The 117373-nt window shown below is 36.3% G+C and overlaps 4 protein-coding genes across 6 annotated transcripts; 1 reads left to right on the top strand and 3 right to left on the bottom strand.

Annotated features, from left to right (window-relative positions):
• Positions 1-26683: 26683 nt before the first annotated feature.
• On the top strand, positions 26684-31561 carry ckbb (creatine kinase, brain b). 3 transcript variants are annotated; one of them, XM_051138056.1, is made up of 8 exons: positions 26684-26775; positions 27545-27749; positions 29046-29200; positions 29272-29404; positions 29527-29698; positions 30683-30806; positions 30885-31074; positions 31158-31561. In XM_051138056.1, the coding sequence occupies exons 2-8, from the start codon at positions 27557-27559 to the stop codon at positions 31334-31336; spliced, it is 1146 nt and encodes a 381-aa protein (XP_050994013.1). In that variant the 5' UTR covers positions 26684-26775; positions 27545-27556; the 3' UTR covers positions 31337-31561. The 3 variants fall into 3 exon arrangements, with proteins under 3 accessions (XP_050994013.1, XP_050994015.1, XP_050994012.1); XM_051138058.1 differs by having other exon boundaries at positions 26698-26770; XM_051138055.1 differs by having other exon boundaries at positions 26698-26775; positions 27549-27749.
• A 2414-nt stretch (positions 31562-33975) lies between these two features.
• On the bottom strand, positions 33976-95048 carry ppp1r13bb (protein phosphatase 1, regulatory subunit 13Bb). The gene is given in 20 exon segments (XM_051138043.1): positions 33976-35169; positions 35342-35541; positions 38022-38188; positions 38294-38427; positions 39230-39367; positions 39721-40422; positions 40424-40458; positions 41856-42336; positions 42427-42551; positions 44566-44715; positions 45631-45820; positions 46011-46151; positions 47122-47318; positions 48374-48548; positions 51884-51985; positions 63916-63986; positions 67076-67195; positions 69749-69896; positions 94045-94140; positions 94648-95048. Coding segments are annotated over 19 exon segments (3327 nt in total). The 5' UTR covers positions 94054-94140; positions 94648-95048; the 3' UTR covers positions 33976-35127.
• A 641-nt stretch (positions 95049-95689) lies between these two features.
• Positions 95690-98419, bottom strand: atp5mj (ATP synthase membrane subunit j). Its single transcript, XM_051138064.1, has 4 exons — positions 98286-98419; positions 97552-97675; positions 97262-97285; positions 95690-95820 (listed from the first exon to the last, which is right to left on the bottom strand). Exons 2-4 carry the CDS (start codon positions 97673-97675, stop codon positions 95807-95809), a joined length of 162 nt encoding a protein of 53 aa, XP_050994021.1. The 5' UTR covers positions 98286-98419; the 3' UTR covers positions 95690-95806.
• A 1919-nt stretch (positions 98420-100338) lies between these two features.
• Positions 100339-106125, bottom strand: rd3l (RD3 like). Its single transcript, XM_051138063.1, has 3 exons — positions 105831-106125; positions 104559-104831; positions 100339-101286 (listed from the first exon to the last, which is right to left on the bottom strand). Exons 1-3 carry the CDS (start codon positions 105872-105874, stop codon positions 100920-100922), a joined length of 684 nt encoding a protein of 227 aa, XP_050994020.1. The 5' UTR covers positions 105875-106125; the 3' UTR covers positions 100339-100919.
• Between the last annotated feature and the right edge of the window lie 11248 nt (positions 106126-117373).

Here is a 117373-nt window from a genome sequence, read left to right as displayed (position 1 = left end):
TGCATTCAAATGCCATCAATAAAATGCACCTGTGTTCGTTGTCCATAACATACGCCTGCCCATACCATAACCCCATCACCACCATGGGCCACTCGATCCACAACATTGACATCAGCAAAACGCTCACCCACACGACGCCATACACACTGTCTGCTATCTGCCCTGTACAGTGAAAACCAGGATTCATTCGTGAAGAGAACATCTCTCCAAAGTGCCAGACGCCATCAAATATGAGCATTTGCCCACTCAAGTCGGTTACGAGGACAAACTGCAGTCAGGTTGAGACCCCGACAAAGACACAGCGAGCATGCAGATGAGCTTCCCTGAGACGGTTTCTGAGTTTGTAAAGAAATTCTTTGGTTATGCAAACCGATTGTTGCAGCAGCTGTCTGGGTGGCAGGTCTCTTGGAGGTGAAGATGCTGGATGTGGAGGTCCTGGACTGTTGTGGTTACACGTGGTCTGCGGTTGTGAGACTGGTTGGATGTACTGTCAAATTCTCTGAAACACCTTTGGAGACAGCTTAAGGTAGAGAAATGAACACTCAATTCATGGGCAACAGCTCTGGCGAATTGCATGCTCCCTCAAAACTTGCGACATCTGTGGCATTGTGCTGTGTGATAAAATTGCAGATTTTAGAGTGGCCTTTTATTGTGGCCAGCCTAAGGCACACCTGTGCAATAATTATGCTGTCTAATCAGCATCTTGATATGCCACACCTGTGAGGTGGATGGATTATCTCGGCAAAGGAGAAGTGCTCACTAACAGATTTAGACAGATTTGTGAACAATATTTGAGAGAAATAGGCCTTTTGTGTACATAGAAAAAGTCCCCACAGAAAAATGGGGGCAAAAACAAAAGCGTTTATAATTTTGGTGTATTTTTATTTCAGTGTAAAAATGTTCTGGCTCTTCTAAGCTTCATAATAGCAGTGAATGGCTGTTGAGAAATCCAGAAAAGTGCATCCACCCATCATAAAAAAGTCCTCAACACAGCTGTGGGGGTTAATAAAGGCCTTCTGAAGTGAATCAATGCATTTGTGCAAGAAAAATACCCATATTTAAAATTTTATAAACCATGATCTCTAGTTTCCGCTAACTGTCGTACGGACATTTACAAGAGAAGAGCGTTTCAGCAGATGACGTAGGATGTAGGCGTAACGTAAGCTCAAGTGAGAAGTGATGAACACGGAAGCACAGAGGAAAGAGCAAAACAAAACACCGGTCACAACTTGGAAGTACAAAACAAGGATTTGTAAAGTAAAATGTCGGAGGATTTCGATATAAGCCAAGAGGAGACTAGTTTTCCTTTTGCTAAACAAAGAAAACTTTGCTTCCTTTGCTTCTGTAAACAAATTTGGTTCTCACAAGACTAGCATATTCTCATCTTAGCTTACGCTACACCTATGTCCTACGTCATCCGCTGGAACACCGCTCTCTCGTGAATGTGCGTATGACAGTTGAAGATTATGGTTTATAAAGTTTTAAAAAATTGTATTTTCTCACAAAAATGCATCGATTTGCTTTAGGAAGTCTTTATTAACTCCCGGAGCTGTGTGGAGTACTTTTTATGATGGATGGATGCACTTTATTGGACTTCAAAATCTCAACAGCCATTCACTGCCATTATAAAGCTTGGAAGAGCAAGGACTTTATTTTTTAAAACTATGATTGTTATTGTCTGAAAGAATAAAGCCATATACACCTAGGATGGCTTGAGGGTGAGTAAATCACGGGGTAATTTTTATTTTTGGGTGAACTACTTTGCGTTTTTGAGAAGTTTGATGTACAAAAGTTGTCAAAACAATCCCCATTCACATGGATCCATGAAAATGACCAAGAACACTGTATTATGTGTGCCAGGCCAGTAGTTGGTGTTGTCACTTTGTAAAAAAATAGTATTCACCTGTGCACATATCCTTTCTTTAAAGGATCACTCTACTTCCAAATTAAAAAATTCCCTGATAATTTACTCATCCCCATGTCATCCTAGGTGTTCGTGTCTTTCTTTATTTAGTCGCAAAGAAATTACATTTATTAAGGAAAACATTCTCCATATAGTGGACTTCAGTGGGGATCAACGGATTGAAGGTTAAAAATGCAGTTTCAATGCAGCTTCAAAGGGCTCATTTTATATACTTTTTAACCTCAAATGCTCGTCTTGTCTAGCTCTGCCATGTGCATGTGTACTCTGTGTAATCTGGGTCAATACAGTTAGGTATGTCAAAAAATCCCATCTTATTTTCTCCTCCAACTTCAAAACTTGTACTATGTACTTCTACTTAAAATGTACAATACAAAATATATTTTGAATTTTAAACACACACACTCAGGCATACACATACGCTGTACTGACAATATTATCACAATCTGTTTTTACAAGGCTAGTAAAACTCCTCTGAGCACAAGCCGTTCCTGTTCAGTTTTTTTCTCTGTATGTGAGGTAATAATTCAGAGCGGCGGGTGACCCCTCGACTGAGGTAAGGCAGTGTGCAGCACACACCCCTCCCGCTCTGGATGTGCTGCTCCATCCACATGCCTCCATTTTGCTGCTGAGGCTGTTCCTCATGAATTAATGAGCCTTGCAGTGCAGCGGTGAGGCCACAATGTGCTGCAATGACTCTCAGAGTCCTGCCGCAACCTGACAGCAATTCAGTTACACTATATACCACATCCTGCATTTCTATTAACAAACCTGACTCTCCTCCAACATCAAATAAGAACAGGCTGAACTGTCACAGGACTGAATCTATCCTTTATCTTTAAATACACCTGAGATATTTATTTGAAGCTAAATTGAAAGGAAGGTCAAGAAAGATAATGCCTTGTTACAGTTATTTGCTGTGCTCCTTTGTGCGATAGAATTGAAAAATAGCAGTTTCAGGCTAAGGATTCAAGCTTTGGGAAGTAGATTTGCCAACAGTTATGAACATAGGTTTAATGTAATATAGAGTTGAGGTCAAAAGTTTACACACACCTTGCAGAATCTGCAAAATGTTAATTATTTTACCAAAATAAGAAGGATCATACAAAATGCATGTAATTTTGTATTTAGTACTGACCTGAATAAGATATTTCACATAAAAGATGTTTACATATAGTCCACAAGAGAAAATAATAGTTGAATTTATAAAAATGACCCTGTTCAAAAGTTTACATACACTTGATCTTTAATACTGTGTTGTTTGTTACCTGAATGATCCACAGCTGTTTTTTTTTTTTTTTTCGTTCATGAGTCCCTTGTTTGTCCTGAACATTTAAACTGCCTGCTGTTCTTCAGAAAAATCCTTCATGTCCCACAAATTCTTTGGTTTTCCAGCATTTTTGTGTATGTGAACCCTTTCCAATAATGACTGTATGATTTAGAGATCCATCTTTTCACAATGAGGACAACTGAGGAACTCTTACGTAATATTACAGAAGGTTCAAACACTCACTGATGCTTCAGAAGGAAACAATGCATTAAGCCCCGGGGGGTGAAAACTTCTAGAATTTGAAGACCAGGGTAAATGTAACTTATTTCCTTCTGAAGCATCAGTGAGCGTTTGAACTTTTTGTAATAGTTGCATATGAGTCCCTCAGTTGTCTTCGGGTGCGAAAAGTTGCATATCAAAATCATACAGTCATTGTTGGAAAGGGTTCAAATACACAAAAATGCTGAAAAACCAAAGAATTTGTGGGACCTAAAGGATTTTTCTGAAGAACAGAGGGCAGTTTAAATGTTCAGGACAAACAAGAGACTCATTAACAACTATCACTAAACAAAACAAACAAACAAAAAAAAAAGCAGCTGTGAATCATTCAGGTAACAAAAAACAGTATTAAGAATCAAGTGTATGTAAACTTTTAAATGGGGTCATTTTTATAAATATTTTTCTCTTGTGGACTTTTATGTGAAATATCTTATTCAGGTCAGTACTAAATAAAAATAACATGCATTTTGTATGATCCATGATTATTTTGTTAAAATAAGGTGTACGTAAACTTTTGACCTCAACTGTAACGTCACAAAGAATGTACTTATTCACTTACCCTCATGTCATTCCACACCTATATGACACTCTTTCTTCATGAACACAAAGTTAGTAACCAAACAATTTCAGTTCCCAATGACTTCTATTGTAAGGACAAAAATGCAATAGAAGCCAGTGGAAACCAAAACTGTTAGGTTGTCAACATTCTTCAAAATATCGTCTCTGGTGTTCAGCAGAAGATAGAAATCCATACAGATTTGGAACGACATAAGGGTGAGCAAATAATCACCTGAAAATGCAAATGGGGGACAATTTGAGATGTAGAGCAGATGTGAGTTAATGAAGAGCGTCGCAGAAGGGGATGGTGGAGGAGGGGATATATGTGTAACGGGATAGTGGCTGCAGTACTTCTCTCGCTTGTCACACTGCTGTTAAACTTTAATGTAATCAGAGTGGCACGGCTGACAGTGAATGGCCTTAGACCCAGGCATGCATCAGAGATGAGACTGATAAAACAAAGTAATACAGGAAAAGGTATATCAGAAGAAAAATGACACCACATCTCCTCTTTCACTCTCTCTTTTCCTCTTTAATGCTGACTTACGTCCAGTGCTTCCTTTGAATGATACAAGGTTGTTTTGACCCTGGACTATTGAGACTGGAAAAAGCTTTCCACTGCCTATATCCTGAGAATTGCACCAAATAAACTGATTTTTGACCACAGAAATATTAGCATAACATACATTTAAAGATTCTTATATGAACATATATTTTTTTAATATATTTTTTCCAAAGCATGTCATATTAACCAGCTTGGTGGCAAGGTTATATAAGGACACCTTACAGCAACCAGCATGTTCCAGTTTGTAAAGTGACAAAACAACTGTTTGAAGAAAGGAGAAGAGGATAAAGGACAGGTGAATAAAAGTCATAACAGGAGTGTGTGAGATGCCCAGGTGCACCATGGGAGACTGCAGCACTGCAGTGGTTACTGCAGTGACTCCTCCTCCTAGTGTTTTTGCACTCATCTTATCAGCTTCGCACATTCACAAGGAAAACATCACGGAAGGAGGAGTCTCAAAGGCACGTGGAACAGGCATGAGTGGACAGCGACATACTCTTAATGTACAAATCCCACATGCAACCTAGTAGATGAGATGTTAAATCATTCATAACTCAAGGCAGACTGCGCCTAATTGCTGTTTCTATCTTCTGCTCTGAAGAAAAAAAAAAAGCCTTCTGTGTCCTGCAGTGCCTTAACCCATTCAGCAATAGAGCTATCATAAAACTGAATGAAAAAGAGCCTTTAGCTCTGTTCCAAAAGCTAATGAACATTTAAGACAGCAGTGTGACATGCTCAGTGACAAAGCAAAACAAAAAACTATCCAAGATGATGGACATTAGAAATGTAGACTAATAGGGCCTAATTTCATTCATTACTAAAAGTACGGATTAAAAATATTTCAATCTAATTACAATGCAATTAAACAAAGTACTTGTGTGTTAGAATAAAAATGCAATTAGCTTATCAGCATACTCTATGTGCTTAATGCTCATCACAGCCATATCACACTGTCCAAAAAAAAAACCCTAGCCAAAATATTTCAAATATATGCTAGATATACATTGTAAGCAGCGCTACAAGAAAAAAAAAAAAAGAAATAAATTGCAAATTTGTTAAATGTTGAGTAAATGCAAAAAGTTTTTTTTTTTTTAAATACTCAACATAAATATATGAGGAAATATACAAACTAAAAGTATCTAAAATGTATTTATCTAAATCAGTGTTATTATTGCTAACTAAAATAAAGCTTAATAAAACTAAAACTTAAAACTAATAAAACTAATAAAACTAAAACTTAATTGAAAATTTGAAATGTCTTAAAAACTACCTGAAAAAAATAAGTTTAAATAAATTAAAAAAAAAAACAGCCAAAATATTTAAAATCTATGCTAAATATACACTATACAAATATATGCTAAATATACACTACAAGAAAGTAGAAACTAAAATTAAAATCTACTTTAATAGGCAAGAAAATATATCTTAAATTTTAATGTTGGGTAAAAGCAAAAAAGTTTTTTTTTAAATAAATATTTTGGTCAATATAAATATATCTGAAAACATAAGTGACTTAAATGTATCAAAAATATATGTATATTGCTCTTATTGCAAACTAAAATATAAACATTTTTAGTAACTGAAATAAAACAAAATATCAATTTTAGATGAAAAACTAAAACTTATACAAAAATGTTAAATGTCTTAAAAACGACCTGAAATAAAGAAGTTTATATTAAAATATGTGTTAAATGTATGCTAAATATATGTTGTTTAAAATAAATGTTTGTTAAAAACCAAAGTGCCAAAATGGATTTCAAATATACTTTAAAAAACAAGAAAATATATCTTAAATTTTACTGGTGCGTAAATGCGAAAAGTATTTTTTTAAATAAATATTGTACTCGATAAAAATATATGAGGAAAATTTTGCAAAATGTATCAAAAATATATTTATTAAAATTAATTATTGCTAACTAAAATGTAACCATTTTTTGTAACTAACTATATATATATATATGGTTTTTTTTGTTTTGTTTTGTTTTTTTACACCTTCATGTTTTTCTATTTCTTTGAATCATTGAATCAGTGTTTTTACACTGTTGGTGTCTCGAAGACAGCCTGTAGGAAAACTGTATTAATCTGAAGGAATTTTCCATATTTATTTATGTGCATTATTTTAAATCTTAGACTACATTGCGTTGTTTTAGAGTTACCAGAAATGTCTGTAAAATCTCGAACCCTAACCCCTAAATTTCAACTTATGAAGATGATATTGAAATCATTTTTGTCACTACATACAGCATGTAATTCAGCAAAGCTCATATTTTAAGCTGTTAGAGTGCTTGTAGGTGGAAAATGAGCAAAGACACCCAATCTTGTAGACACTCAGGTGGGCTGCAACCTCCCCTCCTCTGTCCCAGTTCCTCCATGGCCTCTTATCCAAAGACAGAGAGGTGAGAGAGTGTAGGTTTAAGCACAAGCACCAGACCAGGCAAGACCAAGAGGATAATTACAATCAGCAGACAACTACTCTCCATGTCCCTGAAGCACCTGAAACAAGCCTTTGTGAATGCAACTTGTCAACAGCGCTTTGAAATCCTCTGCATTTCCCACAGCTCTGTGGCAGACACAGGTGTCAGATGAGAGAGGATTGATGTGGATCTTGCTTTGAGATGAACACAGGACGGCATTGTCATAGACTGTTGATGTGGGCATGAAAGCCACGGTACCATATTCCCATGTGTTAAGCAATGCCAACAGGGGCAGCGGGAGGTCCAACTAAAGGCAGGTGCCAAGCCGAACAATTGCACTTGATCAGCACTTGATTGTTTGAATAGATGCCCAAAGGATATGGCTTTATTCATTTACTTCACCATAAATCATGATCATAACCCTTTCAAGATGCTGCATTACAATAAAATAAGCCATGGTGAAGTTGGCTGGGATGAAAAGTAAAGTGTGGATGTTAAATAATAGTTGCCAGGTCTGGAAAAGGGCCAACTGAAACCATGTGAAGGCAGGTTATTATTATTTTTTCACTAAGAATCTATTTTAACTCCAATATGAGAAGCTTAGGTCAATATAAAACTACCATTTTGAAAAAAAAAAATTATTTGTTTTTAAATTAATACTTTTATTCACCAAGGATGCATTAAATTAATCAAAAGTGAGAGTAAAGACATTTCTGATGTTTTTTAAGATTTATATTTCAAGTAAAAGTTCTTTTGGACTTTGAATTCATCAAAAAAATTAAAAAATGTTTTTCATTTAAATGTATAAAATTGATAAGAAATGTTTCTTGAGCAGCAAATCAGCATATTAGAATAAATTCTGTAGGATCATGTGACTGGAGTAATGATGCTGAAATTCAGCTTTGCCATCACAAGAATAAATTATATTTTAAAATATATTCAAATAGAAAATAGTTCCCCTTCAGTCGTTTCACTACGACGTTACATATGGGAACTCGCTTGAGAGTCCAATCATCTCCAAGCCTTATTCAAAAGGCCAATGAACATTCATGAACATTGGCGAGTGGTATTTGCATGCCGAGCCACTCCCCCCGTACATACGGGTATATAAGATGGCGGCGTGCAACCACTCATTCAGACTTTTGCTTTTGGAGCCTCGTTTCCTGAGCCATAAGGAAAAAAAAAAGAGTTCCAGAGTTTCCACTCTCTCTGCTGACGTGCTGCCAGACAACTAAAAGAGCTTGCTTCTAAAAGAGCGTTTGGCAGCCGTCAGCATAATCCTGCGGGCTGCCGTTTTCACGGCATCAACGCCTCCCGCACTCCAGCGAGCGCCCCGTTTGAGTGCACGGTTGTGCCGCGGTTCCTCCCTGGGCGGACCGGGATTTCAAAAGAGTGAATTTCTCACGGCTGTCGAGGACATCTTCCCGGTATGTCTCTCCGGCCGTGCGCTTCCGGGTGCGGTAGTTTCCTCGCCTCTTTGGACGGACATGATCGCTGTCTCACGTGCCTGGGCCGAGTGCACGCTGAGGCAGCGTTCACGGATGGTACATGCGTTCATTGCGAACGTTTGTCCATGGCTGCGTTAAAGTCCCGCCGTTCATTCATGAGTAGGCACCCCTTGTTGTCTTCCCGCGGTAAATCGTTGAGCCGTCAAGGTTTTTCGGCTGCCGCGGCGAGGCACTTGGGGGACATTCAGGTGACTATGCAGAATGTTCCGTCGGCCCCCAAAGCCCTGCGGACTGCCACCGCCTTGCACGCCATGGCCACCTTACAGGTGTACCAGGCCAAGGTGTTGAAACACCTGCACGAGAGGGGTTCTGACCAGGGTGCAATGGAGGAACTCCGCGCCGCCACCGACTTCGCCCTCCGGGCTACGAAGGTGACGGCGCGTTCCCTTGGTCAGGTGATGTCCACCATAGTGGTCCAGGAGCGACATCTATGGCTGACCCTGGCCCAGATGGCAGATGTCGACAAATCACGGTTTCTCGACGCTCCTATCTCCCAGGGCGGCCTATTCGGCGACACCGTCGAGGACTTCGCCCAGCAGTTCTCGGCGGTTCAAGAGCAGACGGAGGCGATTAAACACATCCTGTCCCGCCGTGACATTCCAACCATGTCCGCAGGGCCCCAATCTCCGCCTGCTCGTCGCCGAGGGCGCCCCCCCCCGCGGCTTCCAAACAACCAGCTCCGTCCCCTGCTAAGGTACATGACACCAGATTGGCAGCCCGACGTCGAGCTGGCCGTGGGAGAGCGGCGCCGCCCGCGTCTCAGGGACCCGTCACCCGCAAAGGATCTGCGAAGCGTCCCTGACGCAACCCGGAGGTGGAGAGAATCGCTCTTTGGGGGATGACAACATCAACGTCCCCACTCCCGGTGGAGGGCCGGGAGCTGTCACAGAAAGAGTCAATTCTCTCACCTCCGGGGTTCAGGCCCCGAGTTCCCTCTTTGAGCAGCGCCCAAGAAGTGTCTCCTCGGATTCGGACTCGGAGCCTGATGTCGCCAGCGCGGGAACCAGGGAAGAAGGTAAGCGCTGCCCAGTGCAGTCTGACGTTTCTCCAGGACGTTCTTCCTTCTGGGATCAGTCCCCTTCCCCTCCCCCCCCCAGGCTGCCCCACTGCGGTCACGTCGGTCAACGTCCCTCTGATACCCCTGGCGACCAGGCTGGGAGCCTGGCTTCAGCTTCCCAGCCCCTCGCGGTGGTTGATTCGGACGGTACGTCTCGGCTATGCGATTCAGTTCGCCAGGCGTCCGCCCAGGTACAGAGGCGTCCTTTCTACTTTTGTCCATTCGGACACACATGCCGCTGTGCTTCGTGCGGAGGTTGCAGTCCTACTGGCGAAGGATGCAATCAAGCCTGTCCCTCCAGCCGAGATGAAGTCAGGGTTTTACAGTCCTTACTTCATCGTGCCCAAAAAGAGCGGTGGGTTAAGACCCATCCTGGATCTTCGAGCCCTGAATCGGTCCCTTCTCAGGCTGCCGTTCAAGATGCTCACGACGAAGCGCATGCTAACATGCATTCGTCCCCAGGATTGGTTCGCAGCCATCGACCTGAAGGACGCATACTTTCACGTCTCGATCCTGCCTCGACACAGACCCTTCCTACGGTTTGCTTTCGAGGGTCGAGCGTATCAGTACAAAGTGCTTCCATTTGGCCTCTCCCTCTCTCCCCGCGTCTTTACGAAAGTCGCGGAGGCTGCCCTGTCCCCTCTTTGGCAGACGGGCATTCGCATCCTCAACTATCTCGACGACTGGCTTCTCATAGCTCACTCGCGAGATCTGTTGTGCGAACAGAGGGACTTGGTGCTCCGGCACCTCAGCCATCTGGGCCTTCAGGTCAACCGAGAGAAGAGCAAACTCTCCCCAGTGCAGAGGATCTCTTTTCTCGGTGTGGAGCTGGACTCGGTCAGTATGACAGCCCGCCTCACCAACGAGCGCGCGCAGTCAGTGCTGAAGTGTCTGGAGTCATTCAGACACAAAACAGCGGTCCCTCTCAAAACATTTCAGAGGCTCCTGGGGCATATGGCAGCCGCAGCCGCAGTGACGCCGCTCGGCCTGCTTCATATGAGACCGCTTCAGCGCTGGTTACACGATCGAGTCCCGAGATGGGCATGGCACCGTGGCACACTCCGGATTGGCGTTTCCCCGCAGTGTCGCCGCCTGTTCAGCCCGTGGTCAGACCCGGCCTTCCTTCAGGCCGGAGTCCCCCTGGGACAAGTCTCCAGGCATCTTGTGGTATACACGGATGCCTCTTCCACGGGTTGGGGTGCTGTATGCAACGGGCAAGCAGCATCGGGCTCCTGGACAGGACCTCGACTGCAATGGCATATCAATTGCCTAGAGTTGTTGGCTGTGCTTCTGGCCCTTCGTCGCTTCCGACCGACGTTGCGTCACAAGCACGTGCTTGTTCGTACCGACAGCACAGCGACTGTAGCCTACATCAACCGTCAGGGTGGTCTACGCTCCCGTCGCATGTCACAACTCGCCCGCCATCTGCTCCTATGGAGTCAAACGTGGCTGAAATCGCTACGTGCCGTTCACATTCCAGGAGAACTCAACCGTGCAGCCGATCAGCTCTCACGGCAGTCCACCCATCCTGGAGAATGGCGACTCCACCCCGAGACAGTCCAGCTAATTTGGAGCCATTTTGGGGAGGCCCAGATAGATCTGTTTGCTTCCCCCGAATCCTCCCACTGCCAGCGGTTTTACTCCCTCAACGAGGTTCCCAACAGCCTCGGCAGGGACGCACTGGCACACAGCTGGCCTCCGGGGCCCAAGTACGCCTTTCCCCCAGTGAGCCTCCTTGCACAGACACTGTGCAAGATCAGGGAGGACGAGGAGCAGGTTCTGCTGGTTGCGCCATACTGGCCCACCCGGACCTGGTTTCCAGAACTCAATTCCCTCGCGGCAGCCCCTCCCTGGGAAATCCCCTTGAGGAGAGACCTTCTTTCTCAGGGGATGGGCACAATTTGGCACCCGCGCCCCGACCTGTGGAACCTGCACGTCTGGTTCCTGGACGGGACGCGTCAGATCTCTCCGGCCTTCCACAGGCCGTGATAGAAACTATCACTCAGTCCAGAGCCCCCTCTACAAGGCAGGCTTATGCGCTGAGATGGGGTCTGTTCGTCGACTGGTGTTCCTCTCGCGGGGAGGACCCACAGAGATGTACGATTGCAGTAGTGCTTTCCTTCCTGCAAGAAAAGTTGGAGCGCAGGCTGTCCCCTTCAACTCTCAAAGTGTACGTTGCTGCCATTGCAGCGTACCATGATGCAGTGGATGGAACATCCCTAGGTAAGCACCAACTCATCGTGAGGTTCCTGAGGGGTGCGAGAAGGGTTAATCCCCCCAGGCCGCACCCCATACCCTCTTGGGACCTCTCCATCGTCCTCCAGGGCCTGCGAGAGGCCCCATTTGAGCCACTTGCGTCAGTTGAGCTAAAATATCTGTCACTTAAGACAGCGCTCCTGACCGCACTGGCCTCCATCAAGAGGGTAGGGGACCTACAAGCTTTCTCTGTCGACGAAGCGTGCCTAGAATTCGGGCCCGGCGATTCTCACGTCATCCTGAGACCCCGGCCTGGTTATGTGCCCAAGGTTCCCACCACGCCTTTCCGCGATCAGGTGGTGAACCTGCAAGCTCTGCCCCTGGAGGAGGCAGACCCAGCCTCTGCGCTGCTGTGTCCAGTTCGCGCTCTGCGTATATACGTGGACCGTACTCGGCACTTCAGACGCACCGAGCAGCTCTTCGTCTGCTTTGGAGGTCAGCAGAAAGGGAATGCTGTCTCCAAACAGAGGTTGGCCCATTGGGTGGTAGATGCCATCTCCCTGTCGTACCAAAACCAGGAAGAGCCATGCCCCTTAGGTGTTCGTGCCCACTCCACACGGAGTGTTGCCTCATCCTATGCGTTGGCTCATGGCGCCTCTCTAGCAGATATCTGTAGAGCTGCGGGTTGGGCGACACCTAATACCTTCGCCAGGTTCTACAACCTTCGCGTAGAGGCCGTATCCTCCCGTGTCTTAACATAGACATCACAGGCGAGCGGGAGTCCGGCTGGTGTCGGCTTGCTGCGCCATTCCTAATGGATCCATGCGCTATTTCCCTCGGTTGTTCCCTCCGGCGAACCTGGGTCCTCCATGCCCCGCAGTCAGGCCTAGTGCGGAGTAGTCCCTGACTGTGCTCCGGCTGGGTCTCCTTCGCCCAGCAGGTTGTGGCAACATGTCTCAGTATTTCTCCACGGTCAGCCAGAAGGCCGATGTTTCCCTCATATATCTCTAAAATCTATGGATATATTGAATTTTCTTTGTTCCACATGTAGAGATTTCATGTGCTCCGCCCCCCCAACTTCTGCTTCAGTACAACTGGCATCCCTTTGGGGCCCCCCCTATTGGGGCCCAGGGCGTTGGGAAGGTTACGCTCATATCCGTCTGCTGACACGTCCGCCTGTCGGCACGCGGTGTGTTGCGTAACGCGACGTCTGGTTCGTGGCCTGTTCCATGGGTCTGTTCCCATATGTAACGTCGTAGTGAAACGACTGAAGGGGAACGTCTAGGTTACGTACGTAACCCTCGTTCCCTGAAGGAGGGAACGGAGACGTTACATCCCCTGCCACGACCTTACGTCGCGCTGACGCCGGGCTGCAGCTCGGCTCCTCAGCAAAAGCCTGAATGAGTGGTTGCACGCCGCCATCTTATATACCCGTATGTACGGGGGAGTGGCTCGGCATGCAAATACCACTCGCCAATGTTCATGAATGTTCATTGGCCTTTTGAATAAGGCTTGGAGATGATTGGACTCTCAAGCGAGTTCCCATATGTAACGTCTCCGTTCCCTCCTTCAGGGAACGAGGGTTACGTACGTAACCTAGACGTTATTTTACATTGTAATAATATTTCACATTTTTACCATTTTCACTGTATTTCTAATAAGATTTTTCCTGTATTTTTGAGCGTAAGAGGCTTACGAACCCCAAACTTTTGAACAATAGTTTAAGTCAACTTGTGTAGGTTTTAATTTGATTTTCAGAGAGACAAGATTCATCATTCACACAAGCTGTGAAAATAAATGAAGGTACTCAGGAGAGCCAGTCGAGTTGTGTTTTTTAATAGGAGGATGTTTAGGAGGAGGATGCTTCTGACAGTGATGCATTCTGGATAATAAATGTCCTAGAAGTTCTTAGACAGGAAGAGATAGATTGAAGACATGAAGTGAATGAAACTGGAGGGTGGTGGAGGTGATGGTGGGGGTTATGACATATTGTCCTGCCCTTCAAAAGATACAAACACCTTAGAGTATAAAGAATGATCTTTTCATCTTTTAAACAACTTTCTGTAAACTAATGTATCATAAAATGCAGAAGAAAAGACAGAAAGGGCTGTCTGCATGTTATGCTCAAGCAGATTATCTGTTGTTAGCATTTTAGCATTGGGTTGGTTGTTTGGCAAAGAGTTCTGAGCTCGTTCAGTACTGAGATGAAGGACACTGGCATTAAACATGATTATGTAACACTCTTATGGATGTGAAAATCATTGCATGATGGGGTGAGAGAGGGGAATGGGGAGAACGACAGAATAAGTAAGAGATAAAGGCAAGCTTTACACTGCACATTCACTGATGTGGAAGAAATCTGCTCAATACTGCCCAAAACCCCAGAGATTTGCCGCTTTTGTAAAGCCAGTGTGCTCTCATGCAGTTTTCTGCATCTATAAATGCACCAATATTAAAATTTGTCTAATAATTATATTTAATGTCTAGTCAGTAACCGATAATTGACCAATATTAACATTCCATATATTACTCAGTCTAAATCAGGAGTTTCCAAACATTTTTGTCAGCCAAGCCCCTTAGATATTAGATATTTTAGTAAATTAATGACACATTCGCATATTCACGGTTCTCTGATGACAGATAATAGCTACATGATAAAATATTTAATATTTTTTAATATGTTTAACAAGTTTTATTTTTTGTATTTTTCTAAATAAAAAAGTATTTATTATTATTTCATATATATATATATATATATATATATATATATTATGATTTTAAGTAATTTAATGTAAAATGCATGTAAATTAATTAAATTAATTCTATTCATTTTTATGAATTTTTTAAAATATTAACTATATATATATATATATGTATATATATGTGTGTGTGTGTGTAAAATATTATATTATTAATAAATTATATATTATTATTATTATATGATTTTTATTATTATTATGATTGATTTTATAAATTAATGACACATTAACATATTAACAGTTCTCTGATGACAGATAATGGCTAAATGGTTTACCAAAAAACGGATAAAATATTTCATATTTTTTTTATTAAGTTTTTTTTTGTATATATTTTTTTGTTATTAACAGTATGTATATTATATTAATGGTTCTCTGATGACAGATAATGGCTACATGGTATACAAAAAAACCTGATAAAATACTTTTTATTTTTTATTCAATTTAATTTTTGGCATTTTTTAAATAAATTCTTATTTCATTTTATTATTATTTTATTTTTATTTTTATTTTTTATTTTTTTTAACTATAAAAAAAAAAAAAAAATATATTACTGTTGAAAATTACAATTGCACTGCAAAGTAAATATATATATATATATATATATATATATATATATATATATATTTCATAATAATTATAACAATAATTTATTTTACAATTCACAATACCTTTCAAACATTAAAACCCTTGAGTTTATACCATCTTTACCATCTTTTTCAAGCTTTTCTGTGGAATATTGGTGAAATCCTTTAATCTTCTGTCCTCACAAATGTTGGAAATTATGCAAATGTATAATTTCAGTGTTTATCTATTTTAAATTTACGTTCATTAACTCATCATCAATGAATTCATCCACAAATGCCCTCACCAGTGGTATTCACAACATACACTTTATGAAAAACAGATATTCTTTTTAACACTGTTAATAAATTATTCATTTTTGAAAGTAATTTAAGAGAGTGTTAAATGACAACAAATGAAATCTAAATGTAAAACAGGGGAAACAGACATGAACAACGTCACTCTAATATCAGCCAATAACCAATTTGGTACCAATATATGTGCAATAATTTGTGCATCCCTACTTGCCTCTCATTTGGATAAAGTTGCAAACGTCCAACAACATTTCAGTTGTCTACAACTGTAAGAAAACTCAACACAGAAATGAATCCATCTAAGCAGGGCAATCAACAGGGCAACTAAGCCAAAAAGATTCGATATCGCATGCCTTTTCAAGACCTTTGAACAATGAAATGAATCGGTTTAATGTGGCATTTTCCACCATTATGCCGTTCGGTTGGCAGGGAGACTGCGTGGGCATTCAGTCTGTGCAGAGGCTGGGAACCATGCCTTCACTCATAATGAGCCACTCCACACAGCCTGCTGTGTCCTCTCAGCTAATCTTCCAGTGTGGAGAGGTGAAAGGAGCGCATGACATCATCGCCGCTTTTGTTCTCATGGCAACAATGGAGCCGATGTTTCATTAATACAGTAGCCATGGCGTTCAAATGCAAATGGGCATCTGTGAATGAACGTCCAGCAGGTGGAAAAGGGAAGACGGAGCTATTCTGCGCTGATCTAATGATAGCTCATCTGCAAGAGACAGCGAGAACCACAATGACATGTAGGCCACAGGCACAAGGTCCAATTTGGTCTCCTAGCCTAGAAATCAATTACAGCGCAGAGAACGGAGGAAAAATAACACTGCGGTCTTGACGGGACCACACAGCCGCGGGGCAAACCAAACGAGGAGCGGACAGATGAAGGTGACCGGGTTTCTCTCTCTCCATCCTTCTTTCTAATAAGCGGTTTTGGGGAACAGGAGTTGAAGGCATAAACACTGCTGTAGACAGTGTTTAAACATGCATTAATGGAGAAATAAGCCTTTTCCTTTCACCCACTCCAGATTGGACAAAGACACTGGAGCTGGCAGAGGGGGGGAAGAGAGAGACGAACAGAGAATAATAGAGGAGGGGTCAATGCTTCATCACAGTGATGAGTGAACTGAAAAATGCCAGAATGAAAACATTACAGCCATTAGAACAGAATAGAGTAGAATAGAAATAAGGAACGGTAAATAGAAGCTCATAATTATTTTCATGTTATTCATGTTAATAATCTGCTGAATTGCATAAATTAAAACATTATCTACATTTTTTGGTCTGAATGAATTTACAGCCATTGGAACAGAATAGAACAGAAAAGAAATAAGGAACCAAATGAATAGAATAGAATAGATTAGAATAGAATAGAAATAAGCAACAATAATAATAAACTCAGTTATTTTTGTGTGATTTATGTCAATAATCTGATAAATTGCATAAATTTAAATTCTATACTCTTTTTTCCGAATGAATTTACAGCCATTAGAATAGAATAGAATAGAACAGAATAGAACAGAACAGAAATAAGGTACGATAAAGATAAATTCATAGTTATTTTAGTGTGATTAATGTTAATAATCTGATAAATTGCATAAATTAATCTTCTGTACTATATTGTCTGAATGAATTTACAGCCATTGTAATAGAATAGATTAGAAATAAGGAACGATAAAAGACAAATTCATAATTATTTTCATGTTTTTTTCATTAATAATCTGATAAATTGCATAAATTAAAATTCTATACTATTTTGTCTGAATGAATTTATAGCCATTAGAACAGAACAGAACAGAATAGAAGAGAAGAGAAGAGAATAGAATAGAAATAAGGAATGATAAAGATAAATTCATGGTTATTTTAATGTGATTGATGTTAATAATCTGACTAATTGCATAAATTAAACTTCTATACTATTTTGTCTGAATGAATTTACAGCCATTGTAACAGAATCGAATAGAATAGAATAGAATAGAATAGAAATAAGCAACGATAAAAATAAACTCAGTTATTTTCGTGTGATTTACATTAATAATATGCGAAATTGCATAAATTTAAATTCTATACTCTTTTGTCTGAATGAATTTACAGCCATTAGAATAGAATAGAATAGCATAGAATAGAATAGAATAGAACAGAACAGAAATAAGGAACGATAAAGATAAATTCAGTTATTTTAATGTGATTGATGTTAATAATCCGATAAATTGCATAACATCTTCTATACTATTTTGTCTGAATGAATTTATTGATGCAAACATCAATTTTACTTTAAAAAAGGTTATTATTCATTAGACAACCAATAAAAAAAAATAAAAAAATTATCACTTGAGTCAAATCTCCCACACTTCATTTTGTAATGGACACAGTCACACCAGATTGTTCCAAACAGTCACAGCTTGAGATGAGGTCTGCTGAATAATAATGGCAAAACTAAATGCTACGCAATCGAGCAAGTCAGCTGAGCTGTCATGCAGCATCATATGCATGCCTCCACACGTGACCAGAACAGACACCAGCAGACGACCGACAGAGAAAGCCCCCACCCACTCCACTACATCTTAAATTCAGATAATATTTCACATCTCACAGCAAAACATGATCAGTGTGATCAATACGGATTTGGAGGTGAGCGGTTGTTCCCTTTCATCTGTGTATAAATCTGCTACAGCCATGATATTCTCTGATGCACACAACAATCCCCCTGCATAGCTCAAGCACATCACTGTGACGTTGCATGCTGTGTGACACAACAGTGTGTGTGTGTGTGTGCAATGTCAGTGAATTAAACAATATGTGAGTGTGTTATGTAATGCAGTGTGTTTGTTGCATGCTCCATCCCATCTGCAGCTGAGAGCTGTTTTTCGGTGAGTCAGCTAAGTGCACTACATTAAGCAAAACATGTCTTTCTGTAACACTATACAATGTACATGTTATTGACTCGGGAACAAGGAGACATTACATGCACTAAGCATAATCCCTCTCAAGCATGATACAGAAAGTCTGAAAGTCTTACATTCACTTGAGATCCATTAGAAGAAGGCTTCTAAGTACTTAGTGGTTTAATATGCGAATCTGGTACTAAAGAGACCAACACCCAACAAAACATATTGTTTCCCTTCTGCTTTAATCAGTCCCATCTGTGAGGAATATTCCAGGTTTATCATCTTTAAACATTTTATCTGTAAACAAACTAATAGTATATATATATTTTTAAACTATGCACCGGAGGTGCACAAATTACAAAACAACAACAAAAAAATGTTGAAACTGAGTCAAAAGTTTTGACAAAAATGATGAAAAAAATGTTGAAATTATGAGACGCAAAATTACAATTATGAGCTAAAACACAAACTAAATAATGACCAAATAAATCATAATTACGACAAAACAGTTTTGAGATACCAAGTGATAATTATGTGATAAAAACTTTAAATGATGATAAAAAAAACATAACTGACATCGAAAGTTAAAATTTTGAGATGCAAAATTACAAATATGAGCTAAAAAGGAAACTAAATGACTAAATAAATCATAATTATGACATAAAAGTCAAAATTATGGGATGCCAAGTCATAATTATGAGATAAAAATTCAAAATTATGATAAAAAAAATCATAATAACATAGAAAGTTTAAATTATTAGATGCAAAATTACAATTATGAGCTGAAATGTAAACCAAATAATGACCAAATAAATCATAATTACGACACAAAATTCAAAATGATGCCAAGTCACAACTAAGATAAAAATTCTAAATTATGATTAAAAAAAATCATAATTACATAGTTGAAATTATGAGACAAAATTACGATTATTTGTTAAAATATAAAGTAAATAATGACTAAATAAATCATAATTATGACATAAAAGTCAAAATTATGAGATATAGAAATAAGGAAAAATAAAACTCATAAAACTTAAGACAAACTCATAATTATTTTCATGTTATTCATGTTAATAATAAAAAATTAAAATTAAACTCTATAAATTCCATTCTATAAATTCCATAAATTAAATTCTATACTATTTTGTCTGAATAAATTTATAGCCATTGGAATAGAATAGAAAGGAATAGAACAGAAATAAGGAACGATAAAGTAACATAATTATTTTCATGTTACTCATGTTAATAATCTAATAAATTGCATAAATTAAAATTCTATACTATTTTGTATGACAGAATTTACAGCCAGAATAGAATAGAATAGAATAGAATAGAATAGAATAGAATAGAAACAATGTCATGATTACTGTCATGATTATGAAATTTTAAATTATGATTAAACAATCATTATGACAGAAAGTTGAAATCATGAGATGCAAAATTACAATTATTAGCTCAAAACAAACAAAATACATAAAAGTAAAAATTATCAGATACTAAGTAAAAAAAATAAGGATAAAAAGTCATAATTATGACAAAAAGTAGAAATCATGTCAACAAATGAATATAAGATCAAATATTAAAAATGTATTATATTTATTACTTTGTCATAATATGACTTTTTATCTTTCGTCATACTTCTATTCCTAATATTTAAATACTGTCAGTAGAGCTTAACTTGTATGTAACCATGCATATTCCTTCAACATCACACCAACAAGTGTGTTAACCAGCATGCAAAGCCTTTGAACAGCCATAAAATATACCTGCATTTATGAAACAACCCCCAAGAGGCAGTTTAAATCAACCCTATAAACAGTTAAGTGCTGAACTCTACAGTGTGCTCTTGTCCAGCCTCAGTCTCTCAGCTGAATACACTGTTGTCTGGCGCAGACTCTCCACTCATGGATGGGCTCTGTCACTGCAGGAGGGACAGCAGTCTAGATTTATTATTCAAGATAATTGAGCTCTTATGAAAGCTGATGCTGACCTAAATTCATTTGACTGGTTAAAATTTAAATGGCCTCCACCACTGCCAGCCTCTGTGACCACAATAGGTCGAGAGGCAAAGGCAATCTTTACTGGGCACTGAATGGACGAGCTGGAAAATTGGTTGCGTCAAGCTGTTACGTACAATAGCGCCTGCCATTTTACTCGAAAGATTTGGGCAATCTGCCACGGTTGTACAGTTGTTTTCCAGTATTACATTACGTCATGCAATAGTTCTGCTTATCTTCATTATCTGTAGTTATTTATTATTCCATATAAAGTGCTTTTTATTTAAAAGTAGTTCAGCTTAAATTTGCTCAGAAAGCTCTTGGAGGTCATCAGAAATATCTTAATTTGTGTTTCGAAGATGAACAAAGGTCTTTGAGGGTGAGTAATTAATGGCAGAATTTGCATTTTAAGTGAACTGTCCCTTTAACAGCAGTCTATAAATGTGCTCTACTTGAATTCATGTGACTAATATCTATATGAATGAGTTTTCTATTCATTCTAGAGCCGTTTTTTCCAAGTGTATGGCTCTAAGTCAACCACTTTAAGCAACTCAGCGACCTTTATAAACACAACGCTCATTGGTTCAAAAACTATTCGAGTGGTGCTGATGGATTGGACAATAGAAAACAGATGGCTGCTGATTGGCCGATGTAAGTGTCAGTCAGTGGAAAGCAATGTAATCAGGGTTTTTTAAGGCAGATGAGCTGCAATTGATATCTTTAATCTACCTGGCTAGGACGCATTAGCCGAAAGCATGGAAAACAGCCAAGCTGAGGAATCCTGTTGACCTTCTGCTCAGTGTCACTGCATGTATAAGCACTCTGCGGCAGGCCAAATAGAAGTGGCTTGAATGTATGAAAATTTAAAGCTACACTGACTTATCTAATTTCTGTGAATTGAATCAGTCCTCGTGGTTTGAATATGCAAAAATGATGCAAAATAACCTTTGACAGTCATTCAGCTTAGGTTACTGTTAAAACTAAATGATGATCAATAAATACTTTCATCTTTATCAACAAACTCCATATTGGAACAAAAGCCGGTAAGATGTTTTGATCTTTTGCTCAACAAGACTGAATTTGTTTGATCAAAAATACAGTAAACAGTAATATTACAATAGTAAAATACTGCTTTTTTAAATAACCGTTTTCTATTTAAATATCTTTTAAAATGTAATTTATTCCAGTGATGGCAAAGCTGAATTTTACTTAATCTTCAGTATGCTTTAGTAATCTTTCTAATATGCTGATTTGGTGCTCAAGAAACATTTATCATTAAAATAGCTGCAAGCAGCGATTACTGGGGTTCAAGCGCTTTAAGACATTTAAGCAAATGAAAAAAGACATTATTTAGCAAACCCGTAACCACCTAAGTCAATGATTGTAAAAAGCATTTTTGGCAAATCCAGGTAATTTACCATAGAAATATTATGTTTTTTAATGTTTATAACTGTTATAGCACCAGCTGTGATCCGATCTCTGTAAAACTTTGCATGCTTGTTTAAAATCACCTGTCGCATGTGCTCACCAGGTTTTGTGAAGTTTTGAGTTTTCCTTTAGGCTTTATAGGATTTTGGGTATATTTGGACAGGCCCCATTTGAACGCATTATAGCCTCCCAAAGGGAAAATTTCAACATTTTTTTTTTGATAATTATTGACCTAGAAAGTCTAGAAAATTGTACTGCAGTGTTTCTTTTCCAGATTGATCAAAAAACCTATGACTAGTTTGCAAAAGTAGGATTTTGACATCTTCTCAATCGTTCTCAAACGCTTTGATTGACAGAAGTGGTTCTAGAGGCAAAGTTGTCCGGAATGATGAATTCTATCATATGATATGAGTATCGTGCGTATGTGTGAAAAACTGCACAACGTACAATCGTTTACGAGCTTAAAAAATGTGATATGGCCAGCAGCCGATTTCTTTCAAATTTCCCTCACAACTTTCGACTCACAGCCCCACCAAGTTTTGTTACGATCAACCTCCGTTAACCTTGTCTAACAGGTGCTCAAAATTCATTGGCCAATGGCGGCCATGTTTTTTGAGATACGTAAATCTCTTTATAGACACTTGTGACACTTTGGACCAAGACCGTGCACGATTTTCATGTTACAAGGACAAATGGTTGCGCAGTTATAGCCATTTTTATGTTTTTCTTATTTAAGATTTAAGTCAAAAGTTTTTGAACAGTAAAATCTTTAATGTTTTTTAAAAAATTCTCTTCTGCTCACCAAGCCTGCATTTATTTGATCCAAAATACAGCAAAAACAGTAATATTGTGAAACATCTTTATGTAAAATAACTGCTTTCTATTTGAATATATTTTAAGTAGTAGCACCACAAAGTGGCCAAGCTCCACAATTTTTTTCCTGTGACCTCAGACTGAGCTCTTACATAAGCGTTCTGAGTTTGGCAAAGACATCTCATTCTGTTCAGGAGTTATAGGCATTTTACTAAAAGCGGTCCTGCCCCTTTCGAACGTTTTGGCGTCCCTTTGCAACAGTGAGTTCTACTTTTTTTTGATAATTACTGAAATTCACTCTCCAGAGAATCTTTCTGCACTGGTTTGGTTCCGATCAAACGAAAAACCTAGGACTAGTTCTGAAAAGGAGATTTTTCCAAAAAAAAAACTAAATACCAGAAATTGTCACCAGGCTAACAATAAAATCTGAGCCGTGCGTTTTGTCCGCCATGAGCCAAGGATTCCAACAACATAAGACACTTGCGACTGACGGTTTAGGAGTTACGAGCAGTTTCGTACTTTAATGCGCTGTGGCGCTCCCGTCAGGCCGATTGAGGCGAGAACTGGTCACATTGTAGGTGGTGTGAGTACTACCATGCCTCTAAGTTTCAAGTCTCTACGACTTACGGTTTGGTCTGCACGATCAGTTTTACACGGAGATTGCTGATCCGTGACCCTTCTAACAATAACAATATGGTTTCAGTGCTACGCGCTTGAACCCCTAATTATCAGTGTTGAAAATAGTTGTGCCGCCTAACATATTTGTGGAAACAAAACCATGTAACAAATGGTTTTAATGCGTTCTTGCTGTATAAAAGTATTAATTCCTTTCAAAATAAAAATCTTGCAAACTTTTGAACAGTAGAGTACATAAGCAAAACACTAAGGTATGATTATATTAAAATCACCTTCCAAAAGAATTTTGAATAAGTAATAGATTTGAATACATTTGAATAATTTTTCGTTTCCTGTCTGCGATCGCTAAATACTGCTGATTTGGCGTCACAGAGCTATAGAGAGGTGACTCAGGAGGAGGAGGAGGGGAGAAAGAAAGGATTAAACGCTGTCAAGAGCAATGCAAATGAGACATTTGAAAAGAGGGAATGGGTGATTTTGACAGCTCCCTGTCAGGAGGGCTTGACAGACAATACAGCTATGGAGAGAGACTTTATAGTCTGTTAGCCTTCTGTGTAAGATAAATTGATCTGAGAAAAGGACTTCGTCATTCTAGTAGTGCTTTGTGAGCTTCTCAAGGTGACAATTAGCATGACATGCAGTTATAGCTGCTCCGTTTTTCTGCTTTAGCATACATGTAGTGTTGTCTTCATCCATCAGTTTTCTGCCCAATGCTTTGTATCTATAAAAACGAGCGAGATAAAGGCAAAATATTCTGCCCTAGCCTCTCTATGACGTGAGCGTTTGTCTCACCCTGTCAAAATGTGATTGCTGCACACTACGGTGCACTCCCTGAACCGGGGAGAAAAAAACAGTACACAGGGTTGAGGGGGAGAAAGGCACTGCCATCATGAATACTCATCAGATGCAGACTCAGGCTTCATTCGGAGACACATTCTCAAATCGAAATTGTAAAAGAATTTGTAAAACTCCGCCTTCGTTTGCCACTATTTACCAGTTGTTATGCTAATGCTAATCCTACATTCAAAACTAGACTTCATGACATGCAAATGTGTGTTGTACCTTCAGTAAAGCAGTCAATAAATCACAGAAAAAGGGGTGTGGTCGGACAGGGCCTTCTGCGATACTAGAAAAAATTGAAAAATACAGGTTATCATGACAAACTGCAGTACATCATGTGATTTTTAACAAAGCAAGAGGGAGAGGCAGCACAAACAGCATTGAAATCCACTAGACGTCAAGCGCTGTGGAGATGGCATTATCTTCTCAGCATGAATGTCCCTCCATGAGCCCACGGCTCCTAGGTGAGCTTACTGTACACAGGAGACTATAGTTAAAACTGTGACTGTGGTAAAAACATAGCTCAGACTAACAACGACAACAACCTCACACTTACAGGAGCAGTATATCATTTCCTTCACAGCAGGTGGTCCCTTAAATCCAGGAAATCCAGAAGGTTCTCATTAGCAATATAAAGAGAAGACTGGAGGTCTGTCTACAAGAAGCAGATAAGGTCTAAATTCATGTCAAATCCTTACACAGTACTATAGCTATATGGTAGAACTGTGGGGTCAGTACGATTTTATAATGTTTTTGAAAAATGAGATTAAGAGTTTTGAACAGTAAGATTAAGAGTTGCCTCTTGTGCTCACCAAGCCTGAATTTATTTGATCCGAAGTACAGCAAAAACAGCAAAATGTTGAAATATTTTTACTATTTAAAATAACTGTTTTCTATTTGAATATATTTTAAAATAGAAATTATTCCTGTGGTTTCAAAACTGAATTTTTATCATCATTACTCCAGTCACATGATCCTTCAGAAATCATTGTAATATTCTGATTTGCTGCTCGAAAAACATTTATTGTTATTATGTAGAATTTTTTTTTTTTTTTCAGGTTTCTTTGATGAATAGAAAGTTCAGAAGAACAGCATTTATCTGAAATCTTTTGTAACATTATAAAAGACTTTATCATCACTTTTGATTAATTTAAAGCATCCTTGCTCAATAAAAAAAGTATTAATTTCTATAATCTGTTAATTTATGTAACAAAAGCTTTTTATGTCAGATAAATGCTGATTTTTGGATTTTTCTTTTCATCAAAGAATTCTGAAAAAATGTATTCAGCTGTTTTAAATATTGATGATGATAATAATAATAATAAATGTTTCTTTGTACAGCAAATCAGCATATTAAAATGATTTCTGTAGGATCATGTGACAGAAGACTGGAGTAATGATGCTGAAAACGCAGCTTTGATCACAGGAATAAATTACATTTTAAAATATATTCAAATAGAAAGCAGTTATTTTACATAATAAAAATGTTTCACAATATTACTGTTTTTGCTGTATTTTGGATCAAATAAATGCAGGCTTGGTTTTTTGACTTAAACTTTTGACTTAAATCTTAAATCTTACATTTTATTATATTTTAAAAGGTAAATATTCCTGTGATGGCAATGCTGAATTTTCAGCAGCCATTACTCTAGTCTTCAATGTAAATAGTGTAAATAGTCGTATATAACACATAAATGTCTTTACTGTCACGTTTGATCAATTTAATGTATCCTTGCTCAACTAAAGAAAAAAACAAAACTTTTGAACAGTAGTGTGTAGTCGTTAAATGCAAAACACAGCAGCAAAGATTCGACTGGCATAATTCTAGATGCTAGAATGAACATCAATCAAGTCAGAATTATAGAATTTCTCAGTGTTAATATTCCCTGGAAACAAATGCCATAGTGAATGAAAAATAATCACAACGAACTGAACAGAATATTCTGTTACTGAAAGATTTGATTTAGGGTTGAGTTACACTAAATCTAAGCACAGCAGATTGATGATTTGTTTAGAGACGAAAGCATTTTGTTAATTCATATTCATTTGTATACAGATACTGCCTCGTGTATCATGTAACAGAGCAAAACTGGAGACTGGTTTTACAGAGACAGTAAAAAGAAGCACTTGCATAAACAGACAATATACAGGATGACAACATGAAACCAGTAATAAATGCTAACTATAATTCTTCTTCTGGGAAAATAAAACCACTTAAACAATACATCAAAGTAATAGTGCCTAAGGGTGATATATAACTATTATAAAAATAAATGAATACTCACACAATCTAATAAACATTAAATAATGTACTAACATAAATTGATTCTCTTAATAAAAAATAAATGTATAAAATCTTACTGATTTACTTCAAGCCTAGCTTATATTGTGGACTCTTGGTTAGTACAGGTTAGACATTTTATGATCATGCAGTTTCTTGTTAACATGCCAGACAAGAGAGTCTGATAAAAGCAAGTGATCGAATTGCACATTGTTCAGTTTTGTTGTCAATCATGACAAGGAGAGCCGTCAAGGAAAAACATCATGTGATCAATGCAAGCAAATGCTGGATGTTGTGGATGTGATGCGACGCCCCGTCCAATAGAATGAATGGACTCAAATAGCGTCCAATCAGAGGAGAGCTCGGGCTTGATATAAAAACCCCACAAAGCCGCTTATTTCTGGACACCATTATCAGTCTTGTGTGGGTTCTGGTGGACTTTAGGAAGGATTAATTCCGCTTTCCCAAAGAAAATCAGTGTAAGGTATGGATTTTGTTTGAGATGATTAAATCAAGGCTTTATTATTATAATATTTAGAAAATATGATGTGATAACGCTGACATTTAAATTACAAAAAACTACATTTGTGGGCTGTATTAATAATTATGAAAATGCATGATCAAGGAATGCATCGATATTCAAACACAAGTCGCGTATTTAAGCTCTACTGGCAATTTGCACTGCGCTGTTTATGTTTCATGTTACCTAAACTCTTAAACGTGCTTATTAATGTCAATACAACGATATTTAAACGCTTTAAATGATATTACAGCCAAAAGGACGCGGATACATGCATGACAAGGTGCTTTTGTCCCAAACCATCAGCAACGACCTTGCAGTCAGCCTCCTTTTCTGCAAGGTCTTTGGAGACGTTGCGCATTACGCATTCGCATGCTTCAAGGAATAATAAACGATTCCAGTACAAGACCTTCGTAATGCACAGAACGCATTACATAACGTGCAAAATCTACATGCATTTTTGTAATGACGCGTCATTTATCATCGGACGCGCGCTCCACATTCCATCATATTTACTGCCAGCCAGCGTGACATAACACAACACATCACCGAGCACATTTGTCGTCATACCACGACTGTAACGGTTTAAGCGAATATAAACAAATTCCTCCGTTGCAGAGAATGCGCTTTAATGCCGTTACGTCATTATTAATGCAGCTGAGGGGGTTGGCTTTGTCCTCGCGTCTGAATCGGATTTGAACTCGTGTCCTTGTTTCTAAATATTTTGCACCAGGTAGACGCAACCATGCCTTTCGGTAACACTCACAATCAGCTGAAGATGAACTACACCGCTGAGCAGGAGTATCCCGACCTCAGCAAGCACAACAACCACATGGCGAAGGTGCTGACGCTCGAGATGTACGCAAACCTCCGGGACAAACAAACCCCCAGCGGATTTACATTGGATGACGTCATTCAAACCGGAGTTGACAACCCAGGTAAATGACCTAACGTTACGTTCGTTCAAAATAGAAGTGCACCCGCGTTTCAGATGGAGTTGGGGTCCAGGGGGATCAAATGTAGAAGAAACTGATTTGCTAATGAGTTTTGCGGCTTTTTAGTCCATAGCTGCGTCTCATTTCGGAAGCTGAATACGTCATCGGTGCAGTCTGCATTGAGAAACGTAAGAAAGTAGTAGTATTTTACACCTCACAGGGAATAACTGTCACCTTAAGACATCTTTCATGACGCATACAGCTTCCGAAATAAGACGCTACTAATGTATGTTAGCTCTGAGCTCTTCTAAATACTAGTTTGCGTTTGAATACCAATAAACATGTGCTGTACTTTTAGCAGAATGTACCTAATGCGGAAATAAGAGTCCTAAAATATTGATGACTCATCCTGCACTACTCTATTTTTGACCAATCACATGCGCTCTAGAATGAGCGTGTCCCTCCCCCTAATAACTATAAAGTTTTATTTTTATTCGCCAAGATATCACAAGTCTACTATGAATGACGAACAAAAATGCACATTTTTACTCAATGTAGTACATGTAATTAGTCGTTTTCATGATTAGTTACAAAAATATGGTTTCTTGACTAATAAAATTTAAAAAGGCTGAACTGGTTATATTTTAAAGTTCTTTGAAGATGAAATGGCTTGAATATGTTTTTACTTGGTTGGTCTTTGAAAAAGAAATCAAACAAGTATCCTGGCTGTGCTGTAATGAAGCTGTTTGCCAACAACGGGTATAATCTGGTGGGTCTCTAAACACTTTGCTAGTAATGTATTAACCCATTTATGTAAAAGACAAAAATAACTTTGAATATCAGTTTTGCATCTCCACTATAGAGTCTGTGGATTCGTAAGCATTAAAGTGCTTACGAAAAGCATGCATTTGCTTTCCATTTTCCACTTACCCTAATAGTAATATTCAAAGCTTTTTAGGGCTGAATGTGTGAAAAATGAGCAGGCACTGAACCTAGTTGCGTCTACCGTACTGACGTTTTGATTTACATCCATGATTTGCATCATGCTGGCTTTATTTATTGATTGATTTATTTTCCCCCATGCATTTGCTGTGAAAGTTGCAATGATAGTCTAAGGTGTTATAGCCTAACAAAAGAGGAATTGTCGTCTTGAATCTCATGACTGCTGCAAGACCAAACCATGCAATGGCAAATATGCCGCGTGGCTATATTAAGCTGTTTGCCGTTAGTGTGAAAGCTTTTAGAAATTCATTTTGTCACCACTGCATATTGAAGCACTGCTGATCTTTTGCGTTTCAGGGCATCCTTTCATCATGACGGTGGGCTGCGTTGCTGGAGATGAGGAGACGTATGAAGTGTTCAAAGATCTCCTGGACCCCGTCATTGAGGACCGCCATGGGGGATACAAACCCACAGACAAACACAAGACTGACCTGAACCCAGACAACCTCCAGGTACGCCGTGCATCTAATTGGGCTTAATGTTTTAAAATAGTCGGCTGTTAATTTGGTGCTGCTTTTAATAGGGCGGAGACGACCTTGACCCCAACTACGTTCTGAGCTCCAGAGTGCGAACTGGCAGGAGCATCCGTGGTTTCTGCCTCCCTCCTCACTGCAGCCGTGGAGAGAGACGGGGCATCGAGGGCCTGTCTGTTGAGGGTGAGCTCGTCTAGGCATCTGTTTTCGTAGGACGTACAATTGGTCATTCAAGAGGAGTGGGAGGGATCGAGTGATTGAAGCAGCTACTCTGTAATGATGCGGTTGTGTTGTGGTTTTCACAGCTTTGGGAGCCCTTGATGGCGATCTTAAAGGAAAGTACTATGCCCTCAAGGACATGACGGAGGAGGAGCAGCAGCAGCTGATTGATGACCACTTCCTATTTGATAAGCCTGTGTCCCCACTGCTCCTGGCCTCTGGGATGGCCCGTGACTGGCCTGATGCCAGAGGGATCTGGTGAGTGAGAGCGGCCTTTTGGGTCCATTCTCTTCATTAAAAGGAATATTGGACTAACTTCCTAACTTGCTAAATGGATACATTTAGGTGCTGTGTTAATACTTGGTGGTGGTGGTGGTGGTAGTTATTATTATTATTATTATTATTATTATTATTATTATTATTATTATTATTATTATTATTATTAAGGATTGTATGCATTTTCTTAATTGCATGCATCTCATTTAATTATTTATTTTATTTATTCATTTTATTCATTTCATTCTTGAATTGCGTTTATAATTTTATTTTATTTTTTATTTTATTTTTTTCCTGTATGGATTATTATTATTATTATTATTATTATTATTATTATTATTATTATTATTATTATTATAAAAATGGTATGCATTGTATTTTATACTTTTCTCTGTATGGCTATTAATTTAATTAATTTAATTAATCAACTTTATTTATTGGGTAATTCCATTAAGCTTTATATGAAGAGTAATGTTGGTGCATATGTTTTGTACCTTTTATATATTGTATAGTATGCATTTAGGGTACATTTTTAATATATTATAAAATATATTAAAAATATACATTTTAAAATATAAATGCTTTAATAATAGTAATAATAGTAGTAGTAGTAGTAGTAGTTGTTGTTGTTTTTATTAATAATAATAATAATAATAATAATAATAATAATAATTGTTATTTGTTATTGTTGTTATTATTATTATTATTATTATTATTATTATTATTATTATTATTATTAACAATAACAATATTAAAATATGTACTCCGTAAGATCTTTACTTGATATGAAAATGGCCATGTTGGTGTTGAGATTTTATAGTTTGCATTGTTTTATAAAACATTGCATTTTATTTTATTTTTATTTTATTTTTTTGTATGTATTTGTATGTATTGCATTTTAAATCAAATGAGTAAAATCTTTTTTTTTTTTTTTTTTTTTTTTTTTTTTTTTTAAATGCTTTATAGGCACAACGACAACAAGACATTTCTGGTCTGGGTAAATGAGGAGGACCACCTTCGTGTTATTTCCATGCAGAAAGGTGGCAACATGAAGGAAGTCTTCACTCGCTTCTGCACAGGCCTCACAAAGGTTGGTTTTCAATCTGTCTGAGACCTTCAGCATTGCCAGCAGCACACACTGTTAAATCCTAACCCGCTTGTTTTGCAGATTGAGGAGTTGTTCAAAGAGAAGGGCCACGAGTTCATGTGGAACGAGCACTTGGGCTATGTCCTAACCTGCCCCTCCAACTTGGGCACAGGGTTGCGTGGTGGTGTTCATGTCAAACTTCCCAACCTGAGCAAGCACGAGAAGTTTGGCGAGATCCTCAAACGACTGAGGCTCCAAAAGCGTGGAACAGGTATACGTTCGCCTGAGCCATTAAACCGTTCTGTTACCAGTGCAGGATGTAATCTCAAGTACTAAATTTGCTCTCATCTCCAGGTGGAGTTGACACTGCTGCAGTAGGCGGTGTCTTTGACATCTCCAACGCAGACCGTCTGGGCTTCTCTGAGGTTGAGCTGGTTCAGATGGTGGTGGATGGAGTTAAGCTGCTTGTAGATATGGAGAAATGCCTGGAGGCAGGCCAGTCAATCGACGACCTTATGCCTGAGCAGAAGTGAACACTTCATGACTCCTAACTTAACTCCTTCCCTGCCTCCACCAGTCCTCCTTTCCTCCAGTACCAATAATCTTAACTACATCAAGGAACATACACTCCACCCAAACGGTAGTGGCACTAAAGTTAGACGAGTCTTCCATCAGTGTGAAGGATTTTGTATCTCAAACGTCCTGCAATGTTGAAGATGGAGCTTAACACCAGAAATAAAGTCTCTTTGGCCCATGGAGTTTTCTGTGTGCATGTGTCATTGCTAAAAGATCAACTGAATTTGTTTGCTGTGGCTTTCAATCCATCACTTCATTTACTTCTGTTCTCCATTTGTCCAGTTGATGGAAACAAAGGCTTTATTTTTAAAGGCTTATTTAATATCTACAGACCTTTTAAATGCACTTTTAATTTGGTGGTGTTTATAACCTATAGGATGATCTCTGTACTTTAAGGTTATTTGATAGGTGGACAAACAAGGTCATTATTTGCTTCTTTTTTTTTTTTTTTTTTTTTTTTTTTTCTTCTCCAGAAAGACTGTAGTTATCCTCGCGTTTTACACTTGCAGAATATTCTAGTCTTTTCTACTATGTCTTGATTGTTATTATTTATTTATTTATTTTTTTTTTTATCTTTTTATAAAAGCGTAGGCGTTGTTTAAAGATGTCGAACCGGTCTAGTACTGCCACCTTAAGGCCACAATGGGACACACACAAAAGCCCTATAATTGTATTTATTACGCTTGTTTTCGTTTCTTTTTTTTTTTTAAAATGCTGCCTTTATTTTAAGCTGAGAAAACACCTATTTTGCGGACAGCATGAGTTCAACTTACCTTATAAACATTCATTATAGTAGTTCACAGGTGTTTAGTCAACGCTGACCGGCGAAGAAGGAAATTCAATAACTTACTTGTCTCAGAGACGTTTATACAATAAAGGTAAACACTTTTAGCTATTTTATTACTTAGTTTTACGTAGTTAGTTGACACTTCCAACATTGAAACATCCCAGCAGTCTCTGTAAAATAAAAACCCTTATCCAGTAATGACAAACGACTGTGATTGGTTAAGCCTTGAAGCGAAGAGAAAAGTAACAAGCACAAAGTGACCAGTGAAGCCAACTAATTTTCAAGGAAACTTACTATTTGTTGCTAAAAGTTGCTAAATGTTGTGACGTCATTACGTAATCACGACACAAAATATATTTTATACGGAAAAAAATGTTAATAAATGCATAATAATAAATAAATGCATATTTAAACTGTATTTTTAAATATAACACTGAATAATTTTACACTTAGACATTTTTGAATGATTACAATTTAAGTTTTTTTTTTATTATTAGCTACTAAACTAGTGAAACTACACATTTTGAACAATTATATAGTTTTAAGCAGTGTATTAGTAGTTAGTATGCTACACTCTAAAGTCTGGAAAAATCGGGCACAACCTACTATGTTAATATGAAGGAATTTTACTTATTAATTTTTTAAAACCTGCATTTTAAATGACGTATTGTATTTTGCATTTTCGGGTTACAGTTACAATTTGGTACTAGCACCTTTTTTTATTTTTCTAGATATTTTTCTAGATAAGTAAGCTACTACAAGGTGTATCATGATTCATGAATGAAATTATTATTACTAAATATAACAACTTAATTCACGTGTTGTGTGAACTGCTAGGCATCTTTGGTTTCCTCTTTTTGTGGACTTATAGATTCAATATAGATTGAAAATGTGTGCCTTTTCATCCTTCACCAAAAGTCGCTAAGGTTGCCAGATAAATGTTAAAAATAGCTAAATTTGTTGCTAGGTGCTTTTGGAAGAAAAATTTGCTAGGGTAGTCTGAAAAGTTGCTAAATTTAGCAACAAAATTGGCAAAGTTGGCAACAACAACACCGTCACAACAACTGCGATGATCTGAATGATAACGGATCTTTCGTTATTAAATTTAAAATACACTTGAAGAATCTGTAAGATTAGATGGACAGTTAAAGTGGATTGTGTCTTTCAAGACTTACTTCAAAAAATTCTAAACTTGGGTCTTTGTCAAGCAAGTAAATTAATCTTTGCTCTAAACATATTGCTCTATTTCTGTCTCTATCTTTATATCTCGTTATTTCTCTATATAATATAATAGCGAGATCGATAGTGTTACCTCAGTGCATTGCTGAAGTTAACGTGCACCAAATATAGCGCTTTTTTTTTTTTTTTTTTTTTTTTTTTAGAGTTAAAGGACTTTTAACTCGTCTTACCTCAATATAGCCACCTTTTTTCAGGTAAGAGTGGGCGCGGCCATTTGTACGTTTTATGTGTCTGGCTTCCGGTCTCACCGGCGTACAAAACAGCTCATTTTACTGCTTGATATTGCAAATTGGCGTGTCTTATATTATTTTAAAGTATTATCTTAGTTATGAGCACACTGGTTGGTAATGCGAGCAGTTTTACCGTTTACTGCACGTTGATATTATTCTTATTTCCCTATAGTGGCTAATGAGCCGGAAGTCTCACCCACAGGCTTACAGAAAGGTAGATATTTTCTCTTTGCTGTAAGTTGGCTTTTTTTAGGCCACTGAAAGACCACTGAGGATGTGGTTAAAATCAACTTACCAAGTAAACACAGACTGAGCAATGAGTAGAACACAAAAGTAGACATGATTTCCTGCTACGACTCATTTCTTTTTATTGTGCACATGTATAGAACACAAGGTGCGAGTCACTGTATTTCACAGAAGCCCACACGGGCAGTTTAGTCTAACAGCACTGAGTCAAGCATGTCTCCTCTCCTGTCCTCATCACAGTATTTACAAGGTTAAACTCCACAATAAAGCTCTTCACTGCCTTTACGGCAGAATATAAAAATCATTTCACATGACTAAAAACTGGAGTGGAGTGGAATGGGCTGGTATAATATAAAGAAACATTTAAAACCAAAAAAAAGCTTAAAATAAATGTAAAAGCAGAGAACATTGTCAGCTGAATTCATCAGAGCATTAAAAAAACGCATAGTGTCAGTTCCTGTAAGCTAAATACTTACTGATTTTATAATGGTTCTGATGGTTCATCTCAATCTTTCTAACACTTAACATACACTCTTTAAAACACTCCTTGAAAACTCCTCAGCTCTTCACACTTTGTATGATGCTCACTGCAATGAAAAATCACACCCATACATAAATCTCACACTCTCACTTATATGCACCTTTAATCATATACATGCCCATCGGTATATGGGATTCCTCAGTCGTAGATCAGAATAATTGTTCTATGCAAACTATGTATATTTTGTTCTCTGCTCTCATATACTTCCAGTTTATACTCTTGTTTTTGTAGACGAGCTATAAAATTCACACTCAAGTCTTTTGATTTAATCTTACATAATGTCAGCTCTCATTCTTCCAGTTCAAAGTATACAGAATCTCTGACAAAGAGCACTGCCTGCCCTGGTCTTCTCAGCAAAGCAACTACAAATAAAGAAAAGCTCTCGTCAAAGTGATTAGTGCTTGATCCCCAAGGTGTGATGTACAGCTATAATACATTTTACATGGATACAAGATAGCATGTGAGGAGTGGAGTGGGAGATACGGAGACCTGGTAGCTGAGCTGATGGGGGCAGACCGAGAAACCTGAGGCTGCTTGTTTGGCCTGGCGTTCGCTGGAGAGTGTGTTTGAGTAGTGCGCTTAATTGTGCCTCCAGGTTCAGGGTTTAGCAGCTTCACCCCTTCTGTGGTCCAAGTGGCACATAGAGGTGTGAGATGGAGGTTTGACACCTCGAGACATCAGTCTAGTCGGTCACCCGTGACAGAGTTACGCCAGAGACCTCTGACGTGGTTTTATTCTGGGGTAAAGCTACAAAGAAACAAAAAGACACGTAACGATTACTATCATTTTATAATATTAGAATGATTTCTGAAGGATCATGTGGCACTGAAGACTGGAGTAATGATGCTGAAAATTCATCTTTGCATCACATGCATAAATTATGTTTTAAAATATACTCTACTGCTATATGTGCACCTACCCCTAGTAGATTCCGTGGCACATAGCCCTCTTTGTCATTGAGTTTACTCCACCACCACTCTGTCTCGGTATCGTCTTTTCTGCGTAGGACAGTAATGGCGTCCCCCTCCTGAAAGGAAAGCTCATCTGCGCTCTGAGCCTCATATTCCCACAGCGCGTACACAACTCCCTTATTCATCACTCCCAACTTTTCCTGCACACCTGTAAACACACACAGAGAAAAAGGTTTTAATAATGCATGGAAATATCTAATTTGGTATGATATTATAGCATTAACATGAACACCACATAGAAGTACTAAAAGCACGGAATAATATTATTGATCAATGTACATTAAGTTTTTAAAAGTTTTGGTTGGTAAATCCAAAATTCCTGGCTAAAATTTTGGATTTTGCTAATATTTTTTTCTGAAGAAAGACAGACATGTATAGTGATGAAAGCCAAAATATAAAAATGTCATGGATGAAAATTTACCAAGTAATCCACTATTTTGTAGAGAGGGTCAAAATGGCAATTTTCACCTGAGACTCAGAGCCAATCATAATGTTATTTTTACACAGAGATTGGTAGCTCTGTTAGTAAAATCTATTGACTTGAGCAATCTTTGTTGCATTAATTGCCAATGGTGACCATTCAAAAATGAGGAAACAGCATGTTTCAAGTTTTTCTCCAAAGTTTGCATGCCTATAACTCGAAAAGTATTAAATATATCTTAATGCCTGTTTAGATGTTGGGTCTTAAACTTTCCTTTTGGCATCTTCACTTTTAAGGCTCTGTATGGTTCAGTTCCAGAGATATTGGAATTTCAATATGGCTGCAGGAGTAAACCGTTAAAATGTACACATTTTCAGTGGTCAAAAACGAAGGTAATGTGCTTCAGCTTGACCATTTAAGTGCATTTTTAGCATATAGACGGGTATGTTCAATCCGGTTGTTTTGACAGAGAGAAACAATATGCATTCCTAGTTTAAACATTACTTATTCTTCAGACATTCAGCTTTAAATACAATAAGTATCAGTTCAATACAAAGTGACCAACATTTGGTTTTCAACCACTAAAAAAAGGGTTATATTAACAATCTGGACATGTAGCCTTATTGAGGTCCACATATCTCTGGGACCGAATGATGAAGATTCCAAAAGAAAAGTTTATTAAGAACTAGAATCTAAAATCATATTATAATATATTTAATACTTCTTCAGTTATAGGCATGCAAACTTTGGAAAAGGACTAATTATGGCACTCAGGCATGTTCAATGCAATAGTTTTGACAGAAACAAACAAGATACATTTCTAGCTTCAACATTATTTGTTCTTCAGACATTCCTCTATAAGGGAAAAGAAGTATCATATTTTTGCAAACTGACCCACATTTGGTTTTTGACCACTGAAAATGTGTACAATTTAACGATTTACTTCTGGAGCCATATTGAAATTCCAATATCTCTGGAAATGAACCATAAAGGACCTTAAAAATTAAAATCGCAAAAGGAAAGTTTGTTAAGACCCAATATCTAAAAGGGAATTATGATATCTTTAATACTTCTTGAGTTACAGGCATGCAAACTTTGGAGAAAGAACTTAAAAAAAAAAAAAAAAAAAAGTGCTGTTTTCCCGTTTTTGAATGGTCACAATTGGCACATAATGCAACAAAGATTGCTAAAGACTACAGAGTTTACTTACAGACCTACCAATCTCTGCATACAAATAACATCATGATGTTGCCATCTTTCTAAAGTCATTTTTACCCCCTGTAATTTTGCTCTGAATCTCAGGAGAAAAAAATTGCCATTTTGACTCCCCTCTACTAAATTGTGGATTACTTCATAAATATTCATCCATGACATTTCATATTTTGGCTTTCATCACTACATGTTTATTTTTCTTTAGAAAAAATATGATAAAAATCAAAGGGGAGGTTTCTGAAATTTGGTTGATTTGACACAGAATGATTCTAATATATTTTTAAATGTAATTTATTCCTGCAATGGTAAAGCTGAATTTTGAACTGTCTTCAGTGTCACATGATCATCTTTCTAATATGCTGATTTGCTGCTCAAGAAACATTTATTGTCAGTAAAAAGTCAGTTGAGCTGCTTAATATTTCTGTAGACAATCTGATTCAAAAGCTCGAAAGAACAGCATTTATTTGAAATAGAATTTTCTGTAAATTATGAATGACTTTACTGTTAAGTTTTATACATTTAATATGTCCTGAATAAAAGCATCTATTTCTTAAAAAAAAAAAAAACCTGAAAGTGATGGGAGTTTTTTTTTTTTTTTTTTTTAAATCTTTGACTCAAGTGATTCCTGTTTCTAAGTGCTCTAAACTCTGTTCTCTGAGGACATCTGCTGGTTAAAGCAGTGTAAATGCAATGAGAACAACAAAAACGTTCAATGACATTTTCTGCAAACAAATCTATAATATCAGAAGATATCTGTATATGTAGCCGTTTACTTCTAAATAGTTTTTTAATGTAAAAATCTTGATATCATTTTAATTGTACCTCAGAGAACAGTGCAAATTAATAAAAAAAGGCAGTTCATAACCCCTTTAAGTGAGACTTGAGTCTCCAAATTTGTAGATTTAGATATTTCCCATACGATTCTCAAAATGGATGGTATGAGGGGACAAATAATCATTCTGAGGCCCCACAGAGCAAAAGAAAGGCACTCTTACCATAGAGAAACTGTGAGCACTGTATGTAACCCTCCTCCATCTCCTCACATTTGTCTGCTGCCGTCTCCACATCGCTGATGGTGGTAGCAAAGATGGCAGCACCAGACTCCACCAGCAGCTTACACAGGTGCACGCTGTTACAGGAGGCGGCACAATGCAAGGGCGTCCTACACATACAGTCACATGTCAGTGAAGTCCGTCTACTCTACACCTCTTTGGACAGACTAATCAATGTCTTTCAGAAATTGAAAGAGTCAAGAAAGTGTCCTCACCAGCCATCACTGTCAGCTGCATTCACATTAACACCAAAGTCCAGCAGGAACTTGACGATGTGGTGGTGTCCGGCACACACTGCATTATGGAGGGGTGTGATGCCCTCATCATTAGGGGTACTGGGATTGTCAACCTATGAAATGAGAGGAATTAAAAAAGAATTTGTTGATAAAAATGGGCAAAATAAAGCAGTGTGTAAAGTGTGTTCACATGGCATACACTACCAGTCAAAAGTTTTTGAACAGATCAAAGCAAAAAGTAACAGTACAGCAAAAACAGTAAAATTTTAAAATACTATTTATTTAAATTAGCCTTTTTTTTATTATTATTTGAATGTATATTAAATAGCAATTTATTCCTGTGATCAAAGATAAATTTCCAGCATCATTACTCCAGTCTTCAGTGTATTTAAAACAGCTGAGTACATTTTTTGTTTGTTTGTTTTTGGAAAATAAAGTAAAGAGATGAATACTTTTATTCAGCAAAGATGTTTTAAATTGATCAAAAGTGATGGTAAGGACATTTATAATGTTACAAGAGATAAATGCTGTTCTTCTGAACTTTCTATTCATCAAAGAAACCTGAAACTGAAATTCTACTCAGCTGTTTTCAACATAATAATAATAAATGTTTTTTGAGAAAAAATTCAGAATATTAGAATGATTTCTGAAGGATCATGTGACGCTAAAAATTCAGCTTTGAAATCACAGGAATAAATTACATTTTAAAATATATTCAAATAGAAATCAGTTATTTTAAAAAGTAAAAATATTTCAACATTTTACTGTTTTTGCTGTACCTCAGATCAAATAAATGCAGGCTTGGTGAGCAGAAGATGACTAAAACATTAAAAATCTTACAGTTCAAAAACTTTTTACTGGTAGTGTACATGTTATTGTTAGTGTTACATGTTACATGTTAGTGTACATGCACACCTCATAGATTATCCTTTGTACAAGGTCGAACTCGCCCTCCAGTGAGGCATCCAGCAGCAGAGCAAGTGGGTTGAACTTCACTCTAAGGCCGTGACCCGTCCGCTCCGAGTCGGGTTTCTTTAGGTTAGTGCGTTTGCCCTGTTGAGAACATGGACTGTTAGGCTTTGTTCACACAGCACAGTCTGCTTTGCTTTTCAAATCTGCTCTTTAGAAATGAATGTCCACACTGTTGCAAGCAATATCTGATTGGCTTGTTCAGACAGTGGCTGATGTTTACATGCAACTAAATAATGCATTACTAATTGGATTGACGACTCATTTAGATTTAAAAGCCTTCATGTAAACACCTTAATCGATCCGACTCAGCTCGATCTGAAACAAATTTAAAAATTTACGTGAAAATGAAATCTAAATGGATTTAAAACCTAAAAATGATTACTATACAAGTGCAAGGTTTGAGTTTGTGCAAGGCTGTGTATCAGTAGACTGACCGTAGGCTGAGATGAGGGACAGATGTCTGCTTCTTCAGGAGTGCTGGCCTCGGCTACAGGACTCGGCAAAATCGTTAACATTTCAGCAGGATTATTGTTATCGTCTTCTGACAATTCTGGTGCTGGAGGGGTCAGCGTCTCAGCTGCTTCCTCTGGGGGCTCATTATCATTGGCATCACCTTGCGGGACAATATCCTCAGCAACAGCGCCCTCCGAGGGCACGATGGGTGTTTCTGAAGATGGATTCCCATTGTCTGCATCAAAGAGCATTTCACCTGTGGCTACAGAGGGCTGGTAGAATGGAGTCACTCCTCCACTTCCACTCACGCCGGCCATTCCTCCCTCCATCCCTCCAGCCAAGGTGTTGAACCGCTGATAGAGAAGTTTCTGGATGTTGGGCCCATTGGGACCCTCTGGTTCTGTAATGGAGCTGCGTTTCTTAAGAGGTCGTGGAGCATTGGCCAGTTTCTTGCGCAAGGCCTCCAACTCAGCATCACTCTGGTAGCGCATAGGGGAGTGCACCATGGGTGTGAGTTTAGTGGGGCTGAGAGGTCGCGGGATGTGGTCGACGTTGGGTGGGGGTGGTTCAGGTACGCCCATGATTTGACCGTCAAGCTCAAACTCAACATCCAACATGTCTCCTCCTGGACCCTGGAGGGCAGGAAAGGCCCCAGAGCCCCCAAAAGGTAAGGGAGAGGGGGGGCGTAGAGCTGGGAGGAAGGAGTGGCTTACCATATACTGCAGAGAGAAAGAAGAAAATACTCAATTATACTGTATTCACAAATAAAACATCATTCACATTAATGCATCTGTCTGTTTTTTTAATTATTTTTCTGTTTACTGCTGCAATGTTTCTAGCTGCTTTATTTGCCATTCTTGCTGTGAGCGTCGCATTTTTAAAGATGCTGCGTCACGTTAAAAAGCAGTGTGACGCACCTGCATTCTGGTTTTAAAAACACAAGAAGCTTTCTATATGAACATGGACTATAAAAATACAATTTTTTTTTCATATTCATACTGAATGAATAATACAGATCCTAGAACCCTAAGAACCTCCTTTTACTCTATGCTTAGTTATTCATACCTATACTTCTTTATAGGCGTATGTAGACCTTTTCTATACTATAGTTCACATGGGTGTTTATTAAAGAAGTGCTCATTAATCTCGAATTTTATAATGTTTACCCATTATTATAATAACAGTTTTACACCAAAAATTGCACTTAAAGCTGACCTGAGTTGGTATTTGCAGAGCAGTATTTGGTTATGTTGATTATTTTCATCTGTTGAACTGCAGTTAAAAATACACACACACACACATTTTTAAATAGCCTGTTTCTGCCACAGAACAAAAAATTTTAAAAAAGGTAACTGCGACTTTTTCATCTCACAATTCTGACTTTTTTCTTTCAATTGCAAGTTTACATCTCGCAATTCTGACTTTTCTCAGAACTACGTAATACAAACTTGCAATTCTGACTTGTTCCTTAGAATCGTGGTAGAAACTCAAAATTGTGAGCTAAAAAGATTAGTCCTGAGGGGAAAAATAACCAATATGTTCTCAGAATTGAGTTTACATCTCAAAAATCTGACTTAACTCACAATTGCATTACAAGGTCGGAAAGATATGAAAAAAACTCAGAATTGTAAGTTTACACGAGAAAAAAAAAACTCATAAAGTGTAATAAAATAAAGTCAGAAATAAAGTCATAGAAATAAAGTTAAAGACTTTATTTCTGATTTAGTTATTTTCCTCACAATTGTGAGTTTATATGACAATTCTGAGAAAAAAAAAAAAAGTCAGTACTGCGTTTAAAAAAAAAAAAAAAAAAAAAAATCACAATGCAGACTTAACTCGCAACTGCGAGTTTATAACACAATTCTGAAAATAAGTCAGAACTGCGTTTAAAAAAAAATAATAATAAAAAATTCAGAATTGCGAGTTTATATTACACAATACTGAAAAAAAAAGTCGAAACGAATTTGTATCGTGCAATTCTGAAAAAAGTGGCAGAAACGGAGTTTATTATTCCATAATACCAAACCCTGATGTAAACACTACGCCCTAAAGATGAGCACAAACTGCCAGTATAAGTAGTAAATTGCTGAAGTTTAATATTGTTTTTGATATTTACCTGCTTTGACAGCGGGCTTGATGTTCAGAGGGTAGTTCTTAGGGGCTGCTTGTTGTAGGTACATATGGTAGATGGAGCTCGAGTTCATGGTGGCTGGGCCTTTTCTGGGTGACTGTGGTCTGGAGCCCTTATCTGGGATGAACGGCCTTACCGCTACAGCCAGAGGAGGGTCTGGCCTCTCACCAGGGGGGAAAAAGGGTGGACTGGGTTGGAAGGTGGGACTGGGGGGCACAGAAATGCGCTGCTGGATCTGCTGAGAGGAAGAGCCGGTGGGCGCAGGGGGCACACGGGGCCAGGCCGGCTGCGGCGGTGGGTTAGCGGGTAGGCTCGGCACCGGCCTAAGAGGAACATCCTTGCGTCGGTCCAAAGAGCTGGTGGAACCAGAGTTGGCGGATGAGAGGGGGTGGCTGCTGGTATGGGCTCCGTATGGGGGAGGCTGAGGCTTATTGAGAGGAGGAGCTGAACCCATTTTACTGGCATCCTGTATTAAAAGGGGATATGGGAAAATCATGGTAAAATAGTGAGACAAGTCAGCAATTGATTTGTGTGTGCAGGTGTAAGTTAGACATACCTTGTCTCCAGGAGTGCCTGCAGGGGATGCTGTTTTACTGGTCGTGTCTGTTCCAGACTCCTTCCAGTCAGGTGGTTTGACTGATGTGTTGCTCTTGTTGAGGGTAGGCCAACCGGCATCATTTGCTGAAAATGGAAAAAAAGGGAGCATTACTACAACATCAGACATGACAGCAACCCTCACAATCCCATTTATTATTAGACCAGCATGACAAACTGCATTGCTAATATACTAGACATGACTTCTAAAGATGTCTAGGAATGTTCTTGAGTTAGGAGACAAAGTATAACAGCCTTGCATGTGAAAGTTGAAGGTGAACGTTTTAGGAGTAGAAAACGGCTACAAAACAGCTCAGATGACCCTAAATTTCAAGATAATGCAGTTCTGCAAAGTTTGCAACTGCATATCTTCAAAACTTCAAAGAGCTTAAAAATCAGTTCATATGAAACTCAAGCCAAATAGGAAGGCTGATTTAAGTTAGAAAAGTCAAACTGACTGAGCCACCACTCCACAGACTTGACTTTTCTGTGTATTGTGTTTGTATATTTTGTGTGAAGTCAACAAGTTAGCTGAATGTTAGAGAATGATGAAATGGAGCCAGTTTTTTAGTGTGTTTAAATGTACTGAGGAAGAGGTAGAGAGCCCAGTGAACCTTATCAGGGTAGAGTTTCTCATCCCAGCACACACATTCACTCTCACTCATGATACCTCACTCACACACAATCATATACACATTTACTCCCAAAAGGCAGGATCAGCAGCTTTTGACTATATTGAATTGCAGTAAAGAGCAAATAAACAGGGGTGAAGATAATTGACCAGACAGAAGGATCTAGTGTATCATTAAGGTTCTGTTGCTCATGAAAAGCGTATAATTTTGACTTCTGCCTTAAGCCATGTTTTGTCTGGAAAATTGCCCCTCTGCAATTTTTAAAAGTGGATATGACCTTCAACAGAATTACTCCTACTGCTTAGCAGATATAATAATCTCTGTAAGAGATCAATAGCAATAATAAGTTTGCTTAGAACAAGATACAGTTGAAAATGAAATTATTTAGAAATTTTTTGGAAAGAATTTAATATATTCTTTCAGCAAGCACATAATAAATTAAAAAAGGTGACAGTTTATAATGTTACAAAATATTTCCATTTCAAATAAATGCTGTCCTGAACATTAAATTCATTAACAAAAACCTGAAAAAATATTAGACATCTTGAGCACCAAATCAGTATATTAGAATGATTTCTGAAGGATCATGTGACACTGAAGACTGGAGTAATGATGCTAAAAATTCATCTTTGAACCACAGGGATAAATTACTTTGTAAAATATAAATGAATAAATGAATAGTTTTATTTAGTTTATTAAAGCACTAAATTCAAAAATCAAAAGTGACAGTAAAGACTTTTATGTTGTTACAAAATAAAATAAACTTGAAACAACTCAATTAAACTTTCTATTAATCAGAGTCCTAAATATATAAATGAATAATTTTATTTAGTATTGAAGCACTAAACTGATCAAAAGTGACAGTAAAGACTTTTGTTGTTACAAAACAAAATAAACTTCAAAAAGTCTTTTGCACTTTCTATTAATCAGTCCTAAATAAATAAATGAATAAATACATAAATGATTTTAAATAAATGAATAATTTTATTTAGTATTAAAGCACTAAACTGATCAAAAGTGACAGTAAAGACTTTTATGTTATTACAAAATAAAATGAAATAATATAAACTCTGTAAAACAATTCTATTGAACTTTTTATTAACCAGAGTCCAGAAATAAATAAGTAAATAAGTAAACTGATCAAAAGTGACAGTAAAGACTGATCTACTGAGTCCTGAAAATAAAATAACTAATTGTGTTTTTATTAGTTATATTATAATATTAGCTACATTATATCTATGAATCAAATAGTATAATATAAATATAGTTTCACATAGATCATGTTCTCCAGCATTATTTGAGATGATCCAAGGAACATTTTGAACTTCACTTGAAGCAAGAGAATCATATGGATGACTGTAACAAGTCACACACGCAAGACTTGGTCGAATGCTTTGATCCTGCTCACTACACTGAATAAGGTTCATAGGCCGTTCCTCCTGCCCTATATCAGACACCTTCCCACTCACGAGAAGCGCCGTCCAACCCTGCCGCAGAGCAGGTGACTGGGGGTGGAGCCCCAGGGCCTGGGCGGGGCTCTGGAGGGGGCGGAGCAATCGGGTCCACTATGATGTCTAAATCAGAGACCTTCCAGGGGCCGGGAGGCTTTCTCACTCCGTCTAATTCCCCCCCACAAATCCCACAACATCAAAGTACAGGGACAGGAAAGAGAAAAGAGAGACACACACACATACACGTATGCACAGCACAGAGCAGAAACGACACAAGAGGTTAGAAGTGAAAAAAAGAGAAATCAACTTCATGAACAAACAGCAATTGAAGAGAAGGAACCCACAGCAGGAAGAGATACAGGATACATGCTGTGGTCTTTAAGAGAAGTACCAAAATTTATGGACTTAGCAGATACTTATATCCTAAGTAAACTTCTCTGTAAGTATATATTTAATTAGCTTCTGCATTCCCTGGGAATCGAATCCATGACCTTTGCCCTGAGCTACAGGAATGATGTAGCATTAACTAAACAGCCCAAAGTATAGTTCAGTTTTAACTCACACACCAGGGAGTGAGCATGATGTAAATTTTGTCATGAGCATAGGCTTCCAGCCAAACTTTTTTAGTTGGTCCACAAGGTGGCAACACTAGCCTTGGCCATTGTTTCACAGTCAAAACAGCAATGAAAAAGCCAGGACAACAACAAACCACTTGAAGCTGCAACATCAAGACACGCCTGTGTTGATAAGCACTTATCTGAGTGAGTTAAGAGAGACCTGCAATTTTAGTTTTAAATAGAGAAGACATTCTATCACTCGTAACTTTGCTGTATGCATAGACTAAGCATTCACATCAAAACCCAAGTATACTTTGGGCTTTAGACACAAATTCATGCTTTCGAAACTGACTACCTCTGATCAAAGCATTGAGCATTGTGGATAAAGAGTTTATATATTGTGAATCTTGTATGCTAATTTACAATGTAGGATTTCAGTACACAGACAAAAAGGGTACCATTTATTTGGCACCATTTCATTCCAAATAAATGTTTGACGTTATCATGCAGACGTCAGTGGACTGACCTGATTTGGAGCGGGCGTGGTTGGCTGGGGTGTTAACACCCAGTGATTGAGGTTTGAGAGGTTCAGGGGGCACTACATAACCCTCCTGCCGGCCTGGCACCGGGACCTGGATGTAGGGTCCCACAGCAGCCACGCGGTTGGTGTTTCCGGGAGCCGGCTGTGGAGAGGGAGGACCGTTTACTCTATTCAGCTGCAGGAAGGGGGGAAAAAAGGGCAAAAAGGAAACAAAAGGGAAAAAAAGGTAATTAGCTTAGTTGAAATTCAAAATCTTTCACAAGCTCCAGATTTGGTCTCTAGACGTCTGAATGGTTTCTGAACAAGTTTGCTAAATAAATTTAAGAAACTCCTGGCCTTACTGGAAGGTTTTCTTTTTGACGTGCCTCAGCTTTTCTCTTGTATAGTCGATCTCTGAGTTCGTTGATACGCTTGTCCATCAGTGTCACCTCCATGTTTCTCTTATTCAGTAGCTCCTTCTGCTGCTGGAGTTTACTGTTCTGCTCCTGATTCAGCTTATTACGTATCTGATTGAGAAAAAAACACAGCAAAGTGATGATCAGTATTATCAATGATAAAATTACAGGCACATGCTAGTATTACAGACATGCACAGAATAATATACAATCAAGATCTATGCATATGACTGATTCCATGTTTCTATAAACAAATGTCATAAATTCAACAATTGTGAATTGATATTCAAATAATTATAGTAAAAACTACATGTAAAAAAATATATACATTTTAACTAGTTTTAATTGCCAAAAATGTTTTTTCCCCCTCAAACCCTATTTGTGGAAAGTGCCCAATTATCAACACCAGCAGAATTTTGTTGCAATATACAACAAAATATAAAAAAAACTGCACTATTAAAAGCAGTCAGGGTTCTATTATGGTGAAAAAGCACCACAACATATCTATAAAATAATAAAAGAAAATGAAAAAAAAAAATAAATAAATAAAAAAAATAAAATAAATGAGAAAAAATAAAATAAATAAAATAAAAAATAAGATAAATAAAAAGATAAAATTAGATAAAATTAAATCAATAAACATAAATCAAAGTATAAGATAAAATAAAATATAAAAATAAAGTCAGCAGCAAAATAAAATAATATCAGATAAATTAAAATGCAAAATAAAACAAACTAAATAAAATAAAATGAATGAGAAAAAATAAAATAAATTATATTTATATATTTTATATATATATATATATATATATATATATATATATATATATATATATATATATATATATATATATATATATATATATATATATATATATATACATATACATATACATATATATATATATATATATATATATATATATATATATATATATATATATAAAAAGTCGACAGCAAATAAATGAGATAAAATAAATGAAATGAGATCAAATAAAATAACAAATAAGATAAAATAAAATATAAAAAATAAAGCTGGCAGAAAAATAAAATAAATATTAAGTTGAGTGTGCGCTCATACCTGCAGCTCCTGATAGAGTTTGCGGAGCTCCAGGGCAGCGGTGCCGGTGACCTGACCCCCGAGGGTCTGCAGGCCATTTAGTTTGCCTCTCCTCAAGTCCTCCAGCTGCTGGCTGAGCTGATCCACCCTCAAGACGGCTGCCTGCAGCTCTGCCTGCTTCTCCTGGAAAAGCCCGCTGATGTGCTCGATCTCTGCGGCTAACAGACCACAGCAGAGTTACTTGTGGGCAGACTAGTGCACAAACACAGGCATGCACGAGCTAACATACTTTCACCATTACTATAGTATTTAATGTTTAATGACAATGTCATGTTTGGTTGCTGTACAACACATGTTGTACAGGAGCTCTTGCAAAAAGTGAAACTAGCAAGCTGAACAGATATATTCTATACAGTAAAACTGACTTTTATTGTATTAATTTCTCAACAATATGTGACCCTGGGCCACAAGGCTACACTTTTTTTTAAATTAAGATCTATACATCATATGAAATCTGAATAAATAAGCTTCATGTATAGTTTGTTATTATAGAACAACATTTGGCCAAGACGCAACTATTTGAAAATCTGTAATCTGAGGGTGCAAATCAAAATATTGAGAAAATCGCCATTAAATTTGACCAAATGAAGTTCTTAGCAATGCAGATTACTAAACAAAAATGAAGTTGATATATTTCCGGCAGGAAGTTTTCAAAATATCTTTATGGAACATGATCCTTACTTAATGATTTTTGGTAATTGATCATTTTGACCAATACAATGTATTTTTGGCTATTGCTACAAATATCCCCATGCTACTTAAGACTGGTTTTGCGGTCTAGGGTCATATATAATATGGACTAAATGGTGACACAACATGAATAAACCACCCAGCTGAGGGTGAAAACTAAAGAAAAATGAGAAAATCTTTATAGTTCTGCAATGAAGTACTAATAACAACCCACAAAAATCACATTTTAAACAGTCCTTAAAAGACTCATCTCTAGCAGCGTGGACAATCCCATCTGGAGTTGCGTGTGGGAGAAAATGGCATTATGCTAGATCATTACAATTCACAAACTACCACAGTCCTAATCCTGACCTTGTGGCATGTGTTTTTATATGTGCATGTGTTTGCAGTTGGAAGCTCAGTGCTGTCTCATGCAACCGCTTACATGAAACAATCTGGCTTAATACAGCCATATCACAATCGCCAGCAGTAACCAGTGCTTGATGAAAGCTGAAGTCAGTGGTTAAGCAAGTACTGTACATACACAGGTTGCCATTGATGACTTTGCTGTAGTCCACTTGGCCCCTCATGGCACGGATCTTCTTGAGTTTGGCTTCCTGACTCTCCACCCTCTCCTTTAACCTCTGTAGTTTCTCAGTCTCGGACACAGCCTGCTGCTGCCGTCGCTCCTGCTGCTTCAAATAGCGCAACCGTTGCTCCTACGGACAGAATACATACATGAGCATGCAAAAAGATCCAGGGAAAACATAAAACAGTAATGTTTTATAGACTTATGTATAAAAAGGCTGTAGGGTCAGTGCCATTACTTCAGTGGAGCATGGCCTGTTTAAGCCCGGGGCATCTGCAGTACCCTAACAGAGCAAGGTACATTCAGGACAACACGATACAGTCCTGACTTTGTGTCGAAATACTGCACTTAAACAAGATAGACAACCTAGTGATTTACTGTCAATGTCAAGCACAGAGACATTTGCTATTAAGAGCAACAGTAGTACCTTTGGGAAAAAAAAATTCTGCTTACAACGCTGACATATTGAGTAACTAAGTGAAAATAAAAGCAATTAGGCTCTTTGAGTCATTTCTTTCTCTATCTGCAGGGAGCGCAAACAGATGCAGCGAAATGGAAACAAGTGTTTCTGAGTGAGTGAGAAAACTAAAAATAGCACATGGTGGACTTTCAATGACTGGAGGCTCAGAGTCATCACAGCACATCGACTCACAGCAATATTAATCCAAACAGCTCTGTGTGTTCTCATTGGATCTGATCCTGGAACAGTCTGTAAGTGTGAGCAGTTCTAGATTCCACACGTCGCTCTTTGTTGAATGAAGAAAACAAAGCTATTTAGCGCTAGTATGGATGAAAATGCCTGCCTCGGCATACAAAGCATGTCAGAGTTGTTTGCTACATAATTGGCATTTTTGGTCCTCAGCCTGTGGTTCCCATGACTAACAGCCCTATAATGGTCAGAACAACCTGCTGTAATGACCTAAAAATGGCACTGAGGAAAACAAAGATGAGGTCAGTTACTTAAAACATTTAATAACAACGCTGCACAATGATAATAAAGAGCTTAAGCTGCTTCATAAACAAAGTTAGAGGTTTACCCAACAAGCAGCTGTGTTTTCAATAATTGCAGGGGAACTTAACCATTAATACCCAATTTTTTGTTTCTCAGAAAATGACTTAATTACAGTTATTTGCATACCATAATATGAACAAGCGGTGCAGTTCACTTGTGTATTGTTTTCACATAAAGATTATTTACACTGGGCCAGGTAAAATAAGACTGAGAAAATAAGTGCAATTACGAGTAAACACCCAGAAATGGTAAAGAATTAAATCACCACTACATCAGAAATTCAGCTGTCATCAGCTCTTCCTGTTTCTGCTTGTTTTTTATTGTTGCATTAACTCTATGGAAGCCATTTCCGCTACTGAATTAAAAATAAATAAATAAATTAATTAATTTTTAAAAAAAAAGGTAATTGCCATTTTTTCCTCAGAATTGAGATATAATAGACTTGCAATTCTGAAAACATCTATTTTTGCCCCTCTCACAATTTACAGTTCGGTACGTTTTCTTTCGAAAAAAGAAAGTTATGCCAGAGAAATTTCCTTGATTTTTAATTTTTTTCTTTAATGATTAAAATTATTATCATAAAGTATGATCTTGTTTTCTTTTTTTTTTTTAAACAACGCAGTGTGCCAAACAACAGTTGCATCTCAGATCAGCGGCAGGAGTCAGATTTCATTTATCATGTGAGGAGAGTGAGTCGAACTAAGGAGTGAGGCGGGAAAGACAAGAAGTTGGAGAAAGATTTAGTTTTGAAACAAAATACAAAAGCGCCTGCTTTAAAAATATTATAGACTTTGGAATGCCTTTTAACTTTTTTCATTTATCTAAGATGATTTCGGAAGCTTTTTTAACATCCGTTTCTTTTTTTTGATTCTACCGTGTTTTTCAGGTTTTTTTTATATTTAAACTTTAAGTTATTTGTTGTTTTATATTAGACCTGTAGCATGGTGTATTTGTATTCGTGTTGTTAATAAATTAAACATTTTGTGTTTAATATTAGTGAGTTTGTCACTGTTTTGTTGTCAGTTCAATCAACTGACATCGAATTGCAGCTAATTCGAAAGTGAAAGTAAAATGCGCACAGACATTTACAAGCTATTTAAAAGCGAATATAAGCAAATATACAACAAACTACCTCACCGTCACAACCCTACTGGAGTAGTGTATTTTTCTTTAAGGGTGGGAGGGGCAGACATCACCTTGCCCATTATGTCATTTGGGCTGCCTTGTTCTCTTTTGTGCTCTTTTATTTTCCAAATATAATAGGATTATTCCAACAAATCATGCGGTTTGCAATGCATACCAAACTGAAAGCCTCATCGCGGTTCAATATGAATACGTGTATCGTTTCACCCCTAGTTTTTATCTCTTTAAAGTTTTTATTCTGCCTTTATAAATCTAGTGCAATTTTGTCTTTGTTTCTCAGAACTGCAAATTTAAATCTAATAATTCTGACGTTTTTCCTCGCAATTGCATGTTTATATCTCACAGAATTGCGAATTGAAAACCCACAACTGTGAGAAATAAAGTCAGAATTGTAAGATAAAAACTTGCAATTATCATTTTTATTCTTTTATTCGGTGGCAGAAATAGGCTTCCATATTACTGAAGTACCTTTTCCAAAGATATAACGCTACTCTTTACCTGCTAGCTACTTAGACACCACAAAACTGCAAGCTTAGTTCTAGCTAGGACAAATGTGGATTGCTAAATAAAGAAATTATTTGCCCATTTCTGGTAAATACTACCATGCATTAAAAATATATAATCACTCTGCTTAAAGGTAAAAGAAAATGATACTCAACATCCACAAGACCCATGAGATCAAAATAGAAACCATTTCATTAAAATATTTGCATCTACAGTTTCAACTAGTTACAAAAAATGTTAGTTACATCATGCCAAAAATACAAATGACAAAATCCTGAGACCACTAGAAAAAATGATTTTGCAACATTTTCTAAAAGTAATAATATTAATGATAAATAATAAAGTAAAAAATTAACTGGCATTTTATTATCAACCTAAACACTTAAATATTCTGAAATTCTCTGAATAATAAAGCCAAAGTGCACAATTACACATTGACCAAAGATATGATCCTACTATCTGTAAATATCTGTACAGTGCACAACTGCAAGTTCAGCTTTATCTAGGATAAATGTAGACCAATGAACAACGAAAAAGCTAAAATCATTTGCCAATTTCTAGTAAATGCCACCATACAGTCAAAACAAATAGTCATTTTGCTTAAAAGCTAAAGAAAACATCCACAACAGCAATAAAATTAAAAAAAAGAAACCATGCCATTTCAATGCCAGTGAATTAATTAATGCCAATGTTTGATTTAGAAGCAAATTCTAACTGGAGGAAATATTTGTGTCTAGTCCCCCACACAGATGAAAACAATGATCTATAAAAAGATGCCCATCAAAGGACACATCTGAGTGTGTTACCTTAGCGACAAGCATCTGTTGCTGGGCCTCAATTTGCTGCTGCTGACGAGTGGCCATCTCCTGCAGCTCTGAGAGAGTGAGCTCCACACGAGGGTTTCCCACCTACACACGCAGAGGGAGAGGGAGAGGCAGAGGGAGAGAGAGAGAGAGAGAGAGAGAGAGAGAGAGAGAGAGAGAGAGAGAGAGAGAGAGAAAAAGGAGGGGCAGTCAGGCCAAAAACTCAATACATGCACACAAACAAGGATTCAAAGATGACTGGTTTAATTCTACAGTCATAAATGACACAGAAGACTGTGAGAAACAGACACAACAGTGTATCTGCAGGGCTCACTGTAGTGAGAGCAGGGTGTGAAATGACCTGTGGCCAAGTAAACACTTGGAGCTTAATTATAGCAGGAGTGCTAATGTTAAGCTCATGGGGAAAAGGAATGGTGACGCTTTTAGCCGAAAGGGTCTAAAACAGGCCTGTGCCAGAGATGCATCCCAGAATCCCACTCTGTCACTCTGCATTCTGGAAGATAAGAGCAAGTTGTCCGTCACCGCGGCTGTCGCCAGGGTGTCGCCATGGCAGCAGAGCAGAACTGCCGTGTAGCGAAGATTAAAGGCACCAAAATACTCAGATGGCAATTGGCGTGATAGACTGCCATTTGGAGCAATCAAGCAGAACCGAGGTCGATTCAAGATGGCACGGTACATGATGTGAACATGGAATAGAAAACGCAGTTATGAAATAGAAAGTAGTAGTGTAGGATGACTCACTTACACCTGAAGCAGAACAACTTGGTACATGCTGTGCAAAAGTCCCCCTTGAAATTTAAATCTTCTATTGTCTGTGGCAACATAGCAATGCTTCCATTTGCTAAAAAGCCAGCCGTCTGTTTTGTCTCTGGGCTGTCCTAAGCAAAAGCCATACCAGTGCACTCACACAGTGTTTAAGGTTGAAGCTGGGTCGGTCATTAAGGTTATGTAAGGACTAGGGGCAATCAGGCATATCAGGTGGTGTCAACTTTGTTCATCAATTTTGCCAACATGTTAACTACATGTCAAAAGTTACACATTTGCAGACATTTAATTACCAACCTAGAAACTCAAATATTTCAAGTTTCAGAATTACACTATTACAATTTATTTTCAATTGTAAAAAACAACAACAACAACAACAACAACAACAACAACAACAACTATGCACTACTTTTGAAAAGTACCAAAAATAGAAAACAGTAACATTGTAAAATATAATATAATAATAACAATAACAAATGTAATTTATTCCTGTGCTGACAAAGCTGAATTTTCAGCATCATCACAACCAACCTTCAGTGTCACATAATTCTTAATAATAATGTGCTGATTTGGTCCCAAGAAATATATCTTCTTATTATCAGTGTTCAAAACTATGGAAGCCTGTTCCCACCAAAAAAATGAATAATTAAAAACAAATATATATTAAAAAAAAAAGATTATTGCGACTTTTTATCTCACAATTCCAACATTTTTTTTTTTGCAAGCTTCTCTCACAGTTCTGCCTTAACCCACAATTGCATCTTATAAAGTCAGAGTTGCAAGATATAAACTGGCAATTCTGAGAAAAAGTGTCAATTTCGAAATATAAAATCAGTTCTGAGAGAAAAAGTCACAATTCTGTGATATAAGCTTGCAATTCTGAGAAGTAGTGTTATAATTTCAAGATATAAACTTGTGATTGAGAAAAGAAGTCACAATTTGGAGATAAAGATCTCTTGAGATATAAACTTGCAGTACTGAGAAAAAAAATCTGAATTTCGATACGAACTCGCAAAAAGTCAAAATTTAGAGAAAAAAAAAGTCACAATTCTGAAATATAAATTTGCAATTGCATGTCAAAGTCAGAATTGCAAGATATAAACAAAATGCACAACTGAGAAAAAAGTTCCAATTTCGAGATATAAACTGTCTCACAATTCTGACTTTATAACTTGCAATTGCGAGTTTATATCTCAATTTTGAGAAAAAAAAAAAAAAAAAAAAAAGTCAGAAATGTGAGGAAAAAAGTCAGAATTGTAAGAATCGCAATTACCTTTTTTATTTTTTCATTCAATGGCTAAAACAGGCTTCCATACAATTGTGGAAAAAACAAAACAAAAAAACAATTGTGTTGCTTAATATTTTTGTGAAGACTGTGCTACACGTTTTCTAGAACGGAAAAATTTGTGACAGGAAGACAATGCTTGCAATAACTAGCTTTTCTCAATGACAAAATTTGCCACCCAACGGAGGTTAATATACTCTGCCACATCGATGCATCATGGAACAGAATTCAGTTGCAATCTATCAGCATTATTACTAACATTAACATGCATGAGAACACAGCATGAGAAAGATGCTGTGGTGATGTTTGTGGCGTGATATTGCCAGGTCACCTACAGCCTATGGCTACATCTATTCTTATCCAAGTTAATACCATGATCCATTTCCATAATTCATGGGTAGTATTTTTTCCACCATGATGTGATGGTTGAAAACATGTCTGTAATTACCTCATAGTGCATCAATGCTCATGTCTCAATTTCTTGTTTATGTTGATCTCTATGTGTCACATATAATTACAAAATTGAATCCAGATAACAGTAGTTTTTGCTATACGAGTATAGAGTTTAAATACAGTAACATCTGACATCATACAAAACAGTTTACTCCTCTTGTCAAGCTCACTTTTTGTACACAGAACCATGTTGCCACATAACAGACATAATACCATGTACAAACATATTCAACAACAGAGATGATTAATAATAATAATAATAATAATAATAATAATAATAATAATAATAATATTAATCATCATTTGACAGAAATTAACGCTTTTGTTCAGCAAGGATTAAAAAATGTTCAAAAGAGACATTCAAATAATATTTCAAATAAATGCTTTTGAACTTTCTAGAATCCTGGAAAAAAAAAATTACAACTGTTTTGAACATTTATAATAATAAATATTTCTGAATTGAAGTAATGGCTATTAAAAATTAAGCTTGCTATCACAGAAATAAACAACATTGTATATATATATATATATATATATATATATATATATATATATATATATATATATATATATATCACAGAACAGTTATTTTAAATTGTAATATTTACTTTTTTTACACTGTATTTTGACCATATATTAATGCTCACACATAAAACACCCTTTTTTCTTTCTTTTTTTCAACAAAATTAAAAAAAAACAAAAAAACAAATCTAACTTTTGCCTTTGCAGTACATATATTTAAAATTTTCTGTAGTTTTATTTTGCCATTTTTACCTTTTTCTTTCTTATTTCATGTGTTTAAACAGCATCTCAAAAGCAACTGATACTGTTTTTATTTACAAAACAACTGTCAAACAAATATCACATAGATCTGAACAGGTTCCTGTGTCACTGGAAGTGTTCCTCTCTTTCAAATTCCAAGAGATCGTGCTCACGCTCTGTGTCAATACAAAACTGTCCATTCCATTCAATTAATTATTAGCGATTGGTGAGGAAAAAAAAAAAAAAGTGGGCTTTGCCTGGAGCAGAAGGCCCAGTCGGGTCTGGATCAAATGAACTGTCATTTCACATCAGAGTGAGGAATTGAACTTTTTTCCACTGCCACCACTTTTCTTGAGACTAAGACAGGCTATATATCAGATAGACCAAACGATACTACAAACACCGGTTAACCCTGTAGCTCAAAAGTGTTTGAAGACACCATCTTAGAAACAACATAATTTCAGTATTTCAAATGATCAACATTGAAACAACCTTGCTTTATAACAACTACTACACGTCTTACCTGTTTTTTAAGCTCTGCTTCCCTCAGCACAAAATACTCAGGACTTGTTCAATAACGACAGAGATTTTCATGCAGTTCCCATAAGCACGAGCTCCAAATTTAATTAAAGTTGAAAAGACTTAACTCAGTTTGCTAGGGAATGATTCATGGCTTAAAGGCCAATTGTGTCAGGCTCTGTTTACCCACACAGGTGACTCCGTATGGCCACATGGGTTGTAAAAAGCCCATCTCCATGGCAATGTGGCACAAGGAGCGACATACAACAGACTGATTTGATTATTCATTTCTGAGGTGGTTCTGGGGAGACATTCAGCGGAGGGAGTTGTCGGTCGGCCTTCAGTCAGACTGCACGGCATGATCTTGCCTGCTCTTATCCCTTCATATCCTTTTTTACCATGTGCGGTTGTACAAATACAGCCGTGGATCTCTAGGGAAGGTAAGAGATCATTCAACCGTGGGGCGAAACTCAATGCTTGTTAAAGCAATAATCGGTCCTAGGAGGTCAATTATGAAAAGATGGTTTTTATTTAAAGAGCAGGTTTCATATTTCCTGAAGCCAAGGTGAAAAAAGGGCGGCAGTTTCTTCATGTCGCTGATAAAATCACCACCAAGAGATCCAGACTAAAGACTGTGTTTGTTGTTTTCTTGCTTGGTAAGTAGGTATGTAGGTAGAGCAACGATTTTTGTGAAGCAGTTTGTTCAGTACAAGACAAAGACAAAGAAAGCAGGTCAGTGGGTAATAACTTGGACTCCAGGGCCATGTACTATAGATCATGTGCTAGAGAGCTGCGTCAGCGTGCATCTTCCAGATGCTTCTGGAGTGATGGAAACCTGGGACAGTCCTATTTCCTAAAAAGCCACTTTAGACATTTTGTAATCTTCAACCACATGCTGGTCTCTCCAAAATACACACACCTAAACACTTAAGCAACCCTGAAAGTGCAAAATAATTGCAAAGCAAAAAGTGCTTCTGCGGGACTCTTTTTTTTTGCAGTTGCAGTACCTAGGGCTTTTGCAGAAATAGGTGTATTCCCCGTTTCAGTGGTGCCTGTCATGTAGTAGGGACATTTTATGTGGGCTTAAAAAAATGACAGCACTGTTACTGAGATTTGCAAAAATTCTCCACACGCTCCAAACTTTAATTGCAGGACAAATTCTGGCATTATATACTGCATTTCCGCAGGGCAGTGTTTCCCAATCAAAGCTGCTTTGGATGCAACGTTAAACGTTGCCAAAGCACATTAACCAAAGCTGGCCGGTGAAATATCAGATAAAAGTTAAGCTCGTCTTTTGACAGAAATATGATTTTGATGGTACGGTGCACAAGCAAGGAGTTTTATAAGTCGAGGGATATAAGTATCCATCCTTCATCACTCCACAGACTGCACCCACATGGACAGCATGTTCAGCTGTGACTCTTGGCATGGAGGAAGCACACACATAATCCGCTTTCCACACCAAGATTTAGCCCGGCGCTCATTTATTGGCACTGGCCCGAAAGCTGTACAGATCTTAGAGAGGATGTAAAAGACAATCAAACAATGTTATGATAAGCCGTACATTAGAATACCAGCACTGTGATTTTATTTAACATTAAAACATAAGAATCTGAAGACATAACTCTATGACAACCATATTATCCACAACAATGAACACTTAACACTAAACAAGACTGCACTGTAAAAAACAATTTGTTGAGTTGACTTAAAATAATCTGTAACCTGGCTGCCTTAAAATTTTAAGTTCAGTCAACTCAAAAAAAAGTTTATTCAACTTGAAATGTTAAATTATACTAAGTGACAACTTAGATATTTGAGTTTAATCAACATAACATTTTAAGGCAGCTGGGTTACCCATCTGTTAAGTTTAGCAAACACAAATAACTAAGCTGTTACTTAGTACAACTTAACATTTCAAGTTGAATAAACTTATTTAAATTGACTGAACTTTTTAAGGCATTTTAAGGCAGCAGGGTAACAAATTATTTTAAGCTGACCCAGCAAATTGTTTTTTATTTTTTACAGTTGTGGATATTGAACAGGACTGGAAACTGACGAGGGATGTGGCAAAAAGGCCACCAAAATGAACAAAAATGCCCCATAATTTCAAAACAAAAGGGCAAAAAATACCCCTGCACAATTAAAACTAAATTTGAAAATAAATGTTTCAATCCACAGAATTACATTTAGATTCGCTCACACTGCATCAGATTGCATTTACATAGTTTTGCACAGCATTGAGCATTATAACCAAACACATTTCTGCTGAATTAAGGAATGCACTGGCCAATCAGAGGCGCTTAAATTAATCAGCGCTGAAAATGCCAGAGCTGCTGATTGTGTTCGTGAATTCCCTCATCATAAACAATACAGTGCAGATATGATGTAAATAATAGATTTGTTTCATAGCTTCAGTGATTTTAACACAAACACATTTTTTATATTGTTTTCTATATCGATATTAATAACCATTATTACAATAAACAATAAAGATTACAATAAAGAGCAATAATCTACAATAATGATTTGTCATAATATTGCAGCCCTATGACCTCCTGTTTTTTACATGTATAACTTGGATATAATTTAAACCGTCTATTACTATTGATAACAGTTTAAAATATTGGTTAAAGTAATTGAGGACATTTAAACATTATACATAAGGCGATTAAAAAAAAATGCCCTCATGGATGTAAAAAAAATGCCCCTGGAAAGAAATTCCAGGGGGCAAATATTGCCCGTTAATGAAATAATTTCTGACCCTGGTATTGATACTGACTGCTCAATTTGAATTTTATTTCAATGTATTAGTGCATATTTCAGTTACAATGCCATTTTGCTTAAATCTCTCTCAGCTAATGCTATAAATTATACAGGGAAACTTCTTTGTTCATTATAAACATAATAACAGGGCCTAAATTATGCAGTTATTTATTTACCAGATACAAAAAAAAAAAAAAAAAAAAAAAAAAAAAAAAAAACTGAACCAAAACTGAGCTGCCTTGACTAATATATGTGACCCTGGATCACAAAACCAGTCATAAGGGTAATTTTTTCAAAATTGAGATTTATACATCATATGAAAGCTGGATAAATAAGCGTTTCATTGATGTATAGTTTGTTAGGATGGGACAATATTTGGTCGAGATATGACTATTTAAAAATCAGGAATGTGAGGGTGCAAAAAAATCTAAATATTGAGAAAATCGCCTTAAAAGTTGTCCAAAGGATGTTCTTAATAATGAATATTGCTAATCAAAAATTAAGTTTTCATATATTTACAGTAGGGATTTTACAAAATATCTTCATGGAACATGATCTTTATTTAATATCCTAATGATTTTTGGCATAAAAGAAAAATCTATAATTTTGACCCATACAATGTATTTTTGGCTATTGCTACAAATATACCCCAGTGACTTAAGACTGGTTTTGTGGTCCAGGGTCACATATGTCCAAACTAAATTGAACATTTTATTTGTTTTGATTTTGGGATGAAAAAGTCTTAAGTAGCACAGGTATATTTGTAGTAATAGGCAAAAATGCACTGTATGGGTCAAAATTATTGATTTTTCTTTTATGTAAAAAATCAGTAGGATATTAAGTAAAGATCACGTTTCATGAAGATATTTTGTACATTTTTTACCGTAAATATATCAAAACATACTTTATGATTAGTAATATGTATTGCTCTTCATTCTTCACTTTAAAAGTGATTTTCTCAATATTTAGAATTTCAAATAGTTGTATCTCGGCCAAATACTGTCCTATCCTAACAAATCTTGCATCAATGGAAAAAAAAAACTTGTGGTCCAGGGTCACATTTGTGTGTAAATAAATGTAATGAATTCTAACATAATCTCCCAAACACTGGAGAACTCATGAAAAAAAAAACAACAACTAACACACCATAATGCAGTCTCAGTGGAAAAAAGTTGAAACTAAAAGAATAAAAGATCAAGAGACGTTTTAAAATATTTAAAATTCATGACGAAAAGCATGAAAATGAGCGAAGAAACGGCAAAACCTGGAACATATAAAGCCCTGGAGAGACTATCTGCCCACACACAGGAACAGCTTCAACTTTATAAAACATGATCTGCCCACACAGTTCAGCGTTCTGGAGCTCATAACTCTGCATGTGCAATGGACAGACATGATCTTCCTGTATAAGCAGTGGATCTAGCGCTATTACATACCATTGTGCTGCCTATTACCCACATAATCTATCACATAGATTCAACACAAGAGAAAGACTGACAGCTCTTATTACTTTCCAAGTACGACGGACCACACACACACAATTCAACAACACCTGATTTATCCATACTAAAGCATTAAAAGCCTGTGAATGTTCAGAAATGTATTACTGAAAAGAGATCTTGCGTAGGATGCTTTCATTCTGCATTGAGAGCAAAAGCCGCCTTACCTTTTAGACTCTCCCTGGGGGCACAAAGTCAGTCCCGGACGTGTAGATGATCGAAGTGTGCAGGGATGGAGTGATGGGATGAAAGAGGAGACAAATTAACAAGTAGAGGGGAATGACAGAAAGGACTGAAGGTGCCAGCATGCACTGCCACGCTCCACTGCAGACAGGACCACGGTGACCCTCTGACACGGCACGCGGTTAGAAAAGAGACTCTCGCTAGAGAAAACAGATGGAGTGACAGCGAGAGGAAATGAGGGAAAGGGGGCCACCTACTATTTCATAAAGAGAAAAATGTTGCCTTTTACAGACTGGCCACACACTCAGGGATTTACTTTATGTGAACGCTGGGCGTGGTTGTGTGTGTGTGTATGTGTGTGTGTGAGTGTGAGAGAGAGAAACATCTTCAGAGAGACACAGAAGTCAGAGCAGAGAAAACAGCCCTGCTGTAAAACCACGGGGATGATCCTCTTAAAAGCGGTTATGTCATGAAACGGGTGTAATCTGCAAAATAATAAAGGCGTAACGGGAGAATAACAACACAACTGAACGCGTTATGACGGTTCAAGGAATTTTACTCTGATATACACACACATATGGATGTCAAGCTGCTGAATCAGCACAGTGTTTGTGTGCCAGTGGGGACTTGCCTTGAATCCTTGGTAGGGAGGAAAGGATATTACTTTAAGTACAGGGATGGGCTGCTTCTTTGGGATTGTTCATGTTTAGAAGGAGACAGACTAAGATGAGCCCAGAGGGAGAAATCCGATTAAACATCCCAAAAAAGGAAAAGGAAAGAACAGCTGTTGCAAAATATTCCAGGAGTTCTTATCTATATGCTGAGGCAAAGATTTAGTCCAAAAACCTGTCCTGTCCTAGGGTGGACAACAGGCCGTCGAATTATTAGGCAGAATTTTGTCCAGAAACAGTTAATGTATCCCCACCTTAACTTTAGTGCAGGGATAGGCAAACTTGGTCCTGGAGTGCAGATGGCCTGCAGAGTTTAGTTCCAACTCTAATGAAACACACTTGAACAACGTAATCAAGGTCTTTAGGATTACTAGGGCTACAGGCAGGTAAGGGTTTTTTTCCAGGGTTGGAGCTAAAGTCTGCAGGATATGGGCACTCCAGGAGCGACGTGGCTTATCCCTGCTTTAGAGGAATCTTTAAACACAGGAACTGTCTCAACCACCAATATACAAAAAGTGGCTATGGGTCATTCTACAGAATTGGTGCAAAGTCAGAGTTGGTCTTTTCCACAAATGTTGCATGTATGCAAATTGTATAATATCCAAGCTACACATTTCTAGTAATTGTGCAGTTAATTCTCAAATTGTATTTTCAGAAAGGTTTGGATTTGTCCTCTTCCCAAATTTGTCACTACGAAAACACAGTAATATATCATTTAATTAGAAGAGTTATATTGACCTATTAAGCTTTTGCTTACATCTACTTTGTAAATTATTTTTTTGCTATTTTATTAAAAAGTTCAGAGGTAAATCAATAATTAAAATTTTAACAATATTTCAAGTGTGATTTATGAGATTTGTTGTATTCGAAACTTTGTTAAATGCAAAAAGTTGATCATACAGATTTCAAACTTAAGGATTCATTAGTTTGAATATACATCGAACCAAACACAGTCATAACATTCTGGTTGATAATTCAGTATACTTCATTTTTGACAAAACATCCCATGTTTCAGTCATGACAGCACCTTTTTAGTAGCGACAGTAATGGTTTGGTGGCAACCACATCACATCACATGTGCTGAAATTTTGTTTATTTCCACCAAATAAAGGATTATATTTGTACATATGTATATATGTTTTGGTCATGACTGTTTCAGTAATTAAAATTTTAAATACTTTTGAACCTAGCTTAAAGATGCTAATCAGCACATCATTAGCTAGCACAGTTCTGAACAGTTGTACACATATGAAAACTAAATGTTATGGAATAACTCCGGAAAAAAGTGTGCTTAATTGCAGAAAAAAGGTGTTCGATAGTGACGTCAAAAAAGTTAGAGAGTTTCAGACTTTTAAATACATTTACCTCAAAATGAGAGAGAGGGATACGTAAATATCTCCTGATCATAAATGCAGGGGTGTAGTTTTAAATCAGTCTTAGCCAATGGACTAAACATGCAAACATGTTTCGGTAGTGACATGAAAACGCGGGACACATTTTTTACATCAAGTTTCGTAATTTACAAAGAAAATCTAAAACTTTTTTATGAACTCAGTCAAAAAGATATTTTTAAGAACAATGGAATAAAATGGAAAAAATATTTCAATATCATTTTAATAAGTTGAAATTTAGGGGTTAGGATTCAGAACAGCTACCTCCCTATTGAAAGTACCAAATGAATTATGATTTTATAGATATTATGCTTACTGATATTTTAAATATTATTGTGGCTTTCAATAGACAACAGAAGGATTTAAATAAAAATCTAAGATTTGAATACTTAAATGCTTTTTAAATGTGTTTTTTGATTGTGGGACAGAGGTTTCAACCATTTCTATTGAACGGCCCTTATATATCATCCTGTGAACAGTCTTTCCCATTCTCAGCATCTCATTGGATAATTGTAAAATTCGAACTTTGCTTTAGTTCTGAAAAGTTTTTGCTTTAGGATTCTTTTTCATTATTAGATGACCCTGTCAATTACCCTATTCATTGTTCATCAGTTTATTACAATGTTTACAGCACAAGGGTCGAAATATAATTTATGCATATAGATTAACATAAGCATTTCTATCCATGCAAGCTTAACGGTGTTGTTATATTCCAAAATATCTCCAAACAGAAATGATAATGCGACAAGCGTTCTCAACATCTCAATCATTATCTTTTTACAGTCAGCTACTACTACAATGGCAGAGCAATTCTCATTCTGTCCTCACCCTCTGTTTCTTCAGTACAGATGGCAAATTAATCCTCAGTTGTCAAACTAAACCATTTAATCAAATTATACCGAGAACATTCAGGATCATGGACCAAACTACCCAAATGCCACAGCTATATAAGTTAACCCTCTTGATTCCCCTTAAACACAAACAGAGAGTGAAAATGAGAGCCATATGGCTACGTGACAAGACAGGCAGACAGGTGTGTTGTGTAACAGTCCCTACAGGAAGACAGCACCTGTCAGAAATAAGTGAGCGCTAAGCACTGTGAGACTGGAGAGACTTCATGCCTGGGTGGCAACAGCATCACTAATCAGCTCCCACACCTACTAACTACCTGTGCCTTCGCTCCATCTCTGAAGACTGAGACAGCAGTACAAAAAACAAAAAAGCACGCTCCATAAACGCTTATGTCTTCTTGTTTCATACGCTGGTGGTCTACAGTCATATTTCTCCCTAAAGGTGGAATTAGTTCCGCTTTCTGAAGCCTGGCTTTTCCCCTGTTGGAATCTGGGCCAGATGGTTGGAGGAGGCGAGCGCAGTGGACCACTCTTTGCAAGAAGCCGATCACAAAAAGAATGAGTGATGTGACAAATGCTTATATGAAAGAAAACGGTGAGCGATTCTGGGACGTGACAGGTCTGGCTGCGTTTGGCTCGGGTTAAGAGAGAGGAACTGAATAACGTGACGTGATCGAAACGCTTCGGTACTGAAGAGCGTCAACTTCAGCCAGAACTTTGCAGCTGCTACTTTGCATTACAGTAAGCAGAGAAGGATAAGATAATATAAGCATGTGGAATTCAACCCCCCAGGATGCATTTGGAATAACCACAATGCTAAGATTAGAAAAGGCGGCACACATTTTGATGAGGATGTGATATGAACTCACCCCGTTCTCGTTGTGCATGTCTGAGCTGCTTCCTCCTCTCCTGCTGGGCTGCTCCTGAGACTGCTGGCTCCCTGAGAGCAAAGAAATAAAATACAATGAGTCCATCAACAAAAAGCACATTCAGTTGTGAAATATAATCATGAATAAACACAAAAAGCATCTACTGTATATATACAATGTGAAATCTTAAGTTGGCTGCATGGAGGCAGAATCATCACAAGACTGTGGAGGAAAAGTTTAAAGGCCCGTTTGTTATTGCCATGTGACACTGGGAACGGAGCTTGTGCTTTTAGTGGATTACTGCCATTTTTTCCCCTCCCACACATAGGGGTTTCAGGTTTACGCCTTAATCCGTGCGGACGCTCACTACAAGCTAATCCTGCCTACAGTGATAGGAAAAATCTCACTGGGATGTGAACAGAAGAGTGAAAAAACAAACAAATGATAGGATAAAGAAACGGGAAAAAAGACTAGCAGTGCTAAAACGGATCACGTACATGAGGCAGAGCAACCCGTCCACAGTGGAATCTCATTGGTCCAAATCTGGCTACACATAACTGTACAAAAAGTAGGGCCCTATGATTTTCCCAATGTGGAAATGCGTATGGATCGTGGAATCCAGTCATAAAAATGGAATTTACTGTATAACACGGAATTTCATGGAATTTGCCAAATGTGGATGAATAAGTCAGAAGTAGGTCAGTACACTTAAATCAAAATGTGATACGGACTAGTGTCTCTGAATAATAAGCCACACAAATACTATTTAAATATAAATCTTGCATGTTCTGCGCTTCCTTGTGAGAATTAATTGTGCAGACGCACGGTTTTGTTTACTACACACGTACTGAAACAGGCGTGAAGATTGCAATGTTTTTCGCCTCTGCCGCCTCAATATAGGAGTTCATGAAAACATAAATCTCTAAAACTGCTCTGAGACTCAGGTCATGAGCATTTTACCTTTTCTTTTGAGAAAACTATCGTCATATTATATACAGAAACTTAAAGGCCTTCATAGCAACCCGTCAAAATAAAAGTTTGATTTTGCCTGAAGAAACAGTGACACAAATGTTAATGTAATGATAGTACTACTACCATTAATAAAATCACTATTAAAACTTCATTCTTTAAGTAATATTTACCAGAAAAATTATTAATCAGAATTTTTTTTTTTTTTTTACCAGAAAAATCTAAATACACAGCACAGTATTTCTGAGAAAAATAAATAAATAATAATAAATGATTTTTTTTAAATAAAATGAATTATTTAGAGATGCTTTTAATTATTAAAATTTCATATAATCAGATGGAACCCAGAAAATTAATGAAAAACAGAATATGATGAAAATAAAACTGAATTTGAGGGAAAAAAAGTATTTCATAGGGCTTTTTGTTAAGCTTTTATTTAATTGCTGTTAAATTGTGTACGTTTTATAATTTCGATTAAAGGAGAAGTTCACTTCCAGAACAAAAATCTACAAATAATTTACTCACCCCTTTGTCATCCAAGATGTTCATGTCTTTCTTTCTTCAGTCGTAAAGAAATTATGTTTTTTGAGGCAAACATTTCAGGATTTCTCTCCATATAGTGGACTTCAATGGTGCCCGTTAGTGTAAAGTACAATTTCTACACCTTTTTACCTCAACTGCTCATCTTGTCTAGCTCTGCGTGAACTCTGTGCATTACGGGTCAATACTGTTAGGGTATGTCGAAAAACTCCCTTCTCATTTTCTCCTCCAACTTCAAAATCATCCTACATTGCTGCAGAGGTACCGAGCCAGTGTTTATAAAGTCAAAAACACTTTACAAGAAGAAGAAAAAAAAAAAAAAAAAAAAAAAAAAAACAAAAGGGTAAACAGGATGAGTTTGTAGGATGATGTAGGATGTAAGGTGGAGAAGAAAATGAGATGGGAGTTTTTTTACCTACCCTAACTGTCATGAACCGGAATACACAGAGTAAAAGCAGAGCTAACAAGACAAGGGTTTGAGGTTAAAAAAAAAAAAAAAAGTATATAAATTGATATAATTTTTTTTTTTGAAAATAACCAATCGTTTCTCTAGATAAGACCCTTCCGGGATCGTTTAGAGCCCTCTGAAGCTGCATTTAAACTTCATTTTGGAAGTTCTAACTCATGGGGCATCATAGATGTCCATTATATGGAAAACATTCCTGAAATTTTTTACTCAAAAAACAATTTCTTTATGACTGAAGAAAGAAAAACATGAACATCTCAGATGACAAGGGGCTGATGTAAATTATCTGTACATTTTTGTTCTGGAAGTGAACTTCTTTAATTAGACATGTTTTTTTTTTTTATTAATATTTTTTTATTTAACCATTTAAACAGAATCCAGATAAAAAAATAAAAAATAAAATAAAATAATAATAATAATAATAATAATAAAACAAAATTTGGGGAAAAAATAAAACTGATTTCATATGGCCTTAAAAAGGTGACTTCAAGTCAGTTTTATCTGTCTAGCATATATTTTATAGGTTTTTTTATAGCTGGTTTTTAGTAACATTTATAATTTAGTGATTTAATCTGTCCTACCGTTTTAAAACAGAGGACAAACTTCTTTATTTCATTAAAAGTAACTATATTATGCTTTTGAAAGTAATTAGTCAGACGTAAGCTATGTGTATTGTGTTTTTGTGTGAATATGTGTCTGCACCTGTCTGGTAAAGGCAAGCATGGACAGAAGCGTGGCAAGGTGATTTGATTATATAACCAGTAACACATTACTTAATCACCACAGCATTGCTGCCAAGGATTCGCATTTTTATAGCCTTACCCAACTTACATGCTCTGTTTCAGATATGCTTTAAATTCATTTCAGTAATATCACTTAAATATGGTATTTGTTATGATTTGACTGTGGTAGACATTTCCTAAGTCACAAAGTCTTGCTACTGTACTGTGAAGGCACTGGCACTCTCAAAGCTACTTTGTGATCATTCAGTTTGTGAAAAGCACAACAGAACTGAATCAAGAACAGAACCCTGCATTGTTCGACCAGGATGTGCTTGTCTCTTTCTTTCACATGTTGGAGGCCACTGAACAGGGAATGAAAAACATTCAGCGACCATCAGCCAATGAAAAGACAGTGGCAGTGGGCGAGACGGGCCTGTAGCCAGTCAAGTGGGAGTGTTCTCACCCTGATCGCTGCTTTCGGTAGGTGAGTCTTCGTGGCGCAGGTAGAACTTCACCTCTTGCTTTCTAGGGCCCCATTTCTGCAGGTGCTCATACATCATGTGGTCAAAGGGTATGGCTCGCTCTACAGAGGGGAAAACATAAGACAAGTTTAGAAAGGTCACAAACATCATTTTTTGTACCTTTAGAAAAAAAAAAAAAAAGCAGAGACAGTGTGTTCATTTTGTAAAGAGAGCAGGAGAGAGATCCTCTCATGCTGAGGAGCATTTCATTTCAATGTTACACACTTAAAGCTGCACCTGAAGAGTAAGAACAGAGGAACAGACACAGTGGGATCAAGAGAACAAAGAAGACGTGAAATTGAATCAAACGTGGCATCCAGCCAGAGGAATGTGGTGGGGCTGGGTGGGTAACAAAGACATGGACGGGGAAAAACAACATTCTGGACATTGCTAACAGGTGGAGGGACATCTGGAAGTCTGGCAGCCGTCCAAAAGGGAATGGGATAAAAACGACACCAAATAATAGAAGAAAGTATGAAAGTGGAGAATATCAGAAAAGCACTTAGGCTCAGGGACATTAACAAAGAAAGTGAGAACAGCCAAATTTAACCAAAAAAAAAACCATGGTGTCAAACGCTTCAGCTAAATGCTTAAAAAAAAAAAAAAAAGAAAAACACAAACACATACAAAAATATTCAACTCCTCATATGAGCAAAACATTATTTAGTTTCACAACCAGCCTTTTAGGACAGGAACTGTTTATTATTATGTGACCCTGGACCACAAAACCAGTCATAAGTAGCACGGGTATATTTGTAGCAATAGCCAAAAATGCATTGCAAGGGTCAAAATTATAATTTTTTTCTTTTATGCCCAAAATAACTAGGATATTAAGTAAAGATCATGTTCCAAAAAGATATTTTGTAAATTTCTTACTGTAAATATATCAAAACGTAATTTTTGATTAGTAATATGCATTGCTCAAAACTTCATTTGGACAATTTTAAAGGCGATTTTCCCAATATTTAAATTTTTTTGCACCCTCAGATTCCATATTTACAAATAGATGTATCTTGGCCAAATATTGTCCTATCGTAACAAACCATACATTAATGGAAAGCTTATGACCCTTATGACTGGTTTTGTGGTCCAGGGTCACATAAAACTTAAGTCAAAAGAGACCACCCTCAAGATCATATAATGATTTTGCACCTGCATATGGTATGGGTTCTTTATTCAATAATAATAATAGTAATTTAACAATTAAAGAGTTAACCTAATGGGTTCATTTTAAAAAAAATAAACTTCCACCATTATTTATTCAGACTCATGTCGTTTCAAATCTTTACAAATTTTGTTCATTCTTTCAACAAACCAAAACAGTTCTAAATAAAAACAGAGATTTCTGTTCCTCTATTAAAAGTCCATGTAACCAAAACTTTGATGCTAAAATATTTCATGAAGATGTTTTAAAAGTAATTCATATGAATAAAGCAGATTTAATGCAGGCTTGTATTCACATACACTACCTGTAACAAATTACATTTAAAAATATATTCAAATAGAAAACAGTTATTTTAAACAGTAAAAATATTTCACATACTACTGCTTTTGTTGTATTTTGAATCAAATAAATGCAGGCTTGGTGAGCAGGAGACTTCTTTAAATAAATAAATAAATAAATAAATAAATAAACATACTATCCAAAAACTTTTGACTTGTAGTGTAGATCGAGCACATCAAATACGGTAAACAAAAGCTCAACCATATTTGATTGGCACATGACAACCAATGAGTTTGAGTTTTCACTTCAACGTTTCAGTTGTGTGCACTTTTAGTTGAACAAATTAGGAATGACATGAGGGTGAGTAACTGATGACTGAACTTAGATTTTTGGACAAACAGTTCATCCAAAAATCTAAATTCTGTCAATGTGTGATTCTTTTAATGATCAATTTCTCACTCTAAATAAATATTAATTATCAAGAATTACTGATATCCCAAAATAATGATTTTGAGAGTCTCACAGAAAAGCATGAACCGCTGAGCACCACCAGAAATGATTTGGTGAGGCAAAATATCCACTTAGTAACCAGACACTAACGACGCATCTTGTGCGATCCATCACCTGCTGTAAAATAACGGGCCTCATCACGTTTTCAATGACAGATGCACTTCAAGATGAAAGGACAAAGTGCTGATGGAAGGCCTTTTGAAAGGAGGCTCCCTGAGCAAAGATAACATTTCTGGCACACAGCTGTTTATACAAATCACTATCATCAAGGGAAATGGAAAAATGAAGGAAAAAAATGGACCCATCTGTCAGAACAGAAGTAGCAGTTATGTCTGAAAGGACTAAGTGAGCGTGTTTTTTCTTCGCAGCCAGATTCTTCAAAATACTGAGCGAGAGACATCCTTTGAGAGAATAAAAGCACTGAATGTATTTTTTTTACTGAAAGGCTGGGGTGGGAAGGTGAGAAAATCAGAGGATATTGGAGTATGTACAAATGATTTCAATAAAGCCGAGCGCTTTCTCATTGTCAATATTTCTCACTTTTTAATTTAAGACTTGTAATGAAAGACTAATTCATATGCTGCAACCTATAATTACTGTGTACACTTGCTGTAAACAGATAAGGACAAGGTGGTGGGACAAAAAAATCCAAGGAACTTACCGTTTCCACGCCAAACCTCGGCCAGGTGGCAGCCGCTTTCTCCTGGCTCCTTACAGAACTCCACCACATCACGACACGTCGTCTCTGGAGTGATGGGCACCTCCGTCAGCGCCTGCTCCCCATCACTCAAATACACCGTTAAAATCATCTGGGAGAGAAAAAGAAGAGTATTTTTACTATTTCACACAAGATTGAAACCCAGACATTCCCACTCACCCATAAGACCACTAGGGGGCAGTGTCATTTCTCAAAAAACAACTCAAACAACATTAGTCATGGTTTAATTTGCAGTGTCTTCATTCAAAATATTGTTTTTAAGAGCTTTACCTCTTAAGAACTTGCATATGGGAGATACAGCACAATACAGCACATTGAGTTTGTTGATGAGATTTCTAGCCCCTCCCCTCAGCAACAACTCACTCTGATAGAGGGAGGAGCCTGGGCTTGTCAGCTTGACAGTGATTGACAGGTGTGGTGGGCTGGTTAGTGCTGCTCTAAGTGCAGCGTGACAGAGAAGAGATGAATGGTTTGGTGCAAAATAGAGAGTGAGAGAGCGAGAAAGGCGGAGAGGAAGATCAAGAGGAGGGGTGAGGTAAACATTAGCTCCCTAATGAGGAGATGAGAGCATGATCATCTACTGTCCACACGCTACTGCACTTCCACGTTTATGTAAACACCCTATTCCAAGTGTCCTTTTACTATCCTTGATATTATGAGTATGGACTACCTAATGAAACATGTTACTGAGCAGCCTGGCAGAGAGTAGAAGACAGATTCATTACGTCAACTATCACGCATTCATCCCGACCGGTCACAACAGAGGTCTGTGATATGGCCAGTGTGACACATGTGACATTTATCGGGATAGACAAAAGGGCATCAGGATTACGTGGCTGAGGAAACCTTAATATCTGTTATATAAGTATCACATAACATGACATAATTACAAATGAGAAGCAAGCCTGACCTTTGTCTGGTGCAGAGTCTTAAGAGAGAAGCAAGTATGGTCGAGACAACTTGATAAATGAGTGGTTTTTCAGCTTTTGGCCCTGAGGACTTAAAAGTAGTGTGAGAGTAAAAAGTATGTTTGAAAAGAGTTTCCTTTATGCCAATTGTCTGACAATATGGTCCACTGGTATATACACATGCATTGCAAAATTCAGTAATGCAATATATTACCGGTTATCAAGTCAAGTAGCTTTTCTATCACATCTTAAATGATGTAGTGTTTTTAATAACACTCTCTAATGGAAATTATATTTTAAATATGTGGACTGAACTGTCAGTCTCATCAAGACTAATTTTCATAGCTTGCTAGTATGCATTCTAAATATCCACATTTGTCAATTTAGCATAATCTTGAAAACATCACAAATAATCTGCTCACATATATTTTACCTTTTTACCTCTATTATTTTAACACAATAAATTGTCAAGTTGAATGTTTTAAAATGATCTGGAAACAGAACTTGAAATAAATACTGTTCTACTGCACTGCTAAACCTTTACAAGTAAATGTTTAAATTTGTTTAAAAAAAAAACTGAATTTCAGAAAAATAGGGCTTTAAAAGTATAGTTTTTGATAAACTTTTAATAAATTATGTTTCATAATATCCATAAATTACACATTCTTTTTGATTAATATTTTTTATTTTATATTAATTTAACTATTAAAACAGAGTCTAGAAAAAATAAAACAAACAAACAAAACAGGGAAAAAATGTATATGTATATGTATATGTATTATATATATATATATATATATATATATATATATATATATATATATATATATAGATAGATATAGAATTTGGCAAAATAAAATAAAATAAAATAATAATAATATAAATATAATAATATAATATTATATAATAATATAATAATATAAATAATAATAATAATAATAATAATAATAATAATAATAATAATAATAATAATAATAATAATACAGATTTTATAGGGCCCTACTATTAGAATGATTTCTGACAATCATGTGACACTGAATATACACTATTAGTCAAAAGTCTCATCTGCGCACCAAGTCTGGATTTGATCCAAAATGCAGCGAAAGCAGTGATATTGTGAAATATTTATAATATTACTATTAAAAATAACTGCTTCCTATTTAAATATACTTTAAAATGTAATTTATTCATGTGATCAAAGCTAAATGTTCAGCATCATTACTCCAGTCTTCAGGTCACATGATCATTCAGAATTCATTCTAATATGCTGTTTTACTATTCAAGAAACATTATTATTATTATTATTATTATTATTATTATTATTATTATTATTATTATTATTATTATTATTATTATTATTATTATTTAATTTTTTTTATTTTTTATTTATTTTTTTAAAGATGAATAGAAAAATCCAAAGATCAGCATTTATCTGAAATAAAAAGCTTTTGTAATCATACACTATACTATTCAAAACCTTGGAGTCAGTGTAAATTTTCATTTTATTTTATTATTATTATTTTGTAATGCTGTACTTCTGAACTTTCTATTCATCATAGTAACCTGAAAAAAAATTCTACTAAATTTCTGTTTTTGAAATCACAGGAATAAATTACATTTTAATATATATTTAATCAGAGAACAGCCATTTTAAATAGGAAAATATTTCAAAATGTTACTGTTTTTGTTGTACTTTGAATCAAATAAATGCAGGCTTGATGAGCAGAAGATTTCTTTAAAACATTAAAAATCTTACTGTACAAAAACTTTTTACTGGTAGTGTATTAAAATAGAAAAGTTATTTTTAAATTAATTTATTTCATACTATTACTATTTCTGACTATTTTTGATCAAATAAATGCAGTAAATGAACTTAAGACTCGTCACTCAAAAACATCTTACTTTTGAACACTAATGTGCATAAATGCCATTTGAAAAGCAAATTAAGCCATTGTGAACTGTACTGATACGACCTTCATACAGCAGACTAAAAGTCAAAAAAGTTAAGACATGAAAGTGCCTGAAGTAATTCAGTATGAGCTTTTTTTTTTTGTCAACTGACTTGTCAAGGTGAATTTGCAAAGTCAACTAACATAGCATGACTTAAACTTCAAAACAAATATAGCCATCAATCCTCAATTACTGCACAATAATAACGCATACATTGTTCTGTGGTTCACACAAACACATATACATCAGAATGAGAGTCAGGAGTAAGTGTGGACATAGCCTTCACTGATTTAGTCACAGTGATTGCTAGTTGCGTGGGTTAAGATTACTCCTAGCAGTATTAGTGCACTTTGACTTCATACCCTAATTGCGTGCAATTCTTACAAAACCCATGTAAATCCCCTCTTCACCCAAATCATCCAGGAAGGCCAACCCTACATTATTTTCTCTTGAATGGAGGGCAGTTCAAAACACAGGTGTGTAGGAGAAGAAAAAGCTCTTGCGCTGAAGCAAACCTGTCAAATGCAGAAACGCCATACTGATGTTCTTTTGTGCATAGACTTGAAAGCAACAATTGGATCAGGTCAGTTTCAATGAACTCTGTGTGGAGCAACACGAGGACCGAAATATTTAGGCCACACATAAGGTTTTTCGAAAAACCAAAATGACTCTTTTGTGAATTCACGCAACAATGGATTTTGTGTGGCGCAACACTAGAATGGAAATATGTAGGCCGTGCACAAAGAATGTGTGTGTGAAGGACAAAGAAAGGTGCAAACTAAAACTGCAGGGAGAACAAAACACACAAGTGCAAATGGGTCCAAGTGACCTGCGGAAAAGCTGGATAATCTGAGGAAAGCCCCTCGGAGAAGATTTAGAACACTGCAAACACAAACAGGGATCATGGATATTGGGTTTACAAGATAAAGTCAAAGAGGACTATACTTTAAATGAGTTTAAACATGAACTAAAAACAATTTAAGCCACAAAGCTACAAAGAAAATGTCTAAACAATGATTCCTTGCACTTTACTCAGCGAATATGCTGTGCTGTTGAATCTACAGCACAACAAAAATATATTTTGAGTAGAGTTTGCTGTCTAGACTCAATGTGAAATGACTGTGTGTCACAAAATGGTAGAAAGACAATAAATACATGACTATTGCTGTTTCCTCACTGAGTGCATGCAAAAAACAACATACTACCATCTGATTCACAAACAAATGGTGCTTCTAGCTGACATTTTTAATAAATTGGTCAGGAATTCTAACAAACTTAAGCCTGTGAACTGCATCACTCAGTTGAGTAGTTAATGATTTAATAACCAGCTTTCTCACGGCCAAGATAATCAGTGCTGGGGAGCAACTACTTACATATAACAGAATTATGTAATTTAATTACAAAATTAATGTAACCATAATCCAGTACAGTTACTGAGAAAAAAATGTGTAATTAAATTACAGTTACTTATGAAAAGGCAGATTATTCTGATGACTAATCGAGTAATCAGGTAATTGTAATTAATTTTTTGTGGTAATACTTTTTTTTTTTTTTTTTACTTTACTGTGCAATCTAATCCTTGCTTAATATCAACTAAACATTTAATTCAAATTTCCACTTTAATCTTTAATATTTGGCTATTTCTTTACAACAGAAATGATACAGCAACTGAATTGATTTCTTAAATATGTAGACATCAAAACATCTAAACTCAGAACGAGGGTTTAAACTTATTTTGAAATTGTGATGAACAGTTAGCATATTAAGAAAGACACTAATGTATTCTTTTGTGTTTGTGTAGGTTTTTTAAATGATTTACCTTATAAATCTGATGAAATGGCATTTGATGTGTTCCCAAATGAACGTTATAATAAACGCGAACTCACAGCAATATGCAGAGATTGAGTTTAAGATGCTCCACACATGTAAATAATAACAGTTAATGTGGAATAGCATTTACTGTGAACTAAGCCGCTCCGACACGCACATACTTAACCTACATGCATGTAAATGAAGCGCATATATTAAACCTGCATCACATATTTAACCGAATCGTAGCATTTCTGAATTCACAACAGTTACGCTAATAATTGTATGCTAACAATTGATTTATTATTATTATTTTTTTTTTAAATAGGTTTATTATATCATGCAGCCTTGAAAAACTGACTAATAATACATTTCATGGATTCTAATCCATTTGCTATAGTTTAGAAAATTGTAATAAAATAAGATGAGAACTTAAGAGTTAAACTGTATCAGAACAAATTCATCTTGATAATGTCAGATGTCAAAAATTTTGATAGAAAAGTATGTAATGGATTACAATCAACCAAAACTGTTTGTATGACAATATTTACACAACTACCAATACTTTGTTGAACAATTATCAAGCAATGCTTAATTTTGTTCAGTCTGTGGTATAAAAAAGGTCACATTAGCAATTAAAGAAAAAACACTTAAGCAAAACATGATCAGGTCAAAAGGTCAATTATTTTTGGCGTCAAATTTTAATCAATTTTACTGGTAGTCCACTGTACGAAGAATGTTTTGGGCATATGTCAGTTTACTTTATTTTGCTATGAACTAGTGTCCTGCACCTACTCGTGAAAAAATATCAAAAATTATATCTAGTGTCCGAATACTTTTTGGTTTAACTGTACTTAGGACCAATGTGACAGAGGGTGCAGATGCTGCAAAAACAATTCCGTAGAAAACACCTGTCAGCAATGAGTTGTCATTACAAAAGCTTATGTGTGTGTGTGAGAGAAACACTTTTGTTCAGCTTATTTAAAAATTCACCATGCCTAACAGATAACGTTAGGTTTGTCATTATGTCAAGGTCTCAAGCAGTGCAGAGAAGCACAAAAGACAAACGCAGGGTCGTGCTTTTGCATTCAGCGTACATGCTGTCACTGCATCAATCCGAATGACATGTTTATCTGAGCACCGGCACCGACCGCAGCCAACTTCTGCGGAAGTTATGCACACAGAGTGCTAGATAAAGTCTCAATGAGTTATACTTTCAGGTGAGAGTGAAACTAAAGGGATTTGAGTATAATAAAAGCGTGGATCATTCACGATGAGTGTTCGGAAATTCTACACTCCACTGATCTAGAGCAATGGCTTTAAGATCAAGTCGTGTTTTAAAACAATTTGTTGTTAAGAGGATGAAGACAATTAAAGGGGTTTCTAAAAAGGAAAGTCAGTTTTATTGGATGAAATGCATCAGATTCATAAAGCTATGGCAAGAGAAATACACAAGTAGGACTGGCAGTAATCCGCAGCCCAGGATTCTGCATAAAACAGAGCAGATTTCCGTAGAATTTAAATGGACATGGACCCCATTTCACTGTCTATTAATTATTTAAATGGTAAAATATAGACAATAGCGCAGCACTTACAGTGGAACACGTTTAACCATATTTAACTCCCACTCCTCAAATTTAATTCTAATAAGCATAAAAAGTCACAAAAGACAGGCATGAGAAAAGGGATATTTCTGGGAATTTCTGGATACGAAGCACAAAGGAGGCAGAATAAAGAAAGCTTAGGTTGAAGTATGAAAACCTCTGTACAGTCAAATTTGAATAAAAAAACAAAACAAAAACTGGTGTTCGATATGAACATGACCGCAGATGTCCTGTAGATATTCCTTAAAGGATTAAAATCATGTAAATATGTTTTTTCCCTGAAAATTATCAGTTGGGATCCGATCTTTCCAGCTAAGTGATAGGATATGTTATCCAAGTAAGTTCATCAGAGGTTCAGAAACCCACATCTCATTCAGTTTGAAGAAGATCATCAGTTCTTGCCCGTCGACTGTATGACAGACAAAAGAAAGTTCAAGCATTTTGTCCTCACACCAGCTCAGGTTTCTGCTTTTCATCTGAGGGGGGAAAAAGTTGTCTAGTTCTCAATCTCTTACTGCTTTCACAGGATTACATCTGCTCTAAATTCTGTACCCGTTCACACCTCATTGAAAATAAATGGTGTCCTAGAAGGTAACTTTTACAGAGCTAGTCGCAGTGATATACCTCCCTTCCCTTTTTCTGCTGTCTGTTTGTCCATGAGAAAAGCCTCCTCGTTTGCTAGAAATCAGAAGTGTGAGAGAAATGTATAACAATAACACTGTACTGAACAGGCACATCAAGTCAGTTAAATTAATAAAAAGTATTTATTAATTCATAAAAAATAAAAAATGAACTGTCATTAATTACTGCCCTGCATGGCATTTCAAACCTGTAAGACCTTCATCTTTCAGAACACAAATTAAGATATTTGATGAAATCCAAGAGCTTTCTAACTCTCCATAGACAGCAATGCAAATACCACGTTCAAAACACAGTCTATATGATAAAATAGTCCATGTGACGTCATGCATCGTGGTACCATCATGAATGCACACTGAAAACTGACACCGACAAGTTTTCTTTGCATACACAAATGTATTCTCGTAGTTTCATAACTAGGGAAACATATTATCAGACTGATATCGGAATCGGCCGATAATGGCTTTAAATGTAAATATCAGCATCGGCCCGATATTAAAAAATTATGCTGATACGTCTTGCCGATATGAGGAATACATTAATTACAATATTGCAGACGAGTGTTTATTGCATGTGGACTTTCTGCATGAGGGCACCCTCTGGCGTCCAGTATGAATGAAATCCATCATATTTTGCATAAAAATCTGAAAAATAATACCTCTCTCAAAAGAAATATTAAGCAGACATATAATAATCCACACCTTTTCTAGTGTACAGAGGTTTACAGGAGTATTTTGTTGTTAATTAGATGCCAAAAAAAAAAAACGTGGACTGAACTGTATTGTACCGTGGATTGAACTGTAACTGAACCGTGGACTAACTGTATTGTTGCATCCTTAGTATATACTGATTTATTCATTAATGTGTAATATGTTCTGAGCTCTAAAAGATTTTCCGAATTTTTATAACTATTTTTGCCTTAGACCATCTACAAATGTTAAATCTTAAAATAAAATGTTAAGGTTACCACTGCATCTTTCTGGAAAAAAAAAAAAAAAAAAAAAAAAAAAAAAATGCAGTGATTGATATATAGTTTATTTATAGTTATTTTTTTTAAGCTTTAGTGTACTGTCATTATAAAAGAACTTCATTATTGTTTATTTAATTCTAACAAATAAGTTCTTGGTACAAGTTAACCAAAATTAAAAATATTTTGCTTATAATTTCCACACTGGAGAGACTTGGTGTTGTTTCCAAAAAGGAAACATATCCGTGTCGGCATCAGCCAAAATGAGCTGAAAAATATCGGCATATTGGATATTGGCAAAAATCCAATATTGTGCATCCCTACCCGTAAGACCTTTGTTCATCTTTGGAACACAAATTAAGATATTTTTGATGAAATCTGAGAGATTTCTGACCCTGTATATACAGCAACACAACTGACACATTCAACAATTGCTTTTGTTCGGTGTCAGTCGACGCACATTCACAAGAGTACCACAACGCATGCGTAAGAAATTGTTGAATAGAGTCGTTGTTTTGCTTCATAAAATTATGGTTGAACCACTGATGTCACAGATTATTTAACAACGTCCTTACTACCTTTCTGGACCTTTAACTTGTCAGTTGCATTGCTGTCTATGAGGGTCAGAAAGCTCTCGGATTATCAAAAATATCTTAATTTGTGTTTCAAAAGACGAATGAAGGTCTGGTTTGGAACAACATGAGGGTGAATAATTAATGACAGAATTTTCATTTTTGGATTAACTATCCCTTTAAGTAAGTGTTAAAGTCTTAAAATGTTAATACCCAGTCAGAGAATTACAACATATTGCTTCATTTTAAAGAAAGATGTTTTGGCTTTGTTTTTTCCAAAAAGCATTAGTGCGTGATATCATACTGACTTAGCATCATCCAAATCTAAAAATCCTCTTGGTGGCACCAAATGACCAAAACCTTAAATCAAAGAAATGCGACGAGATGCGCAAAAGGTATATTTGAGGTTATTTTAATCAGAAATAGTTCAGACAACTCTAAACTATTTTCAAACCATTTATTTGTGAGTATCTGTAAGAACCAACTCATGCAACATTATCACCAGCCGCCTTCTTGCATTTGTGTAAGGAAGAGATCTGCTAAAGTAAGTATCCAGCCTACTGGTTTCAAATCTCATTAAAAAAGTCTCCAAATGTTGAACACCAAAGCTGATTTCATTTGAAATACTTAAGCAGGTCAAAAATATCACAACACTGCAGCACTCCAGCAAATAAACCAGAAACGAAAAACCTTCATGTCACAGCTCATAATCTCATTCTCTTGAAAAGTTAATAAACGTTACCTTGGAAAACTGAATTCTTCCTTTCACCACAGGAAGAAGACATATATAATTCAGATGTCCAGACAGTCAACTCTTACTTGATTAATCTGAACAATGAAAATGAATAATGACTGCTTCTGCCAGCGGAGATGAGAACATCTAAATCCCCAAATCTTTGCAGGCCCTACAACTCTCCTCCCCTATCGTTGTCTTAATACTTCCAATCAGATCCATAATGCTAAAGCAATTCTATTAGGGCAATATGACAAAGCCTAGCAGACAGAGATGGAGAACAGAAACCAATGACTGTCTTGGCACAGAGTGTATGTAACCATGCAAGAGATTGGTTACTTTTTGGCAGAAGCTCTAGACTACATTTTTATGATTAGAGTTATAGTCTCATTGAAAGGCTGTACTATATGTACTATACAAAACTGTCAGCAACAATTTTGGATTAATAAAGAAAGTAGCTCATATGGTCATCACTTCTGAGAAGAATTAACAAAATTCTCACCAAATTAACACACAGACAAGACAACGTGAAATGTTACTTTCATGAAATGAAGATTTCACGAAAACACCAAAGCGATTTCCAGCTGTCCAGCCGTATTTGCGAGGCATAGGTTAGTATTAACACTCTCCCCCTCTCGTCTCTAAGCAGGACATTTATTTGCATCACCTTTCCCCACTTAGATGCAGTCCGTCTTCTTCTGGCCTCTCTCTTCAGCTGCCGGGCATGCTCCTTGCTCCAGGTTTTATCCCCAGGTTTGATAGACAAGCTGACCAGGCCCCGAAGAACAATAGTCACAAACTTCTTCATGTCGCATGAATCGCTCGTAGCGCTACAGCAAACACATCCTTTGAATGTGTCTCGTTCAAACCCACTCAGCAACAGAAGCAGGCAAGGGTTCCCTGCAGCGAAAAGCCTTCAGTAGTCACGCTAGCTGTGTGACTGCTGAGAGCAAGAGAGCGTGTGAGTGAGAGAAAAGGAAAAATCAGAGGAAGACGACGGAGGGAGGGTGCTTCTCTCATCAGAATTGTAAAGGGTGCGTCACCAGGTCCCCTCCGGAATAAGGCTCCCTCGAGAAAGCGGATGGCTGCACCCCAGACCGGAGGTGGCTGGTGGGTGCATGCCATAAAAAGGATAGGACAAAGATCAGATGAATATACTCAATGCTTTACAGAGAGTCAGGGGGGTTTTATTATCACGACCTGTAAGACCTGTGAAAGTAAGACGCTACAAATCAACAAAACAACGCAGAACACAGATAATCTCAATTTGATAAAGTCTTCACAAAATTGGACCATTGGTCTGTGCTTCACTGACACAATCTTTTACTCTCAAATATGAAAAAGATGCATTTATGTATTATTGATGCTGCCATGTTAAAAGGCCATGAAAAGATGGAAGAGTTGAAACGTTAAGATGAAAATAATGGAAATGAAATGAAAATTTTAATAATACATGCTCAAGTGGATTTTAGTACCTGGAATTATCCTCTTTTGAGAATAAAATCTATGACAAATCAAAAGCAGTATGAAAATCTGCTTTAAAAGGAATATTTTTTTTCTTCCATAGAATAAACATCAGTAGGCAGTTTTGGACCCCATTGACTTTAATTGCATGGAGCAAAAAAAAAAAAAAGCTTAAAACATTCATCAAAATGTCTTCTTTTGTGTTCCTACTAGAGATATAAAAAAAAAAAAAAAAAAAAAAAAGACAAATGAAGAATTGGAAATTTTTTTTTTTAAAAAAATTTTGTACAATTTAAATTGTGTTGTCAAAAGTACTGACTGTTAAATGTTAAAAACGTCCATTAACGTCTGCTTAAACAAGAGCAGGAAATTGAAGTTTTTAAAAGCTCAGTCCCGAAAAGTACAGAAGTCTGAACTTTTTGACAACACTAATTTTCAAGTTAAATTATTCTATCTAATGCACTTTGAGTTGAACATTAAGAGCTCCAAACCATGATCTTATCTAAGAAAACTTGAGTCAGAAAAAAAATTCAGTGAATTGACTAGTACCTGAACTTCAAAGGGTACTGAACCCTCTTTTCATTTGTGATTTACTGTCTCAGTCTAATTTACATTTACACTGGTGTTTTAGAAAGCCGAAAAAAATAGAATATAATAACAACAACGACAACAACAACAACAGTGATAGCCATATGCTGTAAAACAACTGCACCGCAGAATAAATAAAAAAATTATATTTAATAGGTATATTGTTTTTGCTTTACACTACAGTAGGGAAATTACAATACTTATTTTCTACACTTGAAAGAGATATTTTGAATTTGGACTGCAGTAACGTTGCCCATTTAAACCACTAGCTGTCAGCAAGTCATATGGATTTTTAAGCTTTTTATTTTGATGGACACGGCAGTAGAGCTTTTATTTTGAAGGAAAACTCCAGCTTCAGAGAAAACAGGCTTACAAAAACGCATCTCACTACAAATTTAGTGAAATACTGTAATCATCTACCACGAAAATAAAGGCCATTGCATTCCCAAACGCACACTGAACTCACAGCATGTGCAATAAACAAGCTCACTCATTCATTTACTTTGAACGGAGACATTCTGAGGCACGGAAACATCGGATCAAGAGCTTTCAAGACCTATCGTTTCATACTGTCATGTGACCACAATAATGTCGAGACAGTTTTGCTATCACGATATCACAATATTAATAACACTGTTACATTTAATACAGATTTGGAAGAACATGAGGGCGAGTAATCAACAAAATGTTTTTTTGGGTGAACTGCTCCTTTAAGCACCATCCGCTCTTAAGGTTTATTCAAAAATTAATTTGTCCGCATGTGCATGTTTAATATGACCTTTACAATATTCAGTAATCTGAATTTCTCCTCAAAAGAATAAAGTGGACAATGCATAATGTATGATGACATGACATCATACATTCACTATCGCTGGCGTCATAAACAAAATATACGGCTGCAAATGTTTGCCAAAAAATTATAAATGTTGATCATTTCCCTTATGTTATAGTTTTGTTTTGAAACTTAAATCTGCAGACCTTAAAATTCCTCTTTTGTGTGGGGACCCTCACTATGATATCATCAGTTAAAATGTTTACTTGAAAAAAATATTACATAGAAATTTGTGTAACATGACACCTAAATGGAGTGCTGTAATCAACCCATTATGGAGAGGGTTGTGTGGACTTAAAATCTTTGACATCAATGATGTAATGCTGCGAGACTCTGGGTAACTATAAAAATCCCTCATTGTAAATACAACCATAAACTGATTAAAAAACTGTTTTGATTCAAGTTCCAGTAAATACTACAGTTATGATGTTCCTGCAAGACAGCTCTGTCCCAAAGATTACTTACCCTAAGGTTTAGATTATGTCTGCAGGTCTAATTATACTTAAATAATTCAAGTTTATTTTAAATTATGTAATTAATGTAAGTGTATTGTCTGGTGCATAGAAAAAAAGGGGTTTTAATTTTATGCAAGAGAAAATGGGTTCCATAAGGGCTTTAAGAAAGTCAGCCTCTCCGGAGAAAGTGCTTGATAAATCATAGGCAGTCCCCTAAAAAAGCTTTTTAAAAGCACAGAAGTGTAGGAGGTTTTTCTTCAAGAGGTTTTAAGAGGACTGTCTCTCTCATCCAGTACCTAGCGCTCCTCAGTCCTACCAGATTGAAACCTCTTGTGACGGTCACCATTCATATTTGAGGAGCTCCTCTATGCAAGGGATGACAGTTAAGCAGGAAGCATTAAGGAAAATGAATGAATTTGTAATAAGCTCAATGGCAAGAAAAGAGAGAGTAGGAAGTGAGACAAAAAAAGGATGACATGAAACGGCAACAACAGCTTTTGAATAATTACAGACTGATTGTTTTATCTTGTTTTTAAGGCCAGACCTTTGGCAAGTTCCACACTGCATTTCAGAAACTTGTTAAATATTAATCAAATCCAGTCATAAATAAATGCAATCAGTGCAAGCTGTCTGTAGCTATAACGCCTGCAATATTTGTACTTCAAACCACTGAAAATCAAACATGATAACGCATTTTCCAACAGGCCTAGGCACCTGTAGCCAGTGTAAAGATACTCTTTCATTTCGACACATACCAGTGTTGTTATTGTTACCTAAACTCATGTCTTAAATTAAAAATAAAAAAACTGAAATAAAGCTGAAATAAATTATAAAAACTATATTAAAGGGATAATTTACCCAAAAATGAAAAGGGTAATATCACTGTAGGGTGCCTTTTGGTGTCCTGTACATAAATAACTAATTTGCCAAGATAACTTAACGTAAAAATTACTACGAAAGGGTGTATTATATTAGACTAAGTTTTTATATTCATAACAAAAGCATTACATTGGTCTTCATATACATTTTCTAGATTTTTTTTTAGTTTTGTGTAAGAGGATGCGTGTTATTTTGCTGCCATGCACTGCTCATTAAATTTGAATGAGAGTAGAATATACTTTAATCACAAAATTGCTGTTCTCCTACTAACATTATTAAATAAGAGAATACTCATTTTGAGTGTATTGATTATTTGATAATAAAAACAATATTTTTATTTCATAAAAAAAAAGAAGAGTTTGTCCATGTCCCTTGAATGGTTGTCCACCCTGTCGTATTGGGGAATCCGCCCCTTTAAGAAATTGCCATCCGCTTTAGGGACATCAGGACAACTGATTTTTTTTTCTTCAGTAAGTTGGTGACTTTCCAAGTGACAAATTTCTTTGTATGAGTTTGCTTACTTCCTTTGCCAAAGCTTGACATGTCCACCTTGTCAGCATAAAATATGCTGGAAGTGAATAGAAAACAGTATTTTCAAAATATGCAAGTTTAAATATACCAAATTCTCTTCAACAACCAGACTAACTATTGGTGGGTGGAGAGAGCACTGGTTATCCGCTCCCCCCCACCTTCAATCCCGGCCGGACCTGGGACTCGAACCCGCAACCTTTCTATTACAAGCCCGACTCCCTAACCATTAGGCCACGGCTGCCCCATAATATGCTAACTGAAGCTATTTTAAAATAATATTTTAAATAATTATTCAATCATACCTGTATAATCCAGTGTGTTCAATAGCTAGGTATAGGGGCAAATACATGCAAACAAAAATCTGCATTCAAATATCACAATATTCTCCGAATAAGAAAAAAATATGTGCGAATTGTATGAGTTTCTTTAAAAACACAGGGTTCACATAAAATATTTTATGTATTTATAATTTGAAAGCGAACAAATAACCCTGTTTAGGAAAGGGACATCGTATCTTTCAGAAAATATAATTTGCTTCTTAATACTGCAATAAAAATGTATTTAACAGTAATACACATGTCCATGACAGCGTGGACAAATCTTATTATTTATGCTTCGAATAATGGCCCATAATTATCTTTAAAAAAATGTGTGGGAGCTCAGCTAATGTGTTTCTATAGTACTTCAGTGTCTACTATTTATGACATGACAAAGCGAATGGGAAATTATCACCAAAATTTGTCAGTATTGTGAGCGCTGAAAGGCACTCGATGGTGATATTGACCCATTAATTACTCACCCTCATGTCGTTCCAAACCCGCAAGACCTTAATTCATCTTCAAAAGATAAATTAAGTTATTTTTGATGAAATCCAAAAGCTTTCTGACCCTTCAAAAACAGCAAAGCAACATCCACTTTCGGTGGTTCTCTCGTGAACGTGCATCAAAAACACAAAAAGTATTCTCGTAGCTTCATAAAATTAAGGTTGAGCCACTGATGTCACATGGACTATTTTAACAATGTCTTTACAACCTTTCTGGGCCTTGAACGTGTCAGTTGCATAATGACAGAATTTTTGGGTCAACTATCCCTTAAAACAAAAAAATAGAGATGCTTCCCTGGCAACTAACTGAAATAAAACAGGCTTGAGTTGACAAAAAAACAGAGTAAAAACTAAAACTAAAAATAAAAGCTAAACAGCAATATTTAAAACAATACTAATAACAAAAGAACATAAGAATTACTTCAAATTGTAGTCTAAAAATGAAAGCTAATATTAATAATTACTACAACAGTATATAAATAATACTAAAATATCAACAACATATACATGTAACAGCAACTGCAGGATCAGTCCACCTTTGAGAAGAAACAAAGAAATTTCTGGAAACCAGAATTGGAAGAGTAAACACCAGGCTAAAAGAAAACTGCAGAAGGCCAAGTACAAGTTATTGAATTGAATTCAATAAATTAATTAAAAATTAGATTAGAAAACGTAGAAATTAAATTACTCCGTAAAATGGTTGAAAGCAGAGACTGTGAAACAGCATTAGGACAAATGCTTTACACAATCAACTTAGAAGACGGGCTCATTTGATAGTGACATTTCATCGCTCATAACATTAGGTTTGTGTATGGTTTCTAGAATTACTGAAAAGTACAACATATGATTACGGAGGTCACTTATGCTCTTAGCTCACACTTGACTTTCAAAAACTAAAGTGAAAAGCTACAGCCACAAGAGGGAGAGGAAGATGAGGTTGTGTCTAGTTCAAATTGCCCCAACAACAGCGTGTTAGCAGCTCAATACACTGGTCTTCATTGGCTGCCTGAGTCACACGCACAGAGAGGATGAGATGAGACGAGAAGGGCACGCTCTCTCGCTGACTGAGGCTGTGACACTGATGCCATTACAGAGCTGCGGGGCAACCCGCCATGCAGGGTAACCTCACATTTCTGACAGCACATTCATGTGCCACTAACATGAAAGCTTATTGGTTGAGAACGGTCCCACTGTTTGATCAGCACTGGTTAGTCCAGCTCCTGAAATACAAACACGAACGTGTCCTCATGTCCCAACAGAAAGCGTCAAAACAATTCTTAGAGCTTCTATAAACACCTAAAGTGGCTGTGGTCAAGACCAGATTTAATAAGACATTATATATCCAACAACATCAGAATGAATTACTGTTCTAGGAAACTACCAGAAACCAGATCACAAGACTAAACTTAAAAAAGTAACTAGTTGGTGATATTCTGACTATTCAAATCCTTGATTTTTGTTAACTGGCAGGCAACACAATATTCATAATCATTATAATGACCCAGAAATAATTTTAAAGCTTGGGAACTCTCAGTACAAAGTTAAAAGAAACTAAACAGCTGCATCTGAGAGCAGTAAATGAGAATGCAGGGGGCATCATGATCAATGCACCCTAATTAAAGCAGACACCTACTGTGTGAAACACTCCAGATTAGATGTCAAACCCCCAGTAAACACAAATCCAGGACATGTGCATGCACACACATGCAGAGAGCCACAAGGCAGAACGGCAGATTGAGGAACTGTGCATCAATCCAATGCTTTGAATTCATAGTGAGTAGAGCACTGAGGTGACATGTTATGAATCTTTCTCCTAACAGGAATGCTATCTAGCAAAGCAGACACAGTGGGTTCAGCCGAGGTTTGTCCATGGACAACAAGGCTGTCAATTCAAATAGAAAAATTAACTTCTAGATGCACGCAAGCTTGGGCCTCAAGGCAATAGTTTAAACTTTAAAAGAACATGTTTCAAGATGCCTTTTCTGTTGCATAACATGAATAAACATTATGATATAATGCAGATTGTTATGTACAACACATCATTGATCTCTCATTGATCATCAAAGATGCAAGTCATGCAGTTTCAGACGTGTTTGAATGCTCATGAACTTCTAATAATGTTTGCTAAAAAAAGTCAACAGGCCACATTCATGAAACTTGCATAAATATGAGTAAATTCTGAGTAATTTACCCATAAACAAGCCTTTACGATAACTCTCCTCTGGATTCACAAAGTTTCATAAACATCATATTTGATAGTTAAACATGTAGGCCTGTGTTAATGAATTTCAATCATTCATAAATAGGACTCCCTTATCAGATTTGGCTCCAGTATATTGCATAAATGATACCTAACAATAAATATTCAATTAACATGTGTCCACCAAAGTGTAGCATTTGAGAACACATTTTTCCAGCTAAGACGCTTTGGTTGCTATGATTTGGAATATCCACGGCAGCAAGGTATTACTAGTATCTCATTTTAAAGAATATTACTGATTATAAAAATGCAGTAACCAGCAATTTTAACTTCTCCATTGTTGTTCAGTCATTTTACAAGTAGGATTGATGGCTGGGTTAAAAACGACAGTGACGAGCGCTGCATTTTATCCCAAGTTGAACAGTTACAGTTAAAAAAAAAACAACAACAAAAAAAAACAGGGCAAACAAACTTGTGAAATATTATGGCAGTGCATTAAAAATTCAGTGTCATCGGTTTGCCAAACGAAGACAGAACGTTTTGTACACCATTTACACTTGGTAGGGAGTAGGTGTACATTTCTTTCGTACCAACTGATTTATTAAAAATACAAACAGCAAATCCCGCCTGGAGGTCCTTTGCTAGTCCTGTTCCCCTCTCTCCTCCCAGTACTGTTCTGTCAGCTCTCCACTGTTCTCTCATAATAAAGGTGTAAAAAGCCCATAAATATATATATAAAATATATATATTCAAAAATCAGCTCTGCAAAAATCATCCTGTCCTGGTCAAGGTTGCTTTAAATGTTAATAAGCTCTGCTCGCCCCGCCCCTCTCTTTCTCTTATGGAGTGATGAGCCTGTTTACTTTAGCCGCGTTTAGCCACTAAGCTTGCTAACTAGAACATTATTAGAAAAGGCAATCACAAAGATTCATAAAAAAACCCTTATACTCACTTCTGCTGTAAGTGAAGCTGGATCACGAATGATTTGCGTGCACATAGACGGATATATGTAGATCGGGAGGCGCATTCCCTTCACATGTACATCCCTTCAAATGTAATCCACTGCATCTTCAGCGGCTTAAACGTCGGGAGTAAATGACAACCACTATGTTCATTATTACATTCAGCAACAGAACACCTTAATCGGAGGTGTTATTACATCCCTGCTCCGGCATCGAAACAATGGAGGTCGGACTCTTACAGCTGATTTAAGGCGGGTTTGAGGTAAGACGCTCATGTCAATCAACTATCGTGGGAGCGGCCTTTGTCGGTGTAACAAATGAATGGCTCAGTTTAAAAAAGGGGATATTATTTTTACAGATTAATTAAAAACCACTCCATGGATTTGTATCATTATAGGGTAGGTGTGTACATACATGATCAAACAACATCTAAAAATGAACTTTGCATCCGTTGACCCCTTTAAACACCACACTGCTGCAATAACAGACTATCTTCATTTCTTCCCTGTGAGACACACCCATTTACACTCTCTAATGTTTAACCATACTATACATACGTATATATTATACATATTTACAATAAGGGTGTGTGAAACTGAAAGAGTGTGTTTTTTGGGATTTTGTGTTGGTACCTATGCTGATTTAGGCCTGTCGTGGATAGATGACCGCTGCAATTTTTTTTTTAGTTGTGTGATCATAAGGTTACAGTAGTGAGAGAAATTAACTTTTTCACCCCTAAAAGGATTTTCCAAGGGCATTTTAACCCCTAAAAGCATTTTTTTCTAACCTTATTAAAAGCATGCGTCATCTTTAATGCCAAATCTTTTTTTCTTTTTCATTTATTCTTACATCACAATAAAATAAGGCACTAATAAGCAAAGTCCTTTTAAGACTCAAGTCATCTCACTCGGCGACCATCTTTGAAATGCCTCTCGGGCATGCAAGTGCATCTCCAAAACCGTTCATTAAGCTTATGATACAATTTCATATTTAATAACACCAATGAAATCTGACAACAACAGTCTCATAAAACTTGTCTCTTATACTCAAATACCGTTAAAAAGCTTATTGAGTTTTTGATGCTAGACCAGCCAATACATATGCGCAGTCATGAGTGCGAGTTGCAAACGACTGGCTCTTTCATTTAAAAGGCAGGGCTTATTTGTCATATTGGGCGTTGCACTTTCTTCCATTCATAAGTAATAGCAGTGCACAGTCTTCCTATATATAAATTCTTTGCTATAGGGATGTTACCTATCAAATGAGTCAACAAAAGCCATATGTGTACTGCATCTGAAATATCATTTGGATGCTACACAAATGGTTTAATGCAGCTCAGATGTCCATAAATAACACTGACTAAGTGACTAATGTTTTAAAAATCAAATTGAATATTAAAATATAAAACACTGATATTTTAAAGAAACTACCTCCACCAGCAAACAGTGGCAAAGTCCCTGTCATAATGAGCGAGTCATTGAATCATTTATTCCAGGGGTCCTCAACCCTGTTCCTGGAGATCTACCTTCCTGTAGAGTTCAGCTCCAACCCTGATCAAACACACCTGAACCAACTAATTAGGATCTGAAGGAGCACTTGATAATTAGAGACAGGTGTGTTTGATCAGGGTTGGAACTAAACTCTGCAGGAAGGTCGATCTCAAGGAACAGGGTTGGGCACCCCTGATTTATTCAAATCAGCTGACTCCACTTCTGAAATGAAGCGTGACTATTTTGATTGATGGGTCACTGAATCATCCACTCAACGATTTGTTCAAAACTGCAGATTCATTCAGTAATGCTGCTCTAAGATGCACAATGGTTCTGCTCGGCTTTGTTTTGAACCGTTTCCATAGGCAGTGATAATGTCTACTCACACATCATTAAAACCTTTACGATATTATCACAGACTTTCTCACACACCCCTACTTGACAACAAGATCAATGAGCACTATTAAAGTGCTACTGATCTGCACTCTATCTCTCTGAAAATCCCTCTACCAAACTTTATATCATCAAACTAAAGCATCAGAGCTGCACTGTGTGTGTTCGCTATATTACTTTATTAATATCTAGCACTGCGCCGATGTATCAGAGCTTGCTAAATTTACCCACTGGAGTTATTAACTGGTGTGGCAGGCACAGGGAGTAAACAAACTCATCGCTTATCCACAAGGCCAACCAGCACTCTGCCTGCTCTCTTAGACAATCCATAGAGACTGTGGCGCAGGTTCTGAATGCATCAATGACCCTGTTTTCTAGCGTATGGCGCTCGTCAGTAAACAGTAGACAAATTAAGCGCTTTATTATATACACCACAGGAGCGTTTGGGGATGTGTCTCTCGAGTCGGTGTGTCTTTGACCTCTACTGAGGTTTGATGAAGTATGCTCTTAGATCTTCTCATCTACTCAGATTCTTGGCTTACACGTTGCTCTAGTTCTCTAGATACAAATAGCCACTAGGCAGTACATATGTAGGCATTTCCCATCATGCATCTGCATTCCCAGCATGAAAGAGCAATCTAGGTCATGAAGGAAGTCTCTTGTGATCCAAACAGCATGTAGGCTCTTCATCACAGTCTTAAACTAAGAGTCCAATACAGTTTCTAAGAGGCTGACTATGGAAAAACAGCTTTCGCCACAGCTCAATTAAGCAGACTGAAGATGTCTGAATAAAAATACACAGCGTTCTTCATCACTTACTCTGTGTAGCATTTATATGCACAGCTTTTATCCCCAAAGGTGCAATCTAGAAGGTTTTACATACAGACAGTCAACGAGGCATGCAAAATATAGGTCCATAATGTAACATACAGCTCTAACCTTATGCTGAACTCAGCCACACCCTGCTGTGAGTTTGCCGTTTACCCCTCGTTTGGCTGTTTCCATGGCTGTCAGCCAATTGCAGCACAGGCAGCTTAGAGGCTGTAGCTACACTTTAACAATGCCAACATCAGCATAGGGAGAAGGTGTAGGGGCTTCAGCAAGCAGGAAACTGAACCTAACATCCTTTGTTTGAAAGCTGCTGCTGATAATCATGCTTTCAACAGTATAGTTTGAATCAATAAATAGAAAATGAATGGTGTGGTAGCTAAAAGCCGTTCTGCAATTAAGCTAAAAGCAAACAAACCAAACATTCTAACAACTAGCTTGCAAAAAGTCAATTTAGACCACCAACAGTAGACACTCCATGTCACATTGTTAGGGATCGCTCACCCAAAAATGACAATTCTGTCATTAATTACTCACCCTCATGTCATTCCAAACTTGTAAGACCTTTGTTTATCTTCATAACACAAATAGATATTTTTGATGAAATCCAAGAGCTCCTGACCCTGCATAGACTTGTCATATAACTGACAAGTTAAATAGGGTTGATATTTTTGTTTTCCTTGCCCACAAAAAGTATTCTCATAATTTAATAAAACACTGCGTTTTACAGACTTTTTTTAACAATGTCCTTACTACTTTTCTTTCAGATTTCATTAAATATATCTTAATTTGTGTTCTAAAGATGAGCATGGTTCATGGTTATGAAATGAGGTCTTACGGGTTTGGAATGAATTGAAGGTAAGTAATTAATGATAGAATTTTCAATGGGAATCCTTGCAAACAGGACTTTCAAGTAATGAAGAAACATACCCACATTTTGATTTTGCATCATGTTAAAGTTTGTCATGTGAACTCACTGTGCTGCTTGGTTTGAAAGTGACTATAGTAATGAAAACTGACCTTTCTCGTCTACAAAATTTTGCCCAAATTTCACTAATGCAACCTCATCTTTATACGGTTGCATGTTTCTCTTTTAAAGGGAACCCTGGGTATTAAGACTTGTATGGTTTAATATAACATAAATGATGTCTCTTACTGAAACATGTAGTATAAACCCCATGAAAGATTTACATTATGTAAAAAATCCACATTGTTTTATACAGATTTTGGAGTATGGGGGGGGGCGCCATTATGTCAATGACGTGAAATGGCTGCACTCAGTGAACTACTGCCACTACTGTTGCTAATTTTACCGCAACACAACATGGAAAATTAAATACTGATATGATGCCACATTTTGCAGCTTTTGGTTGTAATTTTCAGTTGAAGGGCAACAAGAGATATGATGCAAGTCTTCACTGCTTTTCCTAGGGATAAGAAGAGAAGCAAAGAATGGGAAGATGCCTGTGGACGAATAAAACTTCCTAAAGACCTGTGTCATTGTTCTCTCCACTTTAGCCCTGATGCCTTTGAGGCTTTTAGTAGAAGACCAGAGTAGACCAGAAACGCTAGATGCAATCCTGACAGGATGTAAACATGCCGACGCATGTCATGACGCTGTGGCCACTTAAGGCGTCATAATGGCACCAGTGTGGATTTACATATATTAGTAAGAGACATCATTTACGTTATATTAAGCCAAACATGTCATAATACCCAGGGTTTGCTTTAAACATCTAGGAAAAGATATGGGATAATGTGTGTAGTTCATGGCCATCACAATAGCTGCAGAAGCTAAACTTCTGGGTAAAACAATATTATAATCATAAACCACCCACAAAACCAGTGTTGCTGTCCCTGAGGCCTAATGTCTTTTCCACATTCTCCAGACTGCAGACAATCCAAGTTCCATGTACAGCCCAATTTTGGGTTAAGTGACTAGAGCACTTGAAAAGAAAGGCCCATTAGAATAGATCATCCTTATGCTTTCATAGTCAGTGGAGTATACTTTGAAAGGCGTCCATGTTCAACTGCCTGAGACATAACGTAAAAAAAAAAATTAAAGTATACCTCGTATTCCTACTATCTGCTGCTGAAAAAATGTGTGTGCTCCTTTCACTTTATAGACTAAGATTAGGCCATCAAAGACAAGATCACATTAAAAATCAAAAATTAATTTAAACCTACAAGACAGACTGGAACACAACTTTTTTTCTCCATTATCCATATCAGTATAATCACATTTTATTTTGTTTAGTTGCAAACAATCAGATTCCATCTACTCTACAGCAAAACAGGATATTATCCAGATGTCATCAAAATATGGTAATCATGACTAGCAATCTGTTTTCTGCTGAAAATTTCATTTTGGGGACACATTAGACTCGCATTACAGAGGAAAACGGAAATATGAGCATACGCATAGATTTGATATGGTGTTTGAGTTATTGAGTATGTGTAATGATTGTATACTGATATGTCTGAGGATTAAAAAAACAAAAAAAAACAAACAGGTTGGGGCTGCTAAAGCCCTTCAGAACTTGACCATTTAACCCAATCACACATACAAAATCTGACTGGCACCTCAATACCATGAGGACACTGTGATAATAACCTAATAATCACTCAGATGATCCACATCTGTAGAGGGGGCAGTAAAATACTATTTTGTTGATAAACGTAAAACGTTGTGGACTAAATGTGCTCAACAAAGTTAACGTTTAATGATATAATGCTTTCTTTAGAGTTAATGTGTGACTTCAGAGTAATTCACCTGCAGGGTCTCAGTGCTCATGACAACACAGTGATTTTCTAAGAAGTTGTTTTGAAACAAAACAGATTATGACAAGCACAAAACAAATTTAAAATGACCCAACGTACTAAGCCTTAATAGGCAGTTCCTACAAATATAGAATAGTGTTTAAAACTGAAATAAAAAAGAGCTATAAAAACATGAATGAACATGCATCAACTGCAGCATTTGTATGTTTTCAGTTTCAGCAGGCTTCAAATATATTTAGAACCCTTTGTAAACTGAAGAAGGGACACAAAACTCTCAATAATTATTTAGCAAACTGAAACTATTAAGCTATTAGGCTGAAACGAACAAAAAACATTCTCCTAACGAGCAACAGCGCATCAGCATCATAAAGCTAATAGCTGCCATTAGTGCATGAGAAAAAAGGAGTTCCTCAAAAGAGAGGATGACAAAAGCCTTGTCACACAATAAAGTTCTGTTTTGAAACTGTTCTGTAATGAAAACTCATTGTTTGCCATCTCAAGCAGAGGTACTGTACTTAAAAAACCTAAATGATCAGTGAAACAGCAAACAGCACAGCATGAGGCATGTGGATTCCCATCTACAGCCCATTAACAGCTTTCCGAAAAGTAACCACATTATGGGTCCCCGGCAAGGCTGTAGACAGCTCACAATGCCTCCCTCAGAAATAAACAAATCAGCTAAGACTTTTACACTAGTGACTTTTAAAATACTGTACCAGTTTCAAAAAGAATACACAGAAGCTATAAGAAATAAACTGATGTGAACCATAGAAAATAATTTGATAGATACAATATGCATTGTTTTGACAAAATAAGAGAATGAATACTCACAGGCATCATTTTTGCTTGTGTCAGAGGAACATCTGGTCTTCAGCTTCACTTTGCCTTTCACAACATCCACAAGGTCCAACCCGAGATCACAGCCCTCTGTGTATCAGGAAAAACAACTTCATTTGCACTACCACTGGCACATGAACGTGCACAACACCAACAAATACAGGCCAAACAGGCCAAGACTCAGTACGTCCTGTTATTTAACTTAAATTAAACGCTTAAACTTAACAAGCAACATCACCTTTAGCTGACCAGAATTAAAGAGAAGCTTTAAAAGACTCGCTAAACTGGAATAACAGCTGAGTGTGAAATGGCAGATGTTGGATGTTTTCATACACCCACTGAGAGCCCGAAACTCACTCTCTTCTCACAATGAATGGCTTATATATATTGTGTTTTGAATCAAAACTAAGAGGTTTAAACGTGTGTTACATATAAATACGATCATTTCAAGGAGTTTTCCTCTATCCGCCCTGGATACACGGTTCCCACATCTGTTAGCCAGTTAGCACGAACAGAAAAAAACATCTCGCTGTGCTGTAAATGTTAATAAACACTGAAAATATACACAGAATGTGTTTAAAACTACATTGTACTCACTTGTCACGTGTAGATATATGCCATAATCTTTTAGAAACGATACATGAGGTGTTCCTCGTATCCTGGCGGAGTGAAAACAGCAGAGTATCGATTAACTCGCAAGATAGCTAAAATAGTTAGCCTGCTAGCCGAAGCCAGGTAAAACACTGCGATACGCGAACCGAATGAGAGAAAACGAATCAGAACTCGCGTATTCCTCTAAATGCTTTCGGATATTGGTATAATATCTTTTGAAGCACCAAAATAAAAGCGATACAAGTATAGCAACAGCCAGAAGTGGCTGAGGCGAATACAAGCAGCTTGCGCTGTTGTGTTAAATGATGGCACGCGCAGACCTGGAATGACAGGAATGTGGAGCTTAGTGACTTATGGATGTTTGTATGTGTAGTCATTAAAGTCTCTAAGTCACGAAATCAAAGACGGTATAACACGCCCTTTGTTTGTCGACTACTCACATTAATTGTAAGGAAGCTTGAAAGTAAATGGTTATTTCAGGAATGGTGTTACTTGCAGGTGTTCAACATGGAATATACTCTTATAGGGCAGATTTTCAACACTGTGACTTTCAGTCAGTATTTTTCAGTAATAAATATGAATTGTATTGTATAATTTCAAATTGTATGTTTAGAGTTCATTATTTGAGAAACAGTTAAAGGACTTTACATTTGTTTTAAATCTGCTGTGCTGGACAGTCCTTCAACACCCACTACTGATCAATAACATGAACTACATATTAACTAAACCTTTTGTATTTTTAAATGTGTCTAAAATACAAAAACAAAAATTGTGTTCTATAAAACATTGTTAAAATTTGTTAGTAGACATTTTGAGTGGGAGTTTAACATCAGCTCAAGGAAAACGCTTAATTTGTGTCCTACACACCAGTGCATGCTAGTTGAGTACTAAAGCCACTGAAACACTTTTGGCAGGACATCTTTAATAGTTTAATTCCATAAGTTAACAATCAAACAGTTTTATGTTTGTTCATATGAATTTTCTGCAAGACAGAGTGAAAGACTACAAAGCAGGGAACTGTCCATAGTGTGATCCAAATCGAGCGGTTTATTGTTTACATAAAACAAAATACAGATATCCAGGTGAGGTTCTTCAGGGGAAGATTTACAGAGAGGACATGGGGAATGACGCTCCGGTGGTCCAATCAGTGGGCAGGCTCTGTGGGAAAAGGAAAGTCATATTAGATCACCATAATTTCTTTTTGCCCCAAATATGATCGTTTTCGAGCAAGAGAACCCAATCCTAAAATTTGGACTTTTAAAGGAGAAGTCCACTTTCAAAACAAAGATTTACAAATAATGTACTCACCCCCTTGTCGTTCAAGATGTTCATGTCTTTCTTTCTTCAGTAGTAAAGAAATCATGTTTTTTGAGGAAAACATTATTGCATTTTTCTCCATATAATGGACTGATATGGTGCCCCGATTTTGAACTTCCAAAATGCAGATTAAATGCGGCTTCAATCGATCCCAAATGCGGCTGTAAATGATCCCAGCCAAGGAAGAAGGGTCTTATCTAGCGAAACGATTGGTTATTTTCATTTAAAAAAAAAAAAAAAAGTATTTTTTAAATCTCAAACGCTCATCTTGCCTTTCTCTCCCTGAACTCTGTGTATTCTGGCTCAAGACAGTTAGGGTATATTGAAAAACTCCAATCGTATTTTCTCCCTCAACTTCAAAAATCATTTCAAAATCATCCTACATCACTGCAGAAGTACCGACACAGTCTTTGCAAAGTGAACATGCAAGGAAGATCAAACACCCTTAACAAAAAGGTATAACAGCCATATAGAACGATTTAGAAGTTGAGGGAGAACATGAGATGGGAGTTTTTCGACATACTCATGAACAGAACAAAAACAGTCCACGCAGAGTAAGACGAGACAAGCGTTTGGCATTAAAAAGTATATAAATTGTATTATTTTTATTAAAATAACCAATTGTTAAGCTAGATAAGAATTCTTTCTCAGCTGGGATCATTTACAACCACATTTGGGATCGTTTGAAGCGGCATTTAAACTGCATTTTGGAAGTTCAAAATCGGGGCACCATATCAGTCCATTATATGGAGAAAAATGCAGAAATGTTTTCCTCAAAAAACAATTTCTTTACAACTGAAGAAAGAAAGACATGAACATCTTGGATGACAAGGAGGTGAGTACATTATATGTGAATCTTTGTTTTGGAAGTGGACATCTCCTTTAAGGTAATCAGCTAACCTAACTATCTTTTTTTTTTTTTTTTTTTTTTTTTTTTTTTATTGTTGCCATTTTATTTATTCGATCTTAATATCAGAATGTTAAAAAAAAAAAGAGAAAACATTAAAAAAAAACTCCTAGAGATCAATCTGCATATTTGATGGACATCAGTTATGATCATGATTTGAAGGCATCTTGAGTAAAACAGCTTCATATTTAACAAGGCATATATAAAAACATGACCTCATAGCAGACGGAAGATTGTTGCGCACAATCCCCATATAACAAAATTATTACAAATGTGTCAAATATTATTTTGAAACTATTTATGAAAAATATATATATCTGGCCTAGACCTTTTTAACTTTTTTAAAATTCAAAATATACAACTGCTTATACTTACTTGACTGCACTGCTTTCTTCTTTCCTGCAAAACAGCAATATTATTGTTAATATTTAATAAGAACATTAACAAGCTTTTAAAATCAAGTCTACTACCTTGAACAGGACACTAGAAGTTTCTGTTTCTAAAAATACAGACTGTTTATGATCATGGGCGATGCTTAGAAGATACATAAAGGGAAATGTTTATGTAGTACATATGATGTGCACCAAAAATAAATAAGAGTTTATGACATTTCGACAGTATGTACACTACTACCAACAGGCTTTCCTGCAAACTTGATCTCTCACCTCCATATGAAAGTTTGTAGTACATGAAAGTCATGATTCCTACACCAACCCACATCTCCTGGTACGCCTTGGTGTAGTAAGGGGCCACCTTGGTCCACCAGCCAGCGAATGCACCACCTGCCATCTAGTGATCAAAACATAAAGATGCATGAACATTTGTCTAAAAGGCTTCAAAAACATGAATTATTATACATATGTTTGAACGTACAAATGTTATTATATGTTTCACGTTAAAACAATAATCTAGAGAGTTACGCTACACAATCGGTCCTTTCAAGGACATTGATCATACATTCAGGGACCAGACAGGGAAAACACTAGTAGACTAAAATATACGGTGTCTTTAAGACAGTAACAAAAAGAGCAAACCACTGTCAGTATTTCACTGTCAGAGTAAAACGAGTTCATGCCCAGCTCAATTTAGTTTAAAGATAACGCGTAACCTGAAAGGCGAAAATAACAACAGTTTTTTCACTGTCTAATATAGACATAGAAATTATGAAAAAACATGCCGTGATTCATGTGTAAATTCAAGTGCCATTCAGGTGTAAAGTTTGAGCCATTAACCGATGTTGATTCATTTAAGGCGCTCAGCAAGGCCTTGTCATACATGGTCCAATAACTGAAATAAATAATGGCTTGAAACGACAGTGAATCTTCTTGAAATGCTCAGTGATTATTTAAAACATGCCAACTGAAAACATATGAAATTTATTATAAGAAAACATACTCACCTCTAGTCTGTAAGTGCACTGGACCGCTCGGAGAAGGTCACTGTTTAGCGCTAGCTCAGTGTGGGGAGACAGCGGAAGATCTCTTTAGGTTTCCGCTTTGTAATTAAAAGCACCGGCACCAAAATAAAAGTCCGTGTGTGAGGAATGCATTTTTGAAACGCTTATATGTATTTTTCATGGTCCTTATTGTGTTGAATATTAGCATATTATAAAATATGTTAGCGCCACACAACCTCTCACTTTGTTCTAAATGTAAATATTTACATAGATACACTACTAGTTAAAAGTTTGTAAACAGTAAGATTTTTAAATGTTTTTTAAAGTCTCTTCTGCTCGCCAAGACTGCATTTATTTGATCCAAAGTACAGCAAAAATACAAAAATTTTGAAATATTTTTTACTATTTAAAATAACTGTTTTCTATTTGAATAAAATGTAATTTATTCCTGTGATTTCAAAGAGGAATTTTTAGCATTATTACTCCAGTCACATAGTCCTTCAGAAATCATTCTAATATTCTGATTTGCTGCTCAAAACATTTATTATTAATATTATGTTGAAAACAGCTGAGTAAATTTTTTCAGGTTTCTTTGATGAATAGAAAGTTCAGAAGAACTACATTTATCTGAAATAGAAATCTTTTGGAACATTAAAAATGTATTTATCAATTTAAAGCATCCTTGCTAAATAAAAGTTGAATGCATATTGTTACAAAAGCTTTTTATTTCAGATAAATGCTGATCTTTGGATCCTTCTATTCATCAAAGAATCCTGAAAAAAATATTAAACAGTTGATGTATATATACTGATAATATAATAAATGTTTCTTGAACAGAAAATCAGAGTATTAGAATGATTTCTGAAGGGTCATGTGACACTGAAGACTGGAGTAATGATGCTGAAAATTTAGCTTTGATGACAAGAATTAATTACATTTTTAAATTATATTAAAATAAATTAAAAGCTGTTGTTTTAAATAGTAAAAATATTACTGCTTTTGCTTTATTTTGGATCAAATAAATGCAGGCTTAGTGAACAGAAGAGAATTCTTTAAAAACATTAAAAATAATTTGACTGATAGATAGATAGATAGATAGATAGATAGATAGATAGATAGATAGATAGATAGATAGATGATAGATAGATAGATAGATAGATAGATAGATAGATAGATAGATAGATAGATAGATAGAAACATCTTTAACATTATAAAAGTTGACTTGGCAACTCTGGTGTGAGAAATAATTACTATGAAATCACAAATTAATTTAGTTCAAATTTAATTGTGCAGGCATTTCACTGATAACGGACATGAGGAAAACAATAAAGCTAGCAGGGTTCACAGAAACAAATGAATAAAATTATGTTACACAAAAGTAACAGAATTTCCTTTTTTTTTATTAGAGGCAACAACAAAAGTATGAGCAGAAAATGTGATAAGACAATATACTATATACTACATTAGGTTTTGCATCTGCAGGCTTTTGTGGTAATAAACACAGCCTCAACTCTAGAAGAGAACTTCACTTTGGCCAACACTTATTCAGCAGTCCAGAGTAAATATCACATGTTTGTTTTTACCCTGTTTAATATTGCTGTAAAATGATCAGCACTGTCATTGTGAGCAAATACCAAACCTATGTCTGCCACCTTCAGTCCATGCTACATGACAAACACAGTTCTGTCACTATATGATAAAAGACGAGCAAAGATTGTATCTGTGATCTAAAAAGCATGGGATAGGTGAGAGTGCTATTGTAGTTAGTTCATGGGTGCATGCAGCAAGCAGGACCACTGATGCGCAAAGGCAGTGGTGCAATCCTTTCCCCTCAGGCTAATCTCTGCTCTGTAATCCAGAAATATAACTCTGAAAAAAATGACAGATTAGGTTGGATATCTGGGTTGACTGCTCTGGGTGTGTGCGCTTATGTGTGTGTGCTACTTTTAGTTTGATCATTAGCTGCAGATCCTGGAAAGCCACTCACCCTAATGTCTTACCTATATGCTTTTTAATGCATTTATTTTGTTCATAAAATTCATTCATCAAGTTTTTTTTTTTTTTTTTTTTTTTTGAAGAATATGCTCTTCTCAACAGTTCATAATAACCAGTTTTCAAGCTCCTAAAATGGCAAAAAAGCATGAAAGTATAAAAAGTGAGTATAACTAGACACCTTTTAAAAATAATTTTAATAATGCTATATTTATAAAATTCTAAATTATTTAATTTAAACAATTATTATGATGTTGACATTATTTGATTGAAAAAGTGACTACTTCATGTCATAATTCATCGATTACAAAAAGATTATGGCTCATCTTCCAAGTTTTAACATCACATACTACATAATCATGCTAATCACTTTTAATCAGTCTAATTTATTTAAACTTGAGCACTTGATTTTTCAATGCAACTGTAGATCTGTGTTTGAGAACTAGGAAATTTGCAAACAGGAAAGTTTTCAAGCCCATCTCATGAGGGAACACAACTATTTTATGAGGTGTCAATTTCATATGAATGTGTTGGCTGTGATTTGTATGATTTGAAAGCCTTAAGGTCCATTCTTAAACATAACCATCACCTTAAAATAGTTATGAATAGCCATGAGAACAAGTTGGATATCTATAATTAAGTATCTCACAATGTGGTGCTGTAGGCCTCATATGCGAAAGGATGGCAAAAAGGCAAATTCCACTCTCTGTGCATAGAATAGGGACAGGCAGCACGCAAATGTTTATCCACATAACTAGAAATGGTAGGAATTTCCTCCCTGTGCTTCCCTGACTCCTCTGATAAAGAATTAGATGCATTTCCAACAATGGCATTTCTGTCATTACTCTCTGTAGGTGGACTGGGAGCAGAAAGAATTGTTGGTGGAGCTGAAGAGGCTGGACGTCTCTGCATGCCGTCTTCCTGTCTCCTCAGGAAGTCCCTAAGAACCTGCTTGAAGACACCCACTAGTTCCCAGGGAGGGATATCATTGTGGGCCAAAAGGTCATGGAGCCTTGACAAAGCACAATACAAAAAAATTAGTAAAATATTAAAGCAATATCACAGAAGCACAGTAATCACAGTGGTGCTGACATTTAGTTCAACAGCATAATTGCAAGTGAGCACTGCTTTTGTACAAAGCCCTGCAGGACATGGGAAAAAACAAGATACTGTGGCCACAGATAAAGAATTTGTTCCCTTATCCTATTAATTTGTTTCCATCTTTTAGTTAAATCTAGGGAAGAAATAAGGGAACTAATTAGTTCAGTGTGGCCATGATTTACCTAAAACGAGAGAGAGTGAATTAGTAAAACATGGCAACAAATTCATAGTTTTATGCATATCACATGCACCGCTCCATATTTGTATACAGCAGTTAATTAAACAAGGTTAATATTGAGTAACTTTAATTCAGACTGTTTTGTCTATTTTTGCTCTGCTGAAAATAGTTTTAAATCAACCATTGCGACCAGATGCCATATTGGTAATACTCGGATGTAAACAACAGCATGGATTGCACTGTTAATGTACTACTGAATATGTTGTTCTGCTAATTTATGCTGTCTAAGCCATGGGAAAAAAACGTGTGAAAGCTGCTAAATCATATAGAGAAGGACTTAGTAAGCAGGAACGGGCATAGCCGCGGGAACATATTTTGAGCAGGGGGGGGGCTTTAAAAAAAAGGGGGGGTTGTTGGTCAAGTTTGCCAGGAGCGAAGTTATAAGTGTGCAATGCACAGGCTTGGTCCTGTAGTCGGTGTTACAAGGCATTTTTATAGAAATAAAATCAATTTAGTACTGCTGGACATGGGACGCTACATATCTGAGGGAGGCGCCGCGCGTAACGCATCTGTTTGGTGGCGGATTCAAAAGCGCAAGATAACTATTGTTAATAAACGTTTAATTTCTTCGTTTAAAATAACTTACTTTCGTTAAAAAAATAACGATGAACCACAAATTAAGCATTCGTTTTAAATAAGGGAAACCATATTTATTTGGGTTACAACGCAAGTAAAGGCTAGGCTTCGTTTTTGTTAATAAGAGTTAGATGTTTATTAAATGCGAACTTTATGACTGATCTGTAATAATAATAATCCCTTAAACTACGATCGTTTTGTTTTTTTTTTTAAAGATTTATCTTTGGGCTTTTTATACCTTTATTTGGACAGGATAGTGTAGATAACACAGGAAAGCATTGGGTGAAGAGAGAGTGGAGTGGGATCAGCAAAGGACCACAAGCTGGGATTCGAACTTGAGTCTCCGTGAGCGAAATTGCACTGTATGTCGGCGCACTAACCGCGAGGATACTGGCGCCGACACTACAGGCTTCAAATTTTATTAACAAAATTGTAATTATTGTTATTTAAACTTCAGTTTCATATATGTGAATATCTTAACGGTACTATTTTATTATGGGCCTATACAGTGGCAAATAAAATAAAAAGGCGGGTTTTTTTTTTCCATAATTAAAAACGTATTGGTATTATGGCTTTTTCAGACTGCACTTAACATTTTCTTAAAAAAAAATCAATTTGACCAGATCTGTGTTTTGTCTGTCATAAGAACAACTGTATCTGAAGCAGCAAGCGTGTCGCATTATGTGCTTTCATCAACGTACAGGTTACAACTTTTATTTTAGTTATATGGGCGTTTAGTTATTCTTGTCTTTTAATACACCAAAATCTCATGATATAGATGAAGCTCTATATTCACAGAATATTTAAAACGTAGCATACAAAAGTATATTGGCTACAACATTAAAGCACTCTAGATTAAACGAATCATTTTGATTAAAATGATTTAAATGACTTAATCATAACTTTAAAGTTACTTGTCACCACCTACTGGCATTAAAAATGTAATGTGCACAAATTATCACAGAAAAAAACCACATCTGTCTGGAACGCAAACAGACAAAATCATGAAAATAATTCTGCACAAATTTTTGGCTTCTAAATGCAGCTGTCATAGTGTAGCCTATTTAAACGACTAGTTCACCTAAAATAATTGTCCTATCGTCATTTAAAAATCAAAGTTTTGTAACCTAATCATTATTTGCTCACTCTTAGATTTTAAACTGATGATAGAATGTTCGTTTTTTTATTTTTAAAACAGTCAATGTCAGCTGTTATAGAAGATAGTTAAATATCGATATACACTGTGAAAAATAAAAAACACAATTTGTTGAGTCAGCTTCAAATAATTTGTTACTCTGCTGCCTTAAAATTTTAAGTTCAGTCAACTAAAATAAATTTAGTCAACTTGAACTGTTAAATTGTACTAAGTAACAACTTAGATATTTGTGTTTGCTAAACTTAAAAGATGGGTAAGTAACCCAGCTGCCTTAAAATTTTAAGTTGATTTAACTCAAAAATCTAAGTTGTCACTTAGTATAATTTAACATTTCAAGTTGAATAAACTTTTTTTGAGTTGACTAAACTTAAAATTTTAAGGCAGCCAGGTTACAAATTATTTTAAGTTGATTCAACAAATTGTTTTTTACAGTGTAGATCAGCTAAATATCTAGCTAAATATCGGTATTCTATTTTTTCTGCTTCTATTTTTGCTCAGAATTGTGAAATATAAATGCATGTATAAACTCACAATTACTAGAGTCAGAATTGGGAGATTTGCAATTCTGAGTTTTTTTCTCGCAATTCTGACATTTTTCTCAGAATTTAGAGTTTATATCTTACAATTCTGACTTAATAACTTGCAGTTGTGTGTTATAAAGTCAGAATTGTGAGAAAAATGTACAAATTTTTTTTAGAGTTTATATCACAATTAGAGTAATATCACAATTCTGAGAAAAAAAGTCAGAATTGTAAGATGTAAACTCGCAATTTGAGAAAAAAGTCAGAATTGGGAGATTAAAAATTTCCAATTACCTTTTTTATTTTTTATTCAGTGGGCTTCCATATGTAAGAGTGGGCATTTGTAATTTTAATGTGTCTGGCTTCTTGTGCCATTCACTTCCAGCTATGTGTAGCTGTACAAAACAGCTCGTTTTGCTGCTTGATATTGTGAAATAGTGTGTCTTACCATATTATTTTAATGTATTGTCTTAATTATGAACACACTAGTTTGCAGTGCAAACAGTTTTACCGTTTACTGCACTTTGTTATTCTTCTCCTTATTCCCCCACAGCAGCTAGTGAACCAGAAGTCTCGCACATTCACAGAAAACAGCTTTCGCATAAAAAAGGCGGATATGTGATTTTTTTAGAGCAATTGAAGACCATTTTTAGAGCATTTAAAGAATGCAAAAGTGAGAGATATTGTTTTACCTGGAAAGTACAATGGCAGTGTGTGAGGGTGGGATGCGACCACAGAGGCGCTCTAGCTGGCGGTGTTCAGAAGCAGATATAAGGGCAAGCAGGTTTGGATATGCCGGTGGATGACGGTATCCCAGAATGCCACGGGAGATGCAGTACTGGAACTCCTCCTCTTGAACCTGCAGTACTCTTTGCTCCAACTGCCAAAGCATCTCACGTAGCAACATCCGACCTGGGCCTCCACATCCATTTGTGTGGGGACAACCTACGAAGGGCATGGCTGGGCTGCAGTGTATGAGCAATAGGAAAGAGTGTTGGTGTAACAAGCGGATAAAATGCCATTTGCCGTAAATGAAAATGAAATGTAAATGAAATGTGACTGTTCATAAAGAGCTCGGTCTTCAGTAGACAGTCTTTCAAACTGTATTACATCAAGCGGTGTAGCCCACATCCTGAACTGGCAGTTCAACAACATGTCCCCCTTTTCAAGCTAACACTAGCATCTGCACGACATGTTGGTTTATTTTATTTTTATTGGTCAACCAGCACATATATTTTTGATTACGATGGGTATTTATGCACATACGCAGTGATACACAACTGAGTCATAATGAGAAAAGCTCAGAGAGCACTTCTGTTTGAAAAGCCATGCTAAAAACAAGCCTATTTGACAGTCAGGCATAAAATGCACTTCACATAAATTTAGCATAGTATTAAAGCACTTGACGCTCACATGCAAATGTCAAACTACGCCCTGCAGAAACTAAATAAATTAACAAACTTGGTAGTTGTGTTTTGGAAAATGGTAGCTGGTTTCAAGCTTTTTATTAAAGGCTAAAAAGTAGCTGACTGACCAGTCATCTTGTTCCAAAGCTGATTTGACCAACTGTAGATGGTTTGTTGGTGGTCCAAAATGGTCTGCCTAACTAATGACCAAATAATCATTATCTTGTCCCAGTAAATCAGCCTTAAACCAGCTGAAATTTTCCAAAACAGCAGCCCTAAATAAAACAAGAAAGTCAAAATGGACAGAGATAGATAGAAATGGTGCTCTGAGAAAGACAATGAACTGTTGAGAAGATAGATATACATGATTTAAATGGACATGTCCAGAAGTGGAAAAAGCTGACCAAATTGAAAATAGAAACAGCAGGAGACAGACAGAGAGGTGATGGATGGAGCGGAATTTAAAGGAAATGATTCACCACAAAGGAAGTTTAGTAACAGAGGTGTACGGAATACAATGGAAATTACAAAAATGGACATTTGAAAGGACATTTTTACCTTGTGGGTCTTAGAGGTCGAAGTCCATGATGCTTTGACTCCATCTGGTATCACCTAATTGCATCAGGTTATGCAAATAAAATGTATAAATGAAGCCAGACTGTCAGATATGAATGAGAGATGTAGGATAATGAGGGAAAAACAACTAAAAAAACTAGTCTGGTAGAAGAGATTAAGAGAAACTAAAATAATGGTTTCAAACAAGAAGAATGAAAGAAGAGAGAGTGTGTGTCAGTGACACACAGCAATATGCGGATGACTGCGACGGGCAAAGTTGAGATGAAGAATGTGAATTTCTCCCCTGTCCACCGCAAACTGCCTTCTGTCTCTCTGCTCTGATAACCCAGCCCACTCTGACTCGCATGCCCTCAAACATGCATTTACACACACACACACACACACACACACACACACAATTTCAGCTCATATAACAGAAATAACACTCAACACAAACACTGACAGATATGGTTTGAAGTATGCATCCTGCTTCCCATCTTTCAATACACTGTCACACATCCTACAGTCTTATATTCAGCTTAAATTTCATGCTTCAAAACCTGCCTAGGGTAAATCAGTCTGGGGTTCTTGTTTTCTACAGTAAAATGCTTAATGCAATGTGGCAGTCTGAGTAAAATTATCTCAAAAAATGCACCCTGTGTCAGCATGTAATGTGACCCAGTGCCAAGGGGAATTATGTCAGTATAAGAAAACAAAATGAGAGTTCCTGGTCTGCTCAACAATGTGACACGCAGATGAATAAGCTTGTATTCTTAGGTGGAAGATAATGCTATTAATTCGATGGTTAATTATTAATTTGATGGTTTTCGAGATCCTTTGTGTCTCCAAAAAACTTGTAATAAGACAAATAAATAAGCATATTAACTCACACTGTATTAACTACATTTGGTACGACCATGTTCATGTTTATGTGGATGAAAAGTGATTGCGCTCATAAGCGTTTGTCACAGATTGCAGTTGGTGTCCATATGGAGGCCTCTGGGAAGGCTGCAGGCTGGATGGTCTTCTGAGACTCATAATCACAGCCCAGCACCTGGTTCTGGTTCTGGGTCAGGTCAGGGTAAAGCACCAGACTGCTGGCCATGCCACCTGCCCTGTGAACATGCCATAATCCCCCCAAAAAACCCCATCTAGATTATGTGTGTAATACTAAAGTATTGCAATCTGAAAAATATAAAACATAAGCAACATTGTTGGAAACATATAAAATCACAGTCATTCTAACTTATTTTGCATATTAAAAGTGCTTTGAAAATGCAAATGAGAAATTTTTCCAGTGTTTTCCAATATAAAATAACAAAACAATGTCATAGTCATTAATAATAAGAGTAATAATAATATGACAGCAATAATTGCATGTCATTTAATTTATTTGAAGTAAATAAATAAACAAATTTCTTGTATATACAGTACCAGTCAAAAGTTTTTGAACAGTAAGATTTCTAATGTTTTTATAGAAGTCTCTTCTGCTCAACAAGCATGCATTTATGATTCAAAGTACAAAAATTGTAAAATATTTTTTATTATTTAAAATAACTGTTTTCTATCTGAAATATTTTAAAATATAATTTATTCCTGTGATCATAGCTACATTTTCAGCATCATTACTCCAGTCTTCAGTGTCACATGATCCTTCAGAAATCATTCTAATATGCTGATTTGCTGTTCAAGAAACATTACTATTATTATCAATATTTAAAATAGTTGAGTAATTTTTTTAATGATTTTTTGATGAAAAATCCAAAGATAAGCAATTATCTGAAATATCTGAAATTAAAAGCTTTTGTAACATTATATACCATTCAAAAGCTTGGAATCAGTATGCTTTTTTTCTGTCTTTTTATAGTTATAAAAATTAAACTTTTATTTAGCGAAGATGCTTTAAATTGATCAAAAGTGATGACAAAAACATTTATAATGTTAGAAAAGATTTCTATTTCAGATAAATGCTGTTCTACTGAACTCTGCTCACCTGTTTTCAACATAATAATTATAAAAATAATAATAAATGTTTTTTGAGAAGCAAATCAGAATATCATAATGATTTCGAAAGATCATGTGACTGAAGTAATGAAGCTAAAAATTTCAGCTTTGAAATCACAGGAATAAATTACATTTTAAAATATATTCAAATAGAAAGCAGTTATTTTAAATAGTAAAAATATTTCAGAATTTTACTGTTTTGCCCTGCTTTGAATCAAATAAATGCAGACTTGGTGAGCGGAAGAGATTTCTGTAAAAACCTTCGACTGGTAGTGTATTTTTAATTATATCATTTGTTTATTTGTATTTTTGCAGGGGAATATGGCAGAGAAAAACACTAATATGTCCCTAAAACACCTTCTTGAGGTCATCCTACACTGCTACAAATTGTGTTTGTTATACTTCTATTCCCACTCCTAAGATGTGTGCATGAGTACATATGTGAGTTGCAATGCAATTTGTAGTTCTTCCTCACAGCCCAAGTATGAAAAAGTGGACCATGTCGGCAAAACACTTCATATCAGATCATTGTCCTGTTATTCCTCTACTGCAGACTCAGACCTGAAGACATGACATCACCTGATGTCCAATTATTTCTGTCTACTGTGTCATGTTGTATTATTTTCAAAGAGCGTAGGTCTCGCAGTCTTTCTTTAGTTGACTTTGTTCCTCTGTCCTGCAACAAAACACTTGGGCTGAGCTGGGAACTTGCTGTGCATGAACTTTCGAGCATAAATCTAATTCCAGACATATTTGCAGCACTGTTTGAACAATTCCCAACTGTGTATCTTCCTTTAGTACAAAAGGAGAAAGAAATTCGCTGGAAATGGCACAGGACCTTTCACTGCCCTCTCTAAAAACCCTCAGTACCCAGAGGAGATTCAGGCCGTCGTTGCAGTCAGTCTCAAGTCGTCAGACGGAGTGAATGTAGCAGCCCTGTCACACATACCCACATAGAACGAGGCTAATTGTGAGTGTCAGTCTGTGTTTTGAGGTGGGTGATGTCATTGCCACTGGCAGGGCGCCTGTTCAGGGACAGTGATGATTTGGGACGTGACTGGTGTGCACACATCGATACACCAGAGGGCAGTGTGCATGCTTACATAAAAAGGAGCTTTATGTATTTTTTTATATTTTATGAAATTTTCTTTGCTTCATAATTTCATGTGTAACAATTTACAACAATTTAATGTGCAAATGATAGCTGGTTGTTTGAAAGTCTGGGGTTTGTAAAAAAAAATTTTGGCTTTTCTATTCATCACATAATCCTGACAAGAATGTATCATGGTTTCCATGAAAATACTAAGCAGAAATATTGAGAAATGCTGAAAATTCAGCTTTGCCTCACAAATTAACTTTTAAAATATATTTAAATGGAAAACAGCTATTTGAAAACTGTAATTTCAACCAAATAAATGCAGCCTCTGTGAGCATAACAGACTTTAAAAACATCAAAATCTTACTGACCCCAAATCTCTGAATGGTAGTGTACACTTTGCTCTTTTGTAGGCTCTTGCTAAAAGGCCGCGAGTCTCTTTTTTCATTTCAGTCTAATCAGTGTTTAGACAGTGATGGAGTTTTGTTTAAGCTGTCATGTACTGTACACAAGCTGGATGTGATCACTGACTCCAGTCCGTTTCAAGATAACTGTATCATCAAAACTTCCTTCTGTCACTACTGTAATACAGTCTGCCCTGCCTCTGTCCCTCTCTCAGCATCAGTGATGCTGAAACTCACTAGATCAAGCTTAGATGCTGTAATTGAGTCATTCCTGTTATATGCAATACCTTCTGAACTTACGTGTAATGTTAAAGGGCACCTGTTATCCCCCTTTTACAATATGTAAATCTCAGGTGTCCCCAGAATGTGTCTGTGAAGTTTCACCTCAAAATACCCCACAGATCAATAATTATATCATTTTGAAAATGCCTATTTTGAGTGAAAGCAGAAACAGGCTGTTTTCGTGGATGTCTCTTTAAATGCAAATGAGCTGATGCTCCCCGCCCCCTTTTCCAGAACAATGGTTTTGATTACCATAGCGGCGTCCCAATTCAAAGACTGCAGTCAAGGATGCGGCCGACTTGGCCTACAAAGGACACTCCCAGTCTAGCCTTCGCAGGATTTCCTAATTGCGCCACCAGGTGTTGTCGATTGCCGCTTCTGTTGCTTAATAGATGATATTTGTTTATTAAAATGAAAATAACTGTAGCCTGAATTGTTAGTTTTGACTTTTAATTACCGAATTGTACTTTAAAAGTAATTATTAGGTTTAGACTTCCTTGAATATTGTAATAACATGAAAAATACAAAATATAAAGTGGTTAATTGTTGACTTAAAAAACTAAAAAGTGATTTTATGTTGTTTATTGTATTATTGATTATTATGGACCATGGTGAACAGACAGGTTTTCAATAAATTCAACAAGTTTTATGCAGTTTAATATAATAGTTCACTTACAAACGTTAATGCCGCTCATCAGTGGCTGGACTGGTTCGAGTCCTTTGGAAGCAGCCTTCAATATTGCACACAGTTGTATATGGCATTTGTTAATATTCCAGCAGTGAACTTTGTTTGTTTCATTTGCAAAATAACAAAGTGGTGGAGTGTAATGCATTCCTTAAGTATTCACACAGAAATGAGAAGTACTGAGTTTACTTTGCTTCATTTACTTGTCAATGTCAAAAGTGATGTACAGAACAACTTAATTTCAAAGTTTCCCAGCAGCTCCATTTTCTCCAGAACTGTTCTAAAAGAAGAGAAAAATAAAGACTATTAAGAAAGGGCTGCAATCTTGCTTAGAAAACATGACACAGCAAGACTTGCGTACAAAGTACTCCAGAAATTATATTTCTGGATCAAGTTTGCCTAAAACTAATGTGGACTATCTTGCATGATAGCACTACAAAATAAATCTATCTTTAAAAATAAAATAAAATAGAAATACAAGTGAAAAACTTATCTACTTACTTATCCAATTACTTTTAAGAATTGTTATACCAGTTATTACAGTACATTCAAACACAGTACTTACACAGTGTATTCGTCGGCCACCTCAGAAACATCACCCGCTATTTTGTTTGAAGAAAAGTCCCGTCGTCAACAGCACGCCATGAATTCTGGGACAGGGTAGGCTGTGAAGGATCCTTCTGGTGTATCCTTCATTTGCAGGCAAAAACGGAGGGTGCATTTGAAGTTGTGTTTAAATTGCGGCAGCGTTTGTCGCGCCGCTGTGACGCAATCAGCCTTCAAATACGCACTTCGAAGGATGTAACTTATGAATTGGGATGCAGCTCATGTCTATCATGCTGAAATCACGCATTTTAAAGCCATATCAGTATCTGATATAGGGTTTTCTGAGCGCACACATCGGAAGCACACACACAGAAAGCAGCTGGCACACAGCATGTGAGTACAAAACTAAGCTCTCTTTCATGTCTTATTGCACTTAAACTGTCAAATTCACACAAGTTTATGTTAAAAACACATAAGTTACAAAAACAGTCGGTTATGTCTGTGTAGGTAAACAGCTGGGAAAGAAACCGCTTGTTTATATTAGATCTGTGTATTAAAAAAAGAACATGCACCTATAGTAATTTAAGTAATTTAAGTAAATTAAAAGTGAAAACCAGACTTAAAACAAACTCAGACACATAAAAATAATTATTATAGCTTGATGTTTACACATTTTACACTCGGTAGTGAGGGGTTTAGAGAAGGGGTGTCAACTTCAAGGCCTTTTTTTTGTGATATCCCTGTTGAAAAAAAAAAAAACAGCATAAGGTTGGGTGTGTTTTGAAGCATGGCTGCCTGTTTGAACTAGTTTGATCTGGTTTAGCTGGTCCTAAGCAACTAGCTCCTGTTCAGGACCAGCTTAGGACCACCACATGACCATCTTAAACCAGCTCATGACCAGCTAAGTACCAGCTTAAACCAGCAGCCATGCTTTAAAACATACCTAACCAGCATATGCTGTTTTTTTTCAACAGGGATGTCCTGCAAGTTTGTCATTTTATCAAACAGACTGAATGTTTTACATCAGTTATTATCACAAAACATTGTAGAATTAATCAAATTCATTGCTAACACTTACTAATGTTTGTGCTGTTGGTTTCCTTCCAAAGTGATACTTAGTTACTTTCTGGAGGGTGACAATAAAATGCAATACAATGATTCTGGAAATTTGTAAAATTGTTCCTCAAAAGCCTAATGTATCCCTGAGACTCACATTTTAATATGACTCTTCTATGATGTACGGACATTCAAGTAAACAGGTTTCTACAGTACAGTACGTGCTCATCTTGACATATTACTAACGATATAAAAGTTATTCTTGCGTTCACTTCAAAAATCAGTAAAGATTTTACAGCAGAAAGACACATGAACCACAATCTGAAGATGTTTTTTTTTAAAAAGTAAGGCCTATTACTTGCTAAAAAGTATAAACTACTGTACCAATTAGATGCCAGAAGGCATGTAGTATATTGTGCACGACAGGTTTTTCAGCAAAGTTTTGATCATGTTGATAATTTAGCCTCAGATACGATACATAAGACTTTATAGGGGTAAATCTGTATTCTTATGTTTTTTGTAATCTTTTGGTTCTTTTGGCACAAGAGAAACCGAATCTACTCTTATTGCTATTGGAATGGGCAGTGGTCTGTTAGACAGAGAGAGCCAGAGGGAGTGTATGTGTGTGTGAGTGAGACAGAGCGAATCCATTAGGCCTGTCTGACTGACTGACAGCCGCGTGTCCTTAGGTGAACAGAGAGGTAAGAGTGTGCATTAAGAGTTTTATCTTTGACATCTCCGCTGGCTCTTTTATGATTACTAACTATTATGCCCTAACATTCTTCAAAAATCTATTTCACTTCAAAGTGTTTTGAACAGCCCTTTTTTTCTACCTTTTCCTTGCAGTTTCTGTTCAAAAGTAAAACTGAAACTATTACAAACAAAATATAGTATTTGGTTTCATTATGTGGCATTGACGTGTTATTTGTGAGGGTTTTCACAGTTACAGACGTACAGAAAAACTGTTTTTTAATAGTTTCGGGTACCGTTGACTTTTTCACCCTGTCTTAAGGTGTTTTTGACAAGGAGACATTGGTCAGTCATGTCGGGCTTTTGGCAGTTTGAGTTTATGAGGGCACAGCTGACCTTTGCTGAGGTAGAATGTGTTCCCAACATACAGGCAGGCACCTCAAGGCCGTCTTGCCAAACGTCACTGTGAGCAAGGTGAGAGAAAGGTCTTGAGATTGTGGAGACATAAAAATAAATAAATTTATCTAAACTAAATAAATATGGATTATTTATTTACCAAATGCAGTAGCTCAAAAGGCCACATGGAATTTCATCTTTAATGTGTCAGCTGGACATTTGGTTAATTGTCTGAAAGCATGTTGTTGTACCCTAGTAAAAAAGTAATATATTTAAAATACATTTATTTCATATTAAGTATAGTTCAAATCTATTAATGCATTTGCAGACAAATGCAAAATTCTTTATATTCAGCCTAAAATGTGTTTTATTGTCACTACTGTATGATCTTTGAATAATTTGGGTCTTTTAATGCATATTTAAAGTGTACCTAAAGTATACTTGCAATAGTTCCACATTAGCACAATCAAGTGTACAATTGAAGTCAAAAATTCTTGCAGAATCTGCAAAATGTTAATTATTTTACCTAAATAAGAGGGATCATACAAAATGCATGCTATTTTTTATTTAGTACTGATCTGAATAAGATGTTTACATATAGTCCATGAGAGAAAATAGTAGTTGAATTTATAAAAATGACCCTGTTCAAAAGTTTTGTTGTTGTTGTTGTTGTATAGTGATTGTTGTTAATGAGTCCTTTGTTAGTCCTGAACAGTTAAAGTGCCCACTGTTCTTCAGAAAAAAACCCTTCAGGTCCCACAATTTTTTTGTTTTTTCAGCATTTTCATGTGCTTTCCAAAAATGACTGTATGAATTTGAGATCCATCTTTTCACACTGAGGACAACTGAGGGACTCATATGCAACTATTACAGAAGGGTCAAAGGGTTACTGATGCTCTAGAAGAAAACAACAATGCATTAAGAGCCAGGGGGTGAAAACTTTTGAACAGAGTGAAGATGTGCACATTTTTCTTATTTTCCCTAAATATCATATTTATTTAATTTAGTACTGCCCTTCAGAAGCTACAAAAGATACTTACATGTTTTCCAAAAGACAAAATAAGTTAAATTTACCCTGATCTTCAAACTCAAAAAGTTTTCACCCCCTGGCTCTTAATGCATTGTGTTTCCTTCTGGAAAACCAGTGAGAACCTTCTATTACTATCACTTAACCAAAATAAATAACTAAATAAATACATTTAAAAAAGAAAAAACACACAGCTGTGGATCATTCAGCTAACAACACAGTATTAAGAATCAAGCACATGTAACCTTCTGAACAGGGTCATTTTTATGAATTCAACTATTATTTTCTCTTGTGGACTATATGTAAATGTCTTTTATGTAAACTTTTTACCTCAACTGTAAGTATATCTTTAGTTGGACTTCAGAACTACTTCTGCACATTTAAACTGCATTAAGTACAAACTTAGTAGCTCCAATTTAGCAGACTTTAAGTATACCAGTTTTGTATACTAAAAGTACAATTGCACAGTATTTTTATTAAATACATAAACATATAAATGCATTTGTAGCATTAAATAGAAATTCTTAGCATTAAATAAATGTATTTTAAATACTTGCTGGTATATTTATTTTTAGAGTATAATTTATTGTGAAAATAAACCTTTTCACCAAACTGCATTTTGACAATATAACAGAAATGTTAATTATAGCAATTAAACATGTATAAATGATAACTGATTGATATACACTACCCTTTAACAGTTTGGGGTCCCTTTTACTTAATACTTAGATTCAACTTAATAAAAAACGTTTCTTGAGCAGCAAATCAGCATATTAGAATGATTTCTGAATGACGATGGAAGCCTGGAGTAATGACTGCTGAAAATTCAGCTTTGCCATTTCAGTAATAAATTACATTTTAAAATACATTAAAACTGAAAAATATTATTTTAAATTGTAAGACTATTTCATATTATTACTATTGTATTACTGTATTTTTTTTATCAAATAAATCCAGCCATAGTGAACATCAGAGAAAATAAATTTTAAAAACATGGTATTTCAGTACTTTAATTTGTCAACTTGACATTTGAGAACTTTAACTTTCTAAACGCATGTAATTGAATCTAATATAAAAAACAGTCATTCAAAACTGCATTTTGAAATATTCAGAAATGAAGGCCAGACCACATTTTGATGTTTCATTATTAACAAGTAAATATCATTTTCACATATTTGGCAGCAGAGGGCAGTCCTTGCTCAGATTAGCCTTTCCACTTCTCAATTGGGTGCATTTATAGGATGTTTAACATCTTGTGGCTTCAATGTTTTTCAAAATAATGAGCTAAATAATTGCAAAAGAATAGGTCCTTCTGGGGCAGCACTATTTGGAGGTCATGTTTATAAATGGCTTCTGACATGCTTTTACTACTGATAAGATCCATATTTCCACATCAAAGAGTGCTACATTAATGTGGGACATGACTGCTGTTTGCCTCCAAGAGCTCAGATTAGAAGAACTCTTGACTGGTTACTGACTGAATGTATGTTTAAGTAGTTTGCCCAGAAATTACAGCAGCACTGCACTGCAAAATGAACTCTTTTTCCACAGTATTTTTGTCTGGTTGTCCAATACACATACCTAAACATTCTTGAATACATAGACATTTACTTAAAAGGAAAATGGTGTAACATAAGGGCCTGGTTTCACAGATAGGGCCTAGACTAAATCAGGATTAGGCCATTTAAGTAGTTTTTATAAATGTGCCTTAGAAAAAAACATTACTGAAGTCCATCTTGAGACAAAATTTTAAAATTTTAAGATCAGTCAGTGCAAGTTTCTTTCAGGTTAAACATCTCAGAGTTACATTTTAGTCTGAGACTAGGCTTTAGTCTGTAAAACCAGGAGAAGAAGTCTTGTTTTCTGAGACAGGCCTATGTATTCAAATTATGTGAGTTCTTGCTTAAAGCAATTGTATTTAAGATACTTATCTTAAAATATTAGTTTCAAAGTCATTCTGACGGTACACTGACATCTAATAAGGAGAACGGCTTCTGTTTCTTTCCAACGCTCGAGCGGTATGAAATTCCACGAAAAGGGCGGATTGTTTTACAGCAGCAAAAATGCAAGTGGACAGCTATCCTAATTACAGCAGGACCTTTAAAAGACAGGAAAAAAAATCCAACAATGGTTTCAGAAAAATAAACGTATATGTATATATATATATATAAAAAACAAAAAATTAAAACAATTTTATTTTTCTTACCCAGTTGGTACATTTGTCTATTTTTCATACATGAACTCACTTATTTTTAATACATTTATGAGAAAACAGAAAACTTAATATCTTATGATATCTTACTTTTCAATCAATGTCTCTTGATTTAAGAATGATTAGTTCTTGTAGCGTATGGGAAAACAAAAAAATATACTGAGCAAAAAAATCACATTTTGCAAAATACTGAACTTGTCTTTGCAATGGTTTAAAACGCTGTAAAATGTTTAGAATTATTACAAAAAACAAATACATTTAAAAAAAATGTTTAAAGTTCAAAGGATGTTATTTATGTCAAAGACAACTTTAAAATTGATGTTGTTAATAAGGCCATATATCATAAACTTTACTAGGGACACAAAAGGCACTGAATCCCTGGAATAACCTATTAAATAATCACGAAGGTTAGGCCTATGTGATGAAATGTAAACCGTTAAGAAGAGGTTTTATCAAATTTAAATATCATTTACAAACAAAGAACACATAGTGGAGCATTAATTTCCTGTTTTGGTGATCACAGCTCACTACCAGCTCTTCGGATGCTGAGCACCACACCCACTGTCAGCAAATTCCCTATTGTCCCTTTACAATGGTACTACCCCACCCTCCCGATTCTCCTTTATTTCGGAGTGCGACACTGCTTCCCTCTGAGGTGCAGTTCTCTGCCTCACCAGCAGAGGACGAGGCGAGCTTGCACATATCAACAAAAACACGTTAAAAGCTTCATCCTCATCTATACTCCATCAGCTATTATTATTCTCCTGAGCCCTGAGTAATATAGAATCAAGCGTCCAAGACAGAATTTTAGATAACAATGATTTTTAAACCTCAAGAAAATCATTTGAAACCTCCCTAAATGTTCTAAAATCTTCCTTTTAGGGTCGTCCTCATTTGTAAAAACAAATATAAAGGTTATTTTTACTGTAAAAATGTACTACTGTACTTACTGTATTTATAACTAGCTTATTAAAACAATAGAGGTCTATGCAGAGTCTCTAGTTAGATAGCAAAGCATGTGTGTATGTTGGAAGTCATGCCTGTGAGCGGAAACAGTACTGTTGTCCAAGTCCGTCCCACCTGTTCCTGGGCCGAAAATTCTGCATTTGGACAATAGACAGGTACACTGGGCACACCCAACAGTGCCC

Source organism: Labeo rohita, chromosome 20 (assembly GCF_022985175.1).
Source record: "Labeo rohita strain BAU-BD-2019 chromosome 20, IGBB_LRoh.1.0, whole genome shotgun sequence".
NCBI classification, from domain to species: Eukaryota; Metazoa; Chordata; class Actinopteri; order Cypriniformes; family Cyprinidae; genus Labeo; species Labeo rohita.
The sequence above is the reverse complement of the archived record's forward strand: the minus strand, read 5'-3'. Positions and strand labels throughout refer to the sequence as shown.

Excerpts from the sequence above, each read along its gene's own strand:
- ckbb (XM_051138056.1), top strand. The coding sequence starts at position 27,557 with ATGCCTTTCGGTAACACTCACAATCAGCTGAAGATGAACTACACCGCT. Across the intron at positions 29,405-29,526 it reads CGAGGGCCTGTCTGTTGAGG|CTTTGGGAGCCCTTGATGGC; the intron begins GTGAGCTCGTCT and ends TGGTTTTCACAG. Across the intron at positions 29,699-30,682 it reads CCTGATGCCAGAGGGATCTG|GCACAACGACAACAAGACAT; the intron begins GTGAGTGAGAGC and ends AATGCTTTATAG.
- atp5mj (XM_051138064.1), bottom strand. The coding sequence starts at position 97,675 with ATGGCAGGTGGTGCATTCGCTGGCTGGTGGACCAAGGTGGCCCCTTAC. Across the intron at positions 97,286-97,551 it reads CTACAAACTTTCATATGGAG|GAAAGAAGAAAGCAGTGCAG; the intron begins GTGAGAGATCAA and ends GCTGTTTTGCAG.
- rd3l (XM_051138063.1), bottom strand. The coding sequence starts at position 105,874 with ATGGAGTCAAAGCATCATGGACTTCGACCTCTAAGACCCACAAG. Across the intron at positions 104,832-105,830 it reads CGACCTCTAAGACCCACAAG|CCCAGCCATGCCCTTCGTAG; the intron begins GTAAAAATGTCC and ends CATACACTGCAG. Across the intron at positions 101,287-104,558 it reads ACTGCCATTGTACTTTCCAG|GCTCCATGACCTTTTGGCCC; the intron begins GTAAAACAATAT and ends TGCTTTGTCAAG.